Below are 144,179 nucleotides of genomic sequence, written 5' to 3'. Positions count from 1 at the left end.
GTAGTAATTTTCGTTTCGTTCTCTTAATTAAGTTATAAAATTCTGAAGATTTTGTTTCGATACACTCTACAATAAACATCATTACTGCTCGCTAATGAATAGTTAGTTAGAGATGTATGGCCGTGATTAAGTGGTTTGTGTGTGTGGCCGCAGTTTCTTCAATTCTCACCGCATGACCCTCTCCGTAAAAAGAAACCACTCCTAATATTAATTATACCATTCGAATAACAAGTTGAATTCCGTCCTGGAAATTTGATCTAATAAATTCTTGAATTATAGTCCAGTTGTGTTAACGAAAAGCGTTATGTTAAACAATAAATAGAAACCGGTAATTAATTATGCCATATATCATCGGTCGAGGAATTAAAATCGAAAAAAAAAGGAACAACTGAGGTGAAAGTTTTTCATCATATTTTATCTTTATAAAGATTCGCCTCGAGCTATAACAGGTTATAAGTGTGTATTCCAAGTCTAAATAGAATTATTTAACTCCTCTAATTTATTGCTGGTAGTTAAAATTTTATCGGTGAAGGACGTTCCAAATTACCTTCAACATTTTCTTCACATCTGTAGCCGTACCAAATTTCTCAATCTTAAAACGGGTCCACTTTCTAGAATGTGCGGCATTGTACATGCGACACGTTTTTGCTTACACTCTTTCCACGTTTAAAGGTCGCTTTATTAAAACGGGAAATTTGGATCCTTTAATGTCAACGGGAGCTACCACATTCCAGTACAGGTCAGACATTGCATTCGTTCTGCAATAGTTAACTTTCCTATCAGTCTATGAATGATTATTATTGAGTGAATGGGAGCAACATTTTTGAACCCAGAGATTGATTTAGAATCGTTAAGAGGAAACCGTAGGTACTAAAACTTCACGTCAGATCATCAGGTAATGTTTCAAACCAAATTTTCTGCTGTTCCAATTTTTGGGATATTCAAATGAAATGGAACTCCAACCTCCCACGTACACCTGGATTCGAAAATTCAAAATCCTTTCACGTTCAAAACAAAACGTTTTTAATTAATTACTGCTTTCCCCGACATCGAAAAAATATGGCACCGATATCAAACTTTACGTTTTTTAAGAGCGCTTCTTCAATCGGATTTTTTGTAACTCATTTAAATGTGAATCCTTAATTATACTTATCCAATTAGTCGGAATGAAATCTCCCAATTCGGACTTTACAATTCAAATCTCCCAGTTTAACAAAACTCCAATCGAGAATGATCGATTAAATTGATTACTGGATCATTAAACAAGTTTCTACAAAGAAACCGATATACCGGATTCGCACGTAGGTATAGACCAAGTCAAGGGCCAAGTACAAGTAAAACGGCAGCCCTTACCTTAATTTAAATGAGATGTCGACCTCAAGAAGTGAGCTCAGTTTCGGATCCAAAACATGCAAACAAAAGAAAACCTTCCAAGCCAAAGAGCTCGGTACACAATTAATTGACCAATGCCCGAAGGGCCTTACTTTAATCGCAGTAAGTTTCTTTCACAGACACGGTACTTAATCGACCAACCTCTTCAGAAGGAAGTGGTGGTCTACTCCAGTGTTTCTCAACGGGGGCCGTATGGCCCCCTATTTCTTGGGGACCACGTACAAAAGACAGAATATTGGTAGGTCACGGAAACTGTTCAGTGGGCCACGAAAATTTACTTCTACGGTATCTTACTGAAAGTTTAAAATTAAATAAATTTACCAAAAAAGTAGGCACTTAAAGCATCTCCTAAGCTGAAGGTGGTCTTTTAAACTGCTAATTACAATTCAATCTAGGCAAGGACGTAACTAGGTACCCGCAGCTACAGCGACTGCGGGGGGGCCCCAGAGTGCTGGGGCCCCCAACTAATCTCCTTATTTGAGTATTCTCAACTTCTTTGAGAAAATTGTGATTAGTTTGGTTGATGAATTTGCTGCTACTGTATATTTTAAATTTTTATAATGTATAATATCGTCTTAACCTTTTTTTTGTTTATTTTAAGGCAAAACTTGTAAAAATTAATAAAAATTCTTCTTAGGCACTGCCTTTTTGTTTAGGGACTTGGGGAGAGGGCCAATAAAAATTTTTGCGGGGGGCCTCAAAATTATAGTTACGTCGCTGGATTACATACGGTTCGAGATAGGGTTACATTATTACATAAACGCAAAACGACACTTTTAAACATTGTAATTTCGCGTTGTGGACAAAGTTTCAAAAATCTTTTTTTTTCGTGCCCAATAAGTATTAGCTATAAAAGGGTAATCATTAGATTCACGCAAATCAAAGCTAATGAAAAAACTAATTTTACACAAATTTTACGTACCTACCGTGGTACCTACTCACCATCCCTTAGTGAAGAATAGCAAAACAAGTAAAGTATTACAAAATGCATTCAATTCACTTCTTGGGCAACGAGCTAATGCATTTACACGTGTCCTTAACGAAATCGCAGAACATGCGAGTATTTTCACATCACCTGATTACGCTAAAGAGCAGGGATTTGGTTAATACGAGGGTTAATATTTCGAAATCTGAAGCAATAGTTGAGTTGCTATGGATCTTACGGGGTCATTGTAAGCTTTCTATGTGGCATTTGAGTATAATGCCTTAGGATAAAGGGCGTAGGACAATAAATAATTTTTTTCAAATTTGGTTGAAATGCGCCAAAATGAGGAAAATATGGTGGTTGCGAATTTTTTGTTTTTCTTTGTCGCAAAGAAGAATTTCCATTATTTTCTTTTTTGATAGAAATCTTTCGCAACATTGCATAACAAAATGAAAATTTTATCAATTCCTACATCAAGTGTTACTTCCTTTGATGCACACGCCACCATTTTTAGCTTTTGCTCTTAACCTCAGAGTAAAATGTGTTAAGGGTCAGAAGAATAGTAATAAGAAGTTGAAGAATGGTAATAACAATTTAAAAACCGCATTGAATGCTGAAGTTTCACAAATAAAAAATAGTTTTCCACTATTTTTCAGTGTGTTCCGAGGTGTGTTCGGTCAATTTATCTAGAAACAGTATATTAGGACTTGAATTCTGGCTTTCTACGACTGATTTGGTGAATATAATGTAGTGTCCAAGCACCCCTAAATCGCATTCGCTACCCCGCATGCACATTTTTACAGATTTATTGATGTATCTCCACATGCAATGTCTATTATAGTTGTCACTTATCGCTAACGTAACATGGGTAACTCCGAGGGTGAATCGTTCCCTTAGTACCTATTTTATAACCAAAATTTATCGTTTCAATAATTAACAATCCTTGCAATAACGTCGGATTCGCTTATGGAAAACTGACAATATTTTACACGTAAAAAAAAATTCCAGTGAGCAAACTTGGGGTAAGTATATAAGCCTTAACTTTTGAAAAAACTTCTTTGTAGGTATGAACCACGGTGTAGTATGAACCTATGGTTCTACATCAGATCATATTCCCCCTCAAATTCTCTATTTTAGAAGGAAATTAGTATCGGTCCACTAATCACATCTTTGAGAAGAACAATCATCCATTGAAGGTAATTTTTAATCTCTGACAATTGATATAGATCCTTGTCTTTGCGTACAATTTTCATTTGAACATTTCGCTACCCAAACTAAGTTGGTTATATCCATCCTTCTGAACTATCGTTGCGTATCAATTTTTGGAAATTACAGCCAATGGGCTATGAGCATTTTTTTCTGGTTGGCATATCATATAATTTGGACAGCACCCGCCCTCATTCTGCACGTTGTGCTTTCTCGTGCCCGATAAAATTGCATGGTCCATAAATTATTATCAAAGAAAAGTTTCCAAAATTTGTTTTACCTAGTTTCAGAGTTAATGTCATTTTGGTGGTGGTTAGGCTTTGATATCTTCCTTTAGCAGTTTCATAAATTATTCATTTTTTGGAACTCTTAGCATTTTTCTATTGGGCCATGTTAAAAAAATGCACGTATACCTACGAGAATATTATAAAACTCATCATCTACCTTGGAGGAGGTATGTACATATTGACATGCAAAAGCTTGCTGAAATGATTAATTTGCGAGATAAATAAATTCCTTCAGCTAACGGACAATAAACGTGCATGCATGGAGTTTAACAAACCTCGCGAGAACAGTACACAATCCCAGCATAATTTCGGCATAATTACGCACTAAAAACTACCTGATGAGACAAATTAAGTACAATAAAACACGAATAACTCGCGTCATGCCAGCCTGAAAAAACATGCGACTTCTGTTAATTGTTTCTCTTTCTGTCAGAGCAAGTGAATCACCACCACAAGTCGAAGCCGCAATCGACTGGAAGGGTCAAACCAGAACAGCTGGTCACTGCACTATCGACTACTACGTGGTCGTTTATGTTGTTTTAAACCGCCGATCGCCGATGATGTCGGCCTCTTTTTTTTGTAAATCACAAATTGACCTTCATCACATTCATATCTGAATATTATGGTAATCGGGCAAGAAACCCCCAAGAAACGGCGCTCGGAAAAAATGGAGGGAAGTGGTCGCGGCTCGCTACCACGAGGACCTCCCCTAACGTGAAGTCTTACTTATTAATTTACCTGCGCGAAAAGGTTCGCCGCCTTTTAATTATTTTCGGCCAAGGCAAGTAGGCCTAGCGCATTAAAACACACTTACCGCAAAAGCAAATTCCAGTGTTAACCCAAAAAAAAATCCAAGAGTATAGGAAACAAACACACCGTGCGATGCGCGACTATTAAGTACATGGTCCGACAATGATATCACGACCGTTCGGAAGCAGACTGGCCGCCCAAAGCTGGTTTAGTTCTTATAAGTGCAACTGCCAATAGCTTAGTTATGGTAGGGATGATGTATAGCACAGGTGGACGACAATAATGCAGAGACGGGGGTTTGCACAACTGTCCTTTTAGTGGGGATGGTTCCGAACGGGGTGCAACTCGTCTTCTATTGTCCTAGGATTATTTTTGGAGGGAAAAATCGAATACGCTAATTATTAGGAATGCAAATCAAAGCGCGCACAAGACAAAAGTGAAGAGCACAGTTATTCCATTAGGAAATGTAACTGTCTAGCGCCTAATCCTTTGAGGCGACGAAGTGCGAGAGGAAATTTTTAAATTAGCCCCAGTTGCTAAACTCCCCGAAGCTGTAAACCTCTATTCAAGGCGCCCAGGTAGAATTCGAAACCCTCTTTGTTGCGAACTGAAGATTGTTCTTTGTAGAAATTGAAGTTTTGACCTAAAGCTTCGTTCTGATTAATTTCGCCTAATTACAGAAAATCGGCGCCACTGTAAGTTGTGAAACGTTGCAGTCGCCAATTTAATCGTTGGGAAGTCTCTTTTTTGTTGAAATGTCATGATACTTGGGAGAAAAAGTTACCACCTATAATAATAGCGGCAATTTTTAAAATCTATAGATTATCTTGTCTAAAATGTGAAATGTCTCAGTCACGCATCCCTGGAACAATATTTCTGGAAGTCGAAAACCTTTTATAATGGGCACTTGCCTACTGTTTTAAAAAGTTAGGGATGGCGAATGAATAAAAGTATCCTCCAGGAAAACATTTGCGTTGGAATGAGCTTATTTCAATAAAAACGACCTTAAAAATTCAACTCCTGGATTTTAAGGGAAAGCGTAAAGCAATGAAGTTCAAATTTGGAATGAAACTTAGATCAAGTTATTAAGTTCGAAATCGAATTTAACATCTTCAGTATGAATTGAGGTTAAAAGTTCGAAATGGGAGTTTGAACTTGAAAATTAATCCTAAAATTTGACAATAAAGATCAAAATTTTCAGTTCCAAAATCCATGATCGGGCCATGCATTCTATTTGTAGATCTATAACTTGCAATTAAGGTGTTAGTTTCGATGGAACTCAATTTGATAAGTTCAGATTCAGGTTGACTTGAGCGCTTGATCTTGGCTTTCAGTTGGAATCAAGCGCTTAAAGCAGACATTCGAAACTGAAAGATCAAAATTTGAACTCCCACCCCAAATTCATACTGTGCACTTAAATTCAATGTGAACTTTATTTTAAATCAAGTCATGGAGTTTCTGAGTACTTACTCACATTTGAAAACTTAACCCTGAGATTATTAGGTTTTTAGCGCATTTTTGCAAAAAATTTTTTTTGTAAAAAGTAGCTTTTAATCTCACTTTGGCTGGCTGGCTGGCTGGCTGGCTGGTCGGCTGGCTGGCTGGCTGGCTGGCTGGCTGGCTGGCTGGCAGTAAATGCGCGCCCGTAGAAAAACGCTTGTAAAAAGACAAGGAGTGTACCTACATGTAACTATCGGGGCCGTGTAATTAAGAACGTTAGGGATGGGGCTACAAGATTTGGAGTCGACGACATCTGGACGCCATCCCCGAGCGTATTATACTAACCTGAAGATTTTTCAGTTTTTATCTATCTTCTTCTACAGTTTTTCTCCGATTGTTTTCAAATTGGTGTCGTCGGGAAGATCTTGTCAACGCGCACAACTCCTGCGTGGCGGAATTTTATTTTTTTTCCTAGGGGCGAAATAAACCACCTTTTGCGCGGCGCGCTTCGAGGGGTAGTCGACTTTGGGCGCCCAAAAGTTTCTTACAGCGCGAATCGCTGTCTCTCTTTCTCGTGTCACTAATAGAAGGTCGAGCTATGTGAAGTACCCAAAAGTTGAATACGATTTTATGCCGGGATTTTAGCGAAATCTACCAAAATGTGAATTACGAATGAACGGGACGTCGGAACTGTGTATCGACAAAGGAAATGTGGTAACCCCCGACGAGATCTTACTGATGGTGGAGTCGAAACTTCAAATCCGAATTGTTGCGGGTGATCAGAAGTGGGTGTCGACAAAGGGAATATGGTAACGCCCAAAGGATTTTACTGATGGTGGAGTCAAAACTTCAAACGCGAATTGCGAGTGCACGGTAAGTGAGAAAATGGTACCGACAAAGTGAACGTGGTAGCTTTCGTCAAGATCTTATTGATGGTGGAGTCAATATTGGCTAATAAAACACTGATCTGCCACACAAAAATGCGCTGAAGTCCCTTCGATCTCACACGAGGACTTTGATCATTTTTTTTATTAAAGTTTATATTTAAAGGGAATTGAAATCTTTCAAACTAAACCTAAATATGAACATGCTCAAGCCTATGCTTGAAGCCTACATTGTAATCCTGGAACTTCAAAGTCAACACTTTCACTTAAGCTCAAAGATTTAATGTGCACTTTATTTTAGATCAAGTTATTAAACATTGAGCGTTTGGTTCGGTTTCGAAGTTTAAACTTGGAAATCGTACTTTTGTCTTGTAAGTTTAATTGAAATTAATTGAACAGTTCGAAATTTCGAATTATGACGAGTTAGGACCATGTATTCCATTTGAAAACCCAAACCTACCAATTAGTGTCGTAGTTTTAACGAAACTCACTTTATTGACCTTTACCTCCAATGGGACTTATTCAATTCGTATACTTAAGGATCTAAATTTTGAATTCCCACTCAATTTTCAAGCTTAGCATTCTCCATACAAAGGGAATTGAACTTCCCTACTTTGAAATACATTATAGATTTTTAAATTATGACTTAACATTTTTTGTAAATCATCGTAAATATCCTACGGTTAGCTCAGCATAAATTTACGATTACATCAAGTTCGTGGCCACGATTTTCTGTGAATTGCCCTTAATTTTAATTCAAGGGTAATACAATGTAAAGAACGGTTTTATGCAGAATTGACCTTACAAACAGTCATGATGGATCCATGAATTTGGAGGTTTTCTGCCTTGAACTTTGAACAAATCGACGTTAAGCAGACTTTACAAACTCTTTAATCAATCATAAATAATGACGATTTTTCTTGTGGGTATTCAACCCGTGATTTAATATAATAACTAAAAGATTACCACTGTACCTCGTAAACCGAATAATCACGTGGCTAACGTTGGTAACACAATAATAAGGTAGGAACGACCTCTTTACAATGACACGGAGAAAATAAATCCTGAAGCTTCAGATTGGTACCTTCCGATGGTAAAAAACTGTCCAGCGAAATCAAAAGTTCTAGAGTGAAGTTTTTTTTAGAACAGTTGATACTGTAATAACCGGAACCGGAAACGTTGCTTCACTTTCGGTAATTTTTTTTTCACCTGAGCACTATACCAATTTTGGAGTTATATATTCCAACAATCAAGTTTAATCCCCCTTTGTTCACTATCGGCGACACAGGTGAATTTTTTCTAGCGAAAAATAACCCAGCATATTTAATTAATCTGTCCTTGACCCAATAAAACTCGAAATTTTATGCGATGAAAACAGACGTATTTCACAATGTTTTAACCTCCTCTGGTTGCACAGTAATTCACATAATCCCCCTCTATATCTTAATGTAGTCTACGATTCGCCCGAATTTTTACCGCCTTCCCTTTTCCTACCACCAGGTAAAATTATTAAAGTTATTCATCTTATGTTAAAGGGGAAGGGAAAACCTACCAACTTAACCTAACATTTTTGTAAATATTATCTTGGGAATTAGGGAATCCCTAGCGCACGCCACCACATGATTCTATTGTGGGACCCTTCTCTTTGATGCACGCGCTCCCGCCCTTTGTTTGGCAGCATTCGTAGATGCTCCGCGTAGTTTTTCAGTGCCCTTTCCACTGCATACCTGACGTGGTCCAGGTCCACAAACGTCCCACTTTTGTCTAATAGCACCCCTAGTATTTTGATGTGATCCTTTGTCTCAGTATTTCCAAGGTGAGCTCCCCCAGTCTTCTGAGTCCTGGCAGGAAGCCAACTTCCTCATTTCCGGCACCAGTGCCAGCCCTTTTTCCTCCATCCATTTGTTTGCCGTAGTAATAGTGTATTGTAGATTGCACTGATACGATCAGTGCCTATCCCATCTCTTTCCTTCTTCGTCTCTGTGCGTATACAAAGTTGAACGCGATCTATTGATGCCAATATCTTCCTCGCAGCGCCTCTCTTCTGATGCTCTCCTGTACCTCATGAATGGTGGAATCCGTACTGTTTCTCAGATATTTGGTTACTTATGGAACCTTCTCGTCTTTTCCTGGCTATCTTTTGGAATAACTTTCTTGAGAAATTTAGCAGACTTATGAGACTGTGGCGACCATTAACGCCAATCGATACATCCTAGGAAAACAATATAACTTGTTGTCTAGGTGATAAAAATTTAATAATTTAAGAATTGATTCATTCTGTTCATGTTTCAAAATAAAAATAGTTCCTATTCCTGTATTTTGTAATAAAACGCTACAATTTGGACAGACAGATAGACCGACATGATCAAAATTTTTTTATGGTGCATATTTAAAACATATCGTAAGGTAAATTTACTTACGTAATTTATTTATTTACAATTAATAAACAATAAATTTATAACAGTCTTGAAATGAATTGATCTGTAACAGTCAAAATATTATTTATCACTCACATATTCACAATTTATAACAGCTCGAAATATTTATTACTTCGGTGTTGTAATTGAAACTGTCCTGAAACGCAATTCGATTTGCTTGAATTTTCGAGTGCTCCAGAGAATGTTCTCGAACATTTTAGAACCCAAACACAACATATTTCCCGCAAATATTGCGTCACATCCGCCTTCGTTCTTTATTGTCGAGGACCAATTTTTCATGGCACCTCGCTGCCTATCGGAATTTCTGGAATACTCGCAGACTAGCAGACTCGGTAAACTTCGTACCGTCTATCAGTCAATGTCCAGTTATATCCTTGTCCGATATTATATGATGACTCCTAACAACCTAGCATCTCTATGATGGGTATTAGGATTTTTTTCAATTTATCTTGTATCGTGGTAATGCTTATGCGCGATTGTTTGGTCTTAAAAACTCCTGCGGAACGGAATTTTGTTGTTTTTTCCAAATTAACCATATTTTGCAAGGCCCTTCGAGGGGTAGTCGATTTTAGGTGCCAAACAATTTCTTAGAGCGGTCTCTCTCTTGTCATCAATAGAAGCTCGAGCTATGAGAAGTGCCTAAAAAATAGAGTACTGTTTTGTGGGGCCGTGGGGGGTTTTTAGTGAAATCCACCAAGTTGCAAATTGCGGGCAAACGGGACGTCGGAAGTGGGTACTAACAAAGGGAATGTGATATCCTTGGACAAGATCTAAATGATGATGGAAAAATGCCCTGTATATGTATCGGCCATTTTTCCCATATTTCCTATTAACTAAGCTACTAATGGACGTTTGCACCGACTAATTTAAGTTGAACGTAGCTTAAAATCCATGACAACCAAATTGGATTGGATTTTAAGCTAAGCTTGGATTAAATTTGTCGGTGCAAGTGGCCATATAGATCATTCCCAAATACGACCAACATATGCTACGTTGCAGTTTCCACCATACCGAAATGATTGCCCTAATTAAGATGGTTGAATATGATCTAAATGCTGCCCGGGGGTAAGGCAGACACTTTTTTCTTGCTAGAAGATGGCAGTTAATCGTATGGGATCCCGAGTTTTTACTTTAAAATCAAATGGTCTTGATCTTGTGTCGTCCTAAATCGAGTCTATTTGGAATTCTGGGGTACTCAGTTCCAAAACAAAATACTCAGGTTCTCGTTTTCGATTTCCTTTGCCGTCAATATTTTTTTGACATATTTGCTTGGTCTGTTACACTCTGTATGGTGTATACCTCTAATTGAAAAAACACTCGAAATTTAGGTTTTTGAAGTCGATTTAAAAGATGGAATGGATTTATTTATTATCCCTCTCTTGTTCTGGACCCTCAACAGGCTTGCGCCCAATTACAGAGTGACCCGCATAATGCTTTTTAGAGGTGCCTCTGCAGAAGGTCCTAAGTTGTTCTATACTACCCCAGTATTTACCTTACGAATTAGGAAAACTGCAGGAAAACCTAATTCGGAGTAGCCGGCAGAATGCTCGAAATTGGTTTTGAGGTAATTTCCATCTCTGCCACAGATGAAAAATTCACCTCAACCCAGGTTCGAACACCCGACCTCCGGATTTATAACTCAACGCTCTACCATGGTACGCTGCTTGGATTGACGAACACGGTCAATTTTTTACACCTTCCCAAATTGTTGTTTTGTTTTTGAGGACCTGATCCGAATTTATATTATAAAAGATCTAAAATCCTTTGAAACTAGCCCAATTTTTCAGTAATTTGCAGATTAAAAATCAGATGTTCACGAAATTTTGAACAAAGGCAGCTTTAAACATGAAACTAGCATTAGTTTTGTGAAAGTTTAAACTTTGGGTCTTAGATTTTTATTAAAATGCCTAAAAACAGTTGGAAGTCTACGACAGTGGGAATTTTGTGTTATTTTCACCCCTACTCAAAAATCATACTAAAGGTTGGCAGAATTCGAGGGGGGAAAGACATAAATTACAGCAATATTAAAGCAATGCCACAATTTGCATATTAAGATTTAAATTCATACACGCCATCCTGAACATATAAATAACAAATTACGAAACCACCTTGCCGATTGTGATTGGTGTAACCCATCCCTCACATGCTGGCGCTCAACCCCAAAATTCATATAAACGAAAAGGTACGCATTGTAATTACATATAAATTATAGCCGTTTCGAGACTTCCGTTCTAAATTGAAAGCTGGCAGGTAACTTTGATAAAAGTGCATAGAGGAAGTGCATTTAACTTTTAGAATTTTTTTTTGGGTAAACGTCCACGAAAATTCTCAGTAAACGGCATCTGGCAAGCATCGAAATGTAATCATATAAATTAGAATTTAAGGTCCTGGCACGCGTTCACAAATGGACTAATAAAACTAAAAAGTTTTCGTATCATATGTACCTACTATGTATGTTGTATATACGCACCTGCCTTTTTTAGCGTTGATGTGCCGGAAACACGTGGCAGGGCAGCTGGTCACCCACCGGCTATCTTTGTTTAATGACGTTACCTTGATTACTATCTGAAAACCGGGGGCATTTCTTGTCATCTAAGCTACCGATAATAATGACACGGCCGAAATTTAGAAATTAATACTCCTTCCAGTCGATCAATAAAAAATGGTCATTAATCTTACAAGCCCTGATTCGGCGAAATGTGGAGGAACATTTATTTTTCCCTATGGGATGCGTAAGGACTGCATTAAGGCGGTTTTAAGATCATAATTAAATCTTAATAGCAGGTGCTTCAAAGCAGGTGATGCATACTTTTACTACTTCCAATCCCCAAATAATTGATGCATCCACGTTTTATCACCAAGCAAGTAATAAAACAATGAGCTTTTTGTTTCGTACATGTTTTATACCCCATAAAGGACAGTTTCAGGAGATACTCACAGAGGGAAATAAAAACGTTGACAGTGTTATGTTTTAATTTTGTTAACGAAACATTTTTTTTTCGTGGCGGGTACGGAAAAAATTTCGCCTCCGGTATTAATTACGCTAATGCGCCCTATACGTCAGGCATCCTTTGTAGATTTAAATACGTAATTTAAAAGCACTTGGGTTAACGGCACTATTAATTCGTAAATAACACCTGCTAAATAAAAACATTAAGTACTTGCAAAAATCTTCATTTTTCAATCACGCGAAATTTCTTTTCGTGGGTAGGTACATCGGAATTTAATTTAACAGTATGCTTTTTTTCGGTCCTATAAACGTTAACCATTAGTCGTCTTAAGGGGGCGCATACGACAAACGGGAAGAAATTTTTTGAAACCTATCGGCTGCCAAAATTCATAGAATCTTACACTGTAACCATTGCCATCTCATATAAGATAACCTCCTTTTTAGTACACTGAAAAATATAATCTAGAAGTCCATGTCCAAGAAAGACTGAAAAAGGCAACGTTTATTGCAGCTAGCGTTTCATCAAGTCAACTAGCTTGATGATTTTCGATACTTCTTGACTTGTCCTGAAATTCAAATATTTTGACTTTGTTTAAGTTTGACTTAAGACTTGAGAAAACGTCCACGGGCAATACAGCATTTATGTATAGACTTCGACAATAGACATATTTGCCTTGGCTTCACAAAGATTGACACAAAACCAATATTTAGTTACTACATGTCAAGGGTTGAAAAAAGAATCGATTTCAGCAAGATGGCTCTCCTCTAAGACACATAAAAACAAGTACATATTATAAATGTACCTTTGGTACAAATATAAATATATATTTGCCACTTCTAGCTGTAACGTCAAGTCGAGATTAAATATCGCTATCAAATATACCACAAATCATATTCGAAACAAGTAACCCTGCCAAATATTAATATTCATAATTACCCGGTTCAAATAAATAGTAGAAGGAGCATAACATTAAAATTAGTATAAAGTAATTAATTCTCAATGCCAAGTGCAATATGTAACAGTCTTGATCTCTCGTAGGTAACCCGCCCCCTGTAAAAGAAATTCAATTATAAATAAACAATTTAATGTCGATACTCCAACATACCGCAACCATTGCAACAGCAACGAATGACTATAAAATTAATTATGTCGTATTCGGCACACTCGTATTGAATATCATCCCTAAGGGAACATACTGTATCTAAATATAAATAAAAACATGTGAATCTATCAGGAATTTATGTTGAGAGTTGCGACGTAAAATCAGTGCCACGAACAATGGGTCACTTGCTTAACTACAGCGATATTGCAAATTGGAAAACCAACATATTTACGTAGACAAACAGTAATGTAATCTTGCCGTATCTCTGTGCACTTAGTTAGGAGTATGATCGGCAATGTGTAATTAATTATAAATGACAATATCCATGCTGTACTGGCATTCATCTAATGCATAATTAATGAATCATTAATTTGGCAAATATTCTATCACAGTCATATAGTTACTGGATGGATGCAAAAAAAACGAAAGACAAGAGAAATACATCACTTGAGCAATTGTCGAAACACCCACAGTACCTGCCACCAGTAACTACGGGAAGAAAATGCAAGAGAAAATACACATGAAAACATCCCAAGATGTACGATAAAAGTCAGGTAATAGATGAAATGCAGTTAAACAAATTCACAAAAACAAACACAAAAGACATCAGAAATGGAAGTGGAAAGCACGATAAATTAAATCTAGCAATCAAGTCAAATGCAGTTAAATCAACAAGAACGAACCACAAGAGACAAGTGGAAAACACAGTGGAAACAAAATGGCCAAAAACAGTAGAGCTCTAGTATCGACTTCAATTAATTTAACACGAAAAGTACGAATGTCAATAGTAGCATATAGAGGAAAGCTAATTAGGGAACTCTCTTCTCGTATATTGCTAAGACATAAGAGCTGCAGTCCCCACGAGATGGCCAAGCGAAAGATACAGTGAAGGATCGGACTGTATGAGATACACGGAAACAGTTAAACCTCTCATAAATTAAATTAGAGGAAGCGAGCCACGAGGAACAAAGCAACAAATACAGCGAATACTGTATGAGGTGATTCCTTGGCGGAATAGTTAAATCCAATCGTACAGAATATCACGCCCGATAATAAGCTCCAACGTGAATACATAAATAAATACTTAATGAAAACAAGATAATGGCATAATCAGCTGTACAGTATAATAATCAAACATGATTCAGATAATTCTCTTGATCTGCGCAGAACGGTCGAAATCGAAAATGTAGGCCGATTGGGGTATACATAGAGCATATCGTATTTTTGTTTCAGATGTAAAGATGTGTTGCCTAACCGTAGGCACTTTATTAAATTGTGTGGTATAAAAATATTCAAGTGAATATGTCCCAGATCAATTTTCATTTTATGCAAATTAGACAAAGATAACCAAAGAGGTCTCGCGCGCCTATCTGACTAGCGATTGTTTTTAAACACCTTATCCCTGACCTTATCTGTGCACTAACCGAGTTCTAAAACGAACGGCTTTTCAACGTTGTGGCACTATTTCGGCCGTTGTGGGTGTATACGAAATTTGGGTGAAGTGGTCCAGGTGGACGTTGTGACCTTAGTCAGAATTTGGGAAATATGGTACAAGAAATTCGGCGACGTGGTTTTTTTTAGAGTTGTGTCCTTTGTGCAGAGTTGGGCGAAGTGCTCGTGTTCGGCGATGTGGGAGAGACGGGGAGAGATCAAACATTGGGCGAAGCGGATTTTGGATTAGGCAAAATGTTACAAAAAGGCAGGTGGGCGGAGTGGTATGGACTCATTCTCATTCTATCTAAACACAGCTCCGCTTCGCTCGCGATCTACCGTGCACTTTTCATTTTAAACCTTTATTTACAAATATAGGCAACATGAGATACAATTTTCAATGCCAATTGTTAAAACTAATAAAAAAACAAGGCTAAAGATTCAAATAAAGCCACGGCCTACTGGAGCATTTTAAAAAATAAACGCGTTCATTTAGATAAGTTAAGTAACAAGATTTGAAAATCCTGTGATTATCAACCATTAACCATTAATCAAAAGTTATAGACTAGAAACCAATTTCGAAAAAAAATTCAAAGGGCTGTAACTTTTGAACTAGTAGCCCAATCTCGAAACTGTTTGAAATTATGGATTCTACAGGCCACATTCTATAAGAAAATTTTTTTCCGGGTCGATCTGAGACAATTTTTTTTCGAGGCCTCAAAAAAAGGCAGTGTATAACCTTCCTTTTTTACCAAAAATCGACTACACCAAAATTTCTCGGGAAAACACTTTTTCTTATTAATTTGGGTGCGTAGAATCCAAATCAATTCGTACTTTTTCGATCAGACTTCTCAATCAAAATTTATAGACTAGAAACCAATTTCGAAAAAAAATTCAAAGGGCTGTAACTTTTGAACTAGTAGCCCAATCTTGGAACTGTTTGAAATTATGGATTCTACAGGCCACATTCTATAAGAAAATTGTTTTCCGGGTCGATCTGAGACAATTTTTTTTTCGAGGCTCAAAAAAAGGCATTGTATAACCTTCCTTCTTTACCAAAAATCGACTACACCAAAATTTCTCGGGAAAACACTTTTTCTTATTAATTTTGGTGCGTAGAATCCAAAACAATTCGTACTTTTTCGATCTTCGACTTCTTAACTAGGTGGATTTGATGAAAAAAATATCGAAAAAATTACACAATTCGAAAACATGATGAGATTTAATTTTTACGAGGCAATTGTGGGGGTTGCTGGTAGATCATTTAAACCTAATCTGTCAAAGAAACAAAAATATCTAATATACCATAAAAGTTATAGCCTCTGCAATCTATACATTGATATAAGGGTGAATTTCCTAAAAATTACGAACGATAAGGAAGTTTAATTTTAGAGGGTAGTTGGAGGAGTTAGTCATAGATAGATTATTTCAACATCTATTAAAGAATTAAAAATATTTGTTTCACCAGAAACCTAATTAAGAAGACTGAAAATTAGTATTATTTTGCTATAGAGGGAATCTTTTCTCACTGGTCATTCAAGTCTCTACAATAACCGAGCGCTTTATTACATCGTGTAAGTACAATATATTATTTGAAATTTATTTAAGTGCTTATTTGCAATAGAAATGTTTGGCATAAACGGTACGCGTAATTGTGCATCATAATAATTACTGAAAGCATTAATTACTTATACATTGTGTAATGATGACACATCAAATACGAGCGATTGCCAAAAAAAAGATATACGCTCATTGTGAATAAGCTTTTTCACTTCAACGGTACACAGCAGTTCACACTTTTTGTGCTAAAGGAAATCAATTAGTCAATTAGCGAATTCATTTTGGCAGGTTGAGATCCAGACTAATTCAAATTCGAGGCCCACCATGGGAATCTCGGGAACTCGAAGAGATAGGATGGTATGGTTTCAATTTGGAAAAGTTGCGTATTTTGATGCTCAACAAAATGCAGTTTTGAATCTGAAAAAATTCCGGCTACTTTTGGAGATATCCGGAAAAAAAACGAAATTTTACAAAATCGTTTTTATTTTTTACCGAAGTTATTTAAAAAGGTATTTCAAAATAAATGACACATTATTGTGCTCACTTTTTTCCCTTTACAAGATGCTAGTTTTAAATTCTAAATCCGACGTTTCGTTTCCGGTTCAAATTTATTTTCTCTTATGAAGTAATTTTTACTTATTGTCATTTGATAGAGAATTGGTTTTTGATTTAAAAAATGTAAATATCCCAATTTTTTTATTATTGTTAAAATATCTTCTTTTTTGCCTAGAAAACTTTGTCTTGGGTAGTGTATGTACGTTGTTTCTTGCGTTTTTACGAATTAATAGCGCTATTTCTTATTAAAAGATACTGATGTATACATTTTTGAAACCAAAAAAATTCTCTATCAAACAACACAAAAAGTAAAAATGACTTCCATAAGAAAAAACAAAATCGAACATGGTTGACTGGAGACGAAACGTCAAACTTCAAATTTAAAAGTAGCATCTTATAGAGAAAAAAAAGCGGTCATGTGCATTTATTTCGAAATATCTTTTTAAATAACTTCGGTAAAAAATAAAAACGATTTTGCAAAATTTCATTTTTTCCCGGATATCTCCAAAAGTAGTTGGAATTTTTACAGTTTCAAAACTGCATTTTGTTAAGCATCAAAATACGCAACTTACAGTTTCCGAGATCCCCATGGTGGCCCTCGAATTTGAATCAGCCAGCATACGCAAATTATACAGTGTATTTGTTTTAAATGTAACCATGTGAGAAATGAAAAATAATGTCCAGAAATTCCAAAGGTAATTCCAATGGAAGGTAGAGGGAACAAAAAACAGATTATGACAACGCTCTCTCCCCCTGTACTACTTAACCCACCCTTTAACAACCGTTGCAATTCTGTCAGTAGAGCTGTTTATAAAGTTCCTTTGAATCTCACCGAATATATTAGCATTTACGGTTTTTTCAACATGAAAAAGAAAATATCGAATTCAATCAACTTTACTTGACGCCAAAACTTTTTATAATGTAAATTAGAAATAAACCTAAAGTAAGTGTTTTTCTCTTCTTTTCTTTTGTATATCCCTTACTTCTGACGACTTCCCCCCCTCTTCCAGCACATCATTTCTCCCTCTCCTCGTCCTTTCCACCTCCTTGTAATTTCCTAGGGTGTGTTCTAATTTCTCTTCTTCCTCTTTACAGATTTTATCGTATTCTTTCTTCTTCTTGTCACTATTTATCCTTCTCTCTCTCCTAGTCTCCTTATTCCTACAACTGAATCTCGCCATTTTTTGAGTATTTTTCCTTCCCTCCCAAAGAATTTTGGTAACAACTCCGTTATTAGAACCTTGCAACTACTACTTCCTCGTGCGCTCTCTGTCTACACTCTCTATTTTTTTTGTATTTGTGCACCTAAATTATTTTTGCTATCTCATTTTCCATCCTTTCTACCATTCCTCTCCTCCTTTCGACATTAGCCCGTTCGTATCCATATTTTTCTCTTTTTCTTCCCACTTCTCTTCCACCTCTAATACACCTTTATAGTATCTTCTTTGTATTTCTTCTAGTTTATCCCATTCCTTCCACCCCCATATTTCTGGTATGTACATGTCTCCCAGTATGCATCGAACAGGTACTTTCTTGCTGTTAATTCATTCTTGAAACCCCTTCTCTCTTATTCCCCACACATATCTCATCGTCCCCCCCCCCTTTCCTTAGGTTTCTTATTTGTTTTTTGCATTCGATACCCTAAATATTTAATTTAAATTCTTTGCTCCCTTCTTTTTCCTTCCACCCCCTTTCCCAAAACTCATCTTCGACTTTTCTACATTTAGCTCCCTTCATTTTCCAATACCTCTCCATTCTTCAATTCGTTGCTCGGTTGTCAAGCGACCCATTGCGGAAACTAAAAAAAAATCGGAAAAAAGAATTATCGAGTGACTACATGAACCTATCGTCCTAACCTTAGCAACATGGCTGCCAACCGTCGTCGGGCAGAATTCCGCGAGGTTTAAATCTGACAGTAGAAAATTCGCTTCTTGAATGTTCCCCTCCACTGAGCTCTTGTTCCAAAGAAAATTCATTTCGAAAAAGCTCGACTTGAAAACTTAGCCCCCTCTCTTCAATAAACTTGCTATCATTTAAATTTGTTTATTTACCTCTAGAATATATCCATGTTCGCGTGAAGTAGGTCGCGAAAAATGGGCGGCTCAAACAAGACCTGGTTCCAAATTGGGTGCCGAAGAGAGAAAATATGATTCCACAAATTTTCTTAAACTAAAGTAGCATTATAGGGCAAATTTTAACTCAAAAAGTTACTAGAAAAGGTAACTAGGTTTGAAACCTAGTTTGAAACTCTGCTAGGACTCGCGCGTTAAATACGGTCAATTCTAAATCAAAAAGTCACTAGGTTTGTCACTAGAAAAGTAGCTTGATTTGAAACTCTGCTGCGTGCTTTCAAATATTTGGAACGCTGATTCTAACTCGAAAAGTCACTAGAAAATTCACTAGCAAAGTAACTAGGTTTGAAACTGCTAGGACCGGCGCGTTATATAAGGCCGATTCTCAGCCGATTCTATCAAAAAGTCGCTATGTTTGTCACTAAAAAAGTAACTAGGTTTGAAACTCTATTACGTGATTTCGAACCTTTGCTAGTCTGTTCTGCATTAGGGATTGTCAAAGTTAATGATTATCGATTTCGGGAGCACGAGTCATGGGTCAGTCGATGGTTCGGGGGAGGTTGATTACAAGTGCAGGACCGTTTTCGAAAGTGGGTCCCATTATGCAAGATTGAGGAACATTTAATGGTGAAGTACACAAAACGTTTAGGGATTTCTTTAACATTTTTTAGGTTATCTCGTGAGGTTGACCGTGATCATTCGGAATTGAATTTTTGAAAAACGGAAAGGGTACAATAGAAACTGGTAGATTAGGGGATTTATTCGAAGTCCGTACGGTGATTTCACGAGGTTGTCCGTAAAATTCGGATTTTCAGAAAACGGCGTGGGTACAATGGATACGAGATTTGGTACACTGAGGTAGTCACATCAAATTCAGAAGAAGGTACATTAATCGTTTGGAGATGTTTTCAACATTTCTGTGTTGTTATCGTGAAGTTAGCAGTGATTCTTCGGAAACGGATACCTTGAAAACGGTAAAGATACAGTGTAAAGATACACTGAGTGAGAAGTAAGTTGGACAAAAATGCCTTTCGGTTTCCTCTGCTGAAATCGGGAAAGATTTGGAAAAGACATTCATTATTCTTATTCAATGAGGGACACTGTCACCTCTGCTTAAATAAAGCAAAACAAAATAACAAAGAGGATAGGGATTAGGTGATAAGGTGCTGCAAACATTTATTAGGACCATCATTCTATACCATGCATTAACAAGAAATCAGATTGCAAAAACGTTTCTGTTGCGTTATTTTTGTTTTTGCTTTGGTTTGAGTAGATTAAACAATTCAAAATCACGTGAAGCGAATATCCCGTCACTATAAAAGTAGAAAATAAACTTTTTAGTGTATACTCGTGAGCGATTTTGCTTAAACGTAGCGTACGTTAATTAGATTATTTCCCTTACGCATTCGTAATTTCCTTCTTTTTTCGGTATTATATCAAACGTTCCCCAAATTCAATTAGCCGGCGCAAAAATGATACACTCGGCGAAACCACACGAAGCTGATTAAATTTATTTTCTCCACTTATATTTAGCAAAAAGAGAAATTCGCCTCGTAAATGACTGCAGACATTGGGAAAAAAACCTGAAATCGCAAATGGAATGGCGTATTTACTGGGGGATTTATAAGACTTGACACAAACACATCATCTAAATGTAATATCCGGACGAGATGCAGGTTTGCGTTTGGTGAAATAATATGCAGCAGTTGATTCTGAGCGAGGAATAAGACATTATTAACACCTCTCTGAAGTTCACAATGGAGCAGCACCGAAATGTTTGAATAATAAACGATCCCCTCGTTTTACGACTTGCGTTATGGTCAGTTAACATATCTTTAATAGCTGATTTGACCGTTAAGGGGTGGACGGACTGTGCCTTTTCCTTTCATACTGAGCAATTGTGACGTGACTTACCGCAAATATTACCGTTTTCGTACATTATTTCATTATCTGCCTTTATCTATCTGCCTCCGATATTGCATATATTTATTGTTTCCGCGTTATCTTAATTGTTAGAAATTTGCCCACGTACGTAACTAACGCCACCCTCTCTGCGCTGTCAATATTTTTTACTGCTTGATTTATACCTACCTACCTATACAGTAAAGTTAAACGGAATTTGTCAGGTATCTTTTCAAAAAGGACTAAATTATTGAAATTTATGACAGGTAACAGCTCTATTAACCATAACAACCTGCTGAGTCAAATTTGAATTTGGAAAACTGCCAATGGCTTCTAAATCTCGCTTGGATAATAGCAAACACAAGCTTGTGTTAAACAAGGAATAGTGCTTCTATTCAAATCCTGAAGGTATTTGAGTGTAATGCCACTTGAAAACTTTCTAAACAGGATTTACATCCCTACACATTTTTTTCTCTTCCATCTAGTTCATAAATCCAAAGTTACTGCTACGAGCTAATAAAAGAAGCTTGCGCAGTAACTATCCGAAGGACATTAAAATAAAAAGTGGGATATAAAGGAGGATCAAGATTTTTGTTTGTCGTTATATTTGCATGGAGACAAACATACATCTGCTCGGCCGAGTACAAAAGAAAATAGGAAGTCGACTAACAATGCCAAGTTTTTGGGATGTCGAGCACGTTAAATCAAGCCGACTAATACAAAGAATTGGGACACGTTAGAAATTCGCATTTAGTGATTGTGAAAGTAAATTTAAAACGTTTGAACCCTCTCTAATGTAGTTTTCCTCCCCTTTTTTTTCGTTTTTCTTCGCGTAATATATCGCCAGTTTATACTCGAGCTTAATTAAAACTTATGGAATTCCCTTGTGGTTTATGCGAGCGCTTTGTTAATTTTTAAAGGCGTCGTTCACATTTCAAATCGTGATATACTCGGAATTTTACAGTCGTGTAATGACGTCATTTTCGTGGGAAAAAACGTATGTCCTATTAAATTTATTTGTTGCTAAGTAACTGACTACTGGTGTCTAATTACCTGTATGACTTTTACTATACAGTGGTGTACATAATATTTTAGCATTTTTTGATAATAATTAAGTCAATTTCCACAAGAAATCTATAGGTCTTAATAAAAGAAGAAGTCCTAATTAACTGACTGACTGACTGAGATATCAACGCACAGCCTAAACGACTGAAGATATCGAAAATAAATTTTTAACATGTTAAAAAATGCGAATAGTTCATATTTTTTGCGAGCGAAACCGCGATGGATAAAATGTTAGTATTTCAAAAAAGGTCATTTACTCACTAATTATTTTAATAACTTGCTCAACTAACATATAAGTAATATTAACATATTTTTGTTTTTAAATAAATAAAGATTAACAAAACGAAAATCACAGAATATTATTTAGGAATCAATACTCCCGAAAAGACCCAAAAAATAATTAGCAGAGGAGTACATAAAAATTCAAAGAACCACTATCGAAACCACATCTACACAAGAAAAAATTGCACTACCTTGATGAATAGTTGGAAAATCAAAATCGTAAAACAAAAATATACCAATGCCAATTTATTGCGATTGTAATGGTCACAGTATTAGAAGAAAATTAGTCGCCCTCGTCCGTATCGTCAGAGTCAAAATCAAAGTATTCGTCGTCAGTAAGGTCGTCATCTGCGTCTGTAGTGATAACAAGAGGTGGGATGTCAGAAGCATCACAAACTTGTACTGCTCCCCAAGCCTCTTGTATTACTTTGTCCGTATGGTTTACGTATTTCTCCCAATTATCCCTAGAAATCTCCCCGATAACCCTTTCCCATGTTGCCAAAACCTCTTGTGGTGATCCCTTAAAATTTGCAATGTACTGATCGTATTTTCGTTTACACTGAGACCACACCATTTCAATCGCATTAAATTGGCAGTGGTATGGCGGTAACCGTAAAATTTTATGTCCTAAAGGCTTAACATATTCATCAAGGTAGTACTTTTTCTATTTGGGGCAGTTTGCGCTGACAATGCTCCATATTTGATCCTTCATTGCCTTTTCTGGATAGCCGATATTTTTTTCCCCTAACCATTCTATCATTCTTTGTTTTGTCCATGATTTGGTGGGAATTTTCTCTAAAAGGCCAGAATGGTAGCTTGCGTTGTCCATAATAATTAAAGATTTTTCAGGAAGATTTGGCACCAGTTGAGTCTTGAACCAATTTTCAAAATTACCCCTGTTCATATTATCATGATAGTCCCCTGTTTTTTTTCCACTTTTAAAAATCAAACTTGCCCCACCAATAAAGCCATCGTTCGTCCCAGCGTGGACAATAATGTATCGATGACCTAAAGAATATCTCTTTTAATAATATTGAAAAGGTATTATAATATCTTATTTTACCTTCATTGGGTTTAATTGATTCCGTGTGCTTAGTATCATCTTGCCAGCTGTTTCGAAATGATCCCTTACTAAATATCCAGGTTTCATCCATAAAAACCGGAGTATAACCCTCATGTCCCAAATTTTTGTTTTCAATGTACTCCCTTAAGAATTTTATTCGTTTGTGGACAATATCCGGTAAATCCATAAGATATTTTCTGTTATTGGACTTCTTCCATTTAAAACCCATACTTTTGATCCACTTTCTCAATGAATCAATGGAAAATTGAAAATATTCGTTTTGCTCCAGAAATTTTTGTCTAATAGTTGCCAGTGTAACATATTCCTTTTGGGAGTACATATAATAGATTGTATCCCGAATTTTATTCTTCAAATATTCTGTGATTTTCGTCTTGTTAATCTTTTGCTTGGTAGAGACATTAGATGCGTAATCTTTGTCGGATTTTACACCATTTTTTCTCAAATTTGAAATGGTTGTTGGGCTGACTTTCGTTGCTTGTGCAGTTCGCTGTATAACATTGTTGATGTCTAGTGGTATGCCATTCCGAACTTGTTCCTGTTCAATTTGAAAGAAAGCCAACACATTTAGAATTATTAACTGTGTTTGTTCGTTAAATCGATGAGGGTTTTTTGGCGGCATGTTTTGACGCTTTGGCGTTTTCAAAACTTCAAAACTGACAATCATTTGACAAGCATTTCAGGTAAAATTTAGCCACGACAACAACATTTCGGCAAAATTTTTTGTCATTGTCATTTTACATTAGTTAAACAAGGATAGACAAAAATGACGTCATTACAAGACTGTAAAATTCCGAGTTTAATACGTCTTGGCAAAATTTATTTGCAAAAGTCTGCAAATTATATTTTGCGAATTATTTTTAAAAGAACGAATAATGATTTGGATTTTGGCGTGAATTTTGTAATACCACCCGGGCTTTGGACCAGGGCTGACTGCAACGGAGGAGCGCCCTAGCTAGGGTTGTGCATTTTCGCGCCCCATTCTTTTGACTTGTTCTGATTTGAAGCCCTCATTCCCATGCTCATATTTCGACTAATTAAATTTTTATTAATTTTTATTTAATTTTTATTCTTATTCTAGCTACTACTCGTAGTTTTAAACATGGACTTTCGTTTTAAGATCACAAGGCATTGGTCTGTCCCATTCGAGATGAAATTGATATTAGTGAAAGGACTAACGATCCTCGAGAAGCACCAGATACTCGAGTGTCTTTGAAAAGCTGATTTTGTGATGATGTTGAATTGACCCATAATTTATTCCAAAGAACCCAAGAACTAACAACTAATGAGATTCACAATACTACATAAAAGTACATTTGGTTGCTTTGGACATACATTTTCAAATTTAAAATTGCACATATCTTTACGTAACTGAGGGGGGATCTGACTGTTTTCTTAAGCGTTTTTAAAGAACTGAGCAGAAGAGCTTTTCACGTAAAATAAGTTTCCTTTGGAGACTGATTTTAGTGCAATTTTTTTATACAGATATGCTAAATTGCTAATGATGCTATTTATGACACTGCGGTACTTGCGTTGGATATTATTACGCCAGTACTCGCGTGGGGTACTTTGGGGTACTAAAGTACCCCACTGTTACAATGCCGAAATAAAGTAACGTAAAGGGTGTATTGTAACAAAATAAACGTATTTATGTCTTAATTGCAATTAACAGAATGCACACGTGTAATATTATACGTAAAATATTAAATATATTTGTAAAAGTCAATCAGATTTTAAAAGTGTATCATTTTCCTCGCCTATGGCTTTGAAATGGATTATTTTTTATGCTCCTTGCACGTTCATTTTGAGAACTTATTACATACAAAGAGAAGCACTCTAAGACAGTATGGGCAAAGCGGTCTTTGGTACGGACATTTTTTGCGGTACCTACTGGTCCTGGAGCTTTCAGTACTATACCATGTGCTCTCCTTTTTGATACAAGTGCTTGTATCTTGCTCCATTTCGCACTGTTATGTTTTCGTAAAATATGTGGATTTGCACTATCACACTTCACAGATGTCTGGTCGAAAATAGCCAACTCCGGAAGATTGAACTCATCTCCACTTCCAAAATATGACACTCAAAAAAGGCAGTGGGGTACTTAAATTAATTTTATATAATTAGGTACTTTCAAGGTTCAAGTTGCTTCCACGGTCGCTTTTAACCACCACAGGCTCAGTAAATATTCGATTATCAGGAGAACTTTGACGCTCTTTTCATTATTGTATTCAGATACAAAACAATAAAAGACACTGGGGATTTTTGATACAACATTTCGTTTCGGAGAAATCATCATCAACCTCATTTTTTATATAAACCGTAAACCCGTGCGCAAAGCTCTAATCATGCGTTAATATCTATCGGAGAAATTGTCCATTTTCCAGGAAATTTGTCCGGGATAGGTATTCTGATCCGATTAGGGCGTTGTGCGCGGGTACACCATCCTGTTGAACCGACCAGAGTTTCCAACATTTGTTTTTTTTCGTCGTACAGCGTTGTTAATACAAAATGCTACTCAGTACAGTATGTACTTTTTTACGGGCCATGTAAAAAATAAAGTTAATAATGATCTCTCCGAAACGAAACGTTGTATTGAAAATTTCTCAACGCTATTTTATAGAGCTCAAAAAGTGGGAGAGTGTCTTTTATTTTTTTGTATCGGTTCAAATAACACCAGGAAAAAACAAAAACAAAATCGGCAAATTTCGGTTTTTCTGGTATCTCTTCGGAAGTAATCGGAATTTTCTGGTTTTCTTTACAGCATGATAATTACTGTTTAATTGCGCAATTTTATCATCTTCGTACCTTCAATGTGTCTCTGTGTGTCCACGGATGGTTTAGATTTACAATTGGGCCCGATCAGATTATAGGATTTTTTTAGAAACTTCTTTTTTCGTTGATATCGCACTCGGTTCTTTCACGTACCGATCGACATGCGTCAAGGAACATCCTGTATTACTTATTTTGATTGTTGACTCAGTTGTAACCATTTTTTGTTAACAATATGTTATACCTAAATTCGAGTTTCCTAGAAATCGGCGTTTAAAGTATAACGGATAAAAATGCGAGATTTGAACATTGTCGTATTTACGAGCAACAAATAATTTGTATGTGTGAGTTAGTAAATGGAGGTCACTTTCAACACTTGTTAAGAAATAGAGCATTTTTGCCATGATTTGTTATAGGTTTTTGTTTAAAGTTTGTTTGTTTCTTAAAATTTCCTTTGTGTTTTGTAACTGATCAAATATCATGATATCCTCCTAGTTTCCGAACTAATACTATAACACATGGTTAATAAAAGAATGCTTAAAATTGAGTCGACAATCAAAATAAGTAATTTATTTATTTATTTTTGCCTTTATTTTTGAGTGGGCGGGGTTTTAGCCAAGGCTGGTCTACCAACCCAACCCACTATACATTTATAAATCCATGCCCGAACCCGGATTCGAACCAGGGACCCTTAGTAGGTACCGCAGTCCATCTTCAACTGAACTGCGTCACACGTAATAATATACAGGGTGTTGCATTCTTAAAAATACTTTGTGGGCGACCCTGTATATTTCAATTTATCACAGATATGTAGATTTTAAACAGCCCTAGTTTATACAAACTATAAGTTTCCTGTGCGACTCTTTTCCGAGATCAGTAGGTGGCCGGGGGAGGAGGGAGGGGGTAGTTTATCTTTCATGGTATTCCAATTAAAGATCTCAACAAAAAGAACGGTTTTCTACCAACTGCCTCTCTACTTTGTGACTCCCTATCAAAAGAGAGAAATCGGGGGTGGGATTGGAGGAGGAGGGTGGGGGACTGGTTTCATCCTCCAAGGTACTCTAATGAAAGGTGAAAGGTCTCAACAACAGGAATTAATTTCTACCAACCATAGCGTCCTCCTAGACTCCTTATCGACTTTAACAGCAAAGATCTCGAAAACGCTTTGTTGGAAGAAAGTACCCACAAGAAAAGGCAAAATGAATTGTTTGGATGAGACATATGTATTGGTGGAGTACTGGAGTCTCCCCATTAATCATCTCACAAAAAAGAAAACATCGATAAATATAACCTTATAACGCAACCCTTTACTAAGCTATTTTGGTCCTAACCCTGTATACTCGTCAATATTGAGCGTACGAAGGTAATTATCGTTGTTAACATTATCAACTTACATGAAAAATTTAAAAAATATAAAAAGCCCAAAAAAACAGTGGAAGATACAGTGACAGGTAATACATTTACCTTTCATGAGAAATATAAAACCAAACACAACATGACCCAAAAAGCCAAAAAAATTGTCATTTGATCGTGTATTTCAGGCTTATTTATTACCTTTTTTTAATATTAGCTCCTCAACCTGCTATAACTACATTAAAAATCAAAGGAATGTCAAATTTACAATTCAGCATATAGTTCTCGCCAATATTATTAATACTGTTGAGTAAACAACGTAATGTAGACGTTATTTCGGCATAAAGACCAAAGATAACAAAGGGAAACAACAAGGTTGGTTTATTCTACTTGAATTTGTTATCTCAGTGTCTACTTTTTTCTTTTAGAATTGTTTGTAATTGCTTAATAGGTTCTTGTTTAAATTTGCTTTACAAAAAGTTGCATCTAGTCGTTTGCGATATGGTGTTCTTATCGGACGGAACTTATTTAACGCACCTGACTGAATGCGCGCTCCTAGTGTGTTGGGAGTAATTGGCCTTTTCACTCTTGCTTTTGTCGTGGTAATGACGGGTCTATCTTTGCGAAGAATTTCGATTTGAATTGGAGAATACCAAAGTCATCACGATAAAATTGTTTAAACTATTTATCTAAGCGTCTTCATGCGAATGGGGTAGGCGATAATCCTCTTGAGGTTATCCCATATGTATTAATTTAATTACCTATCTTTGTTTGTCCGCCCGTCTGTGTGTATTCGTCTGAGTTAAGAACCACAGATACTTTTTTTAGCTTTTAATTTTTATCTGTCCGCCCGTCCGTGTGCTCTATAACTCTTTTTAAAAGTGATCGTTGAAATTTGGTGTACGCTCACACGTTTCGGCAGCTTCTTTGCGGATTGTGGAACAGCAAGTAGATCTTGTGTTATCACAGATCAGTTTTTTCGCGTTCTTCAGTCAATACGATAAATGGTTTTCGTGGTTCATCGATACCGTTTCCTATTGTATTAATTTAATCTTGGACACCCTGTATTTCATCTTTAATTATACCCCTTAGATACAAGCTGTTTCACCCAAACCGTTACCTAAAAGTATTCAAACTCCCATTAATAATTTAAATCTGCAAATTTGCATACCAACATAGTTTTTTATGCTCTATCGAAGGAAAATATTACCGTGAGTGATCGTTTCACTTCTGATACAACCCGCAACTTTCTTATTTTGATTTAATTACGTGGTTTTATTTATTTCAACTAAATAACTAACAATAAATTTATAACAGTCTCAAAATGGATTAACTTATAACAGTATTTATTATTTAGCACTTACAATTTATAACATAACACAAGCGCAGGAACTGAACTGCAAAATGCTACAATTTCCTTATTAAGTAAGTAAACGACAATTGTTCTAGAATGTTCTTAGAACGCTTCGGAATGTTCTAGAATAAACACGGCATTTTCCCTGAAAGATTGCGTCACATCCGCTTTCGCTCTTTATCGTCGATGACTAATCTTTCATGGCGCCTCGATGTCTACCGGGATTTCTGGAATATTCGCTACTATATACTTATATTCAAAGATCGAGTTACTACTTGAAAACCAATTCGTGTTCCCTAGCTATCGGCAGAATGTTCGAGAAAATGTTGCTAAAATAATAAGACCTGGGGACCACCACCGCAGGGTGCGTTATAAGGTACATTGCCACGTAATTTAACAATAATAGGTTGGGGTTGATGGTATTTGTTTCGTGTTTGTCTTTCAAATGGAAATGCTTGGATGCGAACCTAGTTCTAAAGAGGATAGTGATCAAGCAAATAATCCTTTTCATAACAATTTTGCAAAAGCATTTGGGAATAATCTGATTCCAAAACGGGTTTATAATGCCACACTATTAATTTTTACGGTTCCCGTTATCAGAAAACCCAAACTTGTTCATTATGCGATAGATTGGGCGGATCTCGGCGGTGGTGTTACACTATATTTCTCCAATAATGTGACTTTTAGTAGCGCTTTAAGAGTAAACCCGGTGTTAAACGAGCCTATGCACGTCAAGTGGTAAAATATACGTATTCAGTCAAAAAAATGGCCGCGTTGTGCCTCACCCGAAGTTTGCAAGTAAATTAAGATTAATGTTATTAAGGAAATAAAATTTCAAATCAAATCTCTAAAGTGTGTAGACACGAACATCGTGGAAGAGAGAATGAAAAGTAATTTTGTTTTAGAAATTGGAATAAAATTGTTTTAGCTTTACCGTTACAAACCAGCTTTAAATTTTTTGCATTCCAATTACTCATTCTTTCATTGTTAGTCCGTACAATACTTAAAAATATTATTAAGTTCAAGTCCTCTTTATGTAAATCATTTCAAAAACGAAGTACGCCCCCCGCGGACATAATCACCGCGTTGCGTTTGTTTGGGAGCGGTTCCTGCCAAAGTTTCGGGGGAAAGATTTCGTGCGCGCGGCGGTCATTTTTTTTCCCTCTTCGCATCAGAATCATGACAATTACAACGACAAGCGCTCGCTGGAATCTTGAAGGAGTTGCGTTATAAGGGTTCTAAATTGTGTATACACGAAGGGGCAAGGTGGACATGTGCTGGGAACACCTGGCCCGGCAGCTGCTGCGGGGCCCCAGCAGTCGTAGCAGCCGGCACGCGGGCTTTTCTGTAACAAAGAATTAAGGCCTACCGAGGCCCAAGCGCTCCAGTCACCTTTTCTTCATTTCACCTTCTATTAGAAGTTTCTAAGGGACGCAATCCAGGTGTCCTTACGCTCTTATGCATCTTAGAAAAAAAATCTTTTTAATTCAATTGTACTCGCACATTAACAAAGTTATTTGCTTGGAGTTCTCTTAAGATGATCCGAAGTCAGATGGTTCTACCTACGTTTTTGTTGTGACGCGTATGAAGAGCACATTCGAGTTTCCTGCAGTTACCGGATATCGGTATCGGTTTACGAATACATACTTTATCCTTTTCGTGATCTCGCACTAGCAAAAAGGATCAAGGGGGTGAGATTCTCTTCGGCTGTACGGGTTGTTTAATTGAATCACGAACGCATGCTTGATTTGTGAAACAGTGTAACGTGTATTGGGCTAATTGTGATTCAATATTCACCCCTCGAAATCAATACCAGCAGGATTTCTATGTCGTTGCAGATGTACAAGTGTATTTAAGATGATTCATCCAATTGAAGAACTACTTTTTTACGTTCGTATTTGCATCTCCACCACTAAATTACAGGGTGTCCATTTGAACGCGTGTGATTTGCTTAAACGACAACTATGTCCAATGAAAATCTAGCTCTTCTTACAAAAATGACCAAATTCAAACTGCACACAGGGCAGGTTATTAATGACGTACTCTTCTTTCGAAACATATACAGTACCTAACAAAGTGGTTTTGAATTAAAAGGGTGATTTTAGAACAGGCCAATAGGAAGCTTGTGAACAATGACCAACTTCGTATGTACAGACAAATTATATGGAAGCATTGAGTAATCACTCAACGGTGGAAACCAAAAATAAAACAAAAAAAATTTGAATGTGGTTCACAAATAGATCATATCACACTGTACATTCAAAAGTTTTGCGCGTAATGACTTTAATTCATAGGTGTTGACAACTGTATGAATAGGTATTTGCAGGGCCGGATTTACATATTTTGCGCCTAGGGGCCCCTCGAAATCGCCGCCTCCCCCCTAACCAAAATTTTTTCTAAAAATATGCAATATTTTTAATTCTTACGTAAAAGTGTATAATACTATTTTGCTTAGGTTGATTTAATTAGTGATAAAAACATTTTTTATAATATTAATAATGAGATTTATTATAATATCTGCATAGTTTGAATTACAAACAAACAGTCCCTCTTTAGAAAAATATTCTCCTTTTTAGCGAATTTTTGCAAATTTATCCGTAAAAAGGTCACTTTTTATTTTACTTTGGATGGCTGGCTGGCTGACGGCAGCAAATGAAGGCCCGTAGAAAACGCTTGTAGAGAAACGAGGAGTCTACGTGTATCTGTCCGGACCGTGTGATTAACAACTTGAGAGACGCGGCCATATCATTTGAGGTCGGCGACATCTCGGCGCCATCGCCGAGCGTGGGTTTCCCAACGTGCTGATTTTTCAGTTTGTTTCTATCTTTTTCTACAGTTTTGGTACCATTGCTTTCAAATTGGTGTCGTCGGAAAGATCTTCTAAATGCGCGTGACGGATTTTTGTTTTTTCTTCGTATGGGCGAAATTATATAGTAACATTTTGCAAGGTGCGCATCTTCTAGGTAGCAGACTTCGGGCGCCCAAAACAGTTTCGTATAGCTCGAATCGCGGTCTCTCTTTCTCGTGTCTCCAGTTATAAGAAGTGCCCCAAAAATTAAGTACTGTTTTACGGAGGGTTTTTAGCGTGGAATATGGAAGCTCCATCTTATACTTATACTTATACTTATGATGGAGTCAACATTTTTAACGCAAATTGGTGGGGTGGTGGGTGAACGGTAAACTGGAATTGAGTTTTCAATTTGTTCTAGATAATAGTAATGTAGAATGATATCCCAAATTTAGTTTTTTTGCCGCCCCTAAAAATTCGCCGCTATGGGCCCGGGTCCACATGGCCTCATGCTAAATCCGGCCCTGGGCATTTGAACGAGAACGGTCGTCTTTATTGAATCCCTGTTATCTCTAAATGGCGAGAACATCCACTAAAAGATAGCACACAAAACGAGTACAAAATGATTTTACTACTTCCCTTACGTATGCTAAATTGCATAAGCATTGTGCCCGAGATAAGGAGGGCCACTATGGACATTCTTGAAAGGGGAAAAATTACAAATTTGTTTAAATGGAGGAATAGTTACGCAATCAATTCTAAGAAGATGACGTTTAGATATCCCTGAAACTTTTTTTTGGTTTTTGAAATATTTTGAAAAAATCGGATTTTTTGAATATTACTATTTCTTTCTGGAGTTAGTACTAATTTTCGTTCTTAGCGTTCAATTATCTCCTTAGTGATTAATAAACAGCGCCCATTACCTACAGCCAAGATTAAGATGGCAGAACGACTAGCAACAGCGCCCAAACAGGATAATCGAAGAAGTGCGCACAAACGAGTACATCATAGAGTGCGTCAGGATAAATACGGACGAGGAGTGTCTGTTTGGAGCGATTGGGTGCCAATTTATGGGATTCTCGGTGTCATCAGAACCACACCAGAGATTATAACCAAAAGGATTAGATTAGGGAAGAAACCAACAATACATCAGGCAGAACCTGGAAGAATTATATCCACAATTCATAGGGAACGTAGTGGAATTAGGATCCCAGTACAGAAAGCAACGATTCTGGGGAGGATACTGGTGACTGGTGGCAATGGCCAACACATGCAACACTCAGATAGTGGTCTACGAAGAAGAAGGGGGGAAACTAATCATAGAACCGTGAGCAATAACGGGGACTACAGTACAGGTCATTGCTACATAACATACAGACTAGGGACTAGGGGGTAACAATGTCCGGGGCGAGGAGGAACGGAAAAAACCAGGATAGCAGCCAGGATGCAGACAGGGACAACATCATGATGGTAGCCACGTGGAACGTACAAGGGGCAAACGACCTAAAGAAAAGGAAGCTAATTGACGAGGAATTAAAAAAGAGGGAAGCCAGCCTACAGGAAACCAGAGTAACAAGTGGGATGGCCGCGACAAGGAACCACGACTGGTGGTTAGGAGGAGGGAGGAAGGAGAGAACCAGCAGAGGCATAGTAATCGGCCCAAATCACGATGAGGATAAGAATATTATGTTATCAAAAATCTCTAAACCTTCCCCATATAGTTTTATTCGTTGAAGTTTTTAAAAATAACAGCGACTATAGTTTCGGCGTACTGCCATCATCAGGCGACTATAGAAGTGTATCACAATATAGCAAATTTGAAAACATTAAGAGCTAGTACTTACTGTGAAAGTTAACAGGAAAACGGTAAATTACAAACGTTGAAGACGGATAAGACGAACATGTTGTTTTTTTAATTATTAACTGGCCGAAGCCAAGTGAAAAACCTGAAGGGTGGTTAAAACGGAAAGGTTGTCCTAAGTTTCAAGACGAATTAATTATCAAGCCTTGTCTTGAAACTTAGGACAACCTTTCCGTTTTAACCACCCTTCAGGTTTTTCACTTGGCTTCGGCCAGTTAATAATTAAAAACAACATGTTCGTCTTATCCGTCTTCAACGTTTGTAATTTACCGTTTTCCTGTTAACTTTCACATCGCCTGATGATGGCAGTACGCCGAAACTATAGTCGCTGTTATTTTTAAAAACTTCAACGAATAAAACTATATGGGGAAGGTTTAGAGATTTTTGATAACATAATATATTTCAACCCCCATTTCGAGGAACGATGGATCCAACTCAAAAAAAAAAAAAAAAAAAAGAGGATAAGAATACTAACGGTTATAGGATGCCACATCCCCTCGGACAAAAGAGGACAAGCTAAACTCAGGAATTTTAGCGAAATAATGGAGCAAAGGAGCGGAAGATACACGGACATCATATTCGGTAACTTTATTCCGAGACACATTAAAATTCTTGGATTAAAGAGAAGCACGTGGAAGTTCGTCAACTAAAATAAGAAAATTTTGAATTTACTTACGAGTACAGTTTTCCTTTTTTAAATAATAATCCAGACCATCTAGTCGGGAATGGTTTGCGATATTTAAGCGCACTTATCAAAGACACACAAAATACTCGTTGCCAGCTTTAGTAAACTTCACTTTGTCTTTAATAAACTGGACTCTAACTCGAACTAGCTTGATAAACAAGATGAAAAAGGTTCTCGGCGACTACTCCGACGGTCGAAACTTTTAACTTTCACTAAGACAACTGCATTTCATATTTCATATATTTCATATTTTTTTTATTTGTGTTGAATATACATAAAGTATTTACACACGTCATAATAAGCAAGAAATAACAATCAGATATAACACACTTAAACAAAACATTTAGACTCTAAAAATTCTCTGGTAGAGAAGAATGCTTTTCCGATTAGCCACTTCTTTACTGCACGTTTGAAGTTATCATACTTCAGAGTTATTTTGTCGGGAAGATGATTATAATAATTAATAGATTGCCGACAATGACTGTTTAGGGTTACGCCCGATAACAACCAAAATTTAAACAAAAAAATTATACTATTACAAACACTTTCAAAAAGAAACAAATACGGAAATATTTCCTGTTAATCAGCTTGAAATATTTCTCATACGAAGGGTGTTCTGTCATTATTTTTGGTTTTTAAACCGAAATAATGTCTACATAATGTCTACATGACGTTGTTTACACAACAACCTTGATGATTAATTAATGCGCACATGCGCAGATTACCCAATGTCAACTTTATTATTTATGGAGATATTTTTTGAAATTTTAACCAAAGATTCTTCTAGTAAAGGCAAACATATCGCATATTTGAAACATCAGACTGCGCAATGCTAAGTTTCTTATTTATAATAACACATAAATAGTCCGTTACATGACCTTTCGGGAAGTACTGACCAATTCATGGAAAATGCGCTAAAGTTACTCGCATTAAGGAGAAAATCTTTTTTATTTCCCGTAAGTTGGAGCCAGTATCAATTTTAACAATATTACAAGTTTTTTTGTTGCTGTTTGATTTCGTTTTTTTAAGTTAAAAAAGTTAAAAAAATAGAATTTGATCTAATTTAATTAATGATTTGAAGTTCGCATAGTCGCCTGAACACCTACCTACAGTCCCATAGAGGAGGGCGCATGTCTGCCATAATCAGGACACCTCTATGCGATCAGTCATATACAAGTTCGTTTGGATTAGAGTATAACATTGTAAATTCAAAGTACTAACACCATATAAAGCTCTGTTTCGGTATCGAATTTATTAAAAAGTGATTGTTTGTCTTTATGGATTAAAATAAGTGAATCAAAATCCGTACACTTTTCTAAAATCGAACGCCAAAAATGTTGACCTCTACCTCCCAACATACTACACTCTGTACATTTTAAGAAGGTAGTGGTAGAATAGAGAAGCTTTGACCTTCACTGTGATTGGTTAAAGCACGAGGTCAATTTTACGCTGTAAAGTAAAACGAGTGACGAATTTTGTAAGATGGTATTTTCTGGTTGTAACTTAACTGTCGAACTGTCATTAACTGTTAATGTCAAACATCCAAGCGTGAAATTGTTTGATTTATTTCTACTTTACAATAATTTGGTGCCGTTTTATATTTTTCCTGTGTGTGTTTATCTTCAAACACAGCGCCATCTACTACCTTCTTATAATGAATGCAGTATAGTCTTCATACAGGGTTGATTGCTTACATCGGGTTTACCTATAGTGACGTTTTATTATTTTAATGGGATATTATGGGGTCATTATCATAGTGTGTATAAAATCTAAAAAAAAAACTAAAGTGTTGATTGTCCTGTGATGCAATTTAGAATGATAGGGATTGTGCTTGGAATGATAATACCAGCAAGGGGGTTTTACTGTAAACTTCAAACCAAAAATGGGCGTGCCAAGTAATTTTCTGTTTTTGGACGTTAATTTTCCATTGTACGAATGGGAGAATTTATTTTGATACTAGGATTTCGTGACCGAATCTTTTTGGCCACGTCGTTTCGGATCTATTTCCTTAATATTCCTGCGCGGAGTCAAGAATCTAAGATGAAGTTTGGTATGTGATATGATATGTTTGGATAAAATTGGATTAATGAATTCTTTTTTGGAGATGATTTTGAGATGAATTTTCGTAGACGTGGAGCTCATGCACTGAATTCTATTAGGGAGGGAATAGTCCGAGCGAATCTTCCAGCGGTGGGAATTGCGATAAGCTTTCTTGTAAATTAATTGTCCAGTTCCACACATCCGCATGTATTGTGAATGTAGAAACAAACGCCTAAATTATTAATGAGTATCTCGATACAATTTCGTGATTTGCCCAATTCAGGAGCACTGACCTTATACCACACAGTCATAATAAAATCTGCGAACTTCGATTGTCATACCGCGAGTAGGTACTTTATAATGTAAAACAGCCACGCGATAACATCAAATAAAACTTAAATTTGATAGTTATCGTCGGGCAACCCCTTATAGTGCTAGGGGTGTTAAGTACACCAAAGCAAAAAGAATGTGGTTAGTGTACTTACAGTAATTAAAGAACGTTTTTAAAGGCGCCAGAATGGGACGGCGACTAAAGGTATGATATAATAATGGCTTCACCTTGAGCAGATGTTCCAATCTAAAGCAGATGCACTACGCACGAGGATAAACAGAAGTCACTGGCTATTCGCCTAATTGAATTATAAATTATAAAACAAGCATGACTTACATGCACTACCTACAAATCAAAAGCACAAAGAGATTTAATAAGGAATTTAAACAGGATAACAAAAGCTGGAAAATTAATAAAACTTATTTCAAGATATTATAATGGGGTTTCCATTTGCATCCCGGAATAATTCAGTGTAATTTGTACGAAGAATCAAGAAAATAATAATAATTAATTATGATGCAAGGGCTCAAAGATTAACAGTAATTACGGCACGCAGTTTCAAGTTTACCGACGTAAGAGTCGCATAAATTAAATTGCGAATGTTTTAGGGGGGTATTTTGGTTAATTAACAAGCGATATAAGTTAATGCCGGGATGTTGTTAATGGTGTGTCTTTGGGAATGTTAACCAAGAATAACAAAAGAAGAAGGTTGCGTATTATAAAATACGCGCACCAATGAATTATGCATTCCTCAAATATGTATCCTCTGAAAATGTTTATTTAGGATTGTGTGGGGGTTTTGGTCTAACAGAGGTGAGTTTAATGCAGCTGTTAAAGCTACCAAATTTCATTAACAAAATATTCTCCCGCTTTAAGAACGCATAAACTTTATAATCAATTTAGCCCTACTTATTTTAGGTAGGTGTCGTACGACCTAATAAATAAACCGGCGATTAGGCAAAATTCGAGCCGAGAGGGTGTGATAAGTGCTTTATTTTGCACGTGTGCGTTTATTAATGTTTAAGATTAAAAAGAATTACGGCCGTTTGTCTCTGTTTACTGATTAGTTTATTTCGCGAGCGGATGTTGATAGTGATAAGCTTCCGCAATCCCTTTTCTTTTCGGGTTGAGTTTGATAAATTACTGAGAACTTTGGTGTTACTTATAAGCTAGATTTATTATGACGTCAAAATCTTACGATGTGGTGCCCCCTCTTTTTATTCCACAGAATACGATAATTTCGAAAGTATTAACATCATCTTACTTTGTAGAATCGTTCACAAATTTCAGCAATTTTAATGCTTTCGAATGAAATACTTTTTATTTTCACCACTCGTACTGAAAAGCAACGTAAATTATTACTATCGTGTGTATTTGATATTCTTACGCCATCCATCTAGGTATTTCCTTTATAATCCAGTAGTATAAATGGACACTATTCTTTTGTATAGTTCTTTTACCTAGTTCTTTGTTTTTGCCACTAGAGGCCATCAAAATGTTATAGATTTGTAATTACTACTTCTGTGTTTTACCGCCCAAGGTCGTGCAGAGGTTTTCTTAAATTTTTTCGGCACACAACTCTTTCTCTTTGTACAAAACCAAATTCAACGATCACTGTAAGAAGAACGTACACGCCATATTGGTTACTCGACATTCTTGTCTACCTGTTAGAATGGATTTATATGGCTGTATAAGTTCGGTGAAGTTTTTTTCTTGTGATTTTACTTTAGATACTTCGCTGACGCGAATATATTTTATAAGTTTCTAAAGCCGTTTTTGCATTACCCTTGACTTTGAATAATCATTTTTTAGGCTTACTCTTTTCTTCGTTATTACCTACTATTGCTTTCTACATCGATATTCCTTGGTGAAGAGAAAGGCGAAATAGAGGGAGATAGTGAAGTGCGGGTAGAGGAAACCGAAAAGAGAATTAATCAAAGAGCTGATGGAAGGATACAAGAGGAAATAAGAAGGGCGGCAAAGGAAACAAAAGAACAAAAAGTGGGAAATGAAGAGCGATGGGATAAGGAGAACGAAGAACTTTCGTAGAGAGTAGCAAAATTAGGGGAAGAAAATAAGAGAAGATAAAAGAGTAAAGATGGAAAAAGAAAGAGAGAGAAAGCACTGGAAATGGGAACCTGGCGAACGTAAAAGAGGTATGAACAATTGAAGTATGAGGAAAAAAGGTGATAGTCGCGGAACTAACCTGCGAAAAGAGAGAAGTGATGACGAGCTAACCTATGAAGAGAGAAGGATAAAGAGAGAAATTAGGGAGGTGACTGAAAGGGAAATCAGAAAGGGCAAAAAGTAAGATGGAAGTATAAGAAATTAATGATAGAAAACCAACAGTACAGAAGGGCTAGTAAGAACAGAGAGAAAGAAAACGGAAGAGGAGAGGGGCGGAGAAAGTAAAAGAAAAGAGGAGTAAGGGAGTCTCAATAAAAAAAGGAGAAAAAAGTAAAGTGAAATAAACATTGGGAGGAATAACATGAAATTGATGTTCTGTAGCGTGGCGCGATTAGCAAGTAAGTATGGTGAATCATGGGAGTTCGGAAAGGGATATGACGTCGTGGGTTTAATAGAATCATGGATAGAAGAAAAGAATTGGGAAAAAATCAAATATAATAAATATACCATATACCGAGGAAATACACTTGGAAGTACCAATTCGTGAAGAGGGATAACAGAAAGTAAAGAACAAGGGAGGTATCTTAACAAGAGTAAAAAAGGGATAAAGGAATGGGGGGACGAAATGAAAGGGTATGTAGGAAAACATGAATCAAAAGTGGACGTGGAAGGGAAGAAAGTAAGAGTGGTAACAGAGAAGGAATGACTGACTGACTTAAAAAATAAAATAGAAAATATGGTAGAGGAAAGGGAGGGCGAGCTTCTAATATTGATGGGAGAACAAAACAGGGAATAAAGGAGAATGGGTAGATGTGGGATAGAAACACAGGAAAGAATATCAAGAGATAAAGAGGGCTACAAAAAGGGAGAAGTTTTATTGGAATTATCAGAAAAGAGAGAATGGGGAATTCTAAATGGAAATATGGAGGGAGATAGAAACAGACGGATAACTCACATACATGGAAGGAAAAGGGAGATCGGTAATTCGTATGCTGTAGTAAATGGAAAAATATTGGAAGAACTAGAAGAATTTAAGATAGGAACAAGGATAAAATCGGATCACCCACCGTTGGAAATGGGAAGGTCAAGGAAGGAAAATAAGCAAAAAAAGAAGGAACATGCAGTTATGAACAAGAGACATTGTGGAGTTGTATAGAATCGGACAAGGAGAAGGAATAGGAGGAAGTACAGAGGAGGAGTGGCATAGTAAGTATGAAGGAGAGTATTAAAAAATCAATAACGTAGAAACAAATAATTAAAGGAGAAAAAAAAAGAAAGGAGTGATGAGACAGAGAGAATACAGAAGAAGGAAACAAATTTGGAGAAATGATTGAGAAGGAAAGAAGAGTGCGAAATAGAGAAGAAAGAAGTGAGAGAACAAAAAAAAGTACAAAAGAAAATTTAAAAAAAGATAAACAGGAAGAATACAAAGAACAAATAAGAACAGAGAAGGGTTTTTGGAAGAAAACAGAGGAAAAAGAAAAATAGAACAAGTGAGAGGGAAAGTACTTAGTTCAACCTTATTTAATTTCTACATGAGAAACATGAGAAAAGTGTCGAGACAGAGCCAAGGTGGAGGGATCGTAGTGGCAAAAAAGGGATATACGGTCCTTGGCAGTGATATAGGCAACATATGAACGAATTGTGAGGTATTGGGAAAGAACGGAGCTAAATGTAGAAGAGTCGAAAATGATGCCATTTAAATAAAGGGGTGGAAGAAAAAGGAGATAGAATGGAAATTGAGACACAAAAGAATACAAGAACGTCAGAGAATTTAAAACATAGGGTACCAAATGCAAAGAAGTAATAAGACAAATAACGTAGGAAAAAGGGGGTGGTGGCGATTAGACAGGTGTGGAGAATAGGAGAAAGGGGTTTCAAGAATGACTTCAGAACAAGAAAATACCTGTTCGATGCAATAGCCAGAGCGGTGTGTATGTACCGAGCGGAGATATGGGGATAGAAGGAATTAGATGAACTAGAAGGAATATAAAGAAGACCGACACCGAATTGTAAGTTAGAGGAGGAAACAAAAATGGAGACGCAGGGCGGTGAAGTTCGAGGAGAGGAGCGAATTGGTACAAGAATGCTTGTCAACGAGGATGAATGCAAAACGAATGTGGGAGGAACAAAGGGAAAAACTATGAAAGAAATGGATACGGACGGGTTAAGCTCGAAAGGAAGAGAGTAATAGGATGCAAAATACAACACGGGGTGCAGATGGAGAGTGTACAATGAACTAGTAGTTAGAAGGATCTAGTAAGGGAGTAGTTACCAAAATACTTATTGTAGGGGAGGAAAAATATTAAACAATGGTAAAATTCAGAGTGGAAATGGGAGAAAGGGAAGGACACATGGAGAAAAGAAGAAGGATAATGTAGAATCTGTGGAGAGGGTGAAGAAGGCAAAGAACACATGTTATGAAATAATAAAGACGTGGAAAGGACAGGGGGAAGTGGACGAGGAGTATACTTTAGGTTTATGTTGTTATAGTAGAAAGTATTGTAGACAGTTTTGCCATTCTGGCGTTTAATAAATTTGATTGATCGATGAGACAAAACATATAGATAAAATAAAATAATACGCAATTACATTTAAATAAATAAAAGCGGGATAAACCAGGTAGCTCATACAGAATAATATAAATTACAAAACAGTTTAATATTTTAGTAATAAATAAGACAAAACATATTACTGTGGTATACGGTCACTATACCATATATTCCAAGTGTAAAAACTGTTTGCACAGCATTAAACTTGTTTCCGCATTATAATCTATTACAATTATTTTACTATCATGAGGACTATTGGGTTTTTTATTTGAAAATTTTTAAAATAACCTCTTCATTTTTCTTATTTAAGCAAAAACCACTTGCTCTCACAACACAACACTCGAAATTCCTCTACGTCGCCAGAACTGATAAAACACCTACATCGCTTATCTCGCACGTGACATTGTTTGTCAAACGACCAATTAATTCTTGTTCAATAACAACTTTTTTATTAATATCTGACCAGATAAAACTTTAAACTCATGTCAAAATTTCGATTAAATGTTCCCTTAGTTGCCCGTTTTAAATTCACACAAACTAAATACAACAAATAGAATAAAATGCATTAAACAATTACCGACTAAATTTACAATAAAAAATTAATATTAAAATGACAATTCGTCAATTTTTTTCAACTTCCCCAGATCTTATGAAATAACTTGAATTAAGTTACATACATGCGGTTCTGACTGCTATTTCCCATATTCAGACCGAAATTACGTTAACAACCTGTATTTTTATACTACAAGGTGGCTCGCTCTCATCTTCGGCATTGATTCAACCTAAAAAAGCGACACCCCCATGTAGTTATTAATAAAATATTAATAAAATAACCAGTCATAACTGCCAGTGTATAAAACGCTAGTTGCCAAACATTTGTTTTTACATTTTAAAGTCTATAATTAAATAACATTGTTTCTAACTTTTCATAGGTTTCAATGTTGAAAGGAGGACAACGGTTTCCACCAATGATGTTGACTCAGCTGGCATACATCGTATAGAAAACAGAAAGTATTATTGAGAATGGAAACGGCACAAGATGATAAAATGTCCAATGAAAAAAGTTGAACTGGAATTTTTCGACAATATCACGCCACCGACTACTAATAAACACGTTTAAGGCCTTTCAAACAAAGAAAAAAAATGTACTTAAGCGAACGTGTAACAAAAGATCATGTAATTTTAGCGTTGAATTTTTCACGGTACATTTAACTTAACCTCCGAAATTGGAGATTTTCATATCTATCCTTAATCGAATTTAAGTTTCTTAACTTTCACATTTTCTCTAGTAGAAAGAGACCGTTTCGTAATAAATCGTATTTTCGGTAGGGCATCGATGACAACTCGAGCTGAAAGGAAATTCCCGAAATTCCAGTAAAATCTGCGCGTTAAATTGTACTCGTATATGTTATGTGTATAGAGGAACCAGAGAGTCTTATTGCAATATACAGAGGCGAGGGCCGGCTGGTTGCAGCAGCCAGGTGGCCAAAGGACAAAAGCTCACGCAGCCTTATTGTTCCTTACAAAGCTCTTGGATCCTGTTTCCTGCATTACGGCGAGAGGCTTAACTTACCTAAAGAATATGAGAATGCCACATTCAAATAATGAGCGTGTACGTAAATCGCACTTATCTGGGAACGCTTAGCGATGATAATTGCGCTTAATTTAAATTAATACCCGAAACTGTCAAAGAAATCAAGTCGTAAATTTAAATTTATGACCGCGCACTTTTGCGGTAATTTCGCTACGAGGTGAATTTCCCAAAGAAGCGGGATTAAAAGAGTATTCTCACTTCCATTTAATTAAAGCTCTGCAAAGTTTTCGAATAAAATTCCCTTCATAATTCATTTCTAGTATGTTTGCCTACATAAAAAATCGCCAACACTTTTCCGCAAAGCGTTCTTGTAGTAAACGAGGTCGGGTCTCGATCCAAATAAAAGGTCACATGGAACTAAAGCGTTTGCAGAACTTATTCAAAAAAAAGGGGGATTCTTAATTTTGTAACGTTCCACCGTGTCTACCTGAAATTCTTATTTTTGTATGTGTCGAATATCGATGTTTGTGTAGCGAAATTGTGTGCTTACCGCTCGTTTTCTTTTTTGGGCGATAAATCAAAGATGCCGTAGCTGTTTGTACTAGAAAATTGGGTACATTCCCTAACGATATTGAGAAATTACATCAGTTGCGATGCTCTATAAATATCTGCATATCTTTAGAGGACTCAATATTTGTACAAATTTCTGCCAGTCGCGGGATACATCAAATATGTTTTGGAAAATGTCGACCATTAAAATTTTAATACAAATTCCTCTTTGAGTTTGTTTATTGTGTTTACATAAAATATTCGGAGAGATTCTCTGCACATATCGCATCTTTATATGTAGTGATGGATGGCAGATTAATTTCCCTTAAAAGGGGTGCAGGATAACACCCTTTGATGTAACTATAAACCCAATAACGAATATCTCAACTAGTACCAACTTCTGTTGCTTATACGTAAAAAGGATATTACGGATATCAAAGACGTTTTTGGTGACGAATATTAATCATATAAATGATATTAAACGCAACGCATTCGTTCCATTATACAAATGTTGAGACGCATTATTAGTTATTTATTATACAAGACGATAAAGGAATGTGTGAATAGTAAGTTTCCCTTTATCGTCGTGTAAAATATAAAACTTCCTTTTATAGCAGAAGCCATAGAAATTGTTATAAAACTTCTGTAGGTGTTTAATCTAGACGTATAGAATAGCAAGCTTAGATTTTCTCCTCGTTTCCATTGAAACAATATTGTACTTTGTTTTGAACTTCATTTTATATTGTGCTCCGCTTCCCATTTTTAATAATAATGACAGAAGTCATCAGAATGAATCATGATTTGTTTCACATTATCTACCCTTGCCAGTAGTGACCACTTTATCTACACTTACGGTTAAAAATACAATGTACTCCTTCAAACCAATTAATATGTCAATTTAACATCTGCTATAAAATAAAGAGTAAAGAAGGACTTCGAAATTGCAGCTGTATTTTTCGCTCAGACTGTACAAACGAGCTTTAAGCATATGTGTTTTACCGCTTCGGTTTCGATACCACCAAAGAGAAAATGCGAACTAGTTCTTGCTCTAGAATAAGAACGAAACCCATTTCTTCAGCAACCTTTCTGGTAACGTAAGATTTGTGGGAACCCGTATCAAATAGAAACCTGACATGTTTTCAGAGGTTTTCGTTTCTTAATTATACAACCATGGTTTTGCAATCTGTAAAAGTGTGGTTGGTCAAATTCTGCTCTTCCTTTGCTGATGCGCCATTCTCGAAAGCTTTTTTAGTTACGTCAGCCTTTAATTGTTCTTTTGGACCCATTACAGGGCAGTGTTTTCCTTGGCATTTGTTGCATTATTGATTCGGTCGACATTTTCGTGCAATATGGCCAAACTTCGTGCACAAATAACAAAAAGCTGATGCTGACGGCTGCTTTCTTTCTACTAAACTAAATTTAAGAGCTTCCCACTAACAGAGTCCTGTCACGGTCGCCAATTGTGAAAAATAATGTTTCTATTTCTTACTTATTTACGTAAAGTGCCTCTTGGAGCCAATTGACGTACTAAATGAATTATATTTGGCTACTAATTAAACACTTTTAACAACAAATGTGTCGGGAAACTTCTGTTTATTTCAGGCAAAGTCCCTCGTGTATTACCCATTTTTAATTCCCAACCTATACGTGAATGCGGTACGCATACAGGTCGCTATAATTACGATTTTTGCAAGTGTTCCCATTTGGTTACACAAAAGGTTCTTTCGAATGTTAAATAGGCATGTGAACGCGTTTGTAATTTAAAATTCTAATTTAGATACCTACAGGTCGGTTTGGTATCTAACGGAAGCTTTACACCAATCATGTCCGAGAGACCTAAACTGAAGCCCTATAGAAAAAAAAGGGTTTAAATAAAAACTTAGTTTTCGTACTGGCTTACCCTTGTTGATTCTTTTTATATGTAAAGGACGCAACAAGAAATCCCGTTTGGATGCTCGCGCTCTTGTATGCATAGGCTATCTTGTAAATCCACTTCTCTGAGGGTTGTGTTTGAGTCTAGACTCAATTCCATTTCCCTCACTGGCACCTGAAAGAATTATAGGCGTTGAGGTAGCGAGTAAAGCTGTTATTAAAACGTCAACGAGGTGATAGCCGATGAAATATTGAATAAGTTTAATCTGTATGTAGTTAGCTGCGTGACGTAATTAGTTTTCGCACTGTAATCAAGTTTAGATGCAAGTTCTGCCTCAAATTAGTACCTAATTTAGTAGAGTTTGATAAAGTTATGTAGGGAGCCTGTGACTTTCGGGAACTGAAAGTTCAGTCTGAAGTAAAGGGACACTGTATATCTTACTCTTTGTAATTCCATATTAACGGTTTGCTTATAAAAGCTCTTAACCCGGAAACGACAAACGAGGTAAAATGTTAAAAATTTAAGTTGTGATGGCCTTCGAAAAACACCTCTTGGGCAGATTTGATATAAGATGTTATGCAAGGCTTTTGACGTGAGTCCACACGATTTTCCAAATAAATCCTTCTAATGAAAATTTAGAGAAATTGCTACTCCAGATGAACGAGTTTTAAATATTCCAATTAAAACTGTTAGGTATAAGGGAGGGAAACATCGATTATAGGAATTTTTTAATGCGCAACCACTACATTTAGTTGACTAATGGCGAAACTTCCCCCCTACGAACATTGTAATATTACTAACACGTAATTTGAAAAAAATTGTTCAGTCTATAACGCACGCCTAAATTGCACCGTTACGATCTAACTTACGTAAGATAGATCTAAAATTTATGTCAAATTCTTATCTTGTTACAAACTTTAATATATCTACGTATACAATACGCATTTTCTAAAAAAAATGGCGTCTCTAGGGTGGCTTCAAAATAAATTACCCACTCTTACGTATTGTACTAAAACTTTTATAATCATATCATTTTTTCGATGTGAATTTTCTGTTGTATAATATGGAAAAAATATAGCTAACTAAGTTTTGCGTTTCTATGACATTCTTTTTTAACGTCGCTAGAAAATCGCATTTACTTAACTCAATAGAATATAAAAGAATATGTTTTCAAGACGAGACAAAACAGATTCATAACTTTTTTTCTATAGTGATAGAAGGAAGTTGAAAGTTTTCGAGTAACTCGTGCCAAATATTTATTAGTGACATTCCAGTTCACATTAAATATTATTGCGGGAGAGAAAGTTTTAACTATTGGCAATCTTAATTTTTCCTTTTGGTAATCGGTTGGAACATTTTCACGTCCCCACATAAAAAGGTCCGAATTTGTGGCACGGCGTCGGTATACAAAAAAAAACAAATCATGAAATTTTGCGTACGAAATTAAAGTGTTCGGTTATTATACTAGAAATCTTATGTCACACCTCATTTAATTTTTTCAAGCCCGAAAAGACTATCACAGCCACAGTCCTCAGATATACAATAACCTGCCAAATTACTACTCTTAATGTACCATTTTTTTGTGAAAAATGTATTACTTAAGCCCATTGAGGCCAAAAAATGAGAAGACTCTGATGCTAGGTACCGAGATAAGACCTTCAGAACCTTTTAATGAGGCAGCTGGCCAGGATCCATGGAAATCTGATGCTCCGTTTTCGAGATGTCTGCATCTCTCCGCTGAGGAGTGATGATATTGAGGTGTAACGCATCGAGAAGTGCATTTTGCTGATTTAAATAAAATTAATAAATAGATTGGATTTTTGGCAGTTACTGGGCTAAATCCATGACAGTTCAATTGTTTTTTGTTTTAATTTAGTGATGGTCTTGTACAGTGTACTGTGAGTAAGTTCAAAAGTGTTTTTGAACATGCTTAAATTCGTCGGTAGGTGTTTCGTAAAAAACATTTTGCTTTTACAGTGTGTTCTATTCTACCAATAAAGTTACAGTCAAAGTCTTTAGGTATTATACCATCAAAACATCAATAGGAGAGTGGAAATATCGGATTTGCTTAGGTTTTTCGGATTTTGCAAAAGTTTTCCCAAAATTCCTACCCCAAGATGGTTTTAATTCTGAATAGGACGAAACGCAACTTAGTTTTGGAAATAAAAAATTACAAAACGCACACGCCATAAGAGAAATATTTCGCTTGAATAATCATTGAACTGCTAGAGACGTGTTATAGTCAAAAACTGCTTTGATACATGTTTGATTTTGATATGCGCATGCTAGACCACCTTCTGATGCAGTTCTTACAGGTGATTTTGACGATAAAATGCGCATGAAAATTTTGGTTTGAAGAGTCGTACACGAAAATTTTTTCTGACCTACCAAATTTCATGAAATTCTCAAGAGTTGCAGTCTTATTCTTGGAATTTTAAAATAATAATTTTGGATTCGTTATTTTTATGACGAATGTATAACCCCAGATAGAAGGTAGAAATATTATTTTATTTTACGTTCCCTACCAAAATGATCGCTTCTATCCTCAGCAGTACATGACATTTTTCTTAAGAGGGGTGCAAAGTGGCTCTGATTCGAAGAATTTGGTTATAAGATATTGGATATCAGCGTACGTGATTAACCTTTATGTATTATTGTTTTGATGCAAATGTTTTACTTACTACCGGACCTGTTTCATAAACTGAACTTGTTTCTACCACGACAATACTCACAAATCTTACAATCTTATTTATCAGAGAGATATTTTAGAATTAAACAAAACGGTGCATACTCTGAACTAAAAGAAATCAGAGCAGAGGTGCCACAAGGTAGTGTGCTGGGTCCGGTACTCTCTCTGTTGTATACTAGTGATATCCCAAGTCTTGAATATGAAACTATAGCAACATTTACTGATGATACGGCAATTATGGCCGTTGGAGAAAATCATGAAGAGGCTAATGAAAAACTTCAAACTTCCATGAATAGAATTAACACATGGACTAATACTTGGCGCATCAAGCTAAACGAAAATAAGTCAGTGCATGTGGATTTTACTAACAAACTGAAGTTACATCTACCTATCAGACTCAACAATACCCAGATTCCCTATGCTAATTCAGCTAAATATCTGGGAATGACTTTAGACGCAAGACTCCGCTGGAGAGTACATGTCAGAAAGAAACGTGAAGAGCTTGGTATTAAATTGAAAAAAATGTATTGGCTACTTGGACGAAACTCTAAATTGACCACAGATAACAAACTGCTTTTATATAAGCAAATATTGAAACCCATCTGGACCTATGGCATTCAACTCTGGGGTTGTGCCAGTAAGAGCAACATCCAAGTGATTCAGCGTTTCCAGAACAAAGTACTAAGGAACATCGTCGATGCTCCCTGGTACTGCCGAAACAGAGACATCCATCGGAACCTTCAAATGGATACTGTTGATCAAACTATCGCCAAATTTGCCAGTAGCATGAACAAAGGCTGCTGCACCATGTGAACGTCGAGGCTATCCAGCTCCTGGACAACACAAACCTGGTAAGAAGCCTTTTGAGCTAGTGAAATAGTGATAGTGCAAAGCAGAGTATTGTGCGGTATTTGGGCTACATGTTAAGTAGTGTAGTAATCAAGTAGGTTAGAATTCATTGATCTACCCAACTGATCAGATTGTAATAATATTAAAAGACTCTGCAATGGGTAGTTTAAATAAAATAAAAATAAAAAAACTACCGGAAAAATTTAGGACACCGACTCTTGACGTATTTTCCAAGGTCATTAGTTTTTTCAACCAAAACGAGGAACTGTGGTCAAATGGTATTCTTGACCGTTCGGGGTATTTCGAATTCGTAAATATCATTCGTTTACAACGAGCCGAATGTACGATGAAAAAATAGATTTTTCATTCCCTTGAAAAAGAAATCGTGAGATCTTGGAAACGGTTCAACGTTACGGGCCCAAAAAATTATCTCCTTTTTTATCATAAAACAAACTATGTTTCCTTCAAATTTCACACCCCTACGACTTTTTTTCGCAAAAATAAGAATAAAAATCGAAAAGAGCAGTTTTTCCGGTTTTCTAGGAAAATTGGAGGTTATGTGAAAATAGTGCAGATACAAAAGTTGCTCATTTTTTTAATCTCCATAACTATTCACATTGAACATTTTCGCCTAACATTAATAGGTTTGCCACAATTTGCAAAACACCGCTTTTCGTCCCTTTCAACGCCCGGGATTTTACCCGCGGAAAAATTCAGCTGTTTTAATTATTTTTTCCCAATTTCGAATCATTTCACCTGCATGAAAAACCCGGTTTTGCCCGGTAACTAATTTTTTTTTGAAAATAAATTATATTGATAATAGGGTAACATTCATAACTCGTTCCATTTTCTTGCAGTATATTTAAATGTCAGTGAGTTACTGAACTTTCCACTGGCCAAATCCGGATTTTTCTTTAAATAGTAGTAATAGTACACAATAAAGTGGTAGGGGGTACCTACAAAAAGAGTATTTTTGCAGCTTTACGGTTATATCTTGTAAAAGACTCACAATATCGAAAACATATAGTCCCATTAAAAGTCTTGGGGCATTAAATTCTGCATTGAAAGAGACCAGACGCGTATTTTTTTGACCACCCACAACCACATGTCATTCCTTGTTGAATTTGGAGAAAGTTCCTTGAAGGCAGAAACGGGGTCAACATGAATCTTTGAAGCCTGACATCCCCGGAGGAGTGGATTCACCTATGGCTTCCTGACCACATTTGTATTTGTAAGTGCCAAGTAGTGTTGACGCGCAGCTTCGCATGTTGGTGGTAGGGATGTCAGACTGAATTTGGATTTTACGAAGGCTTTGGAGGACAGGTCAAATCTTAATTTTGTAGAGGGTTGTCAAAAATCGTAGACAAGCTTGCGTGTCATGCTCGAAGTAGGGTCTGATTTCTTCCGAAAGACATTTATTTTTGAACAAGAGCTTGATAGGGCTGAAGTAGTGTCACATCCACTTACGGCGTGGAGAAACATGAGAGGCTTTCAGAGGTCTGCCATTTTGAAGCTGTTTGGACCAAATACTTTTGAAGGCGTCGTTCCCCTTCTAGGTTTTGAAAAATATAATTTGTTTGTTGATGGTGTAACTAGGGCATTGAGCATGATGAGTAGGTCCGTGTGCTCACCAACTACCGCAACTTTCTCGTGCTCCTGTGATACCTCAAGGGCAGTGCCACCAATCCGGTGATTAGCATCTTCATTAGCTTACTTTACTGATGAACCTTCACCTTCAAGGTACTCGGAAAACGAAGTAATAAGACGTGCTTTATTTTAGTCATTGGAGAGGAATTGCTCCTGAGTCATGGTCACCACCATTACCTTGGTAAATATGACCTCAGGAGTAGTATGTATTTTGCTTCGGCGGAGGCGCTCTTGGTGGGCACTGGGCAGGTTTTCGGGGCGACCCCACTTGTCGCACTTTGGTTGTAGTGCCCTTTTAGGTAGGCAACGTATTTGGTGATGATTAATTGGAATGTTTGATCAGTCCATCGACGACAAAAGCTCATCCTTCCTAGTCTACCTCATGCAGTGACGTAAAGATGTCATATAACACTGACTTTTGGGTGTCTGATCATAATGAAAGAATTATTTAAGCTGTTCATTGGATTTCATGAGGAACTCTATCCAATGGAATATCGTTAAATTGAAAATCAATAAATTAATAAACAATATTTAATATAAAACTGTGTAACTCTATAAAACTCTTGCGTTACTGACAGGTAGACAGCGCGAGGCCGAAACTACTGGACCTAGAAGGCTGAAATTTGGCACGTAGGCTCCTAGGCGTTCGTAGGAGATTTTATGTTTTACAATATGCGAAAGACAGAGACTTGACATTTAGAATGTGAATTTTAAGAAGACACTTCCCAAAATTCCCACGGGAACTAGGAAAAAGTGCGTTAAGACAGAGTGTAATATTTATGCGCGTACGAAGTCGCGAGTGCAAAAGCTAGCTGGATTTTAACACTACTTAGGCCCTATTCTTGCTTCTATGTATTTTATCAAGGTCATTCTTTTTTTCATCCAAAACGATTAACTTTGGTCAAATGGTATTCTCGCCCGTTCGAGTTATGAGAAAGCAGTTCAGTAAACAAACTGTTGTCAAGGAAACCTTCTTCTGATCATGACTTGTTTGCAAAAATGGCTCGATGATTGTTCAAGGTAAAAAATGAAGAATTTCCACAAATTGCACAAAGTGCAAAATGTAAAACTAGCAATGGCCATTACTTTAAATAAAATACCTTGTACTGTTTTCTCTGAATAAACTCATTCTAATTTTGAAAAAAAAATGTTTGCATATTTGTCGACTGCTGGATCAATAGTTCGATAGAGTGTGTATTTCGAGACAGCCGAAATTGTATAAAGTTAAACTCGAAAATTTTCACAGGTTCCGAAAAATGGTTCAAAACAAATCATTTTTCTAATCAAAATTTTTTCTGTCCTTTCAAAACATTTTACGGTTATATGTAGTGCCTTTTTTTTTGTAGTCAACTTATGCCATCTGGATTTTTAAAGACACTCAACACGAAATAAAATTATACTCCAAAGTTCTAAGATGCATTCCAAATCGTAAAAGATAAACACAGGTGGTTTTCCGTCACCGACGTCACTAAGACTTTTATTGACGAGCAATTCGGCTTTGTAGCTCAGTGGTAAAGCGTTTGGTTACGGTCGGATGTTCGAACCTGGGCTGAGATAGGAATTTTTCATCTATGGCAGAGGTGGGAATTTCCTTAGATCAGTTTCGAGCATTTTGGCAGCTACTCCGATGTTAAAGATCATAAGTAAAATGAACTACCTACATGTATTAAGAAGGAACTATTTGTTGAAGAAAGTCATCGAGGAAAGAGGAAACTGTTCCAGGGGAAAGGATAAGAGCACGAAAAAGATTGACGACCTGAAGGAGGATAAGAAGGATATAAGGCATAAAACTACCGATTGGAGTAACTTTTTTCTCGTTTTGAACAACCTTGCACTGCAAACAAGGTCACTTTAGTTACGTGCGAATATGTTTGGAAAATCTGCATGGTTATATGTATTTGCAAGGCCATTTGATACTGCATGGTTAACTTGTTTTTTGAATGCGTTTGAAAAATCATGTTATTAATTTTAAAAGAAATAGAATGTTAGTATTCGAGTGTCTACAGACGCGTTAACACTATCTTATTCTCCTAGAGTTTATGCAAAGTATCTGTGCATTCTTGTGACGTGTGAATATTTGTTTTATGAACTTTAAAAAATAAGGATTTTTTCAACAACTAGGAAAACGTTATATGTAAGTATAGAACCTTTTTTGTTTTGTTTAAACGCTTTGCGTGTTCTTCTTTGTAAATTGCGATGTACCATCTCTCCCTCTCTTTTCTCTATCACTCCCTCTTTGCTCGGGTTATTTAACTTATTATTAAAGGTTTCACCCTTAACTATTCTGTACTTACCCTGGTTTTACTTGGCAATAATAATAATCGGCACAAGTTGACCGGATTCCCAGTTTTGCGAATTCAACCTATTCAACTGTTTGTGTGTTTTTAAGAACGCCAATCAATGCCTAGATGAATCTTATTTTCCATTGAATTTTTCTGATTCTCCCGACCATTGTTGTTCAAATCCATCCGATTGCAAAAAATGCATTTTCAAAAAACGCAAGGTTATGGATTAGGGGCAAACATCAAAGCCTAAGACGTAATTATTCGTGTAAACGGGTTTTGTTCATAGCACTATATCGGTAACTTTATATTGATCCAGCTGCCAGAATGGTTGTGGGTAAAAAAATATGAGAAACATTGCCAAAAAATTAAGCGCTAATGCCAAATGAAAAATGTGGCTCTTCTCGAATATTGCGCTCGCGGGTTATTTGAAATTCAAGCGGTATTTGCATAGGAAATATTGACGCCGAGATGAGTCATCTAATTATACAAATGCGGCAGTTACTTGTCTTTTTCATTAAAAATCGTTTGAACGTCCATTGATACTATTCCAAACAAGAGCCCGAATCCCGGTAAAAATATTCCCTTAGCATAAAGACGCATGTAAATGAGGGCTCGAGATTCGCAGATTGCTCTTTAATGAAGTTTACACCTTCCTTATTCATCGTTAGGGAAAATCGTGTTAAGTCTGCTTCCTTAGAAATCTCGAAATAGTAATATTATGCGAGTTCGGAGATTTTGACATAGTTTAGCAAAGGGCTGATTGAATTTACAGTACTATACACCGATGTACTGACGTAATTTATATTGAAAATACTCGGGGGGCTTTCGCCGTATTAAAATTCGTTTCATCTTCGAAGTTTCTGTTTTGTAATGGGTCTATTAAAATAAAATCTATTCAGAAGTTGAACAAGTTTTTGACTTTAAGAAGTCTTAATGACATTAAAAATCTAGAAAACTTTTTCGTATTTTCTCTCATATTTATATACCTACCTACTTGTTCGAAGTTCAACAAATCATGTCTATAATTCTACACATTTGCATTTTTCAGTTGATCCTTATTCATACTTATATATACTTTCGTAGCCTGCCTTTAGAGTAAAATAGAACTATCCTTAGCACTGAGACTAGTCATATCACAGCCTAGTAATGAACAAACTTCGCGCCCTTTATTTTATATGCATAGAATGTAACTTGCAGTTTGTCGACAATTTAATTTGGTTTTTTTTTTAAATATGAATTTAATTATTTTGTTGTTGTTTAGTTATGTTAAGATTTTGAGTTTTTTGTTGTGTTTCTTTCTTTTTCTTTTTTTTTCTTATTACATTAAATCATTGCGCGTTAACTATTATGTATTGTCCTGTAATTGGAAGGTCTGTTCTGTTGGGCAATAAATCTCTATTATTATTATGGTCGGTGTTTCTTGTGAGAACTCAGGTCTAGCCTGGTTAACTAATCGCACGGATTAAAATCAAGTAACGATTAGTGTCTGTGTCTGTGTCTGGTGAAGTTATGTAGGGTCCTTAAAAAAAAAAAAAAATCACACACGTACATTGGACATCTAGGGATAATGTAATTCGTACTTACCAACATACCTATTGATGGGCACAATAGCCAACGCTATCAGGAAAGAGGAAAACAAAACAAAAAAAAAATCATTATAATAATTCCTGTAATTTTATTAAATGGAGTTTATTGTGTAAGTGTTTCTTTGGCTTTGCGTTTGGGTTGAATACGAGTGGGTTGTGATAACGTGGTGTGTTTCTGTGAAGAAGGAGTTTTGTGTTTTTTAATTGTATTTATGGTGTTTCTTTGTTCCTGAGGTCGTATTTGTGAGGTTGCTTGGGTTTTTGGTGGAGATATTGCAGTATTTTGTGAGCCTGTGGTGCTGTTAAGGTTTTTGCGTTTCGGTTGTATACGAGTGGGTTGTTTCTGAGAAGAAGGAGTATTGTGTTTTTTAACTGTGCTAGGGCGTTTAACTTTATTGGGTGGACCTGTCTTTGTAGTGCATGTTGCGTTACTTGTGTTTATGATGTTTCTTTGTTCTTGAGGTTGTATTTGTGAAGTTGCTTGGGTTTTTTGTGGAGATATTTTAGTATGTTGTGAGCCTGTAGTTCTGTTAAGGTTATTATTATTATTATTATTATTATTACAAAAATATCCTGAAAATCAACGAAATCGGGTCCCTTTACACTTATCTGAACATTTTTTGAGAAATCCTCCAGTTGTGTACCCGTGCAGGAGAATATTCATGCGACCTATGATATAAAGCAAACTTCCAAGATTCCAACGAAACGAAACGAAAAAAAAGCAAAAAATATAGTCTTTCCTTTAGCATTAAAACAAGGGAACAGGACACTTTTTTTTGTAAATTTTGACCTGCACAATCTAATAAAATCACAACCATCAAGTCTGGCCTGCACAAAGAGAAGATCCATAAAATCGTTTTTTGAACAGACAACTGCATAGTTTTGCCAGAGAATTTTTTGGGAAAGGGTCTCGATGAAACGGAATAGCTAATCAGGAATCTTTAAGAAATACACACAAACTTTAGATAAATACAGTGTGCTCGAGATAAGAGAATGGCCTCAATAACATCTCTTTTATTTGGCGAGATTCGGAAAAAAATGTCAAATACAGGATACCTGATAAGTCGATTGTCGGGAAAATTATACTAGGTTTCAAAAAAGTTTGATACCAAAGCTTCGAGGTTCTTTAATATCCACTAGACAGTAGTAATTTTAATTATACAGGGTTGTAATAAAGGCGTGGCACACCAAAATTGCATTTTTTTATGGAACGGCCTGTATATTATTCGATATTTCAAGCATAATGTACCCAAATGCAATCGTTTTCGAATTATCGAGTTTTGAAAATAAAAGGTATTGCTTTAAAATATATGGAGAAAAGAACAATAATTAATGACATCACGAATTGAAAACATTATGTGGTACTCAAAAGAACCATTTGTGAAGTTTGTTATGATTATTTGGAATCCAGGCAAATTTTGCTTAAAATTGAAAGAGGAATTGAAATATTAAATAATATACAGGGTGTTCCATTTAAAAAATGCAATTTTGGTTTGCCACGCCTTTATGAGCAACTCTGTATAATTAAAAGTATTACTGCCTAGTAGACAATGAAGAATGAACAAAATTATGTATGCGACATCACGATCTATCTGATCGCATATTGAGAACAGTTACCCCGCGAATCGATGCAACTTTTGTATTTCAAAAACAATGCCTGTTTTTTAAGATTTTTGAAAATTTCAATGAATTTGCTGTACAACATTTTATTTATTTTTTTATTTATTATCCCTCTCTTAGTTTTGGGCCCTCAACAGGCATGCGCCCAATTACAGAGTGACCTGCATAATGCTATTTAGAGGTGCCTCTGCAGAAGGTCTTAACTTGGTCTATACTACTCCGGTATTTACCTTACGAATTAGGAAAACTGCAGGAAAACCTAATTCGGAGTAGCCGGTAGAATGCTCGGAACTGGTCTAAGGTAATTTACATCTCCGCCACAGATGAAAAATTCACCTCAACCCAGGTTCGAACACCCGACCTCCGGATTTATAACCCAGCGCTCTTACCACTGAGCCATAAAGCCATATAATGTACAAAAAAATGGAGAAATTCGTGATTCAAGATTGAGAAAACTTATGAAATCTAGAATGCCGTGTGCCACATCCCACATAAAAGAATTCTAGGACCCTTCCCGGCCTAGTAGTTCAAAAGCCGGTGGAACTGGGTCGGGACCTTTTTTTAATTCGTAAAAAATGTGCTACAAATCGTCAAGCATCCGCACACATTTGGACTACTTACTAAACTATACAGTTTAGTTTAGCTCTCCATTTTGTAGGAGTAAAAACAAGAATTTCTCCAAAATATTCTCTAAAAACGCTCCATTTTGTAAGTGTAGAAACAAAAATATGTGAAGTTCAACGTAAGAATTGACAAAGGATCTTCGAATGATTTTGCAAAAATTATTTGGAGTCTTCTTCTTGTCCTTGTCCATTTCGTATAATCGTTTTCAGCAAAATGTTACTCGCTATGGGAGGGAAGGATAGCCCTACCGCAGGGGCACTGCGTGTCGCAAGAAGCCACTAGATAATGTAACAGGAATTACAATTATTATAAAGATTTCAGGTTCATGGTCCTGTTTATTACACTCTTCTTGCAAATTCTCCCCTGTTTCTTTTTTCTTTTTTAGTACGTTCGGATTTACCTTTCGTCCTTTTTCTCCAGGATAGCTCAGATAAAAGGGTGAAAATAGGAAGGAACTCCATCCTTCTTTCACTGAAGTTACACAGAAATGTTTTAATCAAACAAATTATCATAATTATATAGGCTGTTTCAAATTCAAGGGCCACCATGGGGATCACAGTAACTGTAAGAGATAGATAGGTAGTTTAAATTTGTATTTTGATGATTAAAAAAAGCGGTTTTGAAACTTAAAAAATTGCGACTACTTTCGGAGATATCCGGAAAACACCGAAATTTTGCAAAATCGTTTTTATTTTTTACTGAAGTTATTTAAAAAGATATTTCGAAATAAATAACACATTATTATGGCCACTTTTTTCCCTCTACAAGATGCTAGTTTCAAATCTTAAATCCGACGTTTCGTCTCCGGTTGACCATCAACTTTGTTTTTTCTTATGGAAGTATTTTTACTTTTTGGGTCATTTGATAGAGAATTCAAAAGAGAGTTCAAAAATAAAAACATCACAATTTTTTTACTTATTAAAATATTTTCTTTTTTGCCTAGAAAATTTTGTCTTAGATAGTGTACGTACGTAGTTTCTTGCGTTTTTCTGAATTAATAGCGCTATTTATGATTTAAAGATAGTGATGTTTACATTTTTGAAATCAGAAAAAAATTCTCCATCAAATGACACAAAAAGTAAAAATTACTTCCATAAGAAAGAATGGTTGACTGTAATCGAAACGTCAAACTTAAAATTTAAAAGTAGCATTTTGTAGAGGGACAAAAGTGGCCATAATAATATGTCATAAATATCTTTTTAAATAACTTCAGTAAAAAATTAACACGATTTTGCAAAGTTTCTGCTTTTTCCGGATATCTCCGAAAGTAGTGAGAAATTTTTAAGTTTCAAAACTATTTTGTTAAGCATCAAAATACGCAACTTAGTCAAATTTAAACTACCTACCTATATTTTGGAGGTACTGTCACGAATGCTAGTTACGCGTAACTAGTATGGTTAACAGTTAGCACGCCTGTGACTCAAAACCGAATATATCTGAAGACAAATTTTCTTTCCGACTGTGTAGTCCTGTGTAGTACTGCTTGCTCTGATACCCTAAACCCGAATGAATCTCGAAAAAAATAATGCATGGGTGATCGCCCGAAATTTTACTAATGAACGCCTACAAAATGCTTTCTTATTAACGAAAACGGCCATCTTTAATTACTGATTCATTTCTTTCGTCTCTCATAAGTTTGATACGCCATTGGAACACAGCTCACCCCTGGTGATCAAAAATATTTAAACAAAATGACGAAGGTTTGTGCACAATTTTGCTCTAAGGTTTTTTTCGGTATCTTTTATGGTAAAGGAGCTATCATCCGAGGGCTCTTGGATGCTACACCCTGTATATTTGTACGTTTTATTATTGTGATATATGTGAATTATTTACCGAGTAAATCTAAACTTTCACACGTGGGTTTAAAGTTTAAGTGATACCACAATCTCTTGATAGTATCATTGTATTTATAAGTACAATGATAGTATGTAAATAAGTATTGTTACATTTTTATTCCCTCTATATACATTGTCTACAATCCTTTTCTAACAAGTAACAAAATCAAAATTTGTATTTCAGCAGGTTAAAAATGTTGTAAAATTAATTGAACTTTGCGATAAAACGAATCCTGAAGATACGTTGAAGAAAAAGCGACAATAACTCGACGTGACTCATACAGCGAAAATTCTAGAAAGAGGGATTAGCCATAACGGCGTTTTAATGTCACTGTACTACTTTTGTTAAGTGAGAGTGAAAATGGATCAAAAATAGCTTCAAAATCATGTCGACGTCAGCTCGAAAGGTGATTTTCTTTAATACACATATCAGAAAACAGAGAGGAAACTAAACAAACCAATTAAATCCGAGCAAAAATCAAATAGATAATAAAGGACAAAGCTTTGAGGACTGAATACAGCGCTTTTGAATTTAATTACTAATCTGTAATATCAACCGCAGTACCCATTAAACGGGATATACGATGTACTACCATGAGTTAATAGACGGAAAACATAAAACCCTGGCGGCACTTCGATAAAAAAACATTTTAACCCATTATATTATGTCGCAGATATTGAAAATTCATCGAAAGACAAACGACCCTTTCCACAGATCGCGCATGAATATCTAACGCGCATTTTCGGTTTGCCAGCGCCGATTATTCCTCCACGTGCATGGCACTTAAGCTAAATGGGTTGCATGCGCCCCCAATAAAATCTCTCCCATTTTCCCTTTTATATACCGCTTTTGTCTTACACTCCCCGTCGATTGCACATAAATACGGAAGTAGTTTTTAATGTTTTCATAATGCGCTTTTATGAATAGTCGGTGAAATAACTACGCCGGTCTCGCCTTTATAACTTCCATTTTTACAATCGTCTCTTTTTCTTGGTTTATTATCATCATTGGAAATTAGAGTGCGCTATGAGGAAGCTTTTGAAATGCAACCTGATTTGTTTTAGTTGTAGTTTTGAAAGGCATCATAAAAAGCGCTTCTTTTTAAATTCGTTTTTGCGCATTTTCTTTATCTGACAGGCGAACAATGAAGTTGTGTAAAACTTTCAGATATAAAGTGCAAATTCGAAACTTTGTGCGCCATTTAGTAAGGTATATCTTGCGGATTTTTCATCTTGCCATTTGTTGCTCTTATTTCTTAGCTGAGTAATGGAATTGAACATTAATTAACTAGATTATTCCGATTGTAAATTCATACTAAGGGTTTGTTTTACAATCCCCTACCGCTAATTCTTTTTAAGGTTGTAAGTTTATCTTTCACTTAACTGACTATACAAGTATAATAATTAAGTATAGTAATTCTCCTCTTCCAGTCAACTCGGTCATTGGACTATGCAACGTTATGCATTCAGTAGGAGTTTGTGAGCAGAAAAAACCTCCTTCCGCTACGAGCTCGGGTTCAAATTCAAGGGGTCAATTTCCATTTCTTCAAAACCTAATTAGAGGGCAAACCAGTGTTTCCAAGATTAGACGTCTTATAGCTAAGGTAGTGGCCGTGACTCTTATCATTGGGCACATACAAAAATTAAAAAAAAACAATTCCCTACGGACTCCTACCTAGCTTTCTCAGAATTACCATAATTCGCAATTGTATTAACTTTCCAAACTAAACTCAGAGTACCGATGGATCCCGGCACAAACAGAAATCCTGACGTTGACTTTACACACTCAAAATAAAATAAAATGCCGCATCAAATTCTAATCGTCTCATACTAAACCTCAATTACGTTTACAGCACGTACATTTTCAACTACAGGTGGCTCGCTCTCATCGTCGGTAGTAGTTTAAACTGGAGAAACGAGACCCCCTAAAGTTCACACAACCGTATTTCCACGATTGGACGGATAGAGGGTAGCCTGGCCGTCTTACAAAAAGGTAATGTCTACAGTCAATATAGACCGTGTCCTTAAAGGATTTTGATTAGTGGAATTTTGAGTTCTTTTAACCGGAAAAATGGGGATATGAACGATTTGATCTAATTATTTTGTACCTTTGTAAAAGCAAAATTATTCCATTGAAAATAAACTACGCGTAGGGACACTGTTAGGAGAAATTGCCCATTTTTCAGTTCAATATTAAATAGCGAAAATCTTCTAACTGAGTCAAATATGTAAATTATAAATTATTAATTATTTTGTAAAGAGGAAACTGATATTCCGTTCCGTGTTCAAATTTTATCATTTAAAGGGATTGTTCAAGTTCATAACAGAGAATGCGGCGACGCATCATTTCCAAAAATTTTGGAAACTGGATTTTTCAGTGAATTTAAGATTTATTTGGCTTCCAAAGTATAAAGGCATGAAAAAATTTAGTAGTGTTAAATAATTAAAGCACAAGTGTCTTTAGAACCTTTAACATCTAACCTTCAGGACCCTCAGTTTTTTTAGAATCGTTTAGAGTTTTTAGAACTCCTGAGAATCATCATAGAATCTGGATACAATCTTTTCCAAAGCTATTTTGGTATCCTTTCGAAACTTCGAATCCTCTCATAGATCTTATAATCGTCTTTGAATCTTTGGCATCAGAACCTTCAGGATAATCTTAAAAAGCTATGTTAGATCTTTCTTAGAATTATGTCGGTCTTCTTAGAATCCCTTGAGAGTCTTCTTAGACGAAAGTACATGATTAAGTATAAGTTCTTTTTAACCTCAAAATATGTGATATAAAATGGAAGTGTTTTAATTTTCATGTCTATACCTCAAAGGGTTTGAGCGTGAGAGTTTCCGTTCCATCTTTAATAGCGACCATGTATAAAACAGTCAACGAAAATGAACAACCGACGAAGTAAGAACTATTGCCATTTGTGATGTTTCATATATATTTCAATAGGGTTGAAAATATTACTTCCACGTGGGTAGGCTAGGTTGGTATTTACTTACTGACTCGTTGACTTGTTGCTCCTTGCGGTATTAACTCGTTGCATAAGACTCTGCTTTGCCTAATTACGAGGAAAATCAATATTGTGGTATTGGTATATCCAAAACATAATTTGGGCAGATTTATGACAAGAAAAATTGAGAAAGTTGTGCTCAGATAAAGCCTCAAATTTGAATATACCATCAAAATCGATACGTTACCTGAATTACACCTTTGTATCAACCAATACTGCCAAATGTCAAACGTTTTTTGGCGTTGATATAGTAGGCGTAGGGATAGGGTTACGTCCGTTTTAGTGAGGGGCTAGTATTACATTTCATACGTTGCATCTAGATAACAAGTACCCATGAAAGGTGCCGAGCATACGGTTTTTAATTGTGTGGGTTTTGGAAAACAACTGAGATTGGTTGAAAAAGAGCCTTAACCAATGAAAATTGGTAGTTTCCTTGATTAACACTCCGCCATTTTGGGTTATCTAAAAACTGAACCTCAATTACTACTAGAGAGGCTAAAAAAGGAGATTCTCGATTTGGATTTGGGGAGTGGGGGCGTAATCCAGAATCCACCTGCATTTGCAATGTGGATAATTAAATCACAAAGGCAGTTGTTAGTGTTTGTGGGATCAATCTTGAAAATCCATGTTTTTCACATGGCCAATGTAATGTCGCTTATTTTCGTGTCGGAAAATCTGTTTAACATTATTGTTTTTTTACGCGCCAGAAAACATAACTAAGACTTTTCCCTATCAAAAAGCATTACAATAAACACAATGTTTTTGAAATAATTTGTTTTCTTATTAATTCCAGTTGAAATTTAATATTCTGTTGGGCCAACTAGTAATATAATATAGTTTTCCAAGTATAATAACTATAAGACATCAATAGTGAAAGAAGGATGCGGATTTATTCATAACACTAAAACTCTCATTAGCCTATGGTCATCAGACCCGTCATTAATGATAAATTCCATTCGAGGCCAACAAAGAGACGAGAAAGACAAGAATATGTAATGGAATGCGATAAATTTCGTAGTTTCTTAACGAATCTACTAAATTAGGCAACTTTACGTACCTACCCCGTTCAGGAATTTTATTTCAGTCCGTAGGCGTCTTAATAAAATTGAACCTTCTCTCTGAAATAGTTGTAGGTACAACCCCGTAGCTTGTTGCTCAATGGTTCCTATGGATTGATGAGCTCAAATGTAATATTCTAAGTTTAATTTAAAATTTAAATAGTACAGTAAGCAACTGGTATTTATGATTTCGCAATTCGCAATTACAAAATAAATAAAGTTCCGCACACAGAATTTATCGCGAGTAATTACGTTGCAAAATTAAATACCAGAACGAGAATAATATGCGAAAAGTTTTAGAAATTCAAATAATTATGTGCCTAACGAATCGCAAACGTTAAAGGTTAAACAAACCGTACGCAACATTAAATTAAACGTCTTACCCGCAAATGAGCGCCAGGGCAAAATGTATGATGGAGAGCTTATTTTTTGTGCGCCGTGCTCATAGTTACAATTACACAGAAAGTCGAAGGCTTGATTGTGCGTCATTCTGAGGAGAAGCCGAAATGTCCTATAAGAAATACTCGCCTCGCCGTAATTAATATTCAAGACGCCCCCTCCCCTCGAGCGCGTGATACAATTAAAGTTATACGTGCCTCGCCTGTCTTACAAACTCACATTGTTATCGCTAAGCGAACTGATTTGTCTCGTTTTTGCCTTCACTGTTTTTGTTCGAAAATAATTGTGTTACTCTTATTATGCGAGGTCGCCAAAATCGCTCCGGATAAAAAATTTCATTCCCCTGCGCTCTTACATATGCTTCACGCTGAAATTTGAAATAAAAGTTTTGATGGAGTCGGCACTTTGAATATTAAAAGCGGTAAAGTGATGCAGCGCTATATGAAGAACCATTTATTACCTACGAAGGAAGCAAAAGTTCCGTTTATTAATGTTAAAGCAATTATGCGCCCGAGGAAACTATTTATAAAACTTTGAGCCACCGTTCGAGGTAAAAGTTAAAAGGTATTTTTCACAAATACGGTCGTAAATTATCGGGGGCGCGAAAGAGGTTCGATAAGTTAATTAAAATTCACTCAGTAGCACAATCGGAATTAACTACATTTGAATATCATTATTTTCCTATGCAAAACAATTTCCAGAGGGGGAGACAAAACCAATAATACCTCAACTAATAGGCAGTTCCAACAAGCCCTGCAGTGCTGTCATATCGTTACGAAACGTTATTACGCGGTAAAGTTACTCGACGTTAAACTTAGTGTTGCATTGCAGTGACTATGTAGATTATTCTTGTTCCCATCTAAACTTCAATGATACAAAAATTGATAAAATTGGAAATTAAATCCTCTTATTCGAAGGTTAAGCTTTTCATGCATCGTCTGCTCGTACAAGTTAGTACCATCGAGGTAAGTTACTGCAAAACGACATCCTCAATTAAAGAAATGTACAAAAAAACACGGCATTCGAACGAAATTTCCAAAATGCTGACCACGATGTGGCGTCTAAACAACGTCATGTGTATAATAAGGAAGCAGATCCAAATTATAAACAGGTTGAAGTTGAAGAGGTTCAGATGCAAGAAGAGATTGCAGTTCAGAGAACAAAAAGCGGTTGTAGTTGAAGTGGTTGAAATTAAGCAACATGAAATTGAAGAAGAAGTTCAAGTTCAAAAGCATCAGAATGCGATTGTAGAGGGTGAAGTACCTATTTGTTTTGTTTCAGTATTTCTAAGAAGACCGGAGTGAACTGTATAACGGAGCTAACATTTTATTTACTTGGAAGAAATAATTTCATTGCAAATGTTTTATCAAAAAGAGGATAGGAGAGACGGAGTTAAACAATTTTTGGTAAATCGAATAGATGAAAATACGGGTTGGTTTATGTTGGAAAGAATAACAGACAGCAAAGAGGCGGAAAAGTTACGAATTTTAAGACAGAAAATTGTTGAAAAGCAGCAGTTTCGAGGGTACAAAGTACAAGATGGGTTAATTATAAAAGTAGAAGGGGGGAAAGTTTTGTACGTAGCAGGTAACGCGATTTATTTTAATAATGAGAGATATGAAAGAGAAATCGATGTAGAATTGTGTTCAATTAGATATTCGCAGGGAAATCCTTCAGACCTTTATATATTCCGGAAGGGATCAAGTATTTGAGAATCAGGTTGTATAATGAACCGCGTACGAATTGGGGTTGCTACGTTAACATAAAAGTCTTTCAAAAGTAACTGAGAAACTAAGGGGTTGGGATTTTCCCAGAGAGGGTATGGATTATGGGGAGGGGGGGGGGAGTAAAATTAAGACAAGAAAGGAAAAAGGTTAGGGATGATAAGATTTTGGTATGGAAAGTTGAAGTCTTGTTTTGGATTAAAGAATTGTTTTTAGTTTAGTTTAATCTTACTGTTGAAGACAAATCACGACCTATTTAAGGAACATAGGTCAGTAAATTGATCAAAAATCTACAATTCTAATGGTTTTGTTTTTGTATTCAATGGGGGAGTTGATGTAAGTATGATTTTGTGTTCAATTTGAGGGGGGAAATGTGCCTAAGTGCTGCCCGGTCGGTCTCCCCTGCGAATAGAATAGAATAGAAGGGGGGAAATGTGTAAACATCGTCATGTAAACGTGATTTCGGTCTAAACACCAAAAATAATACCGGGACACCCTGTATATGGGAATATTTCAGTTTATTAAGTGTAAATTGCTGTAGGTGCAAATTCATTGAATTCGGTATTTTAACTTTCCCATGTATTTATATAATAACTACCTCACTAAATTGCATTAACTACTATGGAAGTGAATTTTACAATAGAATACTTTTGAAATATCGACCATTACCACACAAAAATGTGATGAGCAATTATCTAAAAGTAAATACCTTCTATTCAGTGAACTGCGATTGATTGATTGATTGGGGGATTATCTCCGAATTAGCGCAAAGTTGGTTTATTGTATTTGAGTTTATCTCAATGTCTTTTTTTCTTTTTAGCCTTGTTTGTATTACCTACGTATTATTTTCCTGTTTAAATGTTATCGTTCTTGTAAATTGTTTATTTAGATTTATGTATTTAATTGTAAAACGTGAAATTGCGTGTTAAAATTTAGGAATATCTGGTCGTTTGCGATAAGAAATTATGTTATCGGACGAAATGTTACTACCAATGGCCTTCTTATCTCTGTTTTTTGAAAACGACATGGAAAGGTATAAAAGACAGTTTGAAGCACTTAAGAGGTTTTCGAAAGCCATCGAAAAATTTGGAAAATACTCCAGAAATAGCGTTACGCTTTCTAGTGCTTTACTAAATCTTTTGAGGTTTTCGAGAACTTCTTAAATTTTTCTCAAAGAATGCGTGAACTTTCTTGGCTTTTTCGAAAGTTAGAGAAACGCCTATCCTATTCAAGAAAAAACTTACTACGTTCCGTAAAGAATTTAGAAAACTTTGAAGGGGGCCTAGGGAACTCGGTGAATAATCAATGCGCTCTAGACATTATTTATGAAATTTTGGAAGGAAAAACTGAAGAAAAGACATCGACGGTTTTGGAGAGGCGACTCGTAAAAGTGTTCATAAAACACGAATCTCTGTAACGGAGATAGAAAGTTCTCAAAAAGATACAAGAGTTTCTAGAGACTGGACAATTCCAGAAAGCTCTGGAAATCCTTCTCAACACAGCCAGTTCCTAATAAAACCTACTTTGATTTCAGAAGATCTGTCAAATCTTAGAACACTTAAAAGACTTTAAACTTTCTAGAGCGATAAGAGCTGTTCAGGTGCTTCCCGGAACTTTCAGGGTTTTCGAAGCTTTAGAACGGCTCTGGAAAGAGCTTATGTAAACCTTTTGAATATTTTGAAAAACCTGGTGTTCTTTAGAATATTCACAGAGATTTAGAAAACTTTCTAGGCCTTTTCCGGGGTTTGAAGCGCCAGCTAATCGCAGCAGGAATCCACAACACTTCTGAAACGGGCCCTTTTTTATTTTCGGGATTGGGAAATCCGCACGGATACTCTCGCTTGACTCTATAGCGGGGGTAGTGTGGGGCTTCCATCCACTAAAACCCTTCCCCTGTCATCCATAGTTCCATCCCCAATCTGGAACCGCGTCAGTTTTTTTTCCTGAATTATCCCCTCTCTCCCCTGAATGTAACGACTCTCCGCCAATCCAGTGCACCGGTTCAATTTTGTGAGGGTCTCTACTAAGATTCTCCCCCTATCGTATTCCACTCTTGATCTATGGGTCTTGTATTTACTTACAGTTGAAGTCGCCAGCCAAGATGATCCTGAAGTTACCATCTCGAACGTCCCTTATTTTCCTTTCAGGTCGCTCTGATATAGAATATCGGCATTCGGAAGCAGATGACTTTCCATCCGCCTATAATAATCCAGTAAAACCCTTTTTCGTGCCAAAGTTTTCCACTTTCAAGCTTTTATCGATCACTTTAACTGCAGTGTCACATATTTTGCCCATCAGGATCTCGTTGGATTCCGTGCCTTTTCTGCCGTCCTAATTGTGGTCTTGAACTGTGAGCACGAAATTGTTCATGGTGCGCGCCCTAACTGGTCCTTCCAGCGCTGGAGACTTTTAAGAAATTTGAATAAAAAGCTTAAACATTTCGGAAAATAGTCTGCGGGGAGATCTCCGAGTCGATAAGTGTTTTTGGACTATTCGAAAGCTATCCGTAGCAATCGAAAGCCCTTCGAACATTTTCTTTTCCAAAACTTTCTTGGCATTTTTCACAGATTTCTGGGCTTACTTAAGTTTGAGAAGGATTATAACGCTCTAGGAGGGCACTCTTAAAAACCTAAGCTGTTGAAAACCCCTGTACTGCTCCAGAAGCACGATATAATGCTGTGAAGAACACTTTTAATACCCTAGAAGGCGTTCAGGGGACTTTCTACAGTCTTATAAAGACTTCCAAACTCTGAACCATGCTCTGAAGTGTTCCCGTTCCCGATTTAAGCTTATTAATTAATTATGATTATGTATCAAATAGTCTTGCCAATGTTGTCGGAATTTAAATTAAAAGTTATGCTTCTTTGGCACCAAGTATAACGTGTTAAATATGTATAATGCTCATTGCAACGAAATTGACTGGAAAATGTGTAAAATGCAGTTTCAAATGGCATGAATACAAGGTGGAGAGAAATCAAAGAACACGCAGCGGTACCAGGTTTATCGCCTTTTAAGGATGCGCGCCGACCCTCAAACGTGCGTGAATTATTCATGTAAAATACCAACCCCTTGTAAAAAATTGACAATCAAGGTAAATTTGGACCAAATTTTATCCTCGTGAAATTACCAACACATAAAAGTGTCGAAATAGCAGATTTTTTTATATGGCATCTTGGCAAAAAAGAGAAAGAATCGCTATTCTTATATTACGTATTGGAATTCTATTGTAGCTGTCTGTATAAAAAGAAAAAGGGGTGCATATAAAGTATCCCTTTTGAAAGCTAAAAAATATCAGTTTAGGAATAAGGTTGAAGTTCAAAGAAAACAAACCATCAAAGCTGCCATACATATCCTTGAAATCCTTTGATGGTCTTAATAGAGTATTTGAAAATCGAATCAAACAAAAACGACATTGTCAATCATTTCCGCATTTGCCTTTTAGATACTTTTAAGAATATGGCGGATAAAATAAAATTAGAAGCTAACAATGGCGTAACGCGATCTTTTTATTTGTACCCTTTCTATCCTTATAATTTTAGGTTATCGATAAACCTAGAGAAATGCTAATATCGTGTATTTGCATAACATAAATGCCGGAAGAGGCCAATAAATAATTTTGGATGGGCCGCGTCGGTACAAGAATGATGATGTTATTTCCTTCAAACGCCCGAAGTACACGAAACAACTACTTGCTTCGTCTTTAACGCGTTTTAGCAGCAAAGATGAGAAGGCCGGATTACGACTGAACATGGACGCCTTTATGACTCTATTTCAGCGGATTTGTACTGCAAAAAATCTCTATTTCGCTATAAATCGTCTACGAGCAATGCATAGGTAATACTAGTTCTGCAATACATCAGCTGCTCAAGCCTAATGAGATGTATTCAAATTCATGGAAGCTCAACACGGAATGTTTATTCTCGGATTGATGATAAAATCTGTTTTAATTTGTGTGCCGCCACATGACAATAATTGGCCATTTGCTGTAGAAAAATCTTCGTCAACGAAAAAATTCGTCTTTGAAAATGATGGCCTCGAAATATTCGTAATTGCAATATCGGTCCTTAGAGAATTCGGCTTGGGGATGTTTGCCCTCAATATAGTCGGTTAAGGATTTCTCAGTATATTTTGACCCCCACTTCTTTTCTGAGTTATTTTCACTAAAAATACTAAAAATGTAGGTACTAATAACTGTATTTTTTCGCGAAGGATCCAGTAGGCCTTTGATATGTATTTGAAGTTATTGCGCTTGCAGAAAGAGATTCGGGTAGTACGTTGAACGCTCATTTCAAAAGCCTCGTGGATCCTTCGCGAAAAATTACATTGCCCTTTCCCTACGGTGGGTCCTACTTGGGACACACTGTATATTTCGCTAGTGAACAAACACGATGGCTAAATTAGTATAAAATACCATATTTAAGACTACAGTAGCTGCTCAAAGTGGCGCCCATCGCCTTCCAAGCATAACTGCTATCTCCTCTTCAAATTTGACCAACTATGTCCTATCTCTTCATATAGTGCGCCCCACCACCCAGGTAAATACATTCCAGGAAATAAATAACCAATTGTTATTGGAGCTCCGAAAGCTCCTCCTTCCTGGAACATACCTCTGTGTAAACAGGGGGAGGGGGGTCCATACACCCCAGACCCCCCGGTCTTTGACTTTCCCCAAGATTGTTAAACCTTTAGTACTTTTGTAATCATTTTTCAGGAAGGACTATCCAAATATTGTAATCACTTTTGAGGGACGACATTACTTGACTCGCGACTATTTTTACATTCTACACCTTTTCCACTTTTATTCGAAAAACTATCAAGTTAATTTGAGAAAGTATCAATTGTATTTGAGAATAGTAAAATGTATTTGAGAAAACAACAAATGTAGTTCAGAATAGTGATTTGTATTTGAGAAGGCATCAAATGAATTTGAGAGTAGTAAATTGTAGATATTCAAGAAATGGTAAAATGTATTTGAGAATCAATTGAAAATGAGAAAAACAAAATCACATGTATAACATAGCCTGATGCTGCTGCTGCTGTTGCGGGACTACATACAGTAGCGGAATTATAAAAATTTGATTTTTAATTATAATTCATTAGGAATAATATTACATTCTGAAATACAATAAAATTAAATGATACTTTCTCAAATACAATTGACTATTCTCAAATACATTTGATGTTTTCTCAAATCCAACTGACTATTCTCATCTACTTTGACGTTTTCTCAAATACAAGTAACAATTCTCAAATACAATTTACAACTTCTCGAATAAAAGTGGAAAAGGTGTAGTTGAAGACATTTCGACACTCGCTTTTATTCCAAAAACCCTCTGGCACTTTACTTGGTTTTGTGCTAGATTTGGGCGTTTGTCAAGAAATTGTGATAGTGTTGAAATTTTGCTTCATTGACTGTCTGTGTGTACGAAATACCGAACGCGTCTACGCTTTTTCAAATTTTCGTGAAAAATTGTTGCAATCCGTGATTTTCTCGAAGTTATAGAATGGAATCTGTACCTCATATCAAAATGTCCTTTGGAGATGATGATTCTCATACAAAACAGGCCCTCCTTCCAGGAAAAATATGTCGGAAATTGACCAATGGGAACTGCAAATTGGATCTTAGCGACGGGTACCTTCACTCCTATGACTTCTTTGTTTCGGTAGATGCAGACTCGGATCTCGAACGAATATTGCTATTATATTCCGGATTCCAGTGCACCGGCCATTAACGTTGTGAAGGTAACATTTCTGTCGGAACGGGAACGAAGGGACCTACTGTCAAACGTGCTCGCCATGTCCGTCATGCACGTTTGAGTAAAATACCAACAAGGAGGCCTTCTAGATCGTGCAAGAGAGGAATACATTAATCCTTTCCGGACGTCATTTTGCCGTCGTTGAATTACTGTGTTTATTAATTGCATGCCAGCGAAATTTTTTCTTACTGCGCCAGTTTACTGCTAACCGTTTTTCCGATTACAAACTGTCACTAGTTCATTAAAGGTTCTGAACACTTTGAAACTTCACAAAAGGAAAAACTCTACCTCAATCCATTTTTGTTATATTAGCGGCGAAAAAATTTGGTACTGGCCGTTAGCAATAAATAATCCTTTGTGGAGAAGAATACACCGGCACGTTTAATTAATTTGTCCTTTATTTTTTTTACTTGACAATAACTTTTGTTTTGGATACCACCGACACGTTTAATTAATTTGATTATGGTTTAATGCATTTTCACTCGTCCAACTAGCTCGTTATACACACGTTGTAAGTACCAAAGTAATTTTAAGACGAGTGCAAAAATTACTATGTAATTACTTAGCACAATAAATAAAATGAAATGAAAAATGTTTAAAAAAAGATCCTTGAAATTACATTTTTACTCCTAGTTCGAACTTGAAATTTCTTTTGATTTGACTTTAAAGGCCAAAAACAAAGTCTTTCGCCCTGGCTACTCCCAAACGAATTTTTTCGAGGCGGCCGGGGTGGTTAACTTTCTCATAGTTGAAAACCCAATCTCCTAAAATCTTTTCCAGAATAATCCCTACCTATGGTTTTTAAATTAATTAACGCTCTTTCAAGATGGTAGCTAGTAATAAAGTGAATTTTTTTAAAAGCAAATCGCAAATTTGCTGTACTTATCCCCGAATTACACGCGATGTAGGCCATCCGTCACAATCTCACGCGTTTGCTTTTTCTTCAATCTTACATCCCAAGGCAATATACAAATGTGAATTTTGAATTATCAAGCAATTACCAACCTTATCACGCGCACACCTTAATTTTAAATCTACCAAAAAAATTTAACAAAATTAAACTATTTTAATGCTTCCGTTAATACAATTGGATAGGATATAGCGTTTTCTAAGACACTTAATAAAGGGGACATACTCGTCCGCCATTTAGGTTCTAAAAGTTTAGCGGGAAATTCAATTTACTTTAAGTTACAATGTATTTAGGGGATTGGTATTTTTAAAATTACTGGGAGTAGGGCCCGGAATTTACATTTTATTTAGTGTTTTAGCTAGAACTAGAGTTCTCATTACAATAAAACAGTAAAGTTACAATTACTGGGTCTAGTAATCAATTACTTAGTTATTATGGTACTCCCCAACTCTGTTGAGGAATAAATCAGTTTTATTTGTAGATATAAATTACATATTCTTGACGAAGGGAACATAAATAATCGATAAAAACTAAGATCACCAGAACCAAAATGGCGGATGAGTATGCCTGTATAAATACAGCGCTCTAGGGTTTTCGATGACGTAACGTAAGTAGGGGTTAGCTATCTAATTTTTTTAGTTGAGCTAGATGAGGTCTGAGAGGTGATGGGTGTGAATTCCCTCTTACGTCATTTTAGTTCCCCCGTTGTACCCTAGAAATGACCATTTCCTTCTATACAAGAATGAAAACCGCCCTTGTAATTTAAACAATTTAATTACCATTCGTTCTAAAACAGATTCCATTTTCTAATTTTTATTAGAAGGTTATAATATTTATCTTTGTGTTATACGAAAAAGATTGGTTTTCAGTTAAAGACCGTAGAAGGGTCTGAAGTTCCACGTCGATTGTCATCAGTAGGCAGAAGTCTTTCTATTTCCAAGATAACGAATGTGCCCACTGCCCCACCTTTAAGACTCCCTTCACAGCATCCAAAGTGGATCTCCCCTCTCTAAAACCGAATTGATTTTCCGATAGGTTCCGTTTTTCCTCTAGGTGCTTCAAAATCCTAGTTCTGATCAAGTGATCATACAATTTTCCTGCAGCGTTAAGTAGGCAGAGAGGCCTGAACTTCCCAGATCTCTTTTTCCAGATTTATGGAAACTCATTTGGATAATTAGACCATTAAACATTTCCCGCGTTTTCCTTAGTCAGCTTTATCTGCCACTTTAATCACCTCTACTGGAATACCATCCGGCCCGGGATGCCTTTCTATCTCGTAATTTATTCACGGCTACCTCAAGTTCTCATTTATCAAATGGTTCCATACCTGTTATTGACACCTCGTTCCAGGTTATCTCTTGCACTTTTGGAAACACGTCCTCCACTTGTTCTGTTTTTTCTTCTTTCGAAGGCGATATTTCACGCAAGAGTTATTGGTCACTATTTTGTAGCTTTTTCCCCATGGTTCCGTATCCAGATCTTTGTGTTATACGAAAAAGATTGGTTTTCACTTAAAGACCGTAGAAGGGTCTGAAGTTCCCCCTTCCAGCTAATATAAAAAAATTCCTCTCTTACAAAAAGGGTTTCCATTCGTAATGCCTTATGGAAGACTACATTTAATCTCTAATTTTACGAAAAAAATTGGCATTTATTTAGCGACCTATAGAGACATGAAATCTGACCTAGGAATATAAAAAATTTACTTGTACTTACACCAAAAATAATTTTTCATTTATTTTAGAATGTTACAATTAATCTCTTGTGTTACGAACGAAACTGGTTCTCATTTAGCAACCATATAAGGACGTGAGATTTCCTCTTCCAGCTTCAAAAATTCATTTACCACTTGCGCAAAATAGGTTTCCATTTTTAATTTTTTATTGATAATCTCTAGTGATACGAAACAAATTAGTATTCACTTAGCGGCCAATAAGGGGATGAAATCCGCCTTCGTAATTTTAAAGATTTATTTACCACTCGCACAAAAATGGGTTTCAATTTCTAAGTCCCTCTGGAAGACCACACTAGATAATATACAGCGTAACAATTTAAAAACTTAGAATAGGCTTGGAAACTTCGAGCCTTTTAACATTGTATCACAAGTAGGGTATACTTTTGAATGATATATCAAAAGTAGGGGTTGGCTATTTAATTAGTTTTCTTATTCCAGTTAGGAGCTTTAGGGGACTTAGTTCCCTCTTAATGTCATTTTCTTGACCATTTTTTGACGACCTTCTTCACCAAATTCCAAAGTGCGAAAACAAAATACCCATATGATTTGTCTTCTGGTGGTAATCCCATTAATTTCATTACATTTAAATCCGCAAGAATGCTGAAAGAACGCAGATATTAAAAAAAATTGCTTTCGCTAGCACAGATACCACCCGCACACCTGCACATGCGCGATTCTCCCCTTTTATGTGTAAGAATATGTGTACCAAATTTGGTTCTAATCGGTTCAGCCGTTTAGCCGGAAATGAGAGTACAGACGGACCGACAGAACGACATCATCGAGATTTTGTTTGATTCGGATTCCCGGTGCTTCAAAACGTGTATTTCCAGCAAAAATGTGGGGGATCATTTTTTACCTCATACCTCCTTTACTAACGTGCGGGTAGTCAAATGATAATTGGGATTACAATATTTCTTAGTGTGTAATGGATAATTCCATTACTCTATCCTTGTAATTTGCCCATTACTGGGCCTAGAGGGTTCTATTTTATGTCTTAGTCCCCGCTTTCTATCCTAGAATTGGTTTTGAACATTGTAGATATTTTATTTGTGAGACATTGGTAGCATATTGTGGGTTTTTAAATTGTCACTCTGTGTTGGTTATCCGTTGGCCTATCTTAATCTCCAATTGGCCACGTTCCGATCGTTGGTTTGTAACGGTAGCTCTTAATTTAGATTTCATTTTGTCGGATTTCTGTACAAAATTTGAGAGATTATTTAGGGACGCGCATTGTTGTAGGTTAGATAACCGGAAAGTGTGCGGGGTAGTCGAAGTGTAGGCTGGGTAATTTCAAAATGTGAATAAATTTAGCTCTGGGTAGAAATCGTGGTTTCAATTTAAAGGTTGGCAATCGCATTTCTGTTCTACGTATTTAAATTCTGTCGTATGCTGTGCTCATAATAGCTTTAGGAAACCTGGCGACAGGATGCCGATGTAAGAGCTAAAGATGCTATCTTAATTGATTCTGATCTGCCAAGGTTACTAGTTTTCCTACGTACGTCATCGTAAAATTTATGTTGAGGGTTAACCGTTAACCGCTAAAATTGCAAAAAAACTATTGCAGGGTCATTTCATATGGTGCTGAAGCGCTTTCTTCTTGGACTAATTGGTGGATATGGAAATTGAAATGATGGATGGGAAGAAAGGGATGCACGTCCCCAGTCCCCGTTTTCACCATTCACGACAAATGTGATGGTAAACCAACCATCAAAAAATCGATCTGTCTGCCTGTATTCTTAATTGTGATGTTCCCCATGTTATATTAATAAGGTGACTTTGTTGTAAAAGTATTGATGCGTCGTTTATCAATCCTGATCCGCGATTGTGTCAAAGTAATGAAACGATGAAATAGCTTGGAAAATGATTAGATAAAATCGTAAGCTCGAAGATCTTTTGATGTATGTTTAACAAAGCAATTTAATATACGGACTGGGAATTAATTTAATTAGTTATTAAGCTTTAATGTAATGAAAGCTTGGAGCCTAAAAGTCAAACAAATTGATGGGCCCCCACCTTCCGCCCGATTTGATATGCTCGTTATCATTTTAGCATTGTTCATAATGTTCACGGATGACTGGCTAAAATCGATCGAAAGTAATCCCTCTTGACAGATCAATTTCAACAAGCGAATCTTTGTTCACGGCAGTAATGAATCATTCTGACAGAATCGAAAGCATTTATGTATCGGAAGTACACGTAGTAAATCTGTACCGGTGTCCGGGGAGCCCGGGCGCCGGAAATGAATCGTTAGCCTCAGGACACCATCAGAACGCGCTTTAAATTGAGCTCAGCTTCCATGCTACGGCGTGCCTACCGCAGAACAGATTGCCTTTTCAAATTAATATCACTCTTCACTAAACTTTGAACGATTGAGGCCAATCAGTTCTTGACCAACATTAGAATGGCGTTCGAAAATATTATGGATTTCGCATGGTCGAGTGAGAGATTTAATTAAGCTAGGGGTGTAAAACTAAACACCCCCGCTCAATAAATAACTCTTTTCCAATTCAATCCGAAAAATTCGTCGAAAGACGTATAGGGTGATTAAACAACTTTCTCGCCGCAGACCTTTTTTTTTGAAACGCGTTTCTCCAGTTACGGTGAAAAGGAAAACAATTTTTCACCACCACTTCCATATACTTTTAATTCAATTTCACTTTAATCAGCGGAAACGTGAAAATGTGAAAACAAAGATAGCGAACACCGGCCCTCTTCAATGTTTAAAAAGAGATTTAATGGAAATTTTTTTATCATTCCAGCCAGAGTATGTATAAAATAAACAATGTTGTACGAAATCGCTTTAATTCCTACTCGAATAGAAATTTTCCATTTTTGGGTATAATAGGATTAATTTATGTTCGAAAACACAATAATTGGGAAGCAAAATTTCAACCGCCAACTTTATCAATGCAATATTTAAGGCCAATTTAATGACGACGAACCGTGTCGTTGTCGGCTGAATGGAAATTTCAACAACTCCGCCGCCGATAATACACACAAAAACAAGAAAGTTTGTTAGCGGGGGCGCTAGTTCATTTCGTATTCTTTTTACAGTCTTGTTTTATTCAATAATCCAATCAAACCGTAGAAAATACACAGTGGATTACTTCAGACCGCTTCGTAATTGCGTAAAGCGGCTGGATCAATTTTCTTACTTTGGATTTTAAATAAGGTATCATTAGGTGCAACAACACAGTCTTCTTTTATCGTTTGGGGTGCTGAACAGTACGCCTTCGGCATTACAACGTTCATAAATCCTTAGTACTGTTTCAAATAGACTTTCCTCTATGAGAAATTTGAGGTATTAACGGTGAAAAAGAAATTTTTCCTTTAGGGACAGACGCAAATAAATGAATTTAAATTACATCACATTCAATACCAGCAAACAGAAGAATTACGTTTTACAATTTATGCTCATATTAGAGGTTATTATTAATACTACCCCCTTAATTATCCCCCTACAACTGGCCACTAAACCACCCACAAGAACTAACAAAATCTTACATAAGAATTAATTCTAATTTTCCTTGGGCACGTCCAGCCTCCACCACAACGAAAAGTCTCCCAATAATTAATTAACAAATTTTTAATTATCATCTGATCCAATTCTGTGTACGAAATAGGTTGTAATTGGGGCCTGATTAAACACAAAACGAACCATTTACAGATAAAACAAATCCACTCGACATAAATCAATCAAATAAGCTGAAAGAAAAATACAGGCTCACTCAGGGCCACAAAAACAAACACCGCGCAACAACCGATCGATAGTATTAATTAATTAAAGCAATCTTTTTATTTATTTGATTACAAATTGGATTTAACAAAAATACATTGCAATAATGTGCCAAGGAAAATAGTTCTTCAAGTCCTGATGAATTTTTCACGGTAACCAGAACGCTTGCAGATTATCCTCTCTGTATTTCTAAAGCTATGCGTTGTACGAAAAATCGAAGAATCCAAAACAATTCGTACTTTTTCGATCAGACTTCTCAATCAAAAGTTATAGGCTTACCAATTTCGAAAGAAAATTCAAAGGGCTGTAACTTTTGAACTAGTATCCCAATCTTGGAACTGTTTGAAATTATGGATTCTACAGGCCACATTCTATAAGAAATTTTTTTTTCCCGGTCGATCTGAGACAATTTTTTTTTCGGGCCTCAAAAAAAGGCAGTGTATTACCTTCTTTTTTTACCAAAAATCGACTACACCAAAATTTTTCGGGAAAGCACTTTTTCTTATTAATTTTGGTGCGTAGAATCCAAAATAATTCGTACTGTTTCGATCAGACTTCTCAATCAAAAGTTATAGACTAGAGACCAATTTCGAAAGAAAATTTAAAGGGCTGTAACTTTTGAACTAGTCGCCCAATCTTGGAACTGTTTGAAATTATGGATTCTACAGGCCACATTCTATAAGAACGGGTCGATCTGAGACAATTTTTTTTTCGGTCCTCAAAAAAAGACAGTGTATACCTTACTTTTTTACCAAAAATCGACTACACCAAAATTTCTCGGGAAAACACTTTTTCTTATTAATTTTGGTGCGTAGAATCCAGAACAATTCGTACTTTTTCGTTCAGACTTCTCAATCAAAAGTTATAGACTAGAAACTAATTTCGATAGAAAATTCAAAGGGCTGTAACTTTTGAACTAGTAGCCCAATCTTGGAACTGTTTGAAATTATGGATTCTACAGGCCACATTCTATAAGAAAATTTATTTTCCGGGTCGATCTGAGACAATTTTTTTTTTGGGCATCAAAAAAAGGCAGTGTATAACCTTCCTTTTTTACCAAAAATCGACTACAACAAAATTTCTCGCGAAAACACTTTTTCTTATTGATTTTGGTGCGTAGAATCCAAAACAATTCGTACTTTTTCGATCAGACTTCTCAATCAAAAGACGCATTTTGTTGAAGTTCGAGGCAGAACTGCTGTCCGTTTCAAGCAGTATTTTTTCGTATAGTATGAAGTTTTCGGGTGCTTCACTGCTTCTTTTTGTGTTAGAAAAAGGAGGCAAAAGCCAAGTTCCAGATCGACTGCGTTTTGAGTTGTGTTGCTTTTTAACAAGCACGTTCATTATTGATGGCTGTACGGTGACATTTTGATCTTCGATTGGTGTTCGATGCATTGCGACGAATTCATGCGCAAATGCAGTGCAATTCTAGCTTCGGAAGCTCATTTCGCCGCACATAACAAGTGGGAATATATACAAGGAGAGGCAAAATGGTTATGTACAGGGCGTGCTAGAATATTTTCTTTAAAGGAAAAACTAAACGATAATAATTCATGTTAGGGGCGCAACAATGATGATGGAAGAACTTTAACTTTAGCATCCCCGTCAGTTCTCTTACTGTATCCGTTTGAGAGAATTTCACACAGAAACCCTATACTTTTGTAATGTGACCATATATCATGCGAGAAGAAGTGGCCATTGAGTTAACGAAGATAAATTTAAATAACGGGCAATCGAAAATGAGTGGTTGTCGAGTTGCCTTTGAAAGTTCAGCAACTCATCTTTAATCTCATAGTAGATCTCGTAAAAAAAGTTTGTGCTAGTTGGTAGGGTGAATTTTTCATTTCGTGCAACTTTTCTTACAGTTCCGCTGATTCAGTAAAGACTTCCAGAATGATGTGAGTTAAATTAACTATTTCTTAAACGTGCTTTAATTATAAAAACCATCGATCTGCATTGTTTGGCTGCAGAAATTTTGGTAATTTTGTTGGTGTTGGTTCCACTTCGAGACTATTAGACATTAATATTATTTGGTTAATAAAATGTCGTAAAACGATTGTTTGCTGTAGCCCCCAATTTATTCTACTTCGAAAGGGGATCATATGTACTGATAAAGTTTATCAGAAATTGTAAGCTTTTATCATTGAATTTATAACTATAGTTATAAATTCAATGCTTTTATTTTGCTTATGATTAGTGTAGACAAAGGTTTCTACTTTACCTACAGTTGCTGTTCGATGATGACAGACTTCTTGTTGAATCGCTTTTTTGTGTGTTCAAATTGTTTCAATGCGTGCATCTAAGATCTAGCATGTCAATACCTAAAAATTATAAAGGAGAAAAATCAGACAAACTGACCACGTGCTAAGTAATCGTTCAATTTTAAACACATTTAAATCAAATGTAAAACTCCATGAAACGATTTCGTTTTCCCTACGTGTCCCCTCAAATATTCCCTTTGTAGATTAGAGCTACTTCACTTACAAGTTATTCGACCTACATCTGCCGGTACCTACAAACTTTACTGCGAATTTTAATAAACATGAGGTTATCATTATTCAAGTCTGAAACGCACTTCTCGCTCAATCATCTCAGAAAAAGAGGGAGTTATTTATTGATTCTTCTATGCTTCGACGACCCTATAAGTTATTGGCATGTTAAAACAACTCATAACAAATGGAGAGCGTATTGATTTTTTTTTCGCAACCCCTTTCTCAACACAATTTTCCTCATCAGCATATAAAAGCGGGATTTAAATTTCAAATGAAATTGTGAACGAAATTTCTGTGGCAAAAACGCAATAATAGAAAAGTTTCGACTTTGAAAAGCTTAATATTTTTGTTGATTCTATCACTGCTGCGGCGCGCGCTCAAAGATTAAAAGGATTCACCGCAATATCTCAATGTTTAGTAAGTACACACGGATATCAGTTTTGCTATATATTTTCCAATAGAGACGTTCGTCCCGAAAGAAAACCATATTGACTTTGATTGGCGAAACTTGCTCTTTGAGAGCGATTAAGCAAGTTGGAGATTTATAAACGAAACTGGAATATTTTAGAAATACTGCCACGATAAAGAGATAATTCTTGACTAAAACGACCGGGATGAGGGGGTAAAAACTGATGTTAAAGCTTGCCAAATCCGGAAAGAATAGACTCTCGACGGCTACTGTATATAACGGGCGAAATCACAATAAAACGGCTTTGAGCGAAGATCTAGGGGAAAAAATCAGAAATACCTACATATATAAAGACGCGTGATGCGCAGAGTACGTTTATTTCATATTTATGTGTAAAAATATTGCTCTCATTTCTATTACACCCCTAAATGAACTTAAAAAGGCAATTATTACACTAAACACTAAATGGGCAATTAAAAAAATTGCTGCGTCTTTTATCGTTTGTTTATTACTTTATCATCAGACACGTATCTACCCAGTGGTTGACCACCCTACAGAATGAGTGCCCCACACCCTATTCCCACCTTGCTAACAATGTTCCCACCGCGAACCATATACGAGGGAATCAAAGGAATACATCACGTTACATCAGAGACACAGTAACGCAGTGCTAGACCCTAATGAAGTCCTAATGAAGCGATCGATATAGTACAGAGCGATCACTGCGACATGCCTTTTACTTTGAAAGAAAATAAGCTGCTTGTGAAGTCATATTTCCGTAATGGAAGTAAATACGGAAACATATTTTGGACGTATTTTACTCGCCTGTGCATGGAGGAATTTCGAGAGGCATACCCTGAACTGAACATGTCGCTGATTACGAAAACTTACGCCACCATATTCTCCGTGTAGTTAAACGAGTTGACGATACAGGAAGTGTTGCCTGTGGAAAACCCCCTGGTCACCCAAGAGTTACTAACGAGGCGTTAGTAGAAGATGTGCAATTAAATAAATTAAATCAAGATTTTTCTAATTTGTTTGAAAACGAATCGACCGATTTTAAAAAATCAAACGTCAAAATAAAGCACTTCGAAAGACCTTTTAAACAAGCTATTACTTGATACCACTCGCCATTTAAACTTTTTAAGGGGATGACCCTGGGGAGCAGAGGGTGAAAAGGGGTGAAGTAGTTTTTAGTTAAAAAAGTTGTTCCCCTTGGCAAATCTTTTGACGTGTCTCGGGGTTTTTTCCTTTAATCAGTGGTTTTCGATAAATCCGTTTTCATGAACACCCTGTATGCTTATTACGGTAACCTCTACGGCGGTCATGACAGTTAACATCTCTGCCTGAAACACTTGAGCCTCTCAGGTTTGAGAAACGGGCAATCGGAGTTCAGCCATTGCCCCCGGTCCGGGAGAGTGACTTTATAACCTTTTGGTCTTAGTAAGACAGGCCGGATCACAATCCTTCTTGCGAGGAGGGGATCTGAGAGTTTCTTCCCAAATCCGCCCGTCCCCAAGGCTGCTTCGACCCTTCCATTCGTCCCGACTGTTTAGGCGTATGGAAGCCTTCCGACCTCTGCCTCCACAGCTAAGTGCAAAGGCTCTAGTCCCATAAGTGCCTCCATGGGTAAAGTTGGCGTGGTTTTTATGACTCCAATGGAGTCTCTGAGCTGCGCATAGCAGGCCACCATACAAGTGCACCCCTGCAGTATTATTGGGCTTATTGATGTCTAAAGTCAATATATCAGCGGAGGGTTCAAACACTATACACAACCAAAAGCCCTGCTGGAAGCGGATGTCCATGGTGACAAATATTTCACTGACCTGGTCAGACCAAGTTGACGTCCTCGAACAGTGAACCCATCTAAATCCGCTCTCCTTCTATTCGTAAATGGAACAACCTCGGCTTTTCCGAGTTAACGGAAAGGTCATGGCATACTACACCACCTATCCACCTGTGCAAGCGCCCCCTGCATGAGCTCTTTCACGATGCTTTGCAACTTTCCAGTTATGACGATTGCGAGATTGTAATGCTCCGTCCTCGTTCAAAGTGCGAAGAAACCGGTCTAGTATCAAACACCGCAATAGTGGAGACATCTCCATTCCTTATACAATATTCTTTCCTGATTTTCAAACAGGGTTGGGATGCGGACAACCCCTTCAACATAAAAAATATCATGCTTTAAACGAACACCCTATGTCCCCGTACGTTTTCCCTTCACTATTCCCTTAGATTCCTGTCAAATTCTCCTCAAATTTCTATAAAATCTTTCTCATGTTGTCCTTAAATTCCCCAATTTTCTCATAATTCGTTCCCCAGTACTCCCCAAGCTCTTTCTCAGAATTTTATGTATCTATGAAAAACTAGGTTTTGCCTTCGCGACTTCGTACCCGCATAAACATTACCCTCTGTTTTAATTCAATTTTCCTCGTTCCTGTGGGAATTTCGGGAAGGACTTCGGAGTATGCACACCTTAACACATTCAAAGAAATCCACTTTTTTCATCTTTGTAGACCTTCCGAAGGTAATTTCATCCGCAATAATTATTTGTTACCCGCAATGAGCTCTTTGACGGCTCAAAACGAATACATTAATTTCCTCTTTCAACTAGCCCCGCCCCCCTAACATTAGAAAAAATTTAGCTCACAAATAATCGAAAAAAATGAAGGAGAATCGAATTAAATAAACACGTTAGAGAACTCTCGTTACAACCTTGAACCCTTAAAGAGAAGCGCATTGTATTTTATAGAAAAGAAGGCGAGCTTTCGGTAAAATTTTGGGTGAAATAGTATAGGCAGACTGGAATTGTTACAAATAAAGCAAAATATCGGTCAAAACGTCAAGGTTTGTGTGCCTAAAGTACGCTTTAATTAATATAATATGCAAATCGCAGGGTATTATTTATTGCTCAGGCAATGAATGGGGCCCATCCATCAATCTATGGAAAAAGGTAAATTAACAGTTTTTTCAGGAAAATCCTAGTCCTTATTTCTCTTTTGAACCGACACAATTCCGCAACGATCAAAAGTAAAATAAGCCGCGCACGTATAGGGCAATCATTCATCTTCCTGAAACCTGAAAATACATTCATTGTCCGTCCTTGTGTGCGACTTGATACTTCAACATATTTCGATAAAATACAGTTCAACGATTTTTATCCCATTACCGACATACTACCTAGGGCGAGCTAGAATTTGTTGTTAGTTTGATGTCTGAAAGCAATCCTTTTCGGAGGATATTAAGAAAGTTGAGCTAAGTGTTGTTTCACAAACACGTTTTGCATTTAAATATCCTCACTTGGAGGATAACTGATATTCTAGGAGTGCGTAAGGATTACGTAATGTTTTGCATTTTAAACACTCATTCTTTTGGGCGCACTTTCCAAGTTTTTAGATGAGTCGTCCAGAACTAAACTCCGGTAACAAAATTAATTTCAGTCAATTATATGTTCTGTTACTAAAGAGCAAAAGTGTTCAAAATTTACCTTCTCCACTATAACCAAGTTTCGTATTAAGTTAGCGGCGAACAATTCCGTTCACAGCGTCGCTAATTCATTTAGGCCGAGCTTGAGCGTCCGTGACGTCATTGCGGTCATCGACTACTTAAGGACATTGTTAGGGTTAGCGAGGGACAAATTCACAACGAAAGCTCATCAGGGTCTATATTCCACTTAGATGATCTTATTTCATTGTGTGTCCTGTTTCCTGCGAGTCTCGGGAAATCCTTGATTGCCCGGCTAAAGACTTTACCGAAAAAAAATAAAATGCGCTCTCCGAGATACAAGTTTTCGAAATAAGAAATTAAATTTCATGAACCTTTTCGATTACAATTCGCCGGTTTCGCTTTTTGATAAGAATATGAAGCTGAAATTAAATGTTCGGTTTATTTAATAACGACTCTATATTTGATCCAATTACAAGTATTTCATTGATTTTCTCGCGTTGTAGTTTTGTTCTACAATTTCTGTGCAACTTAACAGCTCTGTAGATTCTGCTCTTCCGAAGACCAGTGCTCCTTTATTGCAATTCCTAATTGGAATAACGTACAAATAGAGCCAACTTTACACCTATAATCAATATTGGAATTGTTTTTGTACACATTTTTGTTCTATTTAGTCCAGATTATTTAACAACGCCGTCGGTATCCCTCAATTCTTCTACAACGTCGACTTTATCCTAGGACCAGGTTAGCATGATTGATGATTGTGGCCCCTTCGGACTGACTCCCGCCCGCATTGACAATTCGAATGGAGATGAAACTCGCCCCCCCCCCTCCCAAAGCATTTAAATATGATCACCATTCTGGCCAGATAAAAGATCTGAATTGGTGTGTTTGTAACAGCAATATTAATGAAAGTTTATAAATAATTTCGGGATGTTTCGAAAAGCGTACCACAAGTCCACTTCATTTGAAATCAACGCATCGGTGCAACGTACACTTTAATTTTCTTTTATTACATCGTAGCTTCGGTAATTACGCGATTAAATTGCTTTTTTTACCGGAATGCGGCGTCGTAGTGCTACAAACCAGAAACCCGCCCTATCCTTCGAAGGAGGCTGCGAATTTCAGTGCCTTACAAAACCTCCTGGCCCATTTCAGTACAACTATTAGTATTACTCTAAGAAGTAGGTATCCATTCTAAATTTCATGTACAAAACAGAATCTGTTTATTGATTATCTACCGATAAGATATACCACACAAGTTATTCTCTTGTGGTTAGCGTTGTAGGTCACGCGCGTTTACAAACAATTATTGACTGTGATCTGCCAACAAAACGACATCGACATACCAGACTGGTAAACTGTAGATATTTCCCTTACGACCCGAAAAGTAAATATTAAAACAAAAGCACAAATTTTATTATGGCTCCCCGAGAAGATGCGGACAAAATCAACTAAGCCCGAATAAAATTTTTTTGTTACACACACATGCCTCGTAATTCCCTTTGTAATTAGATCAGATCCCCATTTTACACTCTTTTTAATTGACTTAATTCTAATTCATTATACTCCCGTAACCTCGCGCTTTCGGCGAGCTTTCCGCCCCCCAAAAAAAGCTTTCTAATTCGAATAATTGCATTAATATGCATGATTTTTGGGACTTGCGGAACGTGGGGCTCGACCGGAATTTTTATTAGAGTGGAAAGGTGAAAATCGTAATAACCTCGAAAATCGCGATCAATTGAAGTATCCGTAGTGAAACTGAGTGTGAAGGAGGGTAAGGATAAATTAAATTCGTTTTTCCCCTGGTTGGGTATTAGAACTGAAATGTCCTCTCATTAAATCCACTACACATCAACGTTAGAGTTTGTGGAAGAAAATCGAACAGTCACTTCGAAACTGCTACGAATATCGAAACGTTCCAGCTGAACGCTAATTCACGTTTACACTTCATTGTTTGGTTGGCTTTTGGCTTGAGATAAATTTGTTGTCGAAGATGATTATGATACACTACCACTATGCCATAATCTCTCTCACTTGTTTATACAGCAATTAACTGGCAAATATATTTGACGGTAAGGTGAAAGACCGACTTTAGCTCATTATGCTGTAGCGCTTTTAACATTTTAGTCACACTGTCACCTTTCATTTCGTTTAATTTATGAAGATAGCCCGTTGAGGAATACGAAAAATTCTTCATTTCTAATTTAAACGATTTAATCCTCCCCTTCGCAACTTCGAAGTAAATATGCGTAAGTCAACGAAATAACATCCCCTATTCCCCATATCAACCAATTTTATTTTTTCGAAAAAACATTATCTAGTTAGGAAAGGTTTGTACACGTCACTGACGTAAAGGTAAAAAATGTGGAATAAGAATATTCAAGAAACAGATTATGAAACTGGTAGTCGCAAAGTTTATCGCGATTCCCAAAAGAAATGACCGCGACACACGAATTTGTCTCGTTTATGCACGTACAGTTAAACTCCAATAAAACGTCCCCTGAAACGGATATCTTGTCTAGGCAAAAATTCGTACATTAAAACTATGGCATATAAACAGCTACTTATTATCGTTCTATTCCAAATTCCGTATCTTTGGACAAAGATTAAATTGGCCGTTTATTAAATTATTAATAATTCTAATTATGTCGCGATAATCACTAATTTTTTGGTAAATCCTCGGGTCGGCCCCCACGTTGTCGCGACTTCACGTGATATTTTGACTTCTATTTGTGTTCATTAGTAATAATTCTACAATCCTGCAACGTTGCTCGCAATTAATACTCGTATTTGAATGGGTAACCACTCGAAAACTCAGCACTTAAAATAACGATGGGTCATGTGAATTTCAATTATTTATTGCCTAATTTGAGATAGCACCTCTATTGGTTGAATTCGAGGTCAAGGTTTTGTATCAAAATTATATTTAATGATTTTTTTTAAATTTAATTTAATTTTTTAATTTTATCCCTCTCTTGTTTTATTTTGATTTTTGGTCAGTTTTGTTACGTGTTAAAAGATAGAGAACATCTGGAAATATTTGTAAGTGTTATCTCCGGTCGTTGCGATTCCAAGATAAAGACATGTTATCAAGGAAGTTTTTAACACAAATGCAAAGTATTGTAATATGACGCATTATTTTGATAAGAAGGAGGAAATGGTTTAGAAAGTTAAAAAAAGGGAAATGGTTTTAAAGAATGGAACGAGACGTTATTCGAGGCTTGTTTGGTGGGGACGTTAATCGTTGTTGTTTTTTGGCGAAGTAATGTCGAAAAACTGCAAAAATCCACTTTCTTGGCAGGCAAAATTTTGGCTACTATTTTGAGTAAATTCTGTGTTGCCAAAATGCCTCACAAATGTTGTTAGGATTTTCTTTCCTCGACGCAATGTTCTATAAACCTTTTGTGAAATTTGATTCTTTAGTTTCTAAGGTATTCTACACCCTCTATGGTTGCGGATGTGTTAAATATATATGGTCAAGAGCAGAAATCCAGTGTCATTTGATAATACAGCACAAACCACAACAAATTTGTATATTTAGTATGGAATATCTTTGAAAATAAACAGCCAACATATACCATATTTAGGAGAATTGGGTTTAGGCCTCCCTTCAAAAATATTTGGGGGCCCTTTCCTTATATTACCAGTTTTTAAACGATGTTAATCTGTATATATAAAAAATAGTGTCTTGATTTAGCTTTGCTGATTTTGCATTTTGTAATTCATTGGTTGACAGGTCCATTGTAAAATTTAGCGTCACTGCTTTCTGTGTTCAGTCAGTTGATTTTGTTCGAACTTTAATTGTCAAACTTGTAACTCTTGGTTTTATTGTGATTTGTATTGACTTTGGCTATTTGTAACTAGGCTAGGGGTAAGGTAACCCTTGAATTTGTTTGTTATTTAATTGTTTCACTTTAAATGTTATTCTTATTTTGATTTCTATATTGGCCAGTTTCTTCGACGTTTAAACTCGTTTAGTTTAATTAGCGACTTCAATTCTTTGTGCATGAATCTACCTTTTTTAAAGTCTTTAACTGTTTCGTCCGTGCAGAGGTTAATGCTGGACTGCGGCATTCATTTCGAAATACAACTTCAGTCTAAGATTACCGTATCCAAGGCCTTCAGATACCTTTTGGATTAGAGAAGGTCCCTCTAATTAACAAAGTATTTCATTTCCTTTAAGTAAGAAACTTCGGAATATTATTTTTCACAAATGGGAAAGGAGTGGAGTTGCTTTTAAATCTATTTGAATTGGCTATTTTTGAGCATATCAAATTTTGTATTAGATTAAAGTCCGATTTAAATTATTCAAATTCAAGAGTTACTTCCTCGGATTGTTAATTTTTGTGTATTGTGTATTTTTCACCTATATTTACTCTCCGTCAACAATGATTCAGAATTTTGTATTGTAAAGAGCATTGCATTACGTTTTATCTCTTCCTTAGTAACGAAAAAATGTAAATAATTAATAGAAGCATACCATTGACGGAGTTCGGGAAATTTTCAGTTTTTTTTTCAGAATTTTGTATAAGCGAATTGAATTTTTCGTACATTTTTGTCGGGAGCCCTTTTAAGTCGGGGCCCGTCTTCATTGCGTACCTTTGAGACATTATATTTACGCCACTGCTCGTGTCTTAAGGGCGATCATTTTGATATAACTCTGGGCGCCGGCCGTCTGCCGATTTTTTCTACAACTCATTGAAACGCCATTCATTAACCGTGCTTATCCAATAGGCGCGATCAATCCAATTAAAAGCTATTGTTAATTAGAATTTTCCGGCGCAACAACTGTTGTCGCTATCTACACCCCGGCTTATCTGCAAGACTGATAACGTGTCAACACTTAAAATCCTTAATAATTAATGGCGCTGAAATATCAAAATATTAATTGTCTCCTTTCTTCCCTGACAAGATTGCGTTCGGCGACTGTAAGAATAATTTCTATCGGAAGGGTTGGAAAAAGCTGATAAATTCATTACAAAACTTACGTACTTAGCGGCGGTAAAATAAACAATTACACAAAATGTAAACACATACAACTCACTCTCGAGCAAATAATTAAATACCGGAACTCTTCAATAACGAAGCGCTAAGCCTTAACGCTTCTCGATACCGGGTGTTCAGCCATGCTGGACGACTTCACAAATGTACGGTGCGGTCATAACTTCGGGCGGAAACCGGGTACTTCGTTAGTGTTTTTCTTATGGTATGTGTTGTAGTTTTTGGAATATTTGCAATTTAACGATTTCTGTGCCAAGTACTGCAGATAAACTTGTTTTTAATTTTTCAAAATGTTCAAAAATAAATTTCCTCGAGATCAGAATTATTTTCACCCCATGTTTATGTAGGAATTTTATAATTCTTTTGCGAAATCAAAATGAGAATACTGAAAGTTAATTAAATTTTTTAATTTATACTATTGAATAAGTATAATTACTTATTCAATGTTTATATATACACTTTATTAGCATTTTATTAGCTCTTAATTAACCATTAATAACTTTTGTTCTACCACTTTTGAAATGTTGATTTGAAAAGTACATTATGTAGTTATGAAAATATGCCATAACAAATTTTGAATGAGGGCCAGAATTTATTTACCTTATAATTATACTTATAATTTCGCAATATAGTACTACATTTAAGCACTATGTCGCACTATTTGTACTCTGGGGACACTGCTCTGCTAGCAATTAATAAATACCTATAGACACAAAATATCGTTGGGAAGGGCTACAATCCTTGAAATTGGAGGGCAATTTTTTTGGAGTTTGTCTTCAGAATAAGGAGACATACTTTTAAGGTATCATTATGACCGTCTAAACCCCTATACTCAAACTGCATTATAGATGTTGCGAGTGGTGACTCAAGCGATAGGTGATGAATTTGATCTTATCTATAATTCGCCCACTCAGGTCTAAAATTGATATGTACGAGCTTTTTTTTCAAAAATGCACTCAAAATTTGTCTTTTATGCATGCCCGCGCCCTCTATACACAATCTGCCAATGGGAAATTCTGCTCGCACCCTAAAGTATAAAGAATGATGTAATTGCCCAGATTTCTACAAGTTTGTACGATGAAAGCGTCTGCAATACATCTCACCAACCCCTGCATTAAGTAGAGTGGTTGCTTAGCAGAAAGAGAGATGGCCGTATCTACCCTAAAATAATTTAAACACGCGCTTCCATTGTAATTGTAATTAGAGTTTGAACTATAAAATTTTATATGCCATTTGGTCAAGGGTTGGCGAATGCGATCGATTTTCAACTAGGCTAATGAAATTTGCAGCGAGAGCAACGCGTATTATTACCACGTCGTTAATGACGAAAATAAGACATTCAGCTTGAGTTGGACACAACATCATTTCCTGATACACCCCCAGCGCAGATCTCAGCCGTTTCCTGTTCATTTCCACCTAATGGTTTTCTTACATTTGCATAACCATGAATATAATCCGAAAATTAGAATAAACCATTTCATTTCGTAAAGCGCGACGGCCTAAGGAACGCTTCTTTTTGTTGCAGCTGGCGAAACCGTATACGAATGCAACAACATCGATTACTTCTCCAAAGAAAAATATAGTCCGGACCCTAACGACTCAACTTTAGCAATTCCATGTGAGTATATATCCTAGCAAACATATTTTCATTTTCGGATTTTTATTTTTGATTTATTTCGTCATTTGTACCCTAGAAAACGGGTTATTTTATATTCGTTTAAATTACGACTCTTTTTAAATTTCCAAATTTATTGCGCCAACTTTAATTAATAAATTATTTTATGTTCGACTTTATTGCTTGATTTACGGTTTTGTTTAGCGTCCATAACTTTTCCTCTAAATCGGGTGGCGGCGAAAAGTAATGCAGTTCATTTTGAAAGTGCAATTTGGGTTTGCTGCAGACAAGCACTAGAACTGTAATCCATTACAGTAGGCACATAGCATATACAGAGTGTACGGTAATTTGTGACAGAAATAATGAATTAGTGCCTCCGGTGTAGAGAGAATGCGAAAAATGCAGATTTTACTCGTACCTACGGAAGATAAGATTTTTGTAGAAATTCAATTTTATACAAGATCAAAGGGTAAACTTAAACAAATACTTTTTCAGAAAAAGATATATAATTTCAATGTTTTCTAGACTAGATATGTATTTGATATTTGCAGTCTCCGTGTCGCATACTCCACTCTCTCACAAAAGCATAATATCAAATGCGTATGCCTTTAGTACGTCGTCGTAGGAATTCAGGATTCTGTAAGTTATTTACGTAAAGGTCAGGAAAATGGCACATTACTGGCAAGGAAATTTGAAGTACGAGGCCCCTTCGGGACCGAGTACTTTAATTTCCGAGTTAACATAGCCCTTATAGTTATTTATTACCCAAAATCGTTATGAAACCTTCATTTTTCTTATTAGTTATAGTTCTGCCGTTATATTTGGAGATAGATTCCTCTTTTTAGCCTCTGAATTTGCAAAATCTCTTTTTGCAGACGTGATTCCCATTTTTAACATCACTTTTCGAAAGTTTTTTTTCGACTGTTACAAATATAATTTTAGAAGTTATCTTTACCCTTATATTTGGAGGGCAAATTCGTATCTTTAGCCTCTGAATCTGAAATTCTTGTCTTTGTGGCAGTGTTCCTTTTTTTAGCAAAGCTAATTTTAGCGGACCAGAGCAGATCTGCCTTCCCACTGCGATCCCCCCACATTGACCACATTTTTTTCCATATTTCTTACATCGCATTTTCCCATCTTCCATCATTTCCCATACTTTTTTCCTTTACACTCTGTTAAAATGCTGCTTTTAAGACCATCAAAAACGCTATCACCTTTCCGCTCTTTTCTTCCAATGCCTTTTACACTGATATGTGTAAGTGTAGCACAAATCGTCCCCACCCCTTTTCCGGATTCCCATCTGTTTCCTCCAACATCCTCTTTTCTTCTATTTCTTTTTCTAACCTAATTTTCCATTTATTGCCTCTTTTGTAAATCGGCATTATTTCCCCCAAATATAGTAACTTTTTTTTAAGTTTTTGGTAATTCTAATTTGTTTGGAAATTTCGGATTGTCTATAGCATCTTTAGTTATGCAGTTATTTTTGCAATTCTTCTGGTCAATTCCTCTTTTACTGCATTTTACTAAGCATTCAAAATGTCTTATTTTTAGGTGATTGTTCTAGAAATTTGCAATTTGTGTATTTTTTACTTGGTAAGAGGGGAGTTCTTCATGGAATCTTTCCTGCAGATATTTTGCCACGTGAAACGTTAACAAATATTAAACACGGACCACGAATTTGGTAAAATTAGCGTTTAATAGAACCTAGTAACTTAGTAGCGTATTTTGATTTAGGATTTCCTATTGGAAATTTTTAGGGGAAAACGACAAAGATTTGGTATCGGTAAGCGTAAGTAAAAATCTGTGCTTCACGATATTTGTTAGCATTTAGGGACAGTGATGCTTAAAATCTACAACGAGTCCTAGTGAGTTCTTAATTTTTTGGTGTCTGTCCGTCCGTCCGTAAGCACGATATCTCGAAAACGAGTGGACCGATTACGATGACATTTTGCAGGTAGATTCATTATCAAACTTGTAGATCGGAGTTCGTGAATTGGCATTGTAGGCCAAAGAATAAGGAAAACCCTTTTGACATGTCTGTTAGTTATGAACTAAAGTGCATGAAATTCAAAATGAGCATACATTTAGCCATATAGCAGGCAATGCCAAGGTATAGCTATACCCAGGAATTTGATTGCTATATTTGTTTACTTATTTATTTCTTTATAGACCTTTTACGATCACGACGAAAAAAAAATCTTTAATCACGACGAAATTTTGTATCCTATTTCGACGTTCTTGGTTTGGGTTTCGGTTTATACTCATATTATTTTAGTAATGTAAATAATAGTTAGTATACCTTCGGAAAGTTGTATAAACCCTAAACAAATTCACTAAACTTTTTGAATTTATGTGAATTATTTGTAAGTTCTGTAAATTATTAGTAAATCCAGTGAATGATTGGTACATATTCACTAAAATATTGAGATTCGGTAAATTGTGAGTAAATCCAGTAAGTTGTGGATAATTTAATATGTAAATGGTGTACCTACAACAAATTTTCGAAGTCTCTCTTCCCAGATCCTCTCGAGATTATTGAAATAATTTCTGAAAATTAATTCTAAAGACAATCACTTCTAAGTACCTTCCGAAGAATACCTCAGTAATTCCAGTATGGTTTTTGGTATTTGCTTCAAATTTTTAGCAAATTTAGAAAGCCCTTTAAAGTTTCGTGAGAAATCTCAAAATGCCAGTGAAGGAACTCTGCAGAGTTTTTTAGGGATCTCTGAAACACCTGGGAGGAATCTGTCAATGCGAAAATTCTCTAGTGGACATAAATATGGATACCCTAGGAAAATTCGTAGAAATATGCAAAAAGATCTGCAAAAACTTAGAGGAGCCTTCTTGAATATGCTCTGTAGAATGCTCGACAAATGTTTGATTGAATAATCTTTTAAGAGTCTTGAAAAACAATCTACAATGAATTAAAAGGGTACTGCCACAACCTCTAAAGGAGGATGTTTCAAGACTAAATAATCGTGAATGCTTGAAAAACAAATATGCACAAATTCAAGTTGCGAGCATTTTACGGCATTATAATATAAAAGTCAATTTTGTCCCATTCGGAAAAAGGTAGCGCAAATAGAGCAAATGTGAGGCAAGAAAAGGTTTGCAATTTTCACCAAGTGTACAAAAATAATTCAAAAACCACAAGAACTCAAAATTTGTCTGTCTAAACACGACAAAAATTAAGACAAATGAAGCACAAAATTGTACTGACAATAATCCTATGCTCTAGTTGTGTTCCACGCAGCAGTGCTCCTTAGTATGGTTTGAGAACATAGCACGAGAGCCGTTGATAGGTTGATATTGTTAGCAAATTAAAATTAGGAAGATTAGCAACTGCCATGTACCTTTTGAATTTTTTTTGAAAGCCATACATTGTGGAAACGACGATTGGCACACTACATACAGTGTGTCCCCGGATGGACTGAACAAGAGGGAAAAAATTTTTAATTTTAACTTAATAATAATATATAAATATATAATAATACGGAATAACATTAACAGATAACAAGTAACTTGATTTGCTTATCAGGTTGTCATGGAAGATACAATGATAGTCTGATTTAATCAAAAACATGCAACTTAGAAAAAATTTCCGCTGTAGATTTTGCGTTTTTTGTAATTTTCTCAGCTGCTAAAAGGAATATCTAGATTTTTATTTCAGAATAGGTGGTTGTGAGGCAAGCAAAAAAATTGATAAAGAATGACATTTTTGCGTAAAATTAAAATTAAAAATTTTTTCCCTCTTGTTCAGTCCATCCGGGGACACACTGTATATCACCTGTCCATCCAGAACAAGCCAATTGCAATATGTATCTCTATATCAGTGTCAAATTTCCATTCTGCTTCGCTATTCCAATTTATCTATCCTATTATTCCGGCAGTTTATTGTACTGCTAGGTAGAGTAGTTAGGTAGGGTAGCACCTGAACCATCTATATGGCAACAAAAAGCAATCATCTGGTGGTGGTGGTGAAAACAATGCTGACAGATTAGCATACCGAATTTTTAATGATGGTAATGGTATTCTTCTTCTAGATGCTGTGACAAAATCAATCTTCTACTTCCTACTGGCTTCATTTCTACTTTTCCTGAGTTACTGTTGCTGCATCCTCGGCCAATGCAGAAAACACCGCAGGCTGTGCATCTTCATTTCGGGAGTAGCATTCATAGTTTCCGGTAAGTAAACTTCCCCAGCACTGTGATACTAACGTTTCAGTTTCAGGTTTAATCATGTTACTTGGACTGATCATGTACATTTCTGTTTTCAAAGCAGAAGTAGGAAGTAAGCTAAGACCACGATCGCAGCTACTGCCGCCCGCCTTCACCTACCATTATGGCTTTTCGTTTTTGCTGTACGTCAGCGGTTTTATAAGCACGCAATTAGCTGGCATCAGTGCGGTGTTCCTATTCATTTATAGAATGCAGCAGGAATGGAGATTGCAATATTTAGAAGATGTAAGAAGGGGTAAGGTACCAACACCTCCGCCGTCCATGAATTACATGCAAATAGACCATACGATGTTTTATCCGTGTAGAAGACATCCGCAAGCTTACATAAACTCAAATAGTTCGATACACGTACCGATAAACTTTCCTTCGCCAGTGCATCAGAGACGGTACTTCTTCAGCAAGGATCCCATACAAGAATCTCCATGTAGTCTGCATCGTAATATGTCACACGCAAACTCGTTAAAAGACATTCCTAGTAGTTATTACGATTTTCCTCCTCCTCCAACTATTAGTTATCAATTTCAAGAAATGAAGACTTTTAACAGGGATACATCGAGGCTTTTTCCTCGCGACATTACAACTAATACCGTTTCGACGACGGCGGATATTAATTGTGACGATTTTTTACCGGAACAATACGATGATTACTCCCCTAGCGTTCCCCACGAACACGAATTTGTTACATTCGATTTAGATCAACCTTTATCTATACACGCTCAAAGTATGGTGTCTGTTAATTCGCGGCACGAAAACAATAGAAAAGACTTTAATAGTGATACTTTAAGAAGAACTACGCCAGTTTGAGTACTGCCGAAGGGTAGAGGGAAATAATCAAAATAATTCAATTGCGTTAAATTTGTTGTTTGAATTTGTATACAATTTTGGTTGGGCCATTTTTTTTATAAACAGACTGTGACAAATTCTATTATTGTTCGCCTTTCCCTGTATAAATATTCTAAACGGAAGCAAAATGAATACCGTGATATTAATCTATATGTAATTGTTAATACAATTAGGTATTGTAGTTAATATGTTTCATTTTCAATTGTTGTTTATTGTTTAAATTGATCACGAATGAAAACCGGATAGTTCGGGTTTAGTTGTAATATTTGTAAAAATCATATCACCAACAAAAAACGGCGAAATTTCGAAAAAAGCATTCGTATTATACCTATGACATATCTGACTCTTATTGTTATACTCTATCCCTTGTTATGTTCACTTTAAGATAATTTTGCTTGCATTTTACCGAACGCTCTTCAATTGTACTGATGATTGTTAAGTATATATATAATGTGCCAAGAGGAAATATTGTTGTTATTCAAATAAATTTGTTTGAATTTATTTATACCCATGAGAAGATTTTTGTAAATACCTAAACACAGAAAATAGGAAATTGATATAAATTGTAACTTGTTTGTACCTACGGTAACGCGTTATGATTGTATAAAATAAATAATTGAATTATAAAATGTGTTGTATATAAATTTATTATATTGTCTGCTCTTTAGGTAACAATTAGTTGCACGGTGTTACTTTTTACTAAGTAATCTTGGGAATCATTTATTTATTTTGATACAACAGTCCATTTAAATAGCCCTTTCCCCTACCATGATCGTTTTGTTGACGACTATAATAATAATAATAATAATAATAATAATGCCTTTATTACGAAATGATATAATGTAAATAAAATTAAAACGAAAATAATCTAGGCGGAGTTCAACACGTTGACCTGGACGTACAACTGTTGCTCTACCACTCAACCTAGTGTATCATTCACACGTTATGCACATACATATAAAATAAAATAATTTTTTTTTACAAATCTAATATGATTGCTCACTTAATAACCTACACTTCATGTTTTTTTTTAAAAGACGATAACGAAGGAGAAATTTTGAATATATTAAAATATCTATTGTAGCGGGTAGTAAACTGATAAATAAATTACCGTTCGAAAAAGTGAGTATTGTGGAGAGGGACATCTAGCAATCCCCTATGTCGTAGATTTAAATTATGCACGTCAGTTCTAAATCTTAACCTCGTGAATAGGTATGGAGGCGATTTGGATCTTAAGATCGTATAGTATAATGAAGCAGAATGTACGTATCTGCGATTATTCATATTCAACCACTCGGTCGCCACAAGTGCTTGTGATATTCCACGATCATACTTACGAATACCGTAAATTAACCTTAAACAAGAGTTCTGTAGCTTTTGGATTCTCTTTTTGTTATGGTTTGTGTATGGATGGTAAACTACGTCACAATGATTAAAAACAGATAGCACTAAAGAGTCGCATAATAATTTCTTTAAGTCAACAGTAAGGTATGCACGATTTACAAAGATTTGCTTTAAGTTAGCAAAAGCACGCTGAAGACACTTATTTATATGTGTGTCGAATTTTAACGAATAGTCCAGATGTAAACCAAGGTTTTCGACACAGTCTACCAGTTGCAATTTTGAATTTTGAATATAAATTGAAATATCTTCCATTACGTTTACTCTGTCATTTTGTCTTCCAAATAGCATTAGATAGGATTTAGACGGGTTCAGACTTAGGGATAGTACAGAAGAAATATGAACAAGGTGAGATAAATCTCTATTTACTCTATCACACGCCATCACTACATCATTGGGTTCAAACGAATAGTATATTTATATATAATTTATCGGCGTATAGGTGATATTGACAGTGGAGCAAGTTTTCTGGAATTACCGACGTGTAGATTGTAAAAAGTAACGGTCCCAAAACAGATCCTTGCGGAACGCCACAATTTACCATATTCCAAGGTGAGATTGAGCCATTACAAACGACTCTTTGAACGACTACAGTTATTTGTCAAAGACATGAAAGTGTATTACTACTTGCCCTATTGCTTCGTAGAGCGCGAACTTAGCCCTTGAAACCTTCATCTGTATCGCAGGTTGCACACATTATTAGACGTTTTGTAATATTAATGAGGTTCCTAAAACGCCTGTTAATACCAATTTCCAAATCTACGTAAATTAGACATCCAACACATTAGAATTATCGGGTTTTTTGTTTTCAACCCTTAACATCGTCCCCCTTTCCGATGAAAATCTAATTTTAGAAGGCGCTTTTCCCAAAGTTGGCTACTTTTTCTATGTCTTTTTAACCAGAGCCTTCTACGACCTTTCCAGATCAGGGATAACCTTCTAAATGGATTCATGGGTCTTATAAACGTCTTCCAGGATATAATGGCAATAATATTACAAAATATAAAGCAATATATAGGTTCTAGTGCTTTGTAGGTACTTTCCTGAACATTTTAGCGCCTCTATAGAACATCCTATGGGCCTCCCATTGCTTTTCAGGCGCTTTACAGACATCTAAAATCCTCATTCAATGACTTCTGGTATAGTGTATTCAGAAAATAATGTTACTTTTCTCATTAACGCTGGGGGTGTTCCCAATAGTATTGCGATAAATGGTATTATTGGATTTGCATCTTAAATGTTTGGGAAAAACCGGATTTTTAAGTACGAAAGTCGTTCAAAACAATCCTTACGGCTTGTTTAAATGAATAGAACAATAAGCACCAATCACCCACCAGTCAGCAGTTCTCAACAGAATATAAATATTACACCAGTTACGATACGAAATCATGCTTGTATTTTAGCAGTTCACATTAAAAATTACAACATTTGTTACAAATAAACATGAAAATATGTACATTATTTACTTAATTGCTACCTATTATAATAATCGACATGAATTAAGTTCATATGAATTCACGCGTCGTTGTCACTTTCACTTAAATAATCGCTTTCTTCATCACTTCCTGTATTTACAGTAAAAACCAAAGCCCTTACATCGTCTATAATTTTTTCACGATTGAAGGAATCCTTGATTATTTCTTCTGTATGGGTTACGCAGCGATTCCACACGTCTGGAGTTACTTTAGCTAACGCGTCGTTCCAGGTTTTAAGAACATCTTCTGGTCTTCCCGGCGTACCAACAATATGGTCATCGTAAAACTTCTTCGAAATTCCCCATACCAGTTCAATGGGATTGAAATGGCAATGGTAAGGCGGCAAACGCAGAACCTCGTGGCCATATTGTAATGTCATTTCATCGACAACATATTTAGTTATGGTTGCTTGACTGTGATTTTTTACAATTTCTAACAATTTGGCCTTAAACATCGCAGTACCAAATGGTCTATTCTTCATTTTCAACCAATTCGAAATTTCCTCTTTGGTTGAAGAAGCTGTTGGAATCTTTTCACTTTTCCGCGTGTGATAAGATGCATTGTCTAAAACAATAATTGAGGGCTGAGCAAGTTTCTTTAGGAAAGATTCTTCAAACCATTTTTCAAATAGTTCGGCGTTCATATTGTCGTGGTAATCGAACGATTTGTTGGTACTCGAAAATATTAAGCTGCTGCCTTCTATAAACCCATTTCTGCCACCAGCATGAATAATTATGTATCGTTTACCATCTGAAGCCTTATGAGTTGTTGCAAACTTTTAGCGCGGTCATCTTGCCAAGTACGCTTTGTTGCGCCTCTGCTAAACACCCAGGTTTCTTCTAAAAAAACGAAATCATGCGGAATTTCGGATTCGAGATTTCTGATGTATTTTCGCAAAAACACATTCCGCATGGAAACCACATGACTTTGTTCACACGAACCCCGTCTGCTATTGGTCATCTTAAATTTAAAGCCCATTTCTTTCAGTGCATAGAACAAGCTTGTTCTGCCCAAATCACACAAGTCTTTCAATTTTATCACCGCCAACAAAGTATCTAGAGTTACGTGCTCTTTATTTGCGTACATATCATAAATCAGATATCGGATGGTATGCTTTTTATTTTCTAGTAGGTCCGTCCTACGTGGTTTAGAACGGCGATATGGATTTCTTTTTAAATCACTTCCAATCTCTCGCATAGCACATGTCCTCACAACTGTTTGTTTCGATACTGCACCGCATCCGCTGTTCTTTGTTGAACTGCCATTACTGAAGTAAGTACTCCACCATGATTTTTTTCTTTTACAAAATAATCATACACGTTCAACTAAATTTTACGTTTGGCCTCAGTGGCGTCCATTTTGACCAGGTTGTACAGGAAACTAAGTGAGTATAACAATTCAGTTGCAATATATATAGAACCCCTTCCTAAAGACATTAACAAATATTTTCTTATTTTCTTTTACTTATAAAACATTAATATTGATTACAATAATTAGGAAGTCATTATGGTACAAGTACAAATCTAAATATAATTAACTTCTGAGGTAAACAAGCGATTATTGTATTGAAAGTGATAACGATAATACCCCTAGCACATTATGTACATATTTGCATATCATTACATTATATTATGTATTACGTACCATTTGAATATCGTATAAGTTTTTAGCGCATTTTACGAACGTAAAATTACCGTTATTTTACCATTTAAAGACAAGCGTTATACCTTCGTATCGAAATTGGTGTAATATTTATAATTTGTTGAGAACTGCTGACTGCTGGGTGATTGGTGTTTATTGTTCTATTCATTTAAACAAGCCGTAAGGATTGTTTTATACGACTTTCGCCCTTAAAAATCCGGTTTTTCCAATACATTTAAGATGCAAATCCAATAATACCATTTATCGCAATACTATTGGGAACACCCCCAGCGCTAATGAGAAAAGTAACATTATTTTCTGAATACAGTATATCCTGAGATGTATGGTCCTTCCGAAGAGACTACGCTCCTTCTATAGCGTTCCTTCCTAAACCTTTTTATCGTTCCACTAGGTCTGGAAAAATCTCACATCTCTAGAAAAAGATCTAGAGGACTCTCCAGATAATCTCCGTAATGTATTTAAAGAACGTATGGTATGCGTTTAAAACTCTGGAAATGGTTAGAAAGCTTTTTGAATACTTTCCAGAGTATTTAAGTGCTTTTCAGCGCAATTAATTTTTTTCACCTTATCCCTGTCCTATTTTTCTATGCAATTTTCCGCTTTCTTGACTGCATAACGTATTTTCCTCTAAAATCGTCTAAAAACGACATGCTTTACATTCTCTTTAGATAATGAGTTGCACTTAGCAATAAAAACACACTTCGTCTACAATGTAATTAAAATACGTTTCATCTTCCAAACTGGATTTTCTCAAAGACCTACTTTCATTAATAATTATACAGGGTGGCCCCCACGGATTTTTTTTGTGGCAAGTGAATGTATCGAAATGCATAATATGTACGTCTTGGTTTTCAAAAGGGTTTTGTATTTGTAACGGAAAGACTTTATCCTTAGTGCCTTAAGTTAAAAGGAGGTCGGATGATACTTTGTTCTACAAGGGTCTCTTCAAAGGGTAAAGAACGCCCGCGAGGAACAGGAATCTTAAAAGTATAAGGGAGTAATAGAACATTTTGAGAGTTCCTTATCCACATACATGTTCTAAATAGTATTTGAATATTGCAAAAGCGAAGCAGTTCTCTAATTCTCTTCATATTATTGTTCTGAATAATCTGAATGTGAATACAGTAAAGATCTCGGTGAGCACGATAAGAATCAAATACTCGTATTTTACCGCCTCAAACATATTATGCTATAGGGCACAATCTACCTCGATTCTCCTGAATTTGAGACGGCCTGTTCTGGTTCTGGCGTTCTGGCCAATTGTATCCTTTCAAAATTGCGTTTGCTAAATGACGTCTATCTTTATCGTTACTCACGAGTTCACTATTTATCTCTGTGCGTTTTTGGAAATTTGTTAGTGGCTCGCTTGCTAAATTTGTTACCATTCCATTAGTGATGACCTCCTTTATCATTACCAAAGAACACAATATTCGACGTGAGGAAGAGTATACACCAGCGACCAGCCAATGAAATTTGTCTACATTATGCCATGACAAGTGGCGAAATGGAACCCAACAAGAAAGTTATGGTAACTAGGCGGTGGAGTCCAGTCATCATTAAACAGATATGATTTCTATATCTTTAACATGTTTCTGTAACCTACGAACAGGCTCAAGTCCTTCAACACCTCGCCGTTTGAATTTGAATGAATCCGAAATTTCTCTATTTCAACATTTTGGATTGTTTCACAACGTCTCTAATTTGAATCTGGAGAATTTGAATTCTATGGTTACGCTTTCCTTTTCTCATCCCCTCAGCTTTCTTTCTGTGTATTGAATAAATTCAAACTTTATGAGCATTCCAATAATAACATTGGTGGGGAATAATATCTTGTGAAATGAAACGCACAGCAACCCTTGCTTGATTTTCCCCTACAAATCGTGAATCCTGATGAAGTGATACATGCTAATGAGTGAGTAGGTACATACATGCAATGTGGTTCAGCATTCGTTGCTTCCGCTGTTCTTTGTGCGTATATGGCATCCAGCGCGACTGGAAATTCGTCAATGGTTAACTTTGCTTTGATTATTGTATATTTACCAGAAAGGCGCCACGATTCTCGCATCCACCAATTACGGTTCGGGACGAGTGATTTTACTACATTTTTGGAAAGTATTTATATATGTATTTACCATAGCGCGATGCGCACTAACAGCATTGCTTTTCAAGTGCCGGCTCAGTGAACCATGAAAAATACCATGAAAATTTTATTTTCTTTTTCCCACTTTCAAACTAATTTCACAACGTCTCAGAGTCCAACCCAACTAAGTGGGCAGGGGCGGGCAGCCCCTGGGGCCTCCCACTTCCCTGGGTACTTGTGTCGATAAAGTTTCCTCCATCACCGCCCTTAATAAGTCATAGTCGAGTTCGATTTCTCGAAACTTTGCTCCTGTATCGGCAAATGGCAATCGACCTTTTATCAGAAAGCCTGGAATCAGAAGTTCGGATTTCCCCACTCCATGAAGCATTCGAATGCTACGGCATCCTTTAAACCAGATGTACTGGAATTAGGTAGCACGCACCTAACTTTTCGATGGGTAAAAACTATGGAGTCTAATAATTACCCGCCTGGATGCTTGGCTTCGCCACGAAATTGTGACTACTAAGCCCCACCACCACTTGCTTTGAAAGTACCAATAACGTTTCGATTGTTTGTGGTTTGATAGCAATACTCTATCTTAATTATAATGTAGAATGATAACTTTCAATAAAAAAATTAGTTTTATTCTTTTTCCAGATTTCTATAAATAAATTTTAGATTATCGAAACGTTATTGGTACTTTCAAAGCAAGCAGAAAATATCATGAAGAATAAATTTTTTTCATAAATCAATATTTAAACAAAAATTCCCTCTTGTATACTCCATCGCTTTACACACTGTATCTAGCGTTTAGTTTGCTTTTCGCATAGCAATTTATTTTCCTTTGTTTTTTCTTTTTCCTTGTTTCCTTGTTTATTTGTAAAATGCCTCAATAAAGACATTATTATTATTTAAAAATAGAATGTGTGAATTTGGGGAGAGTCAGTTTAATGTCGGACCACCTACTTCAAAAGTTATAGAAAAAAGCAACCTTTATAAAAAGATGTAGATTGAAAGGACTTCAGTGCATTTGTGTGTGGCAGATCAGTATTCTATTCTCCAGTGTTGATTCCATTCAGTAAGGTATGTCTTGTCGGAAACACCGGAGCAACCACATTCCCTTTGTCGATATCCGCTTCCGACCTCCCGCTCACTCGCTATTCGCGTTTTAAGTTTTGACTCCACTATCAGTAAGATCTCGTCGGCGGCTACCACATTACCCTTGTCGGTATCTACTTCCGACATCCCGTTCACCGGCAATTCGCATTTTGATGGATTTCGCAAGAAACCCTCCACACAATAGTGCTTAAATTTTGGGGCAGTTCTCAGAGCTCAAGCTTCTGTTGGCGACCCGAGAAAGAGAGACCGCGATTTAAGAAACTTTTGGGCCCCCAAAGTCGACTACACCTCGAAGACGCGCGCCTTGCAAAAGTGGTTAATTTCTCCCATCGGAAAAACAAATTCCGTCACGCAGGAGTAGTGCGCGTTTGGAGGATCTTTCCAACGACGCCAATTTGAAAACAATCCGAACAAAACTGTAGAAGAATATAGGAAAAAACAAAAATCACCACGTTAGTATAACATGCTGGGAGAAGGCGCCCAGATCCACATCATGTAACCCCGTCCCTAAAGTTATTAGTTACACGGCCCCGGTAAGTACATATACACTCCTCGTGTTTCTAGAAGCGTTCTTCTACGGATTCGCATATGCTGCCAGCCAGCAATCCGGGCGGGGAGATTAAAACCTACCTCTGCACAAATACATCGAAGTCCATCGAAAATTGGCTTATCTCAGAATGGCAAAAAAAACACTTCTCTTATTTCTAGAGTTTGGCGTGTAGATTTAACACAACAAGAGATTTCAAAGTTCAGTTGTCGACAAAAAATCGATTTTTAATTAAAAAAAAAAGTAAAAGATACTGTATACTGCTCTCTCTTGTCATTACCTCTAAAAAGTATTATGCGGATCACTCTGTAATTGGGCGCAAACCTGTTGAGGGCTCAGAACAAGAGAGGTATAATAAATAAATAAATAAATAGTTCCTGTCTTGTGATTCCCTTTTCTACTATTCCTCAAACTGTTCTAAACGCTCGCTTACCATCCCCTAATACCTCAGCCCACCTGTTCCCCACGTACCTAGGTATTTCCTGCGCTCTCATGCCGTCTCTTTCCTCTGCTGACCGTACTGTCATATAGGTATCTACTACCTACGCCCTTCTCTTTTCCACAGCTCTCTCTTGCCCTTTACTGTCCTCTCCTAACATGTTCTGATGTCCACTACAGATGTCCTAAATCTGCACTCTCCTACACTATCCTATCCTTTCTTGCTGTTTCCTGCTTTACCTCTCCCTGTCTTGTTCTCTCGTACTCATTTCTTGCTCTCAATGCCCTCTCCGGCCCCTTTGTCCTACCCTATCCATTGCTGCTCTCTCCTGTCCTTATTACCATCTTATCGCCCTTTCGTAACAATACCCCCCTCTCCTCTCCAGTTCTTGCCCCTCTCTTCAATTCTCTCCTGTTTTTTCTTGCTCTTTCATGTCACTTCTCTCCTATTCTGTGCCCAGATGTCCATACCAGACTATTTAAAAAGCAAAAGTAAAAAAAAATTTCTACAGGTTGATAAATGAACTGCGTAGTTTAACTAGTATATTGTAGAGAAAGAGAGAGAGAGAGATTATTTGGATCGTAAGAGCAAGTTAAATAACATCATACATCCAAAATTTGAATTTGAATACTTATTACTGCATCCAATTTTAACAGTGCGTATAGTTGTAAGTTAGATTTACCTACCGAGTCTAGAAATAAAAATCTGTGAAATGAATATATTGAACAATTAAGACTTTAAAGGCACTCAAATCCATAAACACCTTGTCATTCCAAGACAAGACTTCAAGCTACTTCTACACTCAAGGTTTTAATTTTATGTGAGCTTGCAGGTTTATATTACACATATCCAAATTTATGTTTTAGTTTGAAATTTAATTTTAACGATTCAGTCCTTTATTTTTCATTCGACGCTTCACTTCTCTTTCAAGGAGCTTGAACTCATATTAAAAAGCTTCTATTCCAAGGAAAAGGGTTCGACATTAAGATACCTACCCATTTCATGTATTTTAGAGCCTTTCGCAATGATTTACTAAGAGCCAGAGGAAGAATTTATAATTGGAGGGTAACCTTACCTTTGAACTAGATAGCTGCGCAGGTATAGAGTTGCGTGAAGGTCAAAAATTAAGACCATGTACCCTAAAAAAGTTTTCATCAACAAAGTATTTCGCCAAATAGGTAGTATGTAGAAGTGTGCTTGAAGTTCACATCCTGCGTCCAAAATCCAGGAGCGAAACTAAGCTAAGCTTGTTATCAGCCAAGATCTTTACGTGACCACGTTTCCGCACTGAATTTCCAGCTGTACAACTACAAGTGCAAATTTGGCAAAAGGAAGAAATTGGTTTACTATAGAATTATGAATTCAACCCTTTACTATTTACATCTGTGGTTCAAATTCGTAGTAACCAATTTACAAGCGATTAACATACCTACCCTTTGGCAAACATTAAGAGAAATCTTGAACTTATATAAGAACAAGGCAGCATAACAAGAGAGTTTTGTTCCGCTCTTAAATGATCCTGTGTCCAAACCCAATTATTGCAAAAGGTTAGTCTGGGCAAATCTAGACCCTAGAGACCACAACCATTGGAGGCAAATGATAGTTTATTATTTCCACGCCAGATTTTCCGGATATTTCGGCTCTGGTCCATCTCAGATCAAGCGCAATAGTCAGCTCCATCATTGATACCTCAGCAGTATAATCCCACCATGACAGCACTCAAAATCTGAGTTTCTTTTCTTCAATTGCACGTCATTCTTACCAAATCCGTTTGAAAATATGGATTTTAAACTCAAGTTCTTTTTATCCTTCCGTTTCAAATTATGTAATAACGTGTGTTCTTAGACCTGGAAGACGGTGTTGCTTTGCAAAAGTGATTTATGTACAAGAAATTTCAGTGAGGTTCGGCAAGGACTTACTTTTTGTAACGCTTCGCCTATAACAGTTAGTAAATATTCAATTATACTACCACTGACAACGCCAACAAAAAAAATTACTACTAACATTTATTTACAAAGCACAAGTACAAATACATACGAAAAATGGTTATGTACAAACTCTCAAAAATTGCTCAAAAACATGATAATTGCAACAGTCATTTACAATAAAAAAATAATAACAAACAGAAACTTAAAAGTTAACTATATACAGAATTAGCCTTTTCACATTGTGCCTTCAACGTTATTAAAAAAAACTTACATAGAGATCAGCCTTATGAAAATTGTATAGGTAATTTTTACACATTATTATGTATATTACTGGCATTTGTAACATGCTAAGCCTACTTCACTATATTGAAAATCCAGATCAATTGACTAGGTCCCTTAAATTTATACGAACACAACTCTTCATGCACCACTCACAAAAACGTCTCAAATGAGTCCACATGCACTTGGTTAATATACACGTACCGTTACACCATAGTCACATTTCGCCTCTTCTTCTCACCGCTATTAACAGAATTTAAAGAGCCCTGCAGGCTATTGTTACTGTAAGGCGCCAAGGACTCGTTTCTTTGCATCGTTTGATAGATCTGTTGGGGTGGGGGCTGGTGAACGCCGTAAATGTTGTAATTTACGGGGTACCCGTTGGAGTTATAGGCGGGGAGTGGGGGAACTGGGGGAGCATGCGTTTGCCCGTAATGGTCGGTGATTTGGTTCGCGATCTGGTGACCGTTCATGCTGATGTGATCGACGTTTTGTCCGTTCAGGGACATGTGATCGAGCTCGGATTGGTGGTGCGCCAGTAATTGGTCTTCGGGGATCATGTTATCCAAGGGGCTGTGGCGGCGTTCGTGCTCGTGTAATAGCTGAGAGGCGCTCCAGGAGTTGTACGGACTTAGGGTGTGTCCGTTCCGCTGCAAGCTATTACTCGAGATGACACTAAGACCTGTATATGTATTATTTTGGGTGTTTAACTCACGTTGCTGCATTTGTTGCTGTTTTAGTTCTTCAATTAATTGCTGTTCTTGCTGGTGCACGAGTGAGTAACGCTTTTTAGGTTCGTCGTCGAATGAGAAGCTGTTAATTGGGACGCCAATCGTGTGATGGTCGGGTAAATCTGAATGGTTAATGTAGCCTTGTTGCGAGTTTTGCGAGGAGTGCAGAGGGGAGCTGGGTACAATCGTTACTGCCGAACTCAGTTTGTCGGTTTGTAGACCGGTGGAGTGGTGCGATTTCTTGTGACTGCTGCGATTGCGGCGTTTAATTACGCAGAAGTAGCAGTAGAGGCTTAGTATTATGGCCAAGATAACTACGCCAATTACTATCGGTAGTACAACTTCAAGTCCGAAGTTTCCAGTGTTGCTGGCGGGTCCTACTGTGTCAATGCTTGGATTCATTTGATTGGGCCACGCTGTTTGGTCGTTTGGAATGTAGGTGGGAGGCACTGTTGGAGGCGGAGGTGGAGAAGGAACAAGAACTCTGACCCAATTCGACAAGGGAGACGCCAGTGAGTCTGAGTACATTTGTGGATACGACCGAATTGCAAAATAAAGCGGTTTATCGAGTAAGTGCTTTGCTTTGGTCATGTCGAGCGTAAATGTGGTTTCGGTACCAATGGATAACACATGAGGGGCGTCATATTCCCAAGTCTTCGCTAACACCTCATAGTTGTCTACGATGTCGTTGAGAGTTGATGAGTATTTAATTTGATAACGGGCCGCTCTGGTTCCACCCAGATCAGGCGATGTCCAAGTGAGCAAAGCCTTCATGTCTTCGGCTTTTACTTGAACCTTCAGATCGCCGATACGGCCGACCGTAACTTGACTCGCCCGAACCATATCTTCAGAGGTGAACACAATGGTGATTGGTGGAAGAACTCTTTGAAACGGCGAGAGCGGCTGGACACTGTAAGTCGGTACCGTGCTTCCGCAACACGGTTTTTCATCTGTAAAAAGTGAAGGAACATAATAGAAGAAATCTATTCCCAGCATCAAACATTGAGCCAAAATAATGATGGCTGACTGATTCATCCCTTAAATAGTAATGCCTTATCTTACCTGGTGCGTTTATATTAGTTTGCCAGGTATACGCCGTATTTCCATTATCCGTGACGGTCACATCGAAAGTGTACGTGCCTGGACCACCAGAAGCCGCGCTGAAGTATCGGGAGTAAATCCCATCCCCCTTTGTAATGTCTGGATCGCCACTACCAGTGTCCAGCAGTTCCAAATTATCACTATACGCAACCGAACCGTTCACTTCCGATCTGGTAAACGTGACGAGAACCTTCGCGCCCAAAACGGGCCAGTTGCCCTGCTTAACTTCGGTGAGCAAAATTAGCGGCCCGCCCGGTTGATTGGTGCGCACCCAAAACCTCGTTCTAACGACCGGAACTGTACGAGTACGCGGTGTTGCCATGACTTGGACGTAGTGAGGTTGTGGATTTCCGGCGTCCCGCTCGATGGTGTAAGTCCAAGTGCCGGGCTATAAAGGAAACACTGACGCAAAGAGGAATGGCACAAGAAACGCACTTACCTCAGAAATGTTAACCCTTAACGAAAGTATTTTGGCGATAACCATATCTTCACTTCGTCCTGTGTACTCTTGGTGACTCGGACTTATGAGGGAAAGGCCACGGATCAGCGGTTGTTCTGTGTTGTGGGTGTACAGCATGAAACGCGCCGGCTCGCCCATATTTTCATCCAGTACAAAGCTGCCAGTAATTGAAGTTCGACCGTCATTCGTCAATTTCCGCCTGTGAATCTGAACCATTTCCACATTAATCTTGTAAAAAATAAAGGAGTAGACGACTTACCTCCATGAGTAACTCAGATGGGTTTCCTGAGTAAAATCGCTCAATTACGTTGTAAAGAACGTTAGTTAACTGGAAGTAAGATGACAGCATGCTCATGTCCACATTAAACTTTTGCTCCATAACCGTGTAAGCGACGCCATCAGTTTGGGTTGCAAGAAAGTCAAGGGGTTGAGATCTGACAACCTCAGGGTAGTTAATTGTCGCGATTCGTATCTTGGATTTTCTAGCTTCTTTGGTCAGGTTCTCCAACTGAGCGTTCATATTCATGCCAGGCGCAATTAACACAATGACATTGCGTGCACCACTCCTATACTTGGAGTAGTCCACCAACATAGTAATGGCATCCTTCAAGGCACAGTGAAGGCAGGCCGGCTGGCTGGAATCGCCAGTATTATAAGGCAGATTTGAGCTAATATCGCCCGCATTAGTGTTCTTCTTTAACGACAATATATTGACCAACTTCTTCGCGCCGTTGTTCTCGGCCAGAATAACGCCGACTTCGCTATTCTGCGGCAGATCGAAGAGTGACCATTTACGTATCGCGTTCCTCAAATGGCTCCACGATTCCCGAACCTGCATGTCTTTCGTATTTTCGATAACCAGAATGTAACGCGTGGTGTTCTGCTTTCGGTACGTAACTCGAGTGGTCGTGTTCGTAATTTCGTTTGTGTACTGATTGGGGGAGATCGTATTAACGGAAAAATCGGGGTGATTACTAATGATATCGAAGGTACTCCGGCGATTGCAGATTAGATTATGTTTGGTCGGCGCGTACTGGTCGTGGGTGCCCTCGTCGCAAAACATCGAGACGGATGGAACTTCGGCAGCGAACATCAGCGAGCTACGTGCTTTTTCGTCCACCATCCTGCTCTTGTTGTAATTCTTTTCGACGGAGCTGCATATACTGCAATAAGATGACGCTATTGTTAAAATTCAATTTGTTAATTGGGACTGCTTAATAGAGTAATCGAATTAATCCTTTTCCTTACCCTAGAGAATTTAATTACTTCAATTGGCTGACCGTCTACTCTAATCAAACTCGGTATATTGTGAGGAAATTTAGGAAATAAGCGACTGCATAAAAAACGTATTACAACATCGGATGAGTGTGAGAAACTAAAAAATAAACAGACAGAGAGTACAGTATTTCGATCCTCAATATGGGGTAAATAGGTCCCGAAATTAGGATAATTTTAACCTAGTTGATGAAAACGTCATCCCAACCCTTACTCGGTGGTATCAAAGTTAAACAGGAATCAGGAAATGTCAGTAAATGTACCGATGTTTGTTAAACTTCCTCGACAAAAGCGACTTTATATAAATACCAGAAAACTTAAGAAAAAGAAAAGTTAATTGTTACACCCCGTATATTACTATACTACAATGGTTTCAGATCTTATATAGCTTAAAATGTTGAGGGGGGATTTTTGAAGGCAAGACATGTAGGGTGTTTTTCACTGCTTGTTTTTGGTCATATGGACACTCTCTTATTCACAAGAGTAACGATCCATGGACAAAGAGTCTTGAAATATTGTGAATCCCATTTAAATTAAATCATTTGAAATTTTTATAAAAGACTAATGAATTGACATTTAAATCGCTTGAAATCTTCACCATCCAGCAAAACTAAATAGCCCTGGACAAATGTCAGCGCACTCTTTCAGTACAGTTCAATTCACTTTCAATACAGAATATGAACTATCTTGATCCACATTCATATTTATGAGTTACTCCAACCCTTCAAGTTTGGTCGAAATCGGTGCATAATTACGAAAGTTAGAGTGTTTCTTGGAAGTGATATATTATATAAACCTATGAATATACTGGTACCATTACAATAGGTAGATAGAAATCTACTTAAAATGTAAAGAAATAGAAACTAATTAAAGGGTGGGGGTTAAATTTCTGACAACAAATTATTGAGTTCATCTATCTATACTTAAGAAGATAAATCGTGATTCAAACTGCCAACATTCCATGTTGGATTAGCTCCACGTGCCATAAAGGTAGAAAATAAAATTGTGAGTAATACAGGAAACAATCACACTTAAAACAATTATATTAGACACTTATAAGGAAACTGTAAATTATTATTCCAGTCACAAATTTCGATCGAATTTTCCACGCTTAGTCATTACTCTACGTGTCAAAATTTTTGATACTTACCCATTATCTTTAATCGGCAAATCTGAACATCCAGTAACGCGATTCCTCCTATTTTCATCGTCGTAATAGCAGGTGGGATACACGGGATCGTTTTCGTAGCCCTGCTCGTCGAACACTCCGTAGCGGTACATCGCAAATTGTTTTACGAATAGTCGCGCTGAAAGCAAAACGTTTTTTTTCCTGTCGTCATCTCGGATGGGGTAAGCTAACCTAGGGTCTCGTCCTTCTTCAGCAAAGCCTCGTAGGCGAGGTAGATCTGATCGCCCGGTTGTCCGCAACCCGCCGACTGCTGCGTCCAGATCGTTCCTCTCGTCAGATCGTTCGGCAGGATGGTAATGTCCGAGAAATCGCCGATGCCGGAACTGACGGGTTTCGGGGCGCAGGAGTCCGGCCAGGAGAACGGAAGCACCACGGTCGCCGATCTCAGAAAGGCGCGTCCGTCCAGCGCGGAGAAGAGATGCTGGGAGGCGAGCGCCAAGGTGTCCTGGAAATAACGCGTCTGTTAGTGAGGAATTTAATTAAGTCACCCCCTTTGGGAGATTAAGTTGCGAAATGTGTAGATTTGAATATCAAAGGATTTGGCACTTGAAATGACTATGCGCTTAACGGCGACCCCTGAATGTCTGCCATTAAAGTACAAAAGGGACATTTATAGAGAGATTAACGCTACAAAAAATGGCAGGGATCCCTTTGAAGTTTATGTGTTCGTTATTCAAATGTAGTTTGGATATTTGTAATAAAAGGAACACTGAGAGGGCCGTCAGAGGCAGTCAGTGACATTTAAAAGCACACAAAGTTCATTATGCAAGTGTAATTACGAAACGCTGATAAAATCCCCATCCCATCAATTAAAGTTTATGAATGTTACGAAACCGGGGTTCTAACGAATTCAGTCATTATATTATTAAGAACGCTCAATTTTGATATTAAACTATAAATTAGAGCAATTGTAGACAGGTAACAGAACAGGTAGCTGTTCTTTTCTTCTTGTAAGTGAATAATTTTAATAATACGGTGGTCGTATTTGCTTTAACAAAACGTTTCCGGACCCAAAACCTCTCTCACGCCCATAATGGAGCGTTTAAGATTCGAGCTCACGTTACACTGAAATGGCACCCCTTGCCTTGCCAAAGTAATAGCTACGAAAATTTCACTTTTTCCACTGAAGACGAGCGAGTCATCGACCGTGTATCGAAAGTAGGTTACCATCGTCTGCAGTTATCGATTGCGGCGAAGAATTGATTATGAAATGGCCCCCCCACTTGGGGGACAAGAAAGTGATTGTTTAGACTCCGACCAATTTAAATATCGTCTGTGTTTAGATATTCAATTAAAACTGCCAAAGGAAATGTTTAGTCTAAAAATCCAGCGACAAGACAAAGAAGTGCTTTTAGCATCCGATGGTTGGAAATAAAAGTAAAACTGAAGACCTGACAGGCTGTTTTTAGAAAAAAGGATTGAGTTACGCGCCAGTTGATCAACGTAGCTTTTCGATTAAAAACTGAAGCACGTGGAAGTTTTGAATTACTTAGCGATAACTTAACCGCATTACCCTGCTGTTGTTGTCTTCAGTTCGTTACGCCATTAACTTTTTTCTCCCCGCGATCGAATAACAATTAATTGAATATAAGAATGCGCCAACCTTTTGAACCTCGCCCAATTTGCATGTATTCAAAACTCGTTTCACACTCTCTGGCACGGGACGAAGATGGCCATTTTTCCAATTATAACCATACGTGGAGGACGTAAAGGTCAACATCTCTCTGTCAGAATTACCGTTGATAATTATTACTTAGATATTTACAAATGAATGTGTATGCGCATAATTATTAAAGCTTACACGTATAGATACGTGAATTTAGATTTTTTTTACATTAAACAGTCACGATTTTGAAGAGGTTCTCACGACCAGCACGGTGCTAAATCGTTCTACTTACACGTAATTTTTCCAAATATTGAATCGCACAGATTCACTAACAATGGCGCGCTTCATACATAATTAACTTTGACCTAAAAGTAGAAAATCTGCATTGTTGTAGAGACCTTCGGATTTGTCTATGTAACGCGATTGGGTGATTTAATAGTAGATTCCTTCGTCATAATTGAAAAGAAGAATGGCCTTCGTATTAGGCGATGATTAATGTGGAAAAAGATTCTTAAAATAAACAGCCCCCTCCACGTGCGCAATTTGCCAGCTATAAATATTTAAAGTTAGATAAATACCGTGAGAGTGGCGACCATGAAAATAAACACGAAATGTAGATTAATCAGGTATTCCATAGTACAGATAATGTCCATCAAGTTAGAACGCGGAAATTAAAAAAAAAATTTGCGTGGATCAGAAACCCACACAAATTAAAGGTAGATAATGATAGGGTAGCGGTAGGATGTCGCATCCCCAAAAAATATTGCAGTTCTTTGTCTTGCATTACGCTTGAGACCTTTGCATATAACAATGCGATTCAATTTAAGTCTGTGTAAATCTCTAGTGTAATCTTCTATGGATGGGCCCTTGTACGAAGCGTGGAACAAGAAGATACACAGGATTCGTGACTTTAAATCACGTTTCTAGATCGTCTCGCGTTCCCCGATGTACGAAAGCGTGATTTACTCGTTTCACGATCCCTGAAAAACGTTTCTAATGGTATTGTAAGTAAGAAAGGGGTTTACCTTTGTAATGTATAAGATAAGGGCATGTTTATTCTAATGCGTTGACATCCTGTGACCGCCGCATGTAAATAGGTTTCCGGTTCGAAGGCGAACAGGTGCTTGATGAATGTACAAGGGAGAAATTCCCCTCTTTTTCCTCCTGATGAATATTAATATTTATGATTTACCTACTTCACAATGCAAATCACAAAAGACAATTAATTCAGATTAAAAATTATCGTTTCCTTCCATTTCCAGAAGAAAAAAACCGCTCTTCCTAATGTGTGAAGTTTATGAATTCGGTCATTCATACTTTTGTGATACCCATACTCGAATTTCATCCCTTATTGACTTTGTACAAATCGCGCAGTTAACGTTTAGAAATATCATGTAATCGGAATACCCACACAGAAAAACTTCCATCCTCTCCCAAATGAGAAGCCGAGACAATGATATGTGAAAAAGATTTCTGTATTGCATCTATTTTGCAGAAAAAGCCCAAATTTTCTCAACTCAAGCAATAACCGCTAGTATTATTATGGCCTTCACATATACTTTAACGATTCATAAAGATTTTACTCTGCCATAATCAATAGGAACGTATGAATATGAGCGTGAAAAACACAAGTAGCAAAAATATGTTTTATGTCAAAAGCCATAAATATAGTGTGCAGAACAATAATGATTATGTAATAAAAACACACGGAGCTATACAAGGTTGAATACAACGTAATTACAGTTTTTTTCCTGCGTGGTAAATTTTATGTAGCCAAAATATGTAGTATTAAAAAAATGCATAGAGAAAATTTCACCATTTCAGATAAAGTATATAAAATCAGCTCAATTCAATTAAAAATTGTGCTATAATTTCTAACTTGTCATGAAAGCTGCATCCAACTCCAGTGACGCAAGTAAACGATTTTCAATGAGGGAATTTTTTGCTCGCATTCGGAAACACGAAAAGAAATCGATTACGGAAGGTCTTTTCGTTCTTGACTCTTAATCGATTTGGTTTCTTTTTTTAATATCTTAGTTTGAGCCGTGGTTTGAGGCTAAGCAGGAGCGATCCTCAAAACATGAAGATCCAACTCTACAAAAATGCGTCATATAGGTACACCCTATATGTACCGATATGTACTCAATCCGTGGACACTGTACCTATATCGAAAAATTTTGTTTATTCCTGGAGATGCAAAACATAAACCATTCCCCATAAAACTTTAATTGCAAATAAAATTAATAGTTTTGCCAGTCCGACTTTTTTGACTTCTTTAAAATAAATTTCACGACTTATTCCAACCCTGGCAGTAATAGAATAGCTTTTGGACATCAAATTATCAATTATCAATCAATTAATAAAACAAAAATATTTGATTTGATTGCACCAAACTCTACAAGGAATTAAAATCCCTTTCAAACAAGTATCAAGTATCCACGCTAAAACCGTAAGAAACGACAAGCGTCTTTCGATTTTCACCAACAATAATGCGGTGACATTTGCTCGAAAAATTTGGGAAAAATCGCGAAACCTCGAACGTGTTTTTCGATTTTCACAAAAAACAACATCTACATCTCCGCTAAGGCTAACTACAGACAAAGATCCTATGGTGAAACATTTTTTCATTTTTTTGCTCAATAAAGAGAGCCTAAACAAGCGCCTATATTTCTTGCGTCGCGAAAATGTGAGCGCATGTGCCACAGGGTCCCTTTTTAATACAAAATCTTTGGAGGGGGGCTTGTAATTCCGGGAGTGGGAGAGGGGGTAATGTTTTCATACGCAGAAGCACCTGTTTGGGCCATCAAGCAGGTTATGGCCATCCTGAACAATTTTCTTTCAATACTAAGAATACCGTACATAAATACTGTGTTAAGATTGTAAGGTTGGCAGTAATGTAACAAAAATGGTGGCTGTGTTAAAGCAGAGCTGAGGTCCAAATTCTTAAGCAATATATGTTAAAAAAGTTAGGTAAGTTTGTGATGTCAGACAAACCATATAAAAGCTCCAATATTAGAGTCGTTTTTTTTTGGTATATGGATGAATAATCAGTCGGTTTATAGGAAATAAAACAAGTGCCACAGAATAGCAATTTCACCAGTTCTGGCCATTGCACTGACCAAAATAAGTTTTACTATTTCTACTTTTCGCCACGATGGCCATAAGTTGGTTACCACTGTTGGCCATAGAGTGGTTTTCTGCCATTTTTATTGGAAGCCTAGAATTTAAGACTTAATTCAATTATACCGGGCTTGCCTTGAGGTGAGATTCGCTACAATCATTCTGTCGTAGTTCAAAAAGGATTTATTTCTCATTAGATCATTTAGACTAAAATAGAATCAACATTCTTAATTGAATTAAAAAATTGCGAAAACTTAATAACATATCAAAGCTCACTTGTTCTTTTATATGAAATTTGGTTGGAATGAGGAAGATGATAATTGGAAGCAAGCTCCCCAAGTAGTACTTAAATTCCCATTACCCGAATTCGATAAATAATTTCAATTTGATTCGGATGATGAGTTCCACGAAGTATAGTGTACAGCTCCAGCCACAACGTTGTTTTCAATACTATTAGTACAATCGACTGTGATACTGTAGGATTAAAAAATAACCAAACTGAATTCACTTCGCACCTGAAGAAACAGTGATATTGAGGACTTAATAATAATGATTAGGAAGAGACAACGCAAAGAAATAATATTTTACCAGCAACATTGCTGACAAGTCTAGATTTAGTAACAGAAACCAAAGAAGATAAGGCCGAATGAACCCTTACTTTGCTAAGTAAAAATGAAATACAAGCAGAATTGGAATTGACTTAGAAACAGAAATTGAAGAGGAACAGGAAATGAGACAAGATAAAACAATTATGTTGCCCATGGAAGAATTAGAAAAGGAATCAAGAAACAATATTTTTGAAGCGCTCCTAACGCCAGACGTCGCGTCGGAGAGCTTGATTTCAAAGTGGAGGAATCTAATTAATTGTTGTTTAACAAAGTAATGAAGAGATCGAACAATAAATATCCCCTCGAAATTTTTGGTGTATCCTTCACACGCAAATGGAAACAAGTTAAAAAGTAATCGTAAACGATTTACATAAAGCGCATTTCCACTTGCATTCATTTCCCATTTATAAGATGCAACTTCTGTTAAAATCGTAAAAATCCGGCCACAAATATGAAAGTTAGCGTTGCACATGGGCAATCCATTGTTGACGTGCTACTTCAATTTCAGTTTATGAGAAGAATTTCATTTCAATGCTTTTCTAAATAAGAAAGTTGAAACTGCGCATGCGCAAACCTAAATTTTAAAACTAATGTTAGATTTTCCTTTGTTCCAAGCGCCTAAGTATCAAATTTCACTTAAATGGTGCCATAGATAAAAAAGTTGGCACTGCGCATGCGCAAAAGAAAATTTTGAGACTGGCGCTCGATGATCCTTTATTCCAAGTGCCGATGTATCAAATTTAATTTAAATTCTTCCGTAAATAAAATAGTTGGCACTGCGCATGCGCAAAACCAAATTTTGAAATTGGCGTTTGATTTTCCTTTATCCCAAGTGCCTATATATCAAATTTCGTTTAAATTCTTCCGCAAATAAAAAAGTTGGCACTGCGCATGCGCAAAACCAAATTTTGAAATTGGCGTTTGATTTTCCTTTATTACAAGTGCCTATGTATCAAATTTCCTTCAAATACTTTTATAAGTAAAAAAGTTTGCAATTCGGTTTATAAATGGTCGAGATGCGAAAAGGGCACTGTGAATTTTGAATCGATTCGATTCAACTTTGGGCATTGCGTATTATATGGCTAAAGCTATGCCCATATTGAATTTCATGCAATTCAGTTCATAACTAACGGAGATGTAAAAGCGATCGAACATTTCTAACAAAGTTATCGTTCACACGGACAGATAGATGGACAGACAGACAAAGGAACAGACGGACAGACCAGCATGCAGACGACAGATAGCAATGCAAAATTATAAACGATCTCTAGGATCGTTAATAAACGGCAAAAGTGTAAAATTATGGAACATGTAAAAAACGTTTTTTTGTTTTTTTTGCAATAACTTTTTTTGTAAGCGGTACAGAAAAAATTCCTTCCTTGGTACAAGACTCGACACCATAACGAACCAAATAGCGAAAAAGTAGAACAATAGCTCTTAAGATAAAGAACTAGTAGCGTCGCAAAACGAGCGGACGGACGGACGGACAGCCGGACGGACGGACGGACGGACAAAGTGGCCACAATAGCGCATTTTTTGTTGTTGTGGAAATGCGCTAAAAATGTGTCCAAAACAAGGCAGAGAACGATAATGCCAAGTGTAATGACGGATACCTGGCTTGAATTGGCAGAAGCTAAGGAGGCGGTGAAAGAAGCCTTACTGACCCAAAAAGGAAAAGGGATATTAGGGTGAAGGAGAAAGGGACTGAGCGTCAGAAGAAGGCGAATGTGCCGAAGGCATCTAAATCAATAAGGAATATAAAACCCGAAATCACTGATACATACTTCAAATTCCAAAAATGAAGATAGTAGATGGTTCAAATGAGGACTCCGAACCGGAAAACGTCCCTAGCACTAAATAATTTAACCGGAACAAGGAAAGCATTCAAAAGAACTTGTCAAATTAAAATTAAAACAATAGTTTTACAATCTTCTCCGAATGCTAGTGCAGCTTTTTATAACCCTTACAATAAATATTACCATGGAAGTCCGAATTTTCTTAAAAATGTGGTATAGGGATGGCATTTTTATCGATTTTTATGTTTAGTCGTGTAAGAAGCAATAAAAATATTTCATCCACCAAAAGAGTTACCATTCTCGCGATAAATGCGAGAAGAAATGATAATCCCGAAGGTTCGTGCACATTTCCAAAATTCATAACGGAGAGAGGTAACATTTTTAAACTTAGTAATAAGAGAATATTGGTACGTACCACAAAAGTCACAATTTTTTTGATGCAGTAATAGAGAAACTTCATTCAGTGCAAGAAAAGCCCCCCATTTTCACCTTGTATGATTTTGTCGAGGAATTTTGGAAATTTGACAATAAAGCATATGGTTCGCTGTTTCACAAACGTCTATATTGCTAGAAATTGCTTGAAATAAGGGAAGATTTCCAATTGTTCAAACCTACATTTGGCAAAACCCTCACAACGGTCCTAGTTAAAAAATTGATGGCATTGAATTGTCCGCCCGAATTACACGAGGCCCATTGTGATTTGATTTCAATAGAGCCTCAATTATCCAACTTCATTAATCGATATTGTCGGGCAAATTTCGTGGAACAAATTCGTTTCGAATTCTGCTGGCGTTACAAATTCTCCTATTATCCCGATCTTGAAAATATCTCACCATTCAGTTCCATTCCGATTGTTTTCATGCATGAAAACGAGCACATTTTTAATGAGCCAATTACGTTCGCGTAGGACTTATCCTCATGGTCTATTTGAATCCGCCGATAATAATAATGCAATTCGAAGAAAATTAACGATTATTGAAGCCGTTAAATGAAAAGTCAACGTACTTTTACGCTTCTTTGCGAAACTTGATTCCGGTGGTTAACGTTACAAAAAGTACGTACGTATGCGAATTCACGTACGCTTTATCAATTATAATCGCCTGCAGTTGGCATTTAAGTGTTTTAAAATATGTAGGAATGGGTGACGTAACGAGTTTTTCATTCTCATCAACCGTTAAATCGTATAATGTCGTTTAAATGATAAAAGATAGATTGTTGATGTTTATTTGAATGGATACGGCCTATGCCGTCTACACATGACCTTTTGACACCTATCTTCGGATAGTAGTCGTAGCGGTAAAGTACGTGGCTTTATTTGACCAACATATTTATGTTTATAACTTATAAGGGTTTTTTATTACTGCATACACAAGCTAACGGAATTTCTCAATTATAACTTTTGACAATCATAAGCCACCTGGGTCTAATTAGACAAGGCATTTGCATACTTTATTATGATGATGATCTATGGCAGCCATAAAGTAGTTTATATTCCAACAAGCACTGAACATTTTTAATTGGTACTTTACGATCAAAAACGTTTATTGCCGCATGTATCTTCGAGGTGACAAGAAAAAATCTTCACAATTGTATGGGTAATTATGTGGGGACAATTTCGACATGCTTTTCGCCTATAATCAATAACATGAATGGCTTGCGACATTGTAAGGGCCATTGATACGCGTTCAACTGGGTGTGAAGGTGAACCTCGTGATTTTGTAAAACAATAAAATGGGCGAAATCGGTGCGATTTACTTCGTATTTCATCGTTTGGCCAGAATTTGGGAGTAAATTTTTAGTGCTCAAATAAAGTTAAATGCCGACCAGCGAAATACATAGAAAAACAAGAAAACAAACGCAGAATAACAGTACATTTATTTTGACCTACAAATGGGGGTGCTAACTTCCCTTCATTTTTAAAAATTCAATTCTTGTCGCAATTGCACCCACATTGGTGCATAGATAGATAATTCATTTATGATTTAGGGGCGAAATAAAATGTTTGAGCTTCACCTCATTTCCAACAATCGAACTTACCATACTATAATTATGTATAGGTAGTTCAAAATAGATTATACCTAGTATATGTTTTATTTATTTATTTGAATCACAATTCAAGAAATGAGGTACTATAATCAATACAACTTCTACTGCAGCTCATAAAAATTACACCCACAATAGTTCTTCAGTCTTGAATAGATTTTTTTGGGGTTGTAATGTTAGTGATGCATCAAATATTTCTGATTCATCGATTGCCTTGTATTTACCAAGGTCCAAAAGCTATCCTATTACTGCGTACAAAAATGTAACCCCTCCCTCCGTCTGGGAGGACCAACAGAGGAAGACTACAAAATTTATATTCCATATATCAAAGAAAGGATTAAGGTGACTTGATCTTAAAAGCTGCTACATTGATTTTGAATCGAAAAAGGACCAAATTTAACTACACTCCTTACGGTATACGTCGCGTCGTTTAGTATAAAAATAGTGGGCGGCTACCTGCGATGATTGTTATGACTGTTTTTATACTAGAAGAGCAATAGAATGGTCACTCCCTTAAAAATTTCAATGGCAATGTGACACATCATTTGAAAGTTTATTCTATTCTCCAATTAGCGCTAACATTAACTTTGATGTGCACCACTACCCCAAAATAAAGGGAGGAGCTGATTGTGTTGAAACGGAAGCTTTATTTCCTGGAAAGTAGCAGTTACAAATTTTCGTTGGGACACATAGTATTAATTGCATCGGCTTCATTTTAAATGTGCCTTTTTCTTTTCAAATCCAGCTTTAAAAAAATATAAAAAATAATTTCGATTAGGTATTTTCAAAATCGTAATTTTCAAAATTGATTAAACATTCAATATGGCTCCTATAATATGAATATGAAATTCTTCAAAAAAAGTGCCCATAGAAGGTGCCAACGGGACATTTTCAGTTTTTCGGTGATTTTCAACGATTTTTCAAAAATTCCAAGTGTTTTTTTTAGCCACAAAAGAGGAAATTTTGTCCCCATTTAACACTACACTGTATCTCTCAGTGTTGCGGGGATGTTAATGGTGAGCCACGAATTTGAACCATTTTTTATTTTACGGAGTAATTAGTTTACGACTTCCGGGATAGAACCGTGTCAATGTTGAACGAAAAGGCAACGTTTCGATCACTTTGTTTTTATTGCATAAATATACGTGTTAACAACGAACAAGGAAAGCTTTCTTCGCCCATCAAATTGAACGTAAATAGCCAAACAACGAATGTCTCTTCTAAACTGACCGATTGGCGTTGAAATTGTGTCTACACGTTGATATAGTGTTGAATGTGTCTAGAAAAGCACTTCTGGAACACTATTTCACACTTTTTCCACGAAATATAACGAATTTAAACGCACATGTAAAATATGTTTCAAGCTCGTGTTGTGTACATCGTGGCGTCCCTTTTTTTGAATCAAGTTCTTTTCCTTTGGGCGGGTTATATCACGTCTACGCCCTTTGATCCATTCAATTTACGTGCCCCCAGTATGTTACTCCGAGAGGCTGTTTATTGAAGGATCCTCTGCGGCTGCAACTCCCTGATCTGCGGAGCGGGGATTTAGTTCCCATTTCCTGTCCATAAGGCAGATTAAGGCCCCAGTGGCCTTGTTGACCGCCATGGTGATCTGAGGTTTCCAAGTTTGCCTCTTGTCCAGCATGACTCCGAAGAATTTGCATTCGAGAGTGTACCCCAGCTGCTGCGTGCTCAATAGTAGCTTCCCAAGACTAAGTCCTGTTCGCCTGTAAAGGGCACTGCTTCTATCTTGTCCGGGTGCACTTTTAGCCCCCGAGCAAGGCACCAGGATTGTGTTGTGTACATCAAGGCGTTCCTTTCTTGAATCAATGCGCGCACACGTTCTCGTTCACCACGCGAAACCGAAAATCCTGCCAAACTTCATTTAAATTTAAATTACAAAATGGCACTCTCCTTCCACTTGTTCCAACGTGTGGAGTTAGTGAAGAAGTAGTTCGTGTTGTTGCTCTCGTTGGCTCATTGGCAAGAGTTTTTATACACTGTGTTCAAAATAAGAATGTCTTATCATGGGGATCTTGGAAACCATAGAAGTCGCCATAGAAGATACGACGATGGTGAAATTAGAGAAAAGTTGCGCAATGAAAGAGTTATTTTATTATGATGTTAAAAAGAAAAACTGAAAGTTCCGATTACTTTCGAAGACATGCCAGAAAAACCGAAATTATTAATTGTTATTGTTTTTTCATTGGTCCGCAAAAAAAGTACATGCTGTATTAGTAGCACTTTTTTATTACAAAAGTTAAAAACTCTGTTGGTTTCAACAAGATGGTGCTCCCGCTCACAAGGCCCTAATATTGCTAGTATCCTGGATAATAGAAAAATTAGTCCGATAGGTATTCCCGCACGATTACGGCGTTGTGCGCGGGTGCACCATCCTGTTGAAACCATAGTTTTCAATTTTTGTTTTTTTTTGTACTGTAATAAAAATATAGTGCACAATGCACTTTTTTTGCGGCCCGTATAAAAAAATAAACTTGATCATTTCTCCGAAACGAAACATTGTAGCAAAGTAGCAAATTTTTTGTATAAGAAAAAATAAAGCATAATCGGCAAATCTCGGTTTTTCTGGCATACCTTCGGAAATAATCGGAATTTTCAGGTTGTGTGCATGATCATAACCTTTAATTACACACAACTTTTCCTTAATTTGACCATCTTCGTCTCTTCTATGGCTTCCGAGATCCTCCATGATAGTGCATATTTTTTACTGTTATGTTTCTTGTCCTGACGAAGCCCCTTACGAAAGTGGACGAAACGTCGACTTTTCGTTCAACATTGTCACGGCCCTAACTGGGAAATCACTCGTAAGTTCCTTATTTAAGATTCTTAAGTTTCGCTAGTGTTTGGGAGTTCTGAAATACAGTGCCGGTTCGTGTGGCGCAGTTCAGTTAAAGCTGGACTGTGGTGCTAAGGGTTCCTGGTTCGAATCCGGGTTCGGGCATTGATATTTGTAAATGTATAGTGGGTTGGGTTGGTTGAAACCCCGCCCACTCAAAAATAAAGGCAAAATAAAAGCAAAATTGCCATTGGAATGGAAGTTGCACGCCCAGTAGGAGACGAACATTTCCCCCCATCTTAAATTGTGTAACAAAATATCCGCTCCAAGCTTACAAAAATCGCGGATCGTAAAAAGTCCGAAAATTGCGAAATAAAAAAATTGCAACGTTAGATACAAGACATTATCTAGAGGAATTTTTCCCCCTATGTGATATGATTTTGTCCGTCCGTCCGTCTGTTCCTCGCCTAACTCGGGAACGAAAAGAGACAGCGCTGCCAAAGGCCAAACCTCCACCAATCGATTTCTACGAGTTCAAGGATTAGTACTATTGAATACGAGCCAGATCAAAAGTCTGGTTTCCGAATGCGAGCTGAAAATCGTGTGCGATGCTTCATGTATGGATAAAATACCCTCGAGGTCCCATGCATTAAATTACTCGTAACAAACTGTGTTTGCACGTTCTAAGTGCAATAGTATTAATCGAGTGGATGCATAATGCTTGTCAAAGTTAGCGGTTTTGCTTTAATTGGGTCCAATGCTGTTATTAGTAATTAGACGTCGAACATGCAGTACAATTAAAATAATAACGAAGACACGAGTAGTGCACAGATCTGAATATCGGTCTTGAGATATTTTAATACCTACTCATTAAAACGAAGTACCAAACCTGAGGTTCCCATAATTACACTTTTTTGAATTTAAATCCATACCATTTGGCCATATACGAACACAAGATCAGAGACTATGAGGGAATATTACTGAATGAGTACTTCTTTGAATATTTTTCAAAACCCATGGTTGGCGAAAGGAAAACGTAATTCCCATATTTTTCTGTTTTGCAACTGTTTTTGGGCGTAAAATTCAAATCAACAATTTACTATCACTCACCAGGAGTCTGTTCATCATTAAAATAATAAACCACTTGGGAGAGACAGTCAAGTTCAAAAATGTACGGCAGTTTCCAGTAGTTTCTGGGCGTCGCCAGTAGAGGCCACGAATCCTTTTTATTCAAATTCCATTATTCGATCTACAAGCCAAGTGATTTATGCGATGTTATAGTGAAGGGGGCCATTTAAAACAGGCAATAATTATGCGTTGCGTGGAAGATGCGCAAGGTTTTCTTCTGTCTATTTTAAGAATAATTTGTGGCTTCGCGCGATTTCGATTATTTTTTTATGCAAATGCAACGGAATTCTATATGTCACCAGAACACAAAGGGACGAGATAAATCGCGGTGTAATCCGAACCCCTAAAAATTGTCGACGAAAATTTGCATTTCAGATACCTGGCCGAAGAAAAAAAAATGACGAAATCCAAGAATTTTCTGGGATGAACCTTAGCGCTCGCTTGTGTTATGCAAGATCCTTTTAGAGATCCGCGAGAAAATGTCTTTTAATGTTAGGCATTTGTTAGGAAGACTACGATGTCAAATGTCGCGCGGCTGACAACGCTAACAAGTACTTAAGGCATTCTTCAGCTTTAGATAAAAAGGAATGTTAATGTTCGATCTCCAGCTGGAATAATTAATTTCATTTTAGCATTAGCTGGTAGGCAGCCTTTAATTTAATAATAAATCTCGGGATGACTTGCCATTCTATTTTCTTTCAATCGATTTGTGAACGAAACCGATACATAGAAGAAACCTTTTCGAGCGTTGCTAATTAATGGCGCACACCCTTCTTTCAGGAAGTCTTGCTCGGACGACATGTGCTAAAAAACTTTTAAGATTTCCTCGACGCCAATTAAGACACTCAAAGTCGCAATAGGCATTCACATAATTGTAACCTCGCTTGAACCTTTCAAATTACGGCATAAAGAATGGGCGTCATTGTTTGAGAGGTCCATTGGAGAAACCATGCTGATTCAATTTAACCGCTCAGTATGTTTAAATAAATTATCTAAAGAACATACATAATCACATGTACATTTTAAATCAAGCTTGTAAACATGCAATGTACATTTTTAAAATCTGAAGAGCTCATCAAGAAAAAAAGAGGACATTAACGGGCTTTATCTTTCAACCTTTTAAGTTTTGGATGGAAAGTGGTCCGGTAATCTTCGGAATTTTAAAAGCCCTTACGATTTTCAGTTGGTAATTATCTTGAGTGGTGATATTGCCATTTGTTTACATCACCAAGTTCAGTAATACATCCTTGAAAGAAATACTTGTTGGAGATGATCATTTCGTGACGTTAATTATTCATAATTCAAGGCTGTTAACGTATGCAATCTTTAAATTTATTTATTTAAAAGGCATCCGAAGGTAGGCGAACGGCACAACTTTTTTCTAGCAAGGCAAACAGAAAACTGTGTCACAATACAGTTGTAGCCAAGATGAATCGGCTGCAATTTTTCTGATTACACAAGCTTAATTGCAGGTCACGTTTTTCATTTTCAGAAATTACTTTCGGCCTTCAAGTTACGTAAGCGCAATCATCCCTTTAATAATGATGGCGCTAATGAATTTGAAAGCGTTTAAACGAAGACGGAGATAAATGAAGAGCCGTGGGATTGTTTGACTATTCAATAACCTTGTACCTGTCTCTCCCAGTGTAAATTAAAAAGCAAATACGTACTATCTTTCAAATTCTTCATTTAAATTAGTAATTTTGTGCTAATGAGTATTGGACGTAGTGTTTTCGTCTTGTGCTCTAATTCTATTTATTATGCAAATGCGACGGTGTTGCTTACAAAATTATCAACGGCAGCACTTTTGTAAAAGGTCTATTACAATACCTCCGCATTGTAATTGAGATCATTGGTAAATTGTTGCGGATGAGTTGGTATGATGACAGAGTTGTTGGTTAAGTTGCAAATTAATTCGTCTTGTCCTATTTGCGCTAGTATTTAAACTTTCACTGTTGCGCACGTGAAGATCGCCAGAAAGAGATGAAAGGCATCATTTTCCAAGCACTGGTTTTTGTAGAATCTCCAAACTCACCCCTACGCCCCACTTTTTCGAGTCAAAAAATCGTAGAATCGACCCCCTACATACAAGTGGATTCAAGAATTCGTAGGCTCAACGGGTTTCCTAGCATTTGATTTTGAATTGGCGACCCCTCTGAAGGTGGTGGAAAGGTGAAGCTTGAAATGAAATCAAAAGAACCTGGAAGGGGTGATTGCAACCGGAAAGACTGTGCGTTACCATAGAACACAAAACAGATTTTAATTGAAAAGCTTGAGAGACTAATCGACTTTGCACTTCAAATTTACCACCAAGCGACGCCTTGGTGTAAAAAAATACTAGAAAATACCAACGAAGACGATATGTATACATCGGAAAATCACTTACCACTTTTTTTTGTTGACAGGAGGACCTTCATTACAATTCTGGTCCAATCCTTTAATAGGTACCTAACTGAAATGGGCCGTTAGGGATAACTCTGCTTGCCTGTTGCAATTTTTAAAATCTGTGTTTTGATTACTATACAGGGTGTCTCAAATTTAAAGGTTCACCCTATGCTAGCAGAATAAGCATACATTGTTACACAAACATACGCCCGTTTTTGCTTCGTTTTCGAGTTATGAAGATAGACCATTCGGGTCGAATGTGACAAAATCGTTGCTGAGCAATATCTAGCGGCTATTAATTGTATTAATCAACGTGCCACAGCTCGTCCTCGTGCGGGTGGTGGACACTTTGATCAATTATTGAAATAATAATAATTTTTTTTTAGTTTGGCTGTTACGTTTATTTTGTACTAAACTGAAAACAATATAAGATTAGCGATGGCACTCTTTTACGTTCAAGCTGCCATAACTCAAAAAGGAAGCAAGCTCGGACGTATGTGTATCTAACAATGTATGCTTATTTTGAGGTACTACATCTGCTATTACAGGATGGACCTTGAAATTTTTGACACACTGTATAGATCGGAAAGCTCTTCATGGTCCGTTTATATTAAAGCCTATATGGAAAAAGTAACCCGGTTTTTTTCTGTGATTTTCAGTCACGATTATTAATGAAACGGTTTGAGCTTTTTACTTTTCTGACTTCAATGCACCAACGAAAAACTCATCAGATAAAAAGGGGAGGGGAATTTATACAGCAAGGGCCATATTATGGGCCCCCATAATAATACTTAATTGCTGGCCATACACAGAGAAGTTTTGAACGGCGCTGTTGTTAATGATGATTTTTGATGATCAAAATCTCTCAACGCTGTCTTGTACAGGTCAAAAAGTGTCAACAAGAAAGTGTTTTTTTTATTTTTTTGTATTCGTTCAAATAACACCAGAAAAAAATAAAATCGAAATCGGCAAAATTCGGTTTTTCTGGCACATCTTCGGAAGTAATCGGTATTTTATGGTTTTGTTTAAAGCATGAGCATGTTTTCTCTAATTTGACCATAGTAGTATCTTCTATCGTTTCGGAGATCCCCATGATAGACATCCTTATCTTGATCACAGTGTATGTGCCTGCAGTTGATCACAAACATGTGGGGTTTTGAAAACGATATGAAAATGGAGGGGGGGGGGGTAAACATAAAAGCAAGATTTTTGTTTTAGTTTTGTGCCTTTATTAGTTTTTGTATTTATTATACAGTTTCAAATTAATTTTCAATGAATTGCCTCCCAACATCCACATGGCCAAGACGCCATCTTTATTTAAAAAAAGATTAAAACAATATCTAACGGGGAGAGCTTATTATAGCCTCAACGAAATGTACATGAGATCGGCATAGTCCATGCAACTATTATAGGTACCTTATTTGTTTGTGTTTATCTTGTCTATCTTGTTTGTAAACCTTTGACGTTGTCTATATCATTGTTTGTGATCTACTGACAGAAATACATTATTATTATTATTATTATTAAACGCAATTTAAAATAGGGGGGGGGGCTGCAGTCGTAACCGGTTCCTCACTTATATTTCTGTTATATAAATATCTAGTTTTGTACAGTTTTGTGCTTCTATTCAACAATTTGTTATAAATGTCAAAGAGATAACCCATTGGAAAGGGAACCAGTTTTATGTCCCCTCACTCCAATATTAATAACACGATCACTAGTTTCGGATTTGACCTAACCTGGGCCACCGTCGCCGTGAACCAACCTCCCAAATAAAGGTTTTAGCGACTGGGGTGCAGTGTCAATAACGGTGCTCCTTAGATCGTGGGCGACTTCTTAAGTGGAGACTCCTTTCCAATTTCCAAACTACTCGTGAGAATTATTGGATAGTTCTCAAAAGAGGGGGCAGATCTGACGCAGCGCCTTATCCAAGGACCTTGTGGTGAACTGTCGCACAGAAGGCGACTAGAGGGTAAAACCGCGGGTCCTGCGCCAAAGCCTATATATTGGTCGTTGGCTCAGGAGGGCAACCTGACGTCAGGGACCAAGCGTCTCAAATCGGCGGGAAGCACTCCAGGATGTGACTCAGCTCAGGGCAGATTCAGAAGGAGCACAGCAGTTCTGGGGCACCCATAGTTGCGAGTGCACCACGAAACTTTATAATAAGAAAACAAAACAGCACAAAACCGATACAAACAGTTCGCCCTTATACTTCAGCAGGTAAACTTTGCTCAACCCCGTATTCCTTCCTTGACTTTTTATTTTACCTTTCCATGAACCCACTCCGAGATCCACCCCTAACCCAACAGGTCAACATTTCGTGATGCTTAAACTTTGTATAAACACCACTAAGAAATTAAAATTCTGGTAAATCCCACAATCATTCAACCCCATATTCCTTCCTAGACTTTCTATTTTAGATTTCCGTGAGTCTACTCTTTATACTACAATTTTTACGTAAAATGATAATTCGTTTTTATAATACATGTATAAGAACCACTCCTTAAAATTCACCCCGGTACCTATATTCATTCCTTGACTTTTTATTTTATATTATACCCTTATATACTCCAACAGAAACATTTTGTTATATTCTACGATGAATTTGAGGGTGAGCAGAATACGGGTTGTTATTTCATTCGTGTGTGAGATCTATGCTGCGCCTATTTTTTAGCGTAACACAACGAAGTTGAGGTAAAGCTTATGTGCTCGTGTTTCCGTCCGTCCGTCCGTCCGTCCGTCCGTTCCATCGAGATCTCGGCCCCTGGGCCACCTAGAGACTTCGCGTTTTCGCTAATTGATAGCTGTTATGGTCTATATTTGCCCATTTCGATCAGTTTCATTTAACTCCATATTTTGCGCAGACTGCGCAATGCCAACTTTCATATTTATAGGGATATTTCTCTGAAATTTTAACCACAGACCCTTCTAGTAAAGATAAACATTTCGCGCATAGTAAAAATTATGTGGGCATGCGCAGTGACTGCGCAATGCCAACTTTCTTATTTATGGAAATATTGCTTTGAAATTTTAACCTCAGACGCTTCTAGTAAAGGCAAACATTTCGCGCATAGTAAAAATAATGTGTGGGCATGCGCAGTGATGTGTGGGCATGGGCATACTGCGCAATGCCAAATTTCTTATTTATGGAGATATTTCTTTGAAATTTTAACCACAGGCGCTTCTAGTAAAGGTAAACATTTCGCACATAGTAAAAATTATGTGGGCATGCGCAGTGACTGCGCAATGCCAACTTTCTTATTTATGGAAATATTGCTTTGAAATTTTAACCTCAGACGCTTCTAGTAAAGCAAACATTTCGCGCATAGTAAAAATAATGTGTGGGCATGCGCAGTGATGTGTGGGCATACTGCGCAATGCCAAATTTCTTATTTATGGAGATATTTCTTTGAAATTTTAACCACAGACGCTTCTAGTAAAGGTAAACATTTCGCATATGGTAAAAATTATGTGTGGGCATGCGCAGTGACTGCGCAATGCCAACTTTCTCATTTATAGAGATATTTCTTTGAAATTTGAACCACAGATGCTTCTAGTAAAGGCAAACATTTCGCACATAGTCAAAATTATGTGGAGGCATGCGCAGTGACTGCGCAATGGCAACTTTCGCATTTATGTAGATATTTCTTTGCAATTTTAATCACAGATTCTCCTAGTAAAGCCAAACATTTCACACACAGTAAAAATTATGTGTTGGCATTGCGCAGTGCATGCGCCGTAACTGCACAATTGCCAACTTTCTTATGTATGGGGATATTTCTTTGGAATTTGAACCACAGCTGCTTCTAGTAAAGGCAAACATTTCGCACATGGTAAAAATTATGTGTGGGCATGCGCAGTGACTGCGCAATGCCAACTTTCTTATTTATGGAGATATTTCTTTGAAACTTTATTTTACTTATTTAACTCCTCTCTTTCTCTGGACGTGGACGTGCTTCAATATGCAGATTCGACATTTTGTGTGCTTTCGATGGCAACGCATCGTTTCAATACTTTGTGTTACGCGGCAATACCCACGAGTGGGTTTTGGAACATTTTTTTATTGTATAGCTATATAGCACATGGCTTTAAATTTGTTCTCAAACACGGCGCGATCATATTTGAATGAAAGTCACTTTAGTTTTAGAGGGATAATTTTTGAGCCCCTGGGTCGTTTTTATTCTAAGTTAATCGAAAGTTTCCGTTTTCTATAACGGGAACCAGTCTTCTTATACGAAATATTGGCAAATAGATTTATTTTTTCGTTTTGTAACTATAGAAAGAAAGTATATCGGTTTGTTTGGGCACACCCGTGAACAAAAAGGATCAAAGCAAAGAGAAACTGTTCACATAAATTTTCCAAATGAAGTAAATAGTATTTGATTTCGCAATGTATAAACATGACGATCTCTACTACTTTCACCTGATTAACATCAGATCGCTTCATATGGACAACTTAGCCAATCTAACAAAAAAACACCATAAATACTAGATATTTACGAAACTACAGGAAAGATAGGCAGATGTTTAGGGTTTATGCATCGGAGATTTCAATGATGGAACAAGACACGAAACTAATTTCAGGTGCGAGTTGTATCGATTCCATAAGTTTCCTGCGGACGATCGTTTCTTCATTTACTCAATCGTGACTGGGTACGAGATTTAAATCTCGCCCAGGCATTTTTTTGTACGCGTTACGATATATGGGAAATGTTAACGTTAATAAAAATTTAACGCACCAACAAACATCTAACCCGCTGTGCCTTTAAAATACGGCCATCGATTAATGGAGCTATAAGAATTTTATAATTAGAAAACGTACGTTTTATTTATGGACTCGTAAATAATTAAACACGGTGGCAATTTGACTTAATTACACACAATGGTCCCATCTCGAAATGTTGACATGTAAACCCTTCGGATGAAGCTACCGGAATAAATTATGCACGGACCTGCCCTCGGGGCCGAGATGCGGCGCGGCGAGTTACAAAATCAGAAATCCATTTACCTTTGGTGGTCAATAATATTAATTTTAACCGCTAATGTATGCGTCTTGAGGTTACAACGTCTAGGATAATTATATATGTACCACGCTGATTGAAATTTCTTCATTTATGAAATCGTCGAACGCGTGTCGATGGCCACACCGGTCGATATTCGGTTTGTAATTAACCTTTCGACAAACAGCTTTCTTGTGGAAATCTTCATCTGATCGGTTGAGCAATAAACAATTAGTCGATAATGGCCTATACTCCCATCGATATTGTAAATGGAATGATGGCGTTTATTGGAATATTTTACGTAATGTGTCGTAACGATTATTTATTATTGAAAAGTTACATCAGCAAAGATCGCCAACGTGTTTCAAAATTATTGGTTCCAAAGTATTGGGCAATTCCTCTCGCCTTCATTTCTTATTCTTGTGTTTTGGCGTTTTGTTCACCGGTGAAAGATTGTAAGGCATTGAAGGGTCACTAGAAAAAGAAAATTGGGAATTGTTTGGTGATAATAGTAATGGGGACATTATTATCCAATAATTGTGCCAATTATTAAGCGATAGTAAGTAATTGATAATAATAGAAACTAAAATCCGTCCTAAATCTGGCACTGAAGCAAATACCTTGCACTAGGTAGGTCCGAGGGTAGGTCCCTGTCAACCTCTAAAATGTCAATGTGAAGGATATGATGTACAGCGAGGGAGAAACGATTACGAATTTATGGGATATACAGAAACTGAAATCAGACTAATTCAGAAATTACAGAAAAATTAAAAATTCACAGCGATTGTACACATATATTCAAAAATTGGAGTAGGGATGAAAAAATAAGCAAATAACGATTTATAAATAAAAGCAAAAATCGCGCGATACATGTGTACTAATTCAATTCATTTACAAGTGCCTTTAGTTAATTTGTTGCTCCTATGGTGGTAATGTTAAACCACTCTCTAAATTAATTGCTTACTAAATTGCAAGTTTCAAATTAATTGCTCCATTATAACTTGTGTGTGGGTACCAGCGACCCGAGCGACCCATTACGCGCGCATTTCTTTATTATTAATAAATTAGCAAAAAATGTTACAGTCCTCCTTTCGACTCATTGTGGGGATTTTTTTATTAAATTTCAAGCTGGTACTCCCAATTCCATACACAAATATCCAAAATGGGGGAGCAATAAATAAATACTTTATTATGTGCTAACAATAATGGAGATCCAAAACACAAACCATTCCGCATAAAACTTAAGTGTTGTAAAATTCAATTACGGTGAGTAGTAACATTTAAAGACGTAAAACTCGACCAGTTTCGGCAAACAATGCTATCATCATGCTACAAGTCGAGTATATTAATTATAAAAACCATGCTGGAAAAGAGAGGTGAATTACCTACCGTTACCTACCAATAATTAACGTCTCTATTCCATGCATAGTTCACTCCTGTTGTATAATTTACAATTTGAATTTTCTCGATTTAAATTATGCTTTAGTAAGTAATTTTTCCTTGAGTATTTTGATTTGATTTTGAATTTGTATTTTCGTCATCACAGGAAAATTTTCACATGTACCGCTTCATAACGAACGTGAACGCTAGTATGTCTGGCGTTTGTCACGACCTCTTGGGATCTAATAGTTTCGTTCAGTTCTGTTTAACCTGAGCACGTGACGGAGATGCGTTATTTTTTATTGATTGTTAGGCCACGCCAGTCGAGATAAATTGCAAGTTACCTGCAATGTGTACGAATAGACGAATTACAGTAAATTCCGGGACGAAGAAGAACTGTTAGTAACCTAATTCGTATTAAGACCGTTTATTTACTAGTGATAAAATTTACCTGAAGGTATATTTTCAAGTCTGGGAACTGCTGTTCACACTAAACCGCGAGTAAAGTAACTGATATTAAACCTCGTGATAAACAAAGAAGTTTTTTCGGATAGCTAACAATAACGGCTGGTTAAAAGCAAGTTTGTGAAAAGTCGAGTGACATCATTGAACCACGCATTGTGCGCTAAATAAAAATTGTATATGCAGAGAAGTTACATTTTACCTGCAACAAAACCTACTTAATAAATTGCGCAAAAATAATATCAACACAGTGGAACATTGGCATTTTATTCCTGTGCTCTCGAGTATCATTCCGCGAATTTGAAGCCGGTTTGTTTAGACTTGGAATAGGTATGGACATTTTTTGTTTGCATTCGTCACGGAGTCAACTGTACAATCGAAGCGATCTTGCACTTGCAGACGTTCGCACCTCTCGACAAATCCAAACCAAATTTGGTACATTATTTAAATGCATCTGAGCGACAATTATTATAATGGTCCTTCAGCGACCCGAACTTCAGAAAAACCGTGCAAAGCGCCGGGTAATTCTGCTATTAAATATAAAAATGGTAACCTGCGATCGTTCACTTCGCTTAGTCTACTTGCAGATTTCATAACTGAATGTGGCGAAGCCTACGGCCGCACTAGCTCAATTGACTAAAGCGTATTTATACCTTTGACGCATATTTAATATGCTACTGATCTACTAAAAGCGTCTGCATACATTTTCATTGAAGTTCATTCATTATTCATTGAATAGTAGTGTTAATGACAACAATACATGTTATAACAAATAAGCACATGTCAAAAAAATTAGTGGTAGAGAGAACATAAACCAGCAACCCCCCCCCCCCCCTCCCAAAAATTGTTTTTTTTTCATTTTTGCGCAGAACCATAACAGATCGAAACTTCCGATTTCTTTAGGTTATAAGATTTTTTGTAAAATATTTCCAAAATTCCTACCCCAAGATGGCGCACTCCTAAATGAGGATGCAAAAAACAAAAACAAGTGTGCTTGAAAAAGTCTTTAAGAACTCTTTTTTCGGTTAATAATAATCGGAAAACAGATTTCAAAAAATGTCTCTAATATACTGTTACTCTGTTCACACCTGCCGTTGGAATAAGAAAAGGTACCACATGTTCCTTGAAGTAATAATAAATTTTCGACTTTTAGTGATGGCGGCGGTATTGCCTCAACAAATCCAAATTTTACCCTTCGTCGAAAGGCAAATGGTTCATACAACAAAACCTCCATTTTCTAACACACTGGAGATCTTACGTTTTTATTGTCAATGTAAATTTACATGTGACAAGATTATTGAATGTCTGCATTTCTGACATTTATCTGTACCTAATTTGGGAATGTTCTTAGAACATTTCGAATTGTCCATAACTTATGCGACATCATATGTACATTTTAATGACCCTGGTACTAAATATGACTGGAATATCATATAACATTGCATTCACTTTGGATCACTTTTGCAACCTTTTGATCTCTTGCTGGTGCAAGTGCAAACATGGAAAAGTCGAGGGGAAAAGTCATCTTCCTCATTTTTTCACCATTCAGTTGGATACGCTTAGCATTTCTAAAGATCAACAAGCCCATCATTCCGGTTGTATAGGTTAATACGATACAGCCACATTTCCATAACTCACGGATTACAAATTTGCATTTAAATGTCGATAGTTTAGTTTAAATAATTCTGTTTTCGTAACCGCGACGCGAGGTCAAAGTGTAGTTCTCTTATATTTTTAACCCATCCTTCCACCTTTTAGGTATGTGGGTTAATGATGTGACGCCCGAGGCGAACGTTTGGACTGGTTTACGATCAATGGTAAAAATTCGACTCTACAAATCGCGCCTGAATTGGAACTACCGGATGAAGGTTAGGGGAGATAAGGGCTATTTACCTACTCGAAATGGCCGAACCAGACGGCCAATGACAGATTAAGGGGCCTAAAAAAATAAGCAGCATTAACGATGACATGGGGTTAAATGGAACAGTAGCACTAATTCGATTTGAAAGCCCAATTTAGATCGACAAGATTTTCGTTGACAACCGCATGAATTAATCAATTAAGATTAGAGATCCGAATTGATTCACATTCGGCGATTATAATTTCAAATTCCTTCAACGGCAACTAATTGCGCGATGATTTGGATTTCCATTAATTATCGTCCATTTTAATCTAATTTTTTGTGCGGGCATTCAAATTAGTTACAGTATAACAAACGGGCCATTTACGTTGTCGTTAACGCTATTACTACACAGTGTGTCGTATACAATTTTATCTTTACTATGCCACGAATTATGGACATAAATTTTACTTTTAAAAAGACTTAAGGAGATTTAATCAGGAAAGTTCATTGAACAGAAGTTAACTCTGAACCAACTTTAATACTCGTGTACATTTGATGGTGCTTGCGATTTATTTGGGTTTAGTAGCGAATGGGTGAATTAAGTCGAGCTTAATTTTGGTGCAATTTTGCCTATTTTCATAATAATAAGATCCCCCATGACTGGAAGCAAACACGTAAAGCTAATGGCACGACCGACCGTGTGGCATAAAATACGCAACACGATTTCTTGCATGATTGCTCAAAACGGTGAGAATCTCACTGATTACCAAACGAGTGTATCGCATGCGTCTTTTTTTTTCTTGTTTGCCAACGATCTCTAAATTTAAAGGTTGTTAGCGCATTAAAGAAATTTTAATGAAAATTGAGCTATTTACTTTTCTCTTAGGCAACCTATCCTTCGGGGATCGTGTCTCGAATTCTACATTGTTTGGATATTTCTGATTATAACATAATTTTAAGGTCCTCCAAATTTCCTTGACCGCATGTAACTTACAAGTGAGTAATCAGTAATCACCATGGCCATCTCAATTACTTAAAATCGAGCTTAAAATAATTACCGCCCATAACAATCGCAAAATTCAGTTATTGTACCCGCAATACGAGACACGACTCTCCAAAAAGTGTGTCACAGCACAGCACACTACATTACCCGCAGTTAAATTTTCAAAAATCCGAGTTTTGACCAGAAGTTCTATTTTGCACATATTATCAGAAGTTTAATTGAAGAAGTTTCACAAATATAATTATTCCACCGAAATTTTAATTTTCAAAAACCGAATGGTCGACTCACGTTTCACATGCGCCATTTTATAGTTGTACATACATTTCAAGCCCAAAAAAACATCTGTTATTGACTGTTTAGAGAAGGGTAAGTAAGTGGCGGAATAAAATTAAGAATTGCGGTCCATTTTTGCGTGACGAACAAGGGACATGTGCATCAATTTCAACCAAAAAACGCCTAAGAAGTGAATATCCACGAAATTATATACAATGTATTTTGGTCAAAATGAGGGTTAAGTTTAAGTTAAGTATTAATTCGTTGGGAAATTAATTACGATTACGACAATGATCCTGATTTTGTTAGAACACAATAACTTGGCAAATTAAGATCATGAGATTTAAATCGGTGCACTATCTAGATTCCAATCACAAATGAAAATTTAATTGCGAATTAAAGTGGGAAGGTAATTAAATTAATTATTGCTGACAAATACTTAAAATTGTGCAATTTTGATTGAATTTCAAGTAATTGCAAACTGTTTATAACGAAATTAAAATTGATTTGATGGCGTGAGTTTATGATTATTACCTAAACAATTATTCTCGCAATTATCAAGATGAAAAATTGAAATATTCCATTAAAATGATGTTGCACTTGCATCAGTACCTACCAGTAGGTATACAAAAAAAGTTACGAGGGAAGTCATCGTCTTCTTACTTTATCCTCGTAAGACAATATTTATGGCCTATTACATATTGGCAACACTTTTATTACATTCGCGAAAAAAAGGTGATTTTTGATATCTTTGAAAATAAATGCCAGCGCATTTTCGAAAATGATTTTTTCAGTTTTTGTTCCTCGTTTTGTTCGTAACTTCGTTAAGTATTTGTAAAGCTACAAGAAACTCTGACAGGTAAAATTAATCTGCATACAATTCTGCAATTCTTTGCCCATTTAAGGGACTTTGTATCTCTTCGGAAAGTGCCGTTGAAAATGATTGTCTCTTGTGCCTGCCTAAATTGTTTATACGATTGTGAAGAAGCTTATGGTTGGACGTATCTATATAAATAACTAGTCATAAAGTTCGGTGAGTGTGAGAGGTGCCGATCGTATGCGTCATCCGGGAGAGGAACATTTAGACGAGGTGAGGCGGCGCAGCCGCCGATATGTGCCGAAACTGAGCCTATACCCCATCCGTACGTAGATCGTCTTCTAAAAAGTATTGCAGAGAATATAGAATCGGGGGGTGTGGGAGGTATGGAATACCCTCCAGCACACGGGCGAAGAAGTTCGTTTTCTATTATCCCTAGCACCCTTATGGCAGTCTTAGCGAAAAGGTAATCAAATCGTTTTCGCCTAAGAAGTATTCCAGACAGCATAGCACTAGCAAAGCAATCCCTCCCAGCACGAGTCTTAGCGAAAAGGTAATCAAATATTCGAAAGCTGGGGGGTATTCCATATCCTCCCGGTTACACTTTTCCGTATACAAACCTTTTAGCCCTCGGGACTCTTAGGGTAATACCTTTTAAGCAAGAAGCGCGACATCGTCTTCTTCTAAAAAGTATTTCAGAGAAATCAAATCTTCGAATGTTGGTCCACAAAGAGAAATTTTAGCTGCAATTTTGCAACGAAATATTTCGATTTGAAATGTAGGGTTAAGGTCTCGGTTAAGGTTTTAGTGAGTATTTTGGGGGTTGAACGTTGCACAAAAATATGTCAGGACCTGATTCTGAAGCGCATTTTTAACTTAAATTATACTTGGAAATTAAAATCTTTAATTTTAAAATTTAGAGGATGAAGACAGTAGAAAACGAGTTGCAAGTTGAAACCTGGATTTCAAAATACGAGGGTGGAAAGGAGACGCTAAAAATAATTCAAGTGCCGACATTAAAATGAATCAAGTTTGGGAAATTTGATCTTCAATTAAAGCCGATTTTTTTTATTTGGGTAAGGTGTCCAATTTAAAATGCCTTTGCAAACTCCAATAATAAAAATGATGCAGTGGATTATCCCGTGGCATTCTGTCTAAAGTGGACCCACATTTTATTATCCCCTGCTATAAGGGGACATCAGAGGTGGTGTCGCACCCAATTTTTTTTTCTTCACGCACATACGCAGTCTGGATTTCTCGTGCAGGTTCAAGGTATACCAACCTATGGATAGAAATCAAGCGATTCGCACCCCCTCACGAGTCCGACACCAATCCAGTCGGCAGGGGTGCCAATCCCTCGGGCTCCCAGTACCTCGAGTGATCGTGTTGAAAAAGTTTCCTTTCACACATTTAACGAGTCATGGTCGAGTCCGATTTCTTGAAACTGTACTCCTGTAATCGCCAAATGGCAAATCGACCAGCTAATTCTGGAATCAGAAGTCGCGACCAGTAAATGCGCAGACGAACAGTTCAAATCCAGGTGGTACGTCAACTGAACGAGCCAATGGAGAACTGGATGCAACCCGTCGCCGCATCTCTGTCACTCTTCTGGAAGTAGACGTTCGTTTTAGTGATTCTCAGTCCGTAGAGGAGCACGAGTAAATCAACATCATTTCCAACGATGATGACGTGGTCATTCAAGATACTTTTTTGAAGCGCAGTCACAACGATATAGCCCCACAAATTTGGTGCTATTTTGAGCGCCATCCTCAGAATTCCCATAAAAAAATACACATACATTTCTCCCAATCATTGCGATGACCCACGACTTTATGGAGGAGGTATCCTCCATCGACAACAAATGTGTTTGCCGACTCACCGATGTTCTCTGAAGCTTGAGTGAAGGCAGCTTAAAAAACAGATTTCGTGCCTTCGTTGGAGTCATTGGATATGAAGCGAGCTAGTAAGTGAAGTGGGCCTTCAACTGTAGATTCAGTTCTTCAGTTGCTCCAGGATGCACAGCACATGCGCTGGAAGATCTCTCAACATCGACTCTGTTCTTGTGGACCTTGATGGAGGTAGTAAGTGTTGCCCAACAAAGAACTTTTTCTTTCCTTGAGAAAGTAACAGTCCCAAAAACGTTTTCCCCCTTTCAGCCCTTCTTTTAGGACAAGGAGTTTATGTGGGGATTATGTACTACTGCTGATGGATACGAGTTTAAGTATCATTGGTAACTTAGATTTTTAAATCTATGAAATTGTTGCATGTTTAAAGTTCACTTCATGCAACAAAAAAGTGATTTGGTAGGTACATTTCTGCAAAAATCCCTAAATTGTCACATTTAATGGTCTTCAAAAACGTATATAATAGATTTCGTCAAAAAAAATGCATAGTTTAGAAGATATAGAGCAAACACTGAAAAAAGTCCGAAAATGCCACGGTTTTTCGTGTGCTACACTTTTTCCATAACTTTTAAAGAGTTGCAAACTTGAATATGTTGTGGGGAAGGGTCAATTTTCGCATGCATGCATACGCCACTTCCGTTTACAAATATGCCTCCCGGATAGGGCTTAGGCTCGGTTTCGGTCATCTCATCTAAATCTCCTGGTGCTTCTTTCCTAAAAGGTACCATGAGAGTCCTGAGGCCTAAAAGTTTTGTGCGGAAAAGTGTTACCGGGTGGTATAAAATACCCCCCAGTATTCGAAGATTGTTACCTTTTCGCTAATACTGACATAAGGGTACTAGGGGTAATAAAGAACGAACTCCTTTGCCGAGGGTACCCTCTGCTGGTGGGTATTCCATACCTCCCAGTGTTATGTTCTTTGTTCTCTGCAATATTGGCTCATATTTCCCCTTCCGCCGTAATTCCCAATATTTCTCCGGAGTTCTCCTTATTTCCTCATACCGCCCCATAATTCCTGCATATTACCCCCAACCTTTGACAATACATATTGCCTTAGTGGTTGGGGAGACGACCTCTGTTAATTTGGAAAAATATTTCCTCATGGAGGAATTCTATTTCCTCTCCAGTCTACAGTTAGTTATATTTCATAAGTATTGCCTCGTATTTCTTTATTCTACCACCACATTTTTTACTCGAAATGAGGTTATATTTACCAGCATTGCTCTCGGCAATACCTTCAAATTACCTGGACTTTTGACACGTAGTTCCTAATATTGCCTGATATTACCTCGTAATTCCCCATATTTCCTCATACTGTTCCATAATTCCTTCATATTACCACCAACTTTTAACAATATTGCCTTAGTGATTTCCCCTCGCTGGGGGGTTAGGGATACCCCCTGCATATATATACGAAGATGTGATTACCTTTTCGCTAAGACTACGATAATAGAGAACGAATTCCTTTGCCAAGGATACCCTCTGGTGGGGAATATTTCATACCCCTCACAAATACGTTCTTTTCCAAAAGCGTTTAGCACTCTCACGTTAAGTGTTTATATTTTGGCTTTCGTGACTACAATAAGAATTCTGTTCAAATTGCGGTTTCGATTCTTGTGAAGGTCTTCTCTAGGCTCTTCCGGGCTCTTCTTAAGTGCGTTTAAAATTGTCTCGAAAATTTGACTTCAGAACCTCTGCACTCTTCCACCCTTGTCAATCATTTTGAGAGTGAAATGCTATAAACAGCCATCGTAATGGTAAACGGTGAAAAATACTGAAACAATTTGTTGGTTATATGCCTCGTTACAGGTAAGTCAAAATTGCTGGTACGTTGAGTACTTTGTAGGGATACTTCAATTTGTTGGTAATGGCAAGGTATATCTTGTGAATTTCGATACCATTTGTATTTACGGTGTACATTAATCTGTTTAACGATTTTCCCATCGGGACAGCCAAATCTTGGTACAACGTAGTCTCTGCATATATTAACAAATTTAAACATATACGGGACATGAAGGTAAGATACTGTATATGGAGATTATTCATAATAATGAATGGTTAATGTGACATTTTTGGAAATGTTGAGTGTAGGTACTGCTTTTTAAAGATAATAGGAAAGGAAGTTGTCTGTACAATCTACGAAGATTAATAAAACACCTCATATTTTTGAGTGCCGCATGTCCAAAAAGTATTTTCTAGGTGCGATACACCATTGAAATGCAAATTTTAAAGGTTAACAACTTTTTTGTGTTAACTTTAAAAAATTCAGAAGTTCTACCTTTCTAAACATTTCAAGCACATTTTCTATTGCAAAAAAAATCGTATTCCTACAATAAATCCTATGGCAAACAGTATTAGTCCATTAGAGCGTATATTACAAAAATAAACTCTTTGCGTAACTTGCCTAATCGATGACGGTTTCCTCATTTAGTTCGCAGATTGAATCCGTCAGAAAAATCATCGGAGGGAAAAAGTGGCCCACTTTCTTGGATTATTTCCAAAGCGGAAGATTACTTAATAATAATCTCGAAGATATTTGGTTTTGTGAGCTGTTTCAATAATCTGCCATCGACTTGTAAATAATTTACATTTCACATTGAGTGTGAAATTAACTGAGATGTCAACAGCAATGCAATTACACTATGCCATGTTTATACAATACTAATTTCATCAGCTAGTACTCACATTCCCATGAATTTTCAGTTTTTTGAAGTTTGTTTATGGAGCACTTTACAATAAAACGGAAGTAGGCGATTTCGGTCTTTCAGTGTTGATGTTTATTCAATAATAGGTGATTTGTGGGCCGATATTGGGGTTGAATTGAAACTCGAGCTACCGGCTAACGTTAAGCAATGACAAAGGTCAATAAATGTAATCAAAACCGGTTCCGATCGGAATTATAATGGTCTTCTTTAAATGCAGAAGTGCATCAAGATAAACATTCAATTCAGATGACAGCCACCATCATTAGCCTAACTGATTGAAGTACAAAGGTCTTAATAAGACTAAAACTGTAGGTCTTTTGTCTTTTAATTGAACAATAAAGTACCGTTCATTCTTTGCGTTTACGGCGAAATTGTCCCCAAAACATTGTTTGAACGATAAACAATCGCGTAAAACGCATTAGTTCAGGTGAGAATCGTCACGTAATGTAATTATTAACGGTTACCCAACAAAAACGCTGATAACAGCGGCTTGTTGCGTAAGGCACGAGTTACGGAACTCACCTCTACGTTGGCCAAAATTTTCTGGCACTCTCCAACAGGCACCGAATCTGCTATGCTGATGACCAACTCTTCGTAGGCACCCGATTTAAGCTCTAGAGACTGTCCGTATCCCAAACTGATTAAGCAAACCACGACCGCCACTAATGCCATTATTGTTAAGTCTTTGGTCACTTGTAAAAAAAAATAGTTAATAAATTAGGGGAGCGCACTGTCCCAAACGTAACTCATGTCCGTTTTATCCTTATTGATTGATAGGGGTAACTAAGGCAACGCACTAACAACACAAATAATTCCGTTTTAAAAAGTTCACGCTCCGTGAAACACCGGAAGTCAGCACTCCTGCTTCAAGTTAACTGCAGAACAGACGTGAAAGAACTAACATTCGTGTCATGACCAAAGAAGCGCAATGTTCCAAGTTGCGCTTTACTCCCACCCACTATCTGGTAGTATGCAACAGTAAAGCACAGCCTTCAACGTAACTGAGGTAGCACACATGAACCCTGTAGCCTCAGGCTCTTTGGCTTTTCTTTCGAGCGTGGTAGGAATTTCAATTGTGCGGGTTGCATAACTGACTGGGTAGGTAATTGGTGTTTAATTTCCAGTCTGGTGCATAATTATTGCGGGATAATTGGCAATCAATTCCTATTTGCGTTACGAACCCACTCTATCTTGTCAGTAACGTTCAATAGCGTTTTTGGCATTTGATTTACGTGAACGAACCGCTGAGTAATTATCCTTTATTTCATCCCTCTCGCGATACCTTCATATTAGACTTTTTAGATCTTGTTGTGGGGTGTTTTCTACTTCAGCTCTCGATCTGTATTATTGACAGCTTGACAATGTTCCATTGTACACCCTGGTGCAATCTCATAAATGTATTGGGTAAAGTTTGTATTGATACGCGCACATACGAACTTGAAGTGGATTACCTCATGTCCTCATATCGTGTCAATACTCTAGTAATGCGCTCGATTTAGACGCCGTTTTCAGTACATTTTACGTAAAGTGCGGCTAAAATTTTCGACGCTAAAATACGCCCCACGTAGATTTTTTTCCTTCTTTCATTTTAATTTAATTGAAAATTCTACCTTATAGCAGAGAGGCCGGGGGGTTGAAAAAAACCACTCTCCCATCATACCTCGAAAACGGTACTTGCTATAACGGTCAAATTTTCACGATTGCTTAATGATATATAATATATAATTCATAATCAACAAAAATATCCAGATGCCCTCCGCCCAAGAAGTGGAAAAAGTCACCACATTGCCGTATCCCGAAAACGGAACATATTATCACGATCTTATTCGTAACTAGTTAAAAATAATTCAAGATTTATAGAAAAGCAACAGGAATACTCAAGTACACTGTCATCCAATGGGTTAAAATAGTCACCCCCTTGTAGTATATCGAAAACGGCACATCTCATCATGATCGAATTTCTGTGATTGGTTAATGATAATCCAAGAATTAGTAAGCAACATAAATACCTAGCTGCATTGCCGTCCAAGAGGTTGGGAAAGTCACCCTCTAGTGGTAATCTTGAAAACGACACATACCTACTACCACGATAACATTTTTGTATCCATTAATCACTCAAATTTTATTAACGCCAATTGGCAAAACTTGGTAAATCCTTACAAAACAAAACCTAAAATTTATGTGATTTTCTTTTCTTTCTAGGTTCATCCTCATCCACTTTTCTTCTCTTTCCTCCTCTCCAGTACTTCACTCCTGTTTCCCCTTACCCTTTCCATTCCCATAGCATGTGACACAGATTCTACATGTTCTTTTTTCTTCTTTTCTCCACTTCTCATTCCCTCTCTTCATTTCCGCCATTATCTTAATAGCATTTCGGCAACCTCTACCTTATTAGTTCCTTGAATTCTTTTACTAATTCACTTTTTCTTTCACTCCTTTCTTCGAATCTTACCTCCTTACGTCCCGACGCTATCATTATTTTTCCAATTTTTGTTTCCTCTCTAATATACAATTTGGTGTCCTTCCGTTTATCCTCCCAGTAATACCTTCTCTGTATTCCTTGAAGCTTATTCCATTCCTCCCACCCCCATATCTCCGTTCCGTACATCAGCATCTCTCTTACCATTGTATAAAACAGGTATTTTTCTTGTTCTAAAGTTATTTTTGAAACTCCTATTCTGCACCTCTGTTATTTGCGCATTTGCACCATTATTTCGTTGCAATTGGTACCCTAAATATTTCACTTCTCTTAATTTCTCTACACTGTCCTCCTTACACTTCAATTCTATTTCCCTTATCCTTCGTTTCGCTTTCAAAATCTTATCATTTTCGACATTCCGACATTTAACTCCATTTTAACTCTTTCCCTATACCTTCCCAATCTCCCCATCATGTTCTTCATTTGTTCTACGACTGTTGTCCATATTATTGTGTCGCCCGCGTATGCCAGGGACCATATCCTCCTTCTTCGCACTATAGGA

General features: G+C 36.8%; 4 protein-coding genes across 5 annotated transcripts; 1 reads left to right on the top strand and 3 right to left on the bottom strand.

Annotated features, from left to right (window-relative positions):
* Positions 1–22,906: 22,906 nt before the first annotated feature.
* LOC116179516 lies at positions 22,907–23,978 on the bottom strand. Its single transcript, XM_031499313.1, has 2 exons — positions 23,306–23,978; positions 22,907–23,250 (listed from the first exon to the last, which is right to left on the bottom strand). Exons 1-2 carry the CDS (start codon positions 23,943–23,945, stop codon positions 22,907–22,909), a joined length of 984 nt encoding a protein of 327 aa, XP_031355173.1. The 5' UTR covers positions 23,946–23,978.
* Positions 23,979–32,985: 9,007 nt separating this feature from the next.
* Positions 32,986–95,211, top strand: LOC116179515. The gene is made up of 4 exons (XM_031499312.1): positions 32,986–33,232; positions 89,472–89,564; positions 93,605–93,745; positions 93,792–95,211. Exons 1-4 carry the CDS (start codon positions 32,986–32,988, stop codon positions 94,601–94,603), a joined length of 1,293 nt encoding a protein of 430 aa, XP_031355172.1. The 3' UTR covers positions 94,604–95,211.
* A 2,347-nt stretch (positions 95,212–97,558) lies between these two features.
* LOC116179514 lies at positions 97,559–98,161 on the bottom strand. The gene has a single exon (XM_031499311.1). The coding sequence runs from the start codon at positions 98,159–98,161 to the stop codon at positions 97,559–97,561; it is 603 nt and encodes a 200-aa protein (XP_031355171.1).
* Positions 98,162–105,645: 7,484 nt separating this feature from the next.
* Positions 105,646–142,197, bottom strand: LOC116178068 (calcium-activated chloride channel regulator 4-like). 2 transcript variants are annotated; one of them, XM_031497356.1, is made up of 8 exons: positions 141,721–142,197; positions 110,500–110,773; positions 110,290–110,446; positions 108,124–109,027; positions 107,844–108,071; positions 107,366–107,792; positions 106,288–107,253; positions 106,057–106,229 (listed from the first exon to the last, which is right to left on the bottom strand). In XM_031497356.1, exons 1-8 carry the CDS (start codon positions 141,868–141,870, stop codon positions 106,204–106,206), a joined length of 3,132 nt encoding a protein of 1,043 aa, XP_031353216.1. In that variant the 5' UTR covers positions 141,871–142,197; the 3' UTR covers positions 106,057–106,203. The 2 variants fall into 2 exon arrangements, with proteins under 2 accessions (XP_031353215.1, XP_031353216.1); XM_031497355.1 differs by having other exon boundaries at positions 105,646–107,253; positions 141,721–142,189.
* Positions 142,198–144,179: the final 1,982 nt, after the last annotated feature.

This window comes from Photinus pyralis, unplaced genomic scaffold (assembly GCF_008802855.1).
Source record: "Photinus pyralis isolate 1611_PpyrPB1 unplaced genomic scaffold, Ppyr1.3 Ppyr1.4_LG8, whole genome shotgun sequence".
Classification (NCBI taxonomy): Eukaryota; Metazoa; Arthropoda; class Insecta; order Coleoptera; family Lampyridae; genus Photinus; species Photinus pyralis.
The sequence above is the reverse complement of the archived record's forward strand: the minus strand, read 5'-3'. Positions and strand labels throughout refer to the sequence as shown.

Bases quoted from the DNA above. Each gene is read 5' to 3' on its own strand.
- LOC116179516 (XM_031499313.1), bottom strand. From the start codon at position 23,945: ATGCCGCCAAAAAACCCTCATCGATTTAACGAACAAACACAGTTAATA. The intron at 23,251-23,305 runs GTAAAATAAGAT...GATATTCTTTAG, and splicing joins ATCAATTAAACCCAATGAAG to GTCATCGATACATTATTGTC.
- LOC116179515 (XM_031499312.1), top strand. From the start codon at position 32,986: ATGTCCGGGGCGAGGAGGAACGGAAAAAACCAGGATAGCAGCCAGGAT. The intron at 33,233-89,471 runs GCATAGTAATCG...TTTTTGTTGCAG, and splicing joins GAAGGAGAGAACCAGCAGAG to CTGGCGAAACCGTATACGAA. The intron at 89,565-93,604 runs GTGAGTATATAT...TTCTTCTTCTAG, and splicing joins CTCAACTTTAGCAATTCCAT to ATGCTGTGACAAAATCAATC.
- LOC116179514 (XM_031499311.1), bottom strand. From the start codon at position 98,161: ATGAACGCCGAACTATTTGAAAAATGGTTTGAAGAATCTTTCCTAAAG.
- LOC116178068 (XM_031497355.1), bottom strand. From the start codon at position 141,870: ATGGCATTAGTGGCGGTCGTGGTTTGCTTAATCAGTTTGGGATACGGA. The intron at 110,774-141,720 runs GTGAGTTCCGTA...CGTTATTTCCAG, and splicing joins AAATTTTGGCCAACGTAGAG to GACACCTTGGCGCTCGCCTC. The intron at 108,072-108,123 runs GTAAGTCGTCTA...GAAATGGTTCAG, and splicing joins CATCTGAGTTACTCATGGAG to ATTCACAGGCGGAAATTGAC.